The sequence below is a fragment of the Peromyscus californicus genome, unplaced genomic scaffold (assembly GCF_007827085.1).
Source record: "Peromyscus californicus insignis strain IS unplaced genomic scaffold, ASM782708v3 Scaffold_8__1_contigs__length_139910024, whole genome shotgun sequence".
In the NCBI taxonomy this organism is placed as follows: Eukaryota; Metazoa; Chordata; class Mammalia; order Rodentia; family Cricetidae; genus Peromyscus; species Peromyscus californicus.
The window spans coordinates 9,382,471-9,524,057 of record NW_026294606.1 but is presented as its reverse complement, the minus strand read 5'-3'; the positions used below and the strand labels follow the sequence as shown (position 1 = coordinate 9,524,057).

The 141,587-nt window shown below is 52.3% G+C and overlaps 2 protein-coding genes and 1 long non-coding RNA gene across 6 annotated transcripts; 1 reads left to right on the top strand and 2 right to left on the bottom strand.

Moving 5' to 3' along the window:
- Window positions 1-3,433: 3,433 nt before the first annotated feature.
- Window positions 3,434-8,253, bottom strand: LOC128103517 (uncharacterized). The gene is made up of 2 exons (XR_008215705.1): window positions 7,354-8,253; window positions 3,434-4,864 (listed from the first exon to the last, which is right to left on the bottom strand). It is a non-coding gene; the product is annotated as an uncharacterized LOC128103517 (long non-coding RNA).
- Window positions 8,254-65,061: 56,808 nt separating this feature from the next.
- On the top strand, window positions 65,062-123,631 carry Unc5a (unc-5 netrin receptor A). 4 transcript variants are annotated; one of them, XM_052727781.1, is made up of 16 exons: window positions 65,062-65,372; window positions 108,088-108,309; window positions 113,206-113,349; window positions 113,594-113,697; window positions 113,859-114,039; window positions 114,643-114,810; window positions 115,389-115,553; window positions 116,857-117,045; window positions 117,142-117,444; window positions 120,007-120,094; window positions 120,373-120,541; window positions 120,716-120,949; window positions 121,052-121,201; window positions 121,281-121,445; window positions 122,049-122,227; window positions 122,426-123,631. In XM_052727781.1, the coding sequence occupies exons 1-16, from the start codon at window positions 65,303-65,305 to the stop codon at window positions 122,589-122,591; spliced, it is 2,697 nt and encodes an 898-aa protein (XP_052583741.1). In that variant the 5' UTR covers window positions 65,062-65,302; the 3' UTR covers window positions 122,592-123,631. The 4 variants fall into 4 exon arrangements, with proteins under 4 accessions (XP_052583741.1, XP_052583740.1, XP_052583743.1 ...); XM_052727780.1 differs by having other exon boundaries at window positions 113,203-113,349; XM_052727783.1 differs by lacking the exon at window positions 114,643-114,810.
- Window positions 123,632-123,747: 116 nt separating this feature from the next.
- On the bottom strand, window positions 123,748-140,133 carry Hk3 (hexokinase 3). Its single transcript, XM_052727778.1, has 19 exons — window positions 140,035-140,133; window positions 137,245-137,364; window positions 132,455-132,617; window positions 132,105-132,259; window positions 131,893-132,012; window positions 131,698-131,793; window positions 130,846-130,945; window positions 130,587-130,770; window positions 129,981-130,136; window positions 129,588-129,821; window positions 128,939-129,234; window positions 128,687-128,826; window positions 128,489-128,608; window positions 126,779-126,874; window positions 126,501-126,600; window positions 124,665-124,848; window positions 124,407-124,562; window positions 124,026-124,259; window positions 123,748-123,938 (listed from the first exon to the last, which is right to left on the bottom strand). The coding sequence occupies exons 2-19, from the start codon at window positions 137,338-137,340 to the stop codon at window positions 123,794-123,796; spliced, it is 2,775 nt and encodes a 924-aa protein (XP_052583738.1). The 5' UTR covers window positions 137,341-137,364; window positions 140,035-140,133; the 3' UTR covers window positions 123,748-123,793.
- Between the last annotated feature and the right edge of the window lie 1,454 nt (window positions 140,134-141,587).

Here is a 141,587-nt window from a genome sequence, read left to right as displayed (position 1 = left end):
ATTGGGCCCAGAATTCCCTTCTCCCCCATGTGTGAGCAGGTGTGAGCAGGGAAGGCCAGTCTGAGCACCATGTGGGAGGCCCAGGCTCCCCCCAGCATGGGCCACAGATTCAGAAAGCTCTCTTCAGTGACAAAGGGGAAAAACTCCAATAATAACCTGCAGAGACCCCAGGCTGACAATCTGCAAATACAGATGAAAACATGTCCCTGATGGAAAGTCTAATGATTTTCTCTCTCATTCGGAACAGAAGACTAATTTTCAAATATTGGTCACCGGGAAAGGAAGGGCTTCATTGGTGCAGGAGCTGCTGTCCAGCCTGAAGAAGACAGTTCCTCACAGCTAGAGGGCTCTGAGAGTCCTCACAGGCCTAGCTCTGTTAACCCAAAGCCCAGAGCACAATCCTGAGGGGGAGCAGCAGCCTGTCTTGTGGGATGGAGGAGGAGGGTGAAGCTGGTGGTATCTGCAGGTCTGGGTTCCCATCCACATTTCTCTACAGACCGAGGGCAGTCTCCGTAGGAACCACCGGGGTTTCTGTTACTTGGGGAGACCTTCGGGGCAGATCTGCACCATATCACCCCCTGAGACTCAGGGTGCAGTCACAAGGCTTAACAACCCATGAGCCATCAAGCTATAGCTAGCCATAGGGATAGAGCAGGTTTGCATGATTCTGGGGGCCTGAAGGGACCAGAGTGGCCAGGACCGAGACTCTGAGCAAGAAATCCTGGAGTCCAAAGGAGCAGCCAGTGTCCACCTGAGACAGGAGGCATTTACTATTTCAGAAGCCAGCCTGGGCCAGCAGGTGCCTCGATGATCCTCAGCACCACACCCGGCTGTGGCCCCCGTCCACCTCGACGATCAGCACCACACCCAGCTGGGGCCCCCAGCCCACCTCGACGATCAGCCCCACACCCAGCTGGGGCCCCCGTCCACCTCGACGATCAGCACCACACCCGGCTGGGGCCCCCGTCCACCTCGACGATCAGCACCACACCTGGCTGTGGCCCCCGTCCACCTCGATGATCAGCACCACACCCGGCTGCGGCCCCCGGTCCACCTCCCATAGAGTTGAGCCTTCCTCTCTGCAATGTCAGCCTCATGCACACAGACCAGGGGCTCAAGAAAATCAGCCGCTGCACTTGGGAGTCTCCTACTTGGCCAGCCTCCCTGGCCTCAGCTTCTTTATCTTGTGTTGGGGACAATCTTAGTTCCTGGAGCCTTGGAAGACAACCCTTGCTCCATGCTTGGCCCTCTAGCTGAGCGTAAGGGGGATGCTCACTGTACTTCTGATTTCCAAAGCAGGTGGCCAGGTGCAGGGGTGGCAGGAAGGACATGGGCACCGTTCCCTCTCCTGCCCACCCAGAGGGCTTCACATGCCACTGGTAGATGACACTCAAGGTGGTCAAGCACCAGTCCTCACTTCAAAGTCGGGGGACAGGAAGGGAACTGGGGTGGCTGCTGGGTAGTGGGATGGTCTGGAGGGAGCGTCGTTATGGAGCTCTCAGGCCTGGGCCAGGACAGCCTGCTGAATCCTCATCACACCGAACAGGCCTGAACCACATGGGTGCTTTTCAGACCTGCAGACTCTGGGCCTTACTTTCTTCCTGTCTAGTGAGAGTCACGAGAAGCTGAGCCTGGGAAAGAATGACTCTAGCAATTCTGTTGCTTTAGGACAGGACCGTCACCTTACGCTGACACCCCAAATTCTGAAGATAGAGCCTTCACCAAGCTCCTCCTTCTCCGTGTAGACCACCTGGCTCCGAGGCTGGTGTCTCACATCCCCACCTCAGGGGCCTGGTCTGTGAAATGAGAGGGAAGCAGAGTGACTTCCCCATCAGTCCTCTCTGAATCTGTTTCTCAGGAAGTGGGAAGCATCTTGCCTCAGTCCCATCACAGAGCAGCTTGATGGGAACTGCCACAGCGAAGCTTGCCTCGCCAGCTGCCACCACGGACGGGACAGTGGCGTCTGCTGGGGTGGAAAGGCTCCAAGCCGGGCTTGACCACTTCACCCCGATGTGACCCTGGACACGTCCGTTCTCAGTCCTGGGACAGTGCTCTCTTCCTGGCGGGATGATCCCTGCTCTCCAGCGGCCAGGACGCAGACAGTGAAATCACAAATCAGTGAGACAAATAACTGCTGTAAAGGCAGAAAACACCGTGGCCGTGGAAGTGAGGACGTGGAGGGGAGCAGCTGCCTCGCTGCAAGCTGGCATCTGAGCTGGTACCTGAATGCCACGTTCCGATGTGGTGGGAACAGAGGCAGCACAGCTTAGGAGAAGCTGTGCAAGGGCCCTGGGGTGGGTACAGGTGGGTGGAGTAAGGAAATGGAGAGATGGCTGATGGGACAGGGGTCTAAGAGGACAGGTGAGAGAGGCCAGCAGCAGGCAGATGTTCAGAGCCTCTGGGGATGGGAAATTCATCTTAGCTGGGAGAATTAAAGAGGGGGTGAGTTAAGGTAATCACCGGATCACTGCCAGGTGAGTGCTCTCTTTGTCTTTACCCTGGGACAGCTCCACTGTGCTGAGTCACTTCAGTCACATGGAGACTTGGGGCCCCAGATGTCAGGATGTGTGTGAGAACTCCGGTTCTCTGTGCACGGTACATGATGACCACAACATACTCTTCCTTGTTTCCTCAAACCTAAAATATGGGCTCAGCTTCTCAGGGCTTCCAGGTCCTTGAAGGAGGTATCCCGGAGGACGGAGCCTGCTGTTTGGGATCTGCTTCCTGTGGGAGGAAGGTTTGCTGTCCCTTTGGGGAGTGCCTGTTCCCTGCCTCTAGGGATGGACTGATCGGCCACTTGCCTGAAGAGTCTGCAGACCCTCTCTAGAGGCTTGGCTCTGGGGACAGGAGTAGGCTGCAGGGAGAAGGAGCAGAAAGAAAGGGTGCAGAGGCAGAGCGTGAGGGAAAGGCTTCTGTTGCCATGGAGGGAGCTGCAAGGTATTCTGGGATCAGCATTTGAATTTCAGAGGGGCAGGGGTGGGACAGGTGGCTGGTGATGGTGATGGGCCAGGGTCATTCTTCTGTCCTTAGTGCTTTCCCTGTATCCCAGAAGACAGTGAGTTCCCACCCCCATGAGTGGGGACTGGAACCTCTGCAGTAGGCCTGGCCACCCCACCCCCATCTATGCCCCCCACCCCGCTATCCCTTTCCTGTCCCCTTGGTCTGCCTTTTGTACAGGAGTAGAAGCGGCCCCTTTCCAGGAGGCCTGTTTGCCAGCATGACAGCAGCAAATTAGTGCTCTTAAAAGGCATTCAGCATTTATCCAGCAAACGCACTAGCTGCGAAGGGGGCCTGTTATGCCTTCTCCCCGAATCTGCTGAAAGGGGGTTTGTGGTGCATCTTAATCGACTTCCTTCCACCCACCACATTAAATGCATTTAATCTGCTCTTGCAAATGGCTAATTTTGAAAATCCGCTTATCAGAATTAGGTCCTCAGCATCCATATTTATTTACGTTTCATTTTCATAAATTTTTTGTCCCTGTGTGTGTGACTGAATTCTGTTTTCTATTGTCTGGCTGTATCTCATAAGTCCAGGGTGGACAAGGGCCAGGTAAGGAGCAGATTGGATGTGGGAATGAGGAAGGATGCCAGGGTGGGCTTAGGGGTGAGCTTGAGAATGACTGCCTCACTGGATCCCAGGCTCTCGGGGCAGGCCTCCATTGGTCCAGGGATCCCAGGCTCTTGGGGCAGGCCTCCATTGGTCCAGGGATCCCAGGCTCTTGGGGCAGGCCTCCATTGGTCCAGGGATCCCAGGCTCTTGGGGCAGGCCTCCATTGGACCAGTGATCCCAGGCTCTTGGGGCAGGCCTCCATTGGACCAGGAATCCCAGGCTCTTGGGGCAGGCTTCCATTGGATCAGGGATCCCAGGCTCTTGGGGCAGGCCTCCATTGGATCAGGGTAAAGAGCAACCACAGCAGAAGCATGCAGAAGTAGTTGGAACCAACTGCTTTTCCTGGTATCTTCTGGGGACCAAAAACAAGTTCAGTCCTGAGTGCTCAGTTGGCACCACTTAGTGAGAGCTAGCTACATGGTGTAGATAGGAAAACTCAATGTCCAAACCACACACCTTCCCCTTGGTGTCTTCCTGCCAACTGTTTAAGGAACAGCTTCTCCGTCTGAGAGCATGAATGTAGGGCATGGCTGTGAGAAGCAGATTCAAGAAAGAGGGAAAAAAGAGGACTCACGAGCTTAGCCTGTAGATCCCACACTTGGCCTTCCTAACCACATCCAAGCTTTGAGGGATTGACAGGGGCAGCCAACGAGCTGGGAAGAGCAGCCAGGACATCTGCCCTTTGGAGCTCACTCCCCTGTACTCACCTGTCCCTTTATATAAGCATGTTTTCAGAACACGCTAGAGCCAAAAAAATAAAAAGAAAAACCAACCGGATTTCCTTTTGGCGTCTACCAGGCTCCTTCAATAGTCAGTGCAGTTCCTCAGCATGTGGGGTGGAAGGGTGGAGATCTGCTTCTTGTTCACCATGGACTTGGGAAGAAAGTCTCAGAGAACCCAGCAGTAACACTTACCAAGCGGGCAACCACGGTTGTCCAGGGCTGCTATGCTCTCAAAGGACAGCTGTGTTACTTCTGTGGCCACCTCATGGGACTCAGCAGGAGTAGTCAACTTTGTTTTTGGTTGGAAGAGGAATGCCTTAGTTACATTCAGTTGTTGAGTCCAGAGCTGGGTTGCTTACAAACCGGCATTCAAGGTTGCAGTTCTGGCAGGTTAGACATGTGCTTGGGAGTCTGGAACCCTTGGATCCTCGTCTGTAGAATGGATGGGGCACCCATGACAAATACCTCCCACGGCAGTGTGAAGAACGAAGTTAAGGCTTCAGGGTGGCAGACTTGATGAGGACACACACCTAACAATTAAACAGTAATATGTGGGCTGGGGGTGTAGCTCAGTGACAGAACACTTTTCTGGCATCTGTGGAGCTTTGGGTTGGAAGATCCAGTTAAACACACACACACACACACACACACACACACACACACACACACACACACACACAGAGGCGTTTATATATATATATATATATATATATATATATATATATATATATATATATATATATATATTTTGTTCAGTCAAACTCAGGAAATACACTCAATGATCTGCTGTTTTCCAACATACAAAGCCCAGCCATGCAACACCTGAAAAGCTCACTGAACAGTGGGTTCCACCCTGGCGCCAGGAGCTGGGAGAATAGCAAGGCAGACAGTTGACTTTGCCAGGGTTAGGAACCCCACTCCATTCCCTCTTCAACCTCCTGCTTTTCCCTGGAGTTGAATGATTTTCCCAAGCATATACCAGAGCAATCTCTTTAGTCTCATGTGTCTGATTCTTTCCACAACAGCTACCTGGGAAAACAACTCCCTGTTTTTTAATTTTTATTTTGTTTATTATTAATGCATGTATTTTGTGATTGATGGAGCAGCACACGCCATGACATGTGTGTGGAAGTCAGAGGACAATTTTATGTGGGTCCCAGGGATTGAACTCAGGTCTATAGCAAGCACCTTACCCACGGAGCCCACAGGCCCAATAACTTGTTCGGAGAAGATGAAATTTCATTCAGTCCCAGGTGAGAAGGGTGTGGTGGTGCCGTGAGAAGGCGGCTGTGGTGCAGGCTGTGTGCACATGCACACTGAAGGAAGTGGCTGCAGTGCCTGCTGGGAGATTTGTGAATGAATGAGCTGTGTGTGCACAAAAGTCATGCACCGAAAGGGCATGGTTCAAGGGAGTGATGGACTTGGTAGGAGCAGTTCCTCTAGTGTCCACATTGAGTCAGGACCTCCCTCCTGAGCATTCTGGGATTTGGGGAGGGGAGCTGGGAAATAAAATGGACTGATGGAGGCTTTGTTGGCACATTCTCTACCATGAGTTCTCAGGGGAAAAAGTTATAGGGTACTAGACAAATAGGTGGCTCATCGGTTATAAGCACTGGTTGCTCTTCTAGAGGACCTGGGTTCAAGTCCCAGCTCACAACCACCTATAACTCCAGTTCCAGGGGACCTGATGCTCTCTTCTGGCCTCCATGGGCACTATATTCATGTGGTACATAGACATACTTGCAGGCAAAACATTCACGTACACATATATAAAATTTTATAGGACTAGGGTTTCCAAGAGATGAGATGTGGAAGGCCAGGCCAGCAGGACCAGCAAGGACAAAGCAACTCAGACCCAGAGAGAGGCTGATAGCTCAGCAAGACTGAGAAGGCTGGTATCATCAGGAAGGGGACGGGAAGGCGGGCTTGTGCCCTACCAGGTATTTATAGTGTTATCTGCTGGGGGCTGAAAGCTGAGTCAAGCTGCATTTAAAATACAGGATTACATTCTGGTGGAAAGAACCAGGTCCCTTATTAATAGAAAACAAATTCCCAGAGGGAGGCTTCCAAGGGGAGATGCAGGCTGGGACAGCCGATCCTGGCTTCACATCTGTGGGGTCTTCAGATCTTGTCTCTCTGTACACAGGTTTTCCTGAGCTGTAACCTTTTGTTTTAAAACTCTGGTTCAAGCAGATTAAAAAATCTCTTTCCCTGGGGGGAGGGGCTGGAGAGATGGCTCGGCAGTTAAGAGCATCTGATGCTCTTGCTCTTGCAGAGGACCCAGGTTTGGTTCTCAGCACCCACATGGTGGCTCACAGCCATCTGTAACCCAGTTGCAGGGGATTCAACATCTTCTTCTGACCTCCATGGGCACCGGGTATGCTCATGATGCACAGACGTAGACACATACATCACATAAAATAAATAATTTAAAAAAACCCTCCCTAGAATCCTTTAGCACAGCTGAGGAGGGCTGAGGTCAAAGACACATTTTTGCATGTGTGTGTACCCGTGTGTGAAGGTGTGCACACACAGCTGCTCCTGCTTATCATTTAAGCCTTTGGGAGAACTAACAACATCATTTTATGGTTTATTCTATCTCCTAGTATTTATTAGTCAGCCTAACATTTTTGATGTGAGTGAAAGAAAACCCAACACAAACCAGCTCATCTCAGAAAGGAAATGCATGCGATATCCACGATGGAAAAACATCAAGGCGATCATCAGAACAGCTGGATTCGGGACTCAAATGGGGTCTTTAGTACTGTCATAGTTAATTCATTGTCAAGCTGAATGGATTTAAAATCACTTAGGAGACATATCTCCGGCATGTCTGTGATAGTCAAGCCTCAGGTAGACCTTCCAGAGAGGGTTATCTGAGGAAGGAACACTCGTCCTGAATGTGGGTGTCATCTCCCATGGACTGGCAGTCAAGCCCCAGACATCAGCTCTAGCCACGGGAAGACTGTGGGACACACACAATGGGCCACCGTTCAGGGTGTACATCCTCTTCTGTCACCTGCTCTTTCTTGTCTTCTCCAGTAGAGCTAAAACGGTAGATAGGGCTCTTGCTGGGAACCAGGCTGGCTTGCTCCAACTTATGTGTGCCTAGGGTAGGGCACAGCAGCTGGAAGAAAATGTGTGAGGCAGGAAGGCCACCCTTAGGACAGTAGTGGCTCTTCCTTCCTTCCTTCCTTCCTTCCTTCCTTCCTTCCTTCCTTCCTTCCTTCCTTCCTTCCTTTCTTTCTCTCTTTATTTTTTGTTACTCTTTCCCCATCCTCTTCACAGTTGTCTTGAGACCAACTCTAACCCCCTGTGTATCTAGGTCACTCAGGCTGCCAGGTCCCCAGCAGAAGGGAAAGCTCCGGGTATCCCCACCCCCCAACACAAGCTGCCGGCAAGAGCCAGGCCTGAGACCCAGCTTCCCATGGATGGCCTTCACCACCCTAGCTCCTCACCAGGTGTCTCAGGGACCAAGGAGACAGCAGGAGCCTGCCTGCTACCTTCCTCCAGCTCTGGCATTGTGGGTGTGCGCGTGTGTGTGGAGGGCACTCTGAAGAGACTGTGCTGGCTTTATCTGCTACCCATTTGTTCCCTGGTCCTCTGGCCCATCCTGACTGTCAGATGTTCTGACAGCCACCCAGGAATTCCTTGAAGCGTCCTCCTGACCCGCTCAGCTTCTCTCTATCCAGAACCAGCCCCTATACCATGCACCCCAGCGGGACCCCAGATGTACCCCAGCCCATGGGAAAGCCCCCGCCCCCGCCTTGCCTGTTCACTGCCAGGCCTCAGCCAGGTTCCCAAGGAAGGGACCCCTGTCAGACAGTGTCCCACCGGAGGGCAGAGGAGTGTCTTCCCTGGGGCTTCCCCTTGCTGGCCCGGGAGCTAATGGCCCGGCTAGGCTGAGCTCCTCCTTGACTTGCTGTTCAGCAAATGAGATCACTCGTTTTAATCAGCCTGTCTATGTGCTGCCTGCCCGCCCACCCCTGCGCTCCCCCGCGCACCCCTGCCTTGCTCCCCTTGCCCTGTGGGTGTCTTTCCTGTCCCAGCCTCCATAGTCAAACATGAGTCACTTGCTGACAATTCAGCAGCCAAGCTGCAGAGCCTGGTTCCAAAAGCCATTAGAAGAAGATGCTGGAGGACTAATACGGGACTCTGTGTTCAGAGCTAAGCACCCAGTCAAGGCTGGGGAAACGGAAGTGGAGTGGCTGGCGGAGCGGGGGACGCAGGGGGTGCCACGTGTCCTGATTCTGGCTCTCTCCTGTGTCTCTTTTTTCTCCAAGAGCAGAGCCTTCATGTGGAACTCAGTGGTCTCTCAAGTCTCTTGAGGTCACAGATTGCCACGGTCAACTCCTTCACCAGTGCTCAGGACACCAGTGACCCTGTCTAAGCAGGAATCATAGTCCCATACAAATGGGGCCGCCCAGCAGGGCCTGTAGAGACAGCAGCATGAAGGAAAGCCTTGTCCTGTGCAGGAGCCACAAGCCTGGACCAAACGACAACACTGGTCAACAGTGGGGCACAAGAGCATAATGGAGCTGAAAAATTCCTGTCCCCTAATGACACTGTAGCCATCACAGGCTGCGGCAAAATACATCTCCATGTGTCTGTGATGACTCTGGTCTCAAGGAACCTGCTGCACATGGTGCTGGTTTGTGTCTGCAGTATGGTGCTTTTCCTTGTGATTTTAGGGTACACTATGTAGTAAAAGCTTCACTGTAAGGCATGTGCCGTAGGAAATGGCCAGGTCTGTCCAGGGTTTACAGTGTCTGTGGTGGCATTGTTCCCTCTGTGTTCTGTCTAATCTGGTAGTGTCCTGCTCATCACGGGCCTCGGAGCAACAGGCTCTGCCACACATATCTCACATAGCCAGATGTGTGGTAAGGTTATCAGCTTGGTGTGTCTAAGTGCACTGTGATCAGACAATGACAGAACCTTCCAACAGTCTCAGAATGCGCCCTCAGCGCTAAGTGACACGTGACTGCGCCGAGCACAAACAAAGAGGCAGTCACGTGTGTAAGGAAATAGGCGAGGCTCTTTTGGGGCCAACACTCCACCCCTGACTCTGGAATCCTCTATCTGGAAAGCGGGATGGAACAGGGCTTGGCACAGTGATACATGCCGGCTCTGGGGAGATGGAGGCAGAAGGATCAGCCTGGGCTGCATAGAAAGACCTTATCTCAAAAGTAAAAATGGCCTGGAACAATGGCTAAGCAGTTAAGAGCACTGTGGCTCTCGAAGACGACCTAGGTTAGGTTCCCCCAGCTCCCATCTGGGGGTTCATACCACTTCTAAGTTCAGTTCTAGGGAATCTGATGCCCTGTGGCCTCCTTGAACACCAGGCATGTACATAGTGCACATACATGCATTTAAGCAAAACACTCATACACATAAAATTTTTAAAAATTAAAGTAAAATTACACACACACACACACACTCATGTGCGTGCACAGAGTCCCACATGGAGTTCACATTCATGTTCATGTTGTCATGGGCTCCCTGTGGGTGGACTGTGCGTAGTTCTCAGTGCTGGGGCAGGTCCCCTCGAGGACCTGCTCTGTAAATGTCAGGTACAGCAAATGCCCTGGAAACTTTCAGACCAGGGTGTGTGTGTGCAGCTGCCCTCAAAGTACCTTAAAGCCACGCCGGCGTTTCCCAAGATGAGTGCAGCTTGTGGGCCAGCCCCTGCATTCCCAGGGATGCTGGGCTCATCACTGACAACCTCACACCCCATGCTCTGTGTAGAGCTGATACTCTTTTTTGTGTGTGTTTGTTTGTTTGTTTGTTTGTTTGTTTGTTTTGGGGCACAGGGTTTCTCTGTGTATCCCTGGCTGTCCTGAAACTTGCTCTGTAGACCAGGCTGGCCTCAAATTCAGAGATCCCCCTGCCTCTGCCTCCCTCGTGCAGGGATTAAACGCGTGTGCCACCACTGTCCTGCTTAGAACTGGTATTCTTAAGGTAGTTGTTAATATTTGCTGAAGAGCTGAGCCTGGCCCCAGACAGGATGTTGGGCAAGTAAATGACTGTCTGGCTGCTTGCATATGTGAGTTGTGTTGACCCTGTAAGAAATCAGAATGAAATCTGTTCACCTGCCTCAGCTAGAATGCAGTGGTGTGCTGGCATGATGGCTTCCTTTATGAAAACCACTTTAAAGCATTCCTTTTACTCGGAGTCCCTTTTGAGTGTGTCTCATTTTGGACTGAGCCGATTACTTGAGGGCTCCCCTGCTCTCTGAGTCTGATGATGCTCTGGCCTAAAAGCAGTGACTAACCTCAGAAGAAGAAAGGCTTCATGTCACAGAGCGCCCCTTCTGAAAGGGAAGCATTCCTGAGATTTCAGGTGGAAGCTGCAGCAAGTTGCCTTCTATCTGGGGACTGGCTCGGGCCACCTGCCATCAGAGCCTGCAAGCATCTCTACAACTACAAAGCAGAAGGACTCTGGGCCTGTGGATCTGTTGGCAACACCCCAATAATCATAGGTACCGTGAGGATAGCACTGGAGCCGAGCTTCCCAGCTCACAGGCAGAGGCGCGCTCCTGCCACCTGGCAAGGGGTCCTTGCCGGAGGGCCACTCATGAAGGATGCAGAGCATGCAGGACCACTGCAAATTGTTGCAAGCGTTTGTGTTCATCTAGGTCAGAAATATATTCTAGCACAGCAGGCCCGTGATTTCACTCACGTTATTATCATTCAGGTTGTAGAAAAAGCACGTGTTTGAATTAGAACAAGTGGCTCCGTTTGCTAAAACATGCTTCATGGCACAGACAACAGAAGCCGTGAGAGTGGCACACTGAGGTCTGGGGCTTTGGCTGTGCTTTGTTGCTGTGGCCATTGTTGTAAAAGAACACACTTGCTCTGAGATCCCTGCTATGGCCTTCTGTCACAGTGATCGGAATTTCTGAAGTCCACGCAGTGTGTGATAAATATTCAATATGGATGTAGGAAGTGGACCTGATTGAGGTTTGTGGTGTTGTTGTTTTGCCTTCCTTCCTTCCTTCCTTCCTTCCTTCCTTCCTTCCTTCCTTCCTTCCTTCCTTCCTTCCTTCCTTCTTTCCTCCCTCCCTCCCTCCCCCTCTCCCTTCCTCTCTTCTCCTTCTCCTCCTCTTCTCCTCCTCCTCTCCTCCTCCTCCTCCTCCTCCTCCTCCTCCTCCTCCTCCTCCTCCTCCTCCTTCTCCTTGTCTAAGTAACAACGTTTTCAGGAGTCTCATCTACAGCAGACTAGGAAGCCAAGTGCTGGAGAGATGGCTCATACAGAGGACCCAGGTTCAGTACCCAATACCCAAATGATTGTTCAAAACCATCTGGAATTCCAGTTCCAGGGGATTCAACAACATCTTCTGGCCTTATATCCCTTTAATGCCATCACTCACAGGCAGAGGCAGAAGGATCTTTCTGAGTTCAAGGCCAGCCAGATCAGCCAGGGCTACACGTAGAATCCTGTCTTAAAAACAAACAAAAACTAAACTAAAAAGGAAAAAAGAAAGTCAAAAGGAGGCTGGACTGAGTGAGCCTTGCAAGGGCTACCACATCACTTCAGATCATCCTAACTTCTGATCAGACCTGAACTTGAGCTGGCTGGCATGCCTGGATGAGCAGAAGGAGGGCAGAGGAAATCATCCCTGGAGGAAGATAATATCCAGAGCTTTAATGATCTTTCACAGTCCTGTTTCATCTGACAGCCAGTGGAATGCAGGAATACAGGAAGACCAAAAATCAAGAGTAAACAATGTACTAAAAGCATATCGCCAGTGTGCCCAGGTAGATGGGAGATTGGGACTGAACTTTCAGATCTATGCAATCAACATAGCCAAGAAGCCAGGAAACCAAAGCTTCAGCTGAGAACTGGAATTATAAGAAATGGAATCAAATGAAAATTCTGAAATAAACAACAAAGAGCTGATAAATTTAATGGAAGATCTGTACATGTAGAATCCAACACGTTGTTGAGGGAAATTAAGGATTGTGAGTAAGTGGAGAGATATACTGAATTCCTGAGCTGGGAGATGGGTGTGTTTCCATGGCCAGCTCTTCACAACAGTTACTAATTGAAGTGCCAGATTTTAAGAGTAGAAACTGAACCTCATTCTAAAACACATGTGGTCATACAAAAGACCTAGAACATTTAAACATTTTGTTTTGTTTAAATTTTTTCCTTTTAATAAAATTTTTATTAATTCTTTGAGAATTTCACGCAATGTATTTTGATTGTGTGCGCATACCCCAACTCCTCCCATATCCCCCTCACCCTCCCGCCCACCCAACTTTGAGCTTTTCCCTCCGTCAGGTCCAGTTTGTGTTACCCAACCACTCTGGGAAGCAGGGCTTGCCCTGGAGTATGGTTGACCTCCCAGGGGTCACGTCACTAAGAAAACAGATTCCCTCTCCCAGTCAGTATCAAACGCCAGTGGACCCTCAGCTACAAGCCAAACCTTCTGAAAAAGAGGATGGGGGGCAGGGGCACTGGTGCAAGCTGAGGAATGGGGGGCACTGGTGCAAGCTGAGGAAGGGGGGGCACTGGTGCAAGCTGAGGAATCGGGGGCACTGGAGCAAGCTGAGAAATGGGGGGCACTGGTGCAAGGTGAGGAATGGGGGCACTGGTGCTAGTTGAGGAATGGGGGGCACTGGTGCAAGCTGAGGAATGGGGGGGCACTGGTGCAAGCTGAGGAATCGGGGGGGCACTGGTGCAAGCTGAGGAATCGGGCACTGGTGCAAGCTGAGGAATGGGGGGCACTGGTGCAAGCTGAGGAATGGAGGGCACTGGTGCAAACTGAGGAATCGGGGGCACTGGTGCAAGCTGAGGAATGGAGGGCACTGGTGCAAGCTGAGGAATCGGGGGGGCACTGGTGCAAACTGAGGAATCGGGGGCACTGGTGCAAGCTGAGGAACGGGGGGCACTGGTGCAAGCTGAGGAATCGGGGGCACTGGTGCAAGCTGAGGAACGGGGGCACTGGTGCAAGCTGAGGAACGGGGGGCACTGGTGCAAGCTGAGGAACGGGGGGCACTGGTGCAAGCTGAGGAATGGGGGGCACTGGTGCAAGCTGAGGAATCGGGGGGGCACTGGTGCAAGCTGAGGAATCAGGGGGGGCACTGGTGCAAGCTGAGGAATCAGGGGGCACTGGTGCAAGCTGAGGAATCGGGGGCACTGGTGCAAGCTGAGGAATCGGGGGGGCACTGGTGCAAGCTGAGGAATCGGGGGCACTGGTGCAAGCTGAGGAATCGGGGAGCGGCACTGGTACAAGCTGACTTGCACCTAGAATACATGAAAAACAACTACTGCCCACGAGAAGGCGAAGCCCCATTTCTGACACGGGGAAGATTTTTGTACTGACATCTCACCGTGGAAGACACCTGACTGTCGAGAAAGCCCACGAGCGAATGTGTAGCAACAGTCATCACTAGGGAAACACTGAAATCCTAACGAGATTCCACCCCACAGCATTCCGGTGGCTGGTATTAAGCATGCTGGCCATGCCGGAGTGATTGAGGATGGTCCAGTGGGGACTGGATTCATTGCCAGTTCCAGCGGAACTCTGACAAAGCCAGCACAGGAACGCTCCTAATAACTCTATTGTAATGTCAACAACAACTTGAGACCAATGTTCTGCAGTCCTGGGCGATGGATAAACAAGTCGCAGAGTGCCGATACAATAGAACTATACCCAGTGATAGTATGATAGCACACGCCTTGCACTAATGTTTAAAAAAAAAAAAAAGACAAAAAAGAAAAAATGAGGAAAAACCTCAGTGAAGATATAAGATATTTCATGTTATGATTGGATAATTTGATCTAAGTGACAGGGAGGGCACACTGCTCCCACAGTGTCAGAAACACATTCTTTTTATGTGCACAGGGAACATTTATCAAAATGAACTATAGCCCTTAAAGCAAGTCTCAATAAGTTTCATAATACTGAGTTTCCTGACTGTAGTCAGATTAGGTTAAAATAAAAATCAGTAGAGATGGGCTGACAGAATGACTCAGAGGTAAAGGCACTTGCCACCAAACCTGACCAACAGTTTGAGTTCAATCCCTGGAACACACGTTGTGGAAGGAGAGAACAGGCTCCGGCAAAGGTGTCCTCTGATCTCAATAGGAGTATGTAAAATAAACAAAATAAAAAAGATTTATTTATTTTACACGCATGAGTGTTTTGCTTGCATGTATGTATGTGCACTGCAGGTGTCCACAGAGTTCAGAAGAAGGCATCAGATCCCTTGGAACTGGAGTTACATGTAGCTTGAGTTTTCTCCGGTCCCGCCCAGCCCCACAGACCACGCAGCCACTCATAAAACAATCACTCAGAGGCTTATATTAATTAAAACTGCTCTGCCATTAGCTCAGGCCTACCACTGACTAGCTCTTACATTTAAACTCAGCCCATTTCTATTAATCTACATGTCGCCACGTGTTCCGTGGCTTTACCTGTGTGCTGCCACATGCTGTTCCCTGGATGGCGGTCTGGCATCTACTGACTCAGCCTTCCTCTACCCAGAATTCTCCTCTCTGCTTATCCCACCTATACTTCCTGCCTGGCCACTGGCCAATTAGCATTTTATTTATCAACTAACCAGAGCAACACATTCACAGCATACAGAACATCCCACAGCAGTTACAGACAATTGTAAGCCACCATGTGGGTGCTGGGAAATGAACCCTTGTCCTCTGCAAGAGCAACCAGTGCTCATAACTTCTGAGCCATCTCCTAGTACCATAAATATACCTTTTTTTTTTTTTGGTTTTTCGAGACAGGGTTTCTCTGTGTAGCTTTGCACCTTTCCTGGAACTCACTTGGTAGTCCAGGCTGGCCTCGAACTCACAGAGATCCGCCTGGCTCTGCCTCCCGAGTGCTGGGATTAAAGGCATGCGCCACCACCGCCCGGCATAAATATACCTTTTGAAGTTAAAACAAGAAAGAACTGAGACACCCCAAATATTTGGAAACTATAAAGCATTCTTCAACATTTCAGCTCAAAATTAAAAGTTGCAAAAAAGATAATGCATTTTTTTTTCGAGACAGGGTTTCTCTGTGTAGCTTTGCGCCTTTTCCTGGAACTCACTTGGTAGCCCAGGCTGGCCTCGAACTCACAGAGATCCGCCTGGCTCTGCTTCCCGAGTGCTGGGATTAAAGGTGTGTGCCACCACCGCCCGGCAAGATAATGCATTTTAAAAACAGATGATCAAGAAAACACAAAATGTCACAACCTGGCTGGGAACAGCTGTAACATGCTTAGAGGAACATAGACTTTAAAACAAAGAAAGATTGGGAATAGTGTGTCAGGCAGTTCTCTATTTGTCTTACTTACTCACTGTTCTATTGCTGTGAAGAGATATCAAGGCCAAGGTGAAAAAAAAGAAAGCATTTCACTGGGAGCTTGCCTACAGTTTCAGAGGGTGAGTCCGTGGGCATCGTGGCAGGAAGCATGGCAGCAGGCAGGTGCTGGAGCAGTAGCTGAGAGCTCACATCTGATTGATAGCAAGGCAGAGAGAATGAGTCTGGTCTGGCATGGACTTTTGAAACCACAAAGTCCACCCCTAGTGACACCTCCTCCAACAAGGCCACATACCCTAACCCTTCCTAAACAGTCTACCAACTGGGAACCAAAAATTGAACTATACGAGCCTATGGGAGCCAGTCTCACTGTTACTGTGACAAGTATCAGCTTACGTCAGGAAAGGGTTACATCAGCTCACGGGTTTGGAGGTTTTAGCCCACATTTGGCTCTGCCATATTTAGGCTGCAGCAAGGTGGTACATGATCGTGGCAGCACATGATGAAGCCATTCACTTTGTGGTTGGAATATGAAAATCAAAGATGAAGAAGTAGTTGTGTTCCCAATATCCCCTTCAAATCATGTCTCAAATGACCAGAAGATCCCCCAGGAGGGGAACCTCTTAAAGGTTCTCCCGGCTCCAAACAGAGCCAAGGTCGGGAAGCAAACCTGTAACACCCAGACCTCTGGGAGACATGCCTCCCAAAGGTCACAGTAAGATTGAAAAATGGGAGCTTATTCTTTAAAGAAATTTAGGACAAGACAAATAGTAGGCAATTTTTAATGAAATAGAAAACAAACACTCAATAGAAAGGACCAGGGAAGCCGATGATCTTTCTATAAGGGCTAATAATGGCAATAATGCCTAGGAACCCTTCAAAGGAGAGCGGGAGTTGGGGTGGGGGTGAGGAGGCAGCTATTGCTACAAACAAGGGCACCACCACAAACCCCAGTGACACCAGAGATGCTAGGGGATCATGACTGCAGACTAGTAAATTTATATTTGCAGGAGGAGTGGAAGATTTGCTAGATAAGTAGGGTTTACCGAGACCGGCAGAAGAAATAGAAAATATGGAAATTTCTATGTCTATTAAATAAAGTGTATTCATGACTAAAAGCTTTTCTACAAAGAAAACTCCTGGGCCATAGTCTTCACTGAATGATTCCCCAAATGTAAAGAAGAGATATCACCAGTCTTCCATGAGGTCCACCAGAGGATTAAATTATTTGCTAAAATATTTAAGAAGAAAAGAATACAATCCCAATTATTTTATACAAGGCAGTAAAACTTTGATCCCAAATCTGATTAGGAAAGTATAAGAAAATCTCCATAGTGAGTACACCAATCTCTCTCACAGACATAGTTTCCTAGATAAAGTGCTAGCGAACTGAATCCAGAAACAGAATAATATGTCATAACAAAATTGGATTTATTCAAGAAATGCAAAGCTAGCTTTTGATGTAATGGAATAGAAGGACAAAAATCATATAATTATCTCATAATAAAAGTCAACATCCACTTACAATTTAACAAAACTCTTGGCAAACCCAGGCATCAATGGGAAAAGAGACTGTGTCTGAGCAAAGTGCACCAACAGCACATTTGGTGATGAACATTAGCTTTCTGCCTAAGGACACAGATGAGGTTAGACCAACCACTCTTCCCGCTTCCATCTATCACTACTGGAGATTATAGCCAATGCAGGAAGGCCAGTAAATAAAATAGACAGTAAAAGGATCTCAAGGGAAGAAGTGACTATGTCATCATCCACAGATAACGTGATTGCTGGTGTGAAGTCCACAGGAAGGTATAGGAGCTCATAGCTAATTAGCAAGTACTAGCGAGAATTGAAAAACCGAAGTTTAAAAAGTGGTTGCCGTTCATAAGGGCGTTAAAAATTAAATGTCTAGAGATAAGTTTAATAGAAGATAAATAAAACAGCTATATGGAATTCTACTAAACATTGTTGAGAGAAATTAGAAAGGAATTAGTACAAATGGAAAAACATGGTATCTGTAGGGTGAAAGAGTCAATGTATTTCAAATTCATCAGTTCTCCAGAGTTGACCTATGGAACAAAAAACAATCTCAGGTTTTGTTTTGTTTTATGGAAACTGACAGGCTAATTCCAACCTTGGTACAGAAATGAAAGCATGGGAAATGGCCAGGGGAACTATGAAAAAAACACAAGTGTTAGGACCCGTGCTAGCAGACACCACAATTTACTGTGGAGGATGCTGGCATCAGCAGCAGTTACAAGAACTGCCGCTCTTGCAGAGGACCTGAGTTAGGTTCCCAGCACCCACATCAAGCAGCTCCCAACCACCCTTAATTTCTGCTCCAAGGCATCTGATACCCTCTTCCAACTCCAAGGGCACCTGGACACAAAATGTGCACTGGCATTCACACAGCAAATACTCATACACGTTAAATAAATAAATCTTAAGAAAGAGAAAGTATGCTATTCAAACTGAACACGGTACCATATTCCTGTAATTCCAGCCCTTGGGAAGTGGAAGAATCGAGAGTTTAAGGTCATTCTCGATTACACTATAAGCTTGAAGCCAGCCTGGGATACATGGAAAAATAATTCAGACAAACGGACCTGCAGGAAAAAAGTCCAGAAACAGCTCCACATATTAGTATGAGAGTTTGAGTTTTACAAAGTTGCTCCCCAGAGCGGCTGGGGGAAGGTGGTCTTTTTGCTCAATGGTAGAAAATAAATTGGATGTGCATGAACAAGGATGGCCTCTTTAGGAGACTCCCACCTCAGGATTCTGCTCAGGCCTGGGTCAACCTGGTCCTCACCTTTCCGGACCCTGCAAGAGGGAGGCTTGTTCAGGCCCTTCCCAGCTAAGAGCCCAGGCTGCTCTCACTATGCCCAAACTGTGGGGGCAGCATGGGGGATGAAGGGGTGGGGTGAAGTCCTGCTGGGCCAAGTGAGCTCCAGGCTCCTCCTGAGATGCTGTGAGTTGCCAGTCCTCAGCAGACTTGCTTTATTGTCAACTTGACTGGTATCTTAGTTACTTTTCTGTTGCCATGAAAAAAAAAAACACCTTGAGCAAGGCAACCTAGAAAGCATTTAACTTGGAGCTCAAAGCTCCAGAGGATTAGAGTCCATGACCTTCGTGGCAGAGAGCATGGAAACAGGCAGGGATGGTGCTAGAGCAGTAGCTGAGAGCTTACATAAGATCCACAAGCATGCTGGGCAGCGGTGGTGCACACCTTTAATCCCAGCACTCAGGAGGCAGAGCCAGGCAGATCTCTGTGAGTTCGAGGCCAGCCTGGTCTACAGGCACCAAAACTACACAGAGAAACTCTGTCTCGAAAAAACAAACAAACAAAAAAAATCCACAAGCATGAGGCAGAGAGAACTAACTGGGAATGGCATGGGCTCTTGAAGCCTCAAAGCCCACCATCAGTGACACACCTCCTCCAACAAGGCCACACCCACTAAAACAAGGCCACACCTCCTAATCCTTCCCAAATAGTTCTACCAACTGAGGACCAAGTATTCAAACACATGAGCCTATGGGGGTCATTCTCATTCAAACCACCACAACTGGAATTTGAATCACTTAGGGGGTGCCTGTGTGGGCATTTCCAGAGAGAATTACTGAAAAGGAGAGACCTACCCTGAATGTGAGGGGCACCTGCACCCCTTCAGTTGGCTTTCTGGGCCTCCAGGCTGTGTTGGCCATCATGTGCTCCTCCTGTGTTCTGCCTTTCCTACCATGGTAGACTAAAAACCTCTGAAACTGTGAGCCTTAATAAATCATTCCTCCCTTAAGACGTTCTGCTAAGTATTTGTCATAGTGAGACAAAAGTGGCAATACGCATATGGACATTAATCTTGGCTCTTATCTGAGGTTATACAACATGAGAAAACATCTTCCTGACAGGTAAAGGCTTATTAAACAGGATCCATGGCACTAACCCCAAGGAAAACATTAATAAATCAGATTATATTAAAATGAAGTTCTTCAATTCATCAGCAGATAGCTTTGAGATTCCCCATCCACATTAGCACGTCTATAGGTGTACTTCTTCAGGCCTTGTTCAGGCAGCCATGTTGGACATATTGTTGAGCTATCATGGGAGTAGTTTCCTTGTACATTAAACAGACTGAGCAGGTTGTATCTATATATTTAGGTGAAAGAATATATATAACAACTAAATAAAAAGAGACCATGATTTGGGGGAGGAGCTAGGTGCAGGACATGGGAGGGGTTGGAGAGAGGAAAAGGAAGGGGGAAAATGATGTAATTATATTTTAATTTTTAAAAATTTTTTTTAAATATTAAAAGAGTCACTATTGAGGAAGCAAAAATCATGCCTCAGGAAGGAAGAAGGTATTTTCTATACATAACAAAGAACTTCTACAATCACATAGAAAGAGAGCCAATGAACCAGTAACAAAAAATAAAATGAAAAAATACACAAACATTTAAGCTGGCATTTCACACACATCAAAAAAAAATGGCCTATAGTATGTAAAACTGCTTTTTCTTATTATTTATTTATTTATTTTGGATTTTTGAGACAGGGTTTCTCTGTGTAGCCCTAAATGTCCTGGAACTCACGCTGTAGACCAGGCTGGCCTCGAACTCAGAGATCCTCTGCATCCCAAGTGCTGGGATTGAAGGCGAGCACCACTGCTACCACCCTGCTAACAGTGTTTTTCCTTTAGTTATTGGGATACGCACATTTAAACCACACCGCGGTTTATGACAACTATAAACATTAAAAGGGGATGTCTCCAAATTCCACAAGGCTGATTTGCTGGAATTCTGACAGCAGCCATCACGAGGACACTATGTCAGATGACGCGCACAAGCACGAGCACGTTCGTGAGTCACTGTTTGTCATAGCTCAAAACAGGAAACAACCACATGGGCATCAGGAATAGAACGGGCGAACCGCAGTGGGGTCACTCAGCATACGACCGTACTCCGATGGAAGTGAATGAGCTCCAGCTCTACACAGGACCGCTGGAAGAAAGAAACCTGGTGCAGGATCTGTGCTGTAAGACATTTACATAAAGGCAAAAGGCAGCAAAACTAATCAATGGTAATGAAGTCAGGTTAAACATCACCCTGGGAATATCAGATGTTACCCTGGGGAGGAACAGGCTTCTGGGCTCACTGATAATATTCCATCTCTTGATCTTGGTGCTGTTAATGATGTGGGCTTACTTTGTGAAAATATATCGAATTGTATGTGTGTCAGATTTACACAAAAATCTTCATACAGAGCTACACCTAGGGCTGGTGAGACGACTCAGGGGGCAAAGGCACTTAAAGCCGGGTGACCTGGTGGTCAGTTCTCAGAACCCACATGGTAGAGAGAGAAGTAAGTCCTATGAGTTGGCCTCTGACCTCCACATGCGCCTGTACACACACACACACACACACACACACACACACACACACACACACACACGCACCACACACACACACCACATACACATGCACCACACACACACACACACACACACACATACACACACACACACATACACACACACACACACATCTGTCTGAGTTGGACAGCACTCTCTGTTTTGGTGAACAGGAATACTTACACATTATAGGTGCGTACAGTCCCTAGGGAGATTTGACAGTATATCAAGTCATAAACATACATATATATTTGAGAACTTGATAGATTTTATTTCACTAGAGAAATCTTAGGTTCATAGAAAAATAGAGCAAAAAGCAGCAAGTCCCCACATGCTGCTTCTTCAGCCCCTCCTCCATTCCCCCTCCTCCAGCCCCTTCTCCATTCCCCCTCCTCCAGCCCCTCCTCCATTCCCCCTCCTCCAGCCCCTCCTCCACTCCCCCTCCTCCAGCCCCTCCTCCAGCCCCTCCTCCATTCCCCCTCCTCCAGTCCCTCCTCCATTCCCCCTCCTCCAGCCCCTCCTCCACTCCCCCTCCTCCAGCCCCTCCTCCACTCCCCCTCCTCCAGCCCCTCCTCCACTCCCCCTCCTCCAGCCCCTCCTCCAGCCCCTCCTCCATTCCCCCTCCTCCATTCCCCCTCCTCCATTCCCCCTCCTCCAGCCCCTCCTCCACTCCCCCTCCTCCAGCCCCTCCTCCACTCCCCCTCCTCCAGCCCCTCCTCCACTCCCCCTCCTCCAGCCCCTCCTCCAGCCCCCCCCCCCTTTGGCTCCATGAATCAGCCTGGACCACTGTCAGCCAGAGCCCACAGTTTAGCTTGTGCTTCTCTTTTGATTCTCTTTTCTTTTCTGGAAGATTTATTTATTTTTATTTTTTGTGTGTTGTTATGCCTGCTCGTATGACTGTGGACAGTGTACTTGTAGTGCCCTTGGAGTCTGGAACTGCAGTTATTAACAGTTGTAAGCCATCATGTGGGTGCTGGGAACTGAACCTGGTCCTCTACAAGAGCAACAAGTGCTCTTAACCACTGAACCATCTCTTCAACCCCTTGAATTTTTTTCTTTTGGGCAGACTGTTTTTAAATCAATAAACCTCATTTTCTAGAAGTTTGATGCCCACAACAAAATCGAAAGTGAAGCGTGTTCCCACTCTATTCCCTGCACACACAGCCTCTGCCTGTTGAACACCTCAGAGTGATAACAGAGTTCAGAATAGCTACAATTAGTCCGTACTTTGCTGAAACCAAATGTCCTAGAAGAGGCATTTAAGGGAGGAAGGGTTTATCTTGACTCCCTCACAGTTTGGGGGCAATAGAGTCTTGGGGCAGGGGAGGCATGGTTGTGGGCAGCTCACAGTCAGCAGGGACCATGGCTGGCTCCTCACAACTTTGGATGGTAAAATGCTGACCAACATCTGCCTCTAAAACTCACTTCATCTTCCAAAACCCTGAACAGTAATCCCATCCTCCCCCCAGCCTCAGGGCCATGAGGCTGTCTGCTATCTCTGTAAATTTGACCCTTCCTGGGAACTTATGTAAGCGGAATCCTACAGCACCTGTGTGTCTGTGTCACTTTAATAAAGTGCTCATCTGGGCCGCAGCACATGTCAGCATTTCCTTCCTCTTCAAGATGAGTAATATTTTATGAATGTATCTAGCCCATTCTGCATCCATCCATGGAAGCCTGGATCCCTCCCACTCTTTGACTGTGTTGCTAAAATTCCTTCCCAGGGGAGATGTGAACAATTTCTACCCCTTCTCCCAAGGTCTCAACACCAAACAGAGGAAGGATTCCTCCAAAGGTCACTCTGGGAAACCATGAGTTTATTGGGCCTCCTTACAGATTTGAGGGGTTACCTAGGGGGGTGTGGGTACTCCTCCCTCCCAAGAGGCTGCAACTTGGAAAGTCTTCTACCCAACAGGCATGATGACTTTCCAATAGCCAACTAGATGGAACCCCTCCCACCTAGTGCTCCCTGATAGTCTTCAAACCGGGACAAATGGCTAGCACTCCCCATACTTTATATCATAGCCCCTCCCCAAGCCACATGCAGTTAAAACAGAGTTCCTACACCAGGTGGTCAGGAGCAGGCAGATACTCAGATGAGGGTCTCCTGACCCTTCCCACCTCTCTAGTCAACAAGCCAAGCTAGGATGATCCTTTTACAACTTGGGGTGGAACTCAGCTGAACTCCCCAAGATGGTGGTTATTTGGCCAGGAGGACAGTCATGAATCTGTGTGTACAGATACTGTCTTGCTTTCAAACCTTTTAGGTAAATCTCCCACTGTAGAATTACAAGATGGTTCCATTTTTAGTTTTGGGGCTCTGCCACACTGTTCAACAGCAGCTACATCTTCTTGAATCCCAACAGCCTAAGGGATCTTGTTCTCCACAGCTTTGCCAGCATGCTGCTCCCCACCGTAAGTTTATATTTCAGGAGCTTTAGGTTCACATCAAAATGGTACACCTTTGCCAGCACATTCATACCCTCCCCATCGTTAGCATCTCCCACCAGGTCAGGAGATGTGTTACAAGGAACATCATTATTACCAAGCCCAGAGTTCATATCAGGGACCACGTCTGGTAGTGTGCATTCTGTGAGTCTGGACAAATGTAAGATGACACCGTTCCACCACTGTGCTGTCAAACAGAATAGTCTCACTACCTAAAAAATCCTCTCTGCTCAGCCTGCTCACCCCCCCACCGCACCCCAATTCACAGAAACCATTATTCTCTTCACTGTCTCAAAGCTTTGATTTTTAGAGACAACCAGAGCTGGAATCATACAGTCTACGCCCTGAGACCGGCTTCTCTCACTTAGCACCATGCAGTTAAGCTTCCTTCTTGTCTTTTCATGGCCTGATAGCTCATTTCCTTTTAGTGCCAAATAATAGTCCATTGTTTGCAGGTACTACAGGCTGTTTATCCATTCATCTATTGAAAGGCAGTTATGGATAAAGCCGAGATACACTGGTGTTGCCATGGTTATTGATACAGCTGATGACTATCAGCTGTGCTTTTACTGTTTTCTGTTCACTGTCCGATTTTCCATGTTCTGATTTTTATATCTTTGTGGTTTTAACTAAGCATTTTATCCTATTCTATCTCCTCTCTTTTTGTAGCATGTTGGCTATATGTTTTCATTATGTGCCACAACTAGACACAGCCCACTGTTCTGATTTACGGGTATCGCAGGTGCCTCATGGTAAGAAAATGTATAGTCTCCCCCCCATCTTTCTTTCATTACTGTCTGTTACGACACACACAAGCTGTATTCATCCAATACACTATCTCTATTACTATTTTGAACAAACTCGTATCTGTAATATTAATTAATTAAAAAGATAAATGTTTTAACCTTCATTCATTCCTTTCCTGACATCTCTCCTGTCTTTACACTGATCTAAGCCCCAGACCAGTATAATTTTTCTTCTCTCTAAAAAGCATCTTTCAACATTTCCTGCAAGGCAGTTTTTCTAATGATAAATTTCCCCAATTTTTGCTTGCCTGAGGAGCCTTTTATTTATTATTATTATTATTGTGTGTGTGTCTGTGTATGTATCTCTGCGTGTGCATACACAAGAGCATGTGTACGTATGTTTAGGAGTCAGAGGACTCCTATCAGGAGTGCTTCTATCCAGAGCATTTACCGACCGAGCCACCTCCCCAGTCCGTCTGAAAGTCTTATTTGCCCTCCATTTCTACCAGTCAACGTAGTTGAATACAGGACTTGGGGTTATTTTTTTCTTTCAACATTTTAAATATTTCGTTCCATTCTCTTCTTGCTTGTGTAGTTTCTGAAGAGATGTTTGACGGGATTTTTGAATCTCAGTCTCTTGCTGTTGCTCAGGCTGGCTCCAAACTCCTGGGTTCAAATGATTCATCTCTACTTCCCAAGTAGCTGGAGCTATATGGGTATAACATGCCCAGCTTGGATGTGATTCGTAGCCCAGTATTTTCAATGTCTAATGTTTCTTTTTGGCTCATGCTTAGACTCTCTTGGCTTAGGTAACCCATCCGTTTTTGTCTCCTTCCCCCCATTAGAGGCCTTAGCATATCAACCACAGTTATTTTAAATCCCGTTTGATCAGCCCAGTGTCCTTTCTGTCTTCAAGTCTGGTCCGATACTTCTTCTATTCCTTCACATTTTATTTTCTGGTCTTAGTGTGGCTTTATACTTTTTTTTTTCCTTTAGAAATCTGAACTTGGGGGGTGGGAGGAGGGAAGACAGGGAAATCCGTGGTTGATATGTAAAACGAGTAGGAAATCTCTTAATAAAAAAGAAAGGAAGAAAGAAAGAAAGAAAGAAAGAAAGAAAGAAAGAAAGAAAGAAAGAAAGAAAGAAAGAAATCTGAACCCATGGCACTAAATAAAAGGAACTACTGTGAATAGGCCTTAATTGGTGCTGGTAGTGGTGGTGGTGGTGGTGGTGGTGGTGGTGGTGGTAAAGTTTAGGGCGTGGGGAAGTGCACTGTAGTCCAGTCTTTCAGTAGATCAGGGATGCGATCTGTTGTGCCCAGATCGCGACCCCCAGAGAGACCACTGAAGACAAGCATGCTGGAATGCAAAAGTAAGGTTTAATTGGGTATATCCAAGAGCAATACAAGCCTAGGCAGGAACCCTGTCCAGCCATCCAACACAGTGGAGGCTGGAGGAGGTGCTCACCCCTCTGCAAGCTCAGTGGGTTTTTTTTGTTTTGTTTTTTTTTTTTTTGAGACAGGGTTTCTCTGTGTAGCTTTGGAGCCTGTCCTGGATCTCACTCTGTAGACCAGGCTGGCCTTGAACTCACAAAGATCCACCTGCCTCTACCTCCCGAGTTCTGGGATTAAAGGCGTGTGCCACCACTGCCCTGTCCTTGCAAGCTCAGTTTTTAAAGGCAAAAACCACAAAGTTACATCAGTTAGGGGTGCTAGTACGGGTACAGTTCTGATTGGCTCGTTTCTGGGGACTTTCCAGAAACCTTATCTTTATCTTACTGCTAGGTGAGTGGTTGCCTGTCACCTTTTCTCATTGACTGCCCTCAGGTGGGGACATTCTGTGGTTAAACAATCACCATGGAGACCAGGATTGGGACATTCCATGGTCACACAGTCACCATCACCTGATTAACTTGTTATTCTGTAAAAATGGAGAACTTTTGGTTTCACATGATCCTCACATTACTTCTGTTAAACTTAAATAAATTTGTCGTAAGCCAGCCTCAGTATTTGAGCCACAAAATTGGGCCCAAAGTGGCCTCCACATAGAGTCAACTGTAACCTAGCTCGATGGCCAACAAGGTGTAACCTAACCCTGGTAGCCAAGCAACTGAGCCTCAGCCAGGCAGAGCAGGGAGCCGGTGAGGCCCAGGCTGTGGAGTTACACCCAGGAAAGCAAATGTGGAGTCGTAGGGAGCAGGGAAAGTCTTCTGTCATTTCCTGTTTTGCTGGTTATAAATAGAGTTCAGGGCCTTATAGTGGGTGGATAGGTACAGGGGTGAGAGCAGGCATTTAAACCAAATTCAGTCAGGAATGCTGCCCAGTTCAACCTGCTTCCTGCTTAAATAAAGTTTATTGTACTTATCTCAGTCTTTTCTTCCATAATTCCCTCCCTCTTAGGTTGGTCTGAAAGGCTAGCTTCTGGGAGCCCCCTTCCCTCACCTCAGGCTCTGGTAGAATTGCTTCTCCTGTGGGCTGCTTCAGCTTAGAGAGTTCTGCTGTGTTTGAAAATGGCTGCTTCCTTCTTCCCCCAGCAGGGCCGAGGGATATTTTCTCTGCTCTTCACTTTAAGAAGCTGATAGAGTTGGAATCACAAACATCCTCTAAATTGGGCCTACAGAGCTTTTAACTCAGACCTGTCCACGGTGAGCCTTGTTAGTGGATGGAGGGCTCTGCAGAGCTGACAGCCATTGTCTGCTCTCTGGGGCTGTGGTGCCTGGTCCACCTCCCGTCTCCCCACTTCGGAGGCCACACTCCGCCCTTCCTTCTCACGGATCGCAGGCAAGCTGTTCGGCACTTTTCTTGTGTGGACCGAGAAACAAGTTCCAAAATCCTTACTGAAAGCTGTGGAAAGGGACATCCATCCCTTTACATTTTAAAAACCACGTACATTTTAAACGTGCACGGGAGTAGAAAGAATCATATAGGGAATTCCCATGTGCAGTCAGCTTCAACTTTTGCAAATGCTCCTCAGCTCCTGCTTCCTGCAGTCCCTCTCCCGTGCACACTTTTTATGTTTAACAAATGTAGTTTATTCTCTGACCAACAATTTCACTTCTAGGAATTTACCTTAGAGAGACAGACGTGTGAGGGCAAAATGACTTGTGTCTAAGGTTATTTATCGCAGAACTGTTTGCAGTCAGAAGATATTGGAAACAATATGAATATCCGCCAGCAGAGGCCTGGCTAAACACACCCAGGCAGTGGATAACTGTCCAGATGTGGGAACGACTGGGGAGCCATGCTGCGTACAGAAATGTGTTATGAGGGAAACAAATAAAGCTAGAAGATGCACCTAGCATACTGCCTTCCCTGGAAACCAGGAGGACAGAATGAAGGGAATGTGTTTTCTCATGGGCGCAAAAAATGCTTCTGGAAGGATAAACAGGGTACAGATGAGGCCGCCCGCCTGTGCTGGTGCCTGGGGACTGTAGCCAGAGGGAGCCTTTTACTCCATGTCTTTCTTATTGGTGCTATTTTGTGAGCAAAGTCCTCACACACACAGCACACAGGCTGACCTCCAGCTTGCCATCCTCCTGCCTCAGCCTCCCAAGTGCTGATATTATAGATGTGAGCCATCATGTCTGACCCATACATGCTTTCTCATCTTTTGATTTTGAGTCGTGGGACTACACGACCTGGTGATGAGACAATTGAACTCTCTCTCTCTCTCTCTCTCTCTCTCTCTCTCTCTCTCTCTCTCTCTCTCTCTCTCCTTTCTTTTTTTGGTTTTTTGAAACAGGGTTTCTCTGTGTAGCCTTGGCAGTCCTGAAACTCGCTCTGTAGTCCAGGCTGGCCTCGAAATCAGAGAGATCCACCTGCTTCTGCCTCCTGAGTGCTGAGATTAAAGGCCACCATGGTCAGGCAGGTGAACCTTTCTAAAAGAAAGGTAGCTGGCCTTGGGGCATCAGGAGAAGTATACAGTGTCTGTGCTAACCTCCTTTTCATACACACAGCCTCCCATGAGGCAGGTGGTCCACCCTTTCACAGACAAAGACTCTGGGCTAGGTGAAGGAAGGGGGCAACCATGCAGAGCCTGTGGGAGCTGGTTTTCACCGGCTACTGCAGCCCTGGAGCACACAGGGTCTGAGTCCTTGTATTCCAGCATGGAGCAGACCAGAACCACAGGGTCCTTAGCAAACACGCAAGTTTCCAAGTCCTCCGTGAGGGCCAGAGCAATGGTAGCTTCCAGTTCACCCTTTCCTGTGGCCAGCTCCCAGCTCCCTCTCCAGGGATGAACCCAACATCTCTCTGCCCTCACCTCATGTGAGAATCCAGTGGGGTTTAGGTACAAAAACTGCAGAGAAGCCGTAACACCGGTTTATCCCTTGAAATGCAATCAAGCTGAAGGAAAGAATTAATTTTTAATTCCATCTTAATTACTCAGAGAAATAATCTATTGGCAGAACCTGGCCCCGGGACGCCCGGCCTGATCCCCGCCCGCTGCCTCCAGCACCTGAGGCACACTCCCGGCTCTGCGCGCAGAGATGGGGTGGGCGGGGCTGGCCGCTGGCGCTCCCGCACAGGACTTGGTTGCCGAGAAGAATCGGGAGCTGGAGAAATTAACGCACTATCTCACGTGGCCTTCCTCCAGCGATCTCGGGCTTTTTGAGAAAAGCCACGGGCAGTATTACGTGGAGATTTACCGCGGGGGGAGATATACCAGGCCATTTGTCACCCTGGGCTGAGAGCATGGGGCTGATTCCTTACCACTTTGCATTAAGCAAACAGGCTTGTGCCTACTACGCGCCTGGGACTCGTATTGGAGCCTGGGATCCGGGGACTCTATAGACCAGGCCTCTGCGCTCAGGAAGCTGACACTCTGGGTGGGGTAGAAACAGGAAAGCAGCAAGCAAAGGTGGGCAAAGCCACTGTGGTGAGCGCCCTAAGACCACGCTCTGTGGATGGGCAAGGGCTTGTCAGTAGCAGACAGGGAGCCAGAGTGAGATGCCCAGGAAGAGTATATTTTAGGAGAGGAGCACTCGAACTCAGGGGCACAGCAAGTGCAAAGGTCCTGAGGCACAGCACAGATATCATTTCTGGGGCATAGGAAGAGCAGCTGTGGACATGCCTAGGAGAGACTTTATACTTCATCCTTATACCAGAGGAAGATACTGAATGCCCACGTATACACACAGTAGGTGCTCAATAAGTGTAGGCTGAAGAAAGAGTACCCCCTGAACTGATGGCATTTGAGAACCTGTTTCCTGTCACTCTGTCCCCTTCCCGCTGCCAAGGAAATTCAGACACTTGCTAATGTCCAGGAAGCCGCCCTCTGCCAGCCCTCACCAACACTGTTTTGATGTGCTAACAACTCTTAATGAATATCCTAATGAGTCACTAAAAATGGCATCATTAGTTTGAGAACAGAACAGTCTGCAGACACGAGTGTCCAAAACAACCAGGCTCCTAGCCAGGAACCAGCCACTGCCCCTTCCAGCCTTGCTGGACAGGACCGCCCTCCCCCGACAGCAAGAAGAGCCCAGTTTTAGCCTCTGTCTCCTGGGTTTCCTTCTTGGTTGCTTCTTTACTACTGTTACTACACCAGGAAGCTGGAGCTCAACAATGGAGGAAAATGACAAACAGAATGGGAAGGTAGGAGGGGAGAGGAAGGGAGGGGAGGGGAGGGGAGGGGGAGGGGAGGGGAGGCAGTAGCTGGAGGCTGGCCAGGAACTTGAAATGCTAACACATTGGATGAAGGTTCTATAAAGAAGGCCTGAGGCTAAATCTGACTTGAGTATATTTTATTTGCCCTACACAGCAGTTAAAATTTTTTAATCAGCTTCCTACATTAAATTGTTCATGTAAAATTGTGCTTGATCAGCTTCTCAGAAGCCAGAAGCTCTGTCTTCCTGGGCCCACATTTCAAAGTGGCCAACTGGTCTGGGGGCTGGAAGACCCTTAGTCAGCCCCACCCCCACCCCAAGTTCTCCAGAGCTGGAGGCCGAGAATTCACTGTTAATATCCACTGTCAATTTGATCGGTTTAGAATCACCATGGAAACACAGCTCTGGGTGTGTCTCTACGAGAGTATTTCCAGAAAAGCTTAACTTGGAGAGATGAATCCTGAAGTGGGGGGCACCACCGAGGGGCTTGGGTCCTGGGGTGAATAAAAGGGAGGTGAGCTGAGCGTCAAGTCATCACTCTGCTTCCTGACTGTGGTGGGAATGTGCCCCTCTGCGGCACACCCTTGTTGCCGTAACTTCTCTGCCATGATGAACTCAAACCGTGAGCCAAAATAAACCCTAGATCTCTTGAGTTACTTCTCATCACCTGTTTCGTTACAGCAAAGAGAAAATTAATTCGTACCCGGGTCTGGGGAGATGGCTCAGTGGGTAAAGGGCCCACCACACCGGCGCGGGGACCTGAGTTTAGATCCCCCAGCCCCCGTGGAACAGCTGGGCACTCGTGTCTGCAATCTCAGAGCTAGAGAGGAAGACGCGTCTGGGATGCTGGAACTCATCAGCCTGTCAGCTTAGCCAAACCCAAGAGCTCCGTGTTCACCTGCAGACCCGGTCCCTGTCTGAAAAACTAATGTGGAGAGCAATTGGCAAAGACATCTGTGTTGAACTCTGACCCCTACACACATATACCTGCATGCACATGTGTACGCACCTGTATGAACATGTATGTACACCACACACAGAGAGAAAGAAAGAAAAAGTAATGAATACTGTAGCCAGGATGACCTTGAACTTCTCAGTCTCCTGCTTCTCCCTTCCAAGGGCGGATATTACAAGTGTGTATCACCATGCCTGGCTGGGCAGTTGGTATTTTTTATGGAGGATCAAGAAACAATTAAGTTTCTCTAAGTCCTTCTTTCTCAAAAATAAACAAAATATCAAGAATGGAATAATGGGAGGGAGTTAATTAAGAAAGTATAGACAACTGAGTGATATGTAAGTGAGGTTGTCTGCCTTTGAAGACCCCAATCAGGGCTCTGTGTGTGTGTGTGTGTGTGTGTGTGTGTGTGTGTGTGTCTGTGTCTGTGTGTGTGTGTGTCTGTGAGTGTGTCTATGTGTGTGAGTGTCTGTGAGTGTGTGTGTGTCTGTGTGTGTGAGTGTAGTGTCTGTGAGTGTGTGTGTGTCTGTGTGTGTGATTGTAGTGTCTGTGAGTGTAGTGTCTGTGAGTGTGTGCGTAGTGTCTCTGTGTGAGAGTATAGTGTCTGTGAGTGTGTGTGTCTGTGAGTGTGTGTGTGAGAGAGTGTAGTGTCTGTGAGTGTGTGTGTGTGAGAGTGTAGTGTCTGTGTGTGTGAGTGTAGTGTCTGTGAGTGTGTGAGTGTAGTATCTGTGAGTGTGTGAGTGAGTGTAGTGTGTGTGAGTGTAGTGTGTGTGTGTGTGTGTGTGTGTGTGTGTGTCCTTGCTGAAGGGCAGTAGGTAGGAAGGAGGGAGGTGATTGACATACACAAAAGACATACTATTCAAGGTGTTCCTAAAAGTTGCACAGCTATTGTTTGAGGTTTGAGAAAACAGCCAACACACACTCAGGGGAGAGAAGCCAAACAGAAAAACAAGACCTCTGCTCATCTAGACCCCTGAGCTCTTGACTTCTCTTCCCAGAAGCCTTCACTCTCATGAAGCTGGAATCTGAAGTGGTGGTGACCCCTAAATCGTACCACTTTAGCCTGAGAAGCATGAGTGTGACTTGATTAGGGAACCCTCAGAGGATGTGACTGAGGGCTTGGAGATGAGGAGATCGTCATAGCTCCAGTTGTTAGGTCAGTTTGTACTGTGGTGACAAAGTAACTGAAAACCGCAACAGAGGAAAGGCTTCCTCTGGCCCGAGGCTCTAGCGTTTACATGGCTGGACCATTGCCATCAAGGGTTGGGAGGCAAGATTGGAAGCTCACAATCGAAGCTGCTCACCTCTGGGCAGCCAGGAAGCGGAGAGAAAGTGCGGATGGAAAGGGTCACATGCCAACAGATCAATAGCATTCCTGCTAAATCGGCTTCCCCTTCTAAGCCCTGATCCCTGAAGGTTGCTCTGCTCCCCAGTAACATTCCAAGCTACAGGCCAAGCCTTCAGCACACGGCCTTCTAGAACATTTCATTTCAAACCATGACCACAGTTATAAAACAGCATGGAGAGCAGGGCCGTGCTCCGAAGTGGCCCATGTGGTCCGCAGGGCAGTTCCATCTTGAAGGTGGTGGAACTTCTAAGAGGTGGATCACTGGGAGGTCTTTAGGATTCTGTCCCTCTTCTGTTTCTATTTTCCTTCCTGGCCATGACTTCTTGCCATGGTGACCTCTTGCCACAGTGACACATCTCATCACAAGCTCCCAACAAGGTCAGTCAATCATGGACTGAAAACTCCTGAACTGTAAGGTGAAATAAACCTTCCTTCTTAGCAAGGTGATTGCCCCAGATATATGTTATAGTGAGGAATGCTGACTCACACAAGCAGAGATTGGAGTGGTGTGGACTCAAGCCAAGGAATGCTGGCAGGTACCATAGGCTTGTAGGGAAGTTTCCCGGTTTCCCACCTGGTCTTGCAGCCACTAGGTTCCAATTAAACACACAGAAGCTTGTATTACTTACAAACTGTATGGCCTATGGCTCAGGCTTCTTGCTAGCTAGCTCTTTCATCTTAAATTAACCCATTTCTATTAATCTATATGTTGCCATGAGGCCATGGCATTAACAGTCTGCTGGCATCTCTCCTAACCCCTTCTTCATCTCTGTCTTCAGTCTGAATGTACCACCTGACCTTATTCTGCCTTGCCATTGGCCAAACAGCTTTATTTATCAACCAATGAGAGTAACATATATTCACAGCATACAGAAAGACATCCCACAGCACTTCCCCTGTTCTGTCTAACCAAAAAGGAAGATTTTTAACTTTAACATAGTAAAATTATATATAACAAAGCAGTTATCAAGCAAGAATTACAGTTACAGTGTCTAATCTATTTGTATTTGGTAAAATTAAAGAAAATATTCTATCATCTATCCTATATTTGTGAATCTAAAGTTTTATATTTAATTTGTCTTTTATTGTAACTAGGGAAAACTATAATTATAACTATCTAGTCTTCAGCTCCATCAAAGACCCCAGAAGGATAAAATATTACCTAAGTAAACAAGAAGTACATTGTAGGCAACTTCCAAAATTCTAGAGATGATGGAGACAGCTGGCTGCCCAGATGGCCACTCAAAGTTCCTCTGCAACGTTGGGGCATCCATCTTCAGTCTACAGGCCTAGAGTCTCTGGCAGACTTTTTAGTGAAGCAGGAAATTTGAAGCATTGTCTCACCTATTGGCAAAGTTCATCAGTTGCTTTCCTCTGTGTCCTGTAGAATGTCTGGTAGTATCTTCTGTGAAGCAGAAACCTGAAGGACCATCTTGCCTTGTTTTGGCAAAGTTCAGTGGCCACTTTCCCATGGGTCCTGCATGTCCAGTCTATATAACACACTGTCAAGCAGTCCAGGCAAGAGCAGTTTCTTGCCCAAATGGCCAGTTTTACCAAGAAGAAGATAAACTCCATATGGAGTGTCTTTGATGCCCATCTTCCTCTTTGAAGTAAATTGGTGCTTCCAGGAGCAGACACATCTCACTGTCCAGAAAAGTCTAAGTTTTTAAAGCATTTTAAATGCCATATTCTATAGGTCTTTGAAGTGTTTGAAGATTACCTACCTAATTGAAATATATCTATATATACCTCAAAAATCTAACTAACATGACTATAAGTTTGACTATCATAGAAGACTAATTATTAATCTGTATTTCTTAATTATACATTGCAATTTAAATGAGCTGCACAAACATAATACCTTAAACGAGTAGAAATATACATACAGTATAACAAAATTAACTTTAAATTTGTATCAATAAACCAAAATCCATAACAATGTAAAACATTTCAAACAAGTTTTTGCTCTTTAAAAGTAGATTCAATAATCTAGCCTTTCATCCTATCATATCTATATCATACATTTCTATATCATACCATCCTTTCTTCTTTTAGAAAGAGATTGACTATGACCAATAACAACTTGTAACCAACCCCTAAACAAAGACAAACATCCATAATTCATTTTTTGGTAATGTGAGTGTAGGCTACTTCCTGCTGATTGGGGCACTGGTAATCTTATGGGGACACAAAGAAACATATTTAGGATTATGGTCAAGTCCTGACTGGAGTAGTCTGTGAGACTGGATCATCTCAGCCAGCACCTTGAAGCTGTTCTGGATGTTGGATCATCTGGGCCATCTGTTCCCATTGGAGTTTTTCAGGGGGGTCTTGCTCTATCAAACCTGATCATCTTTAATTTTGAATGAATCCACAGTCTTTCATTTCCTACAGAAACAAAAACATAACCTCTCCCCCAAAATGGCATACTTTTTGACTTAAATTTTGGAGTCAAGATATTTTTAAAATATGTAGGTTGGTTTAATCCAGCAGCTCTTATAATCAAATGTCTCATAGCAGTCAAAAATGTTAAAGACAATCCAATAGTATACATAATCCATACTTTCTGTGCATTTCCATCCTCATGTGGCTCATTTTCTTTATATTACTTTATTCCCCCTTCTAAGGACTTTATTTTACTATTTTAAAACTATGTGTTTCTTTTTTTTATGACTGTCTATATCTTCTCTTTACTCTCCCAAACCTACATACATTTTTACACACACTGTGAACTGTTTTAGAGGTTTATTCCATCTGAATCTGTCTTATTGTGTATCTGTAATCCTTTTCTGACCAGGTGAGATTTTAAACTGCTAAGCTGTGCAGCGGCTTTGGCTGTTGACTCTGCCCCATTCGGTTCCCCAACATGGTGGAGGTACATTTGCCACCAGCTCTGGGAACCATGCTCACTGCCAACTCTGAGAAGCAGTGGGTCTATGTCTTCATCAAGCAGCATGTAGCCCAGAAAACTTTGTTTTTTTCTTGTACTAGCAAAAGCTAAATCCACTACACAGCACCCTGTGGGGCTTGGAGAAGCCTCTGTGTACAGTGGTGGGAATCCATCATGCTGTGCTCAAGCTTGAATGTTGCAGCGTCTCTGTGCCGCAGCCTGCATGAGAGACACCTAGGAAGCTGCTCTTGGCTCTGTTTTAGAACCTTTTTAAAAGCTTTGTCAGGTTTTAGGTGGAAATTCTTGCCCCACATTGGAACGCCAGATGTAGACAAAAGTTTCTCTGTGTCCCACCCTATCCCAAAGCTGCTTAGTCCCAAGTAAACACACAGAGGCTTATATTAGTTACAAACTGTATGGCCTATGGCTCAGGCTTCTTTAGAGCTAGCTCTTTCATCTTAAATTAACTCATTTCTATTAATCTATATGTTGCCATGAGGCCGTGGCATTAACAGTCTGGTGGCATCTTGTTCCTTGGGCGGCAGCTGGCATCTCTCCTAAGCCCTTCTTCATCTCCATCTCCTCCCCAGTTTGAATGTACCGCCTAACCTTATTCTACCTCGCCAAACAGCTTTATTTATCAACCAATGAAAGCAACACACATTCACAGTGTCCAAAAGACACTCCACAGCAGAAGCTGGCAGAGTCTGCTTCAACTGCGATCCCAGTGTGAAGGGTCAGGCAGGAATAACCCTGCCTCTTAGTTGGAGAGATTCAGCATTCTCTGTTCTCTTCAGGCCTTCAAGCCCACCCACTTTAAGGAGCACCCACTTTAAGGAGCACCCACTTTAAGGAGCACCCACTTTAAAGAGCACCCACTTTAAGGAGCACCCACATTAAGGAGCACACACTTTAAGGAGCACCCACTTTTTAAAGAGCACCCACTTTAAGGAGCACTGGGTCCTTGACTCAACCACCAATTCAAATGCTGACCTCATCTCCAAAATGTGCACATAGAAAAGCCCAAACAACATGTGACCAAGTACCTGAGCACCCTGTGGCCCAGTCAAGTTGGCATACAAAATTAACCATCATCTTGCCCTTGAGGCTCAGGAGGGCATGCAGCCCCACTGATATCTTTTCAGGCAGGCTTCTGGCCCCCAGGACTGAGAAAGAATAAATATCTGCTATTCTCAGTGTGTGAGGTTTGCTGTGCCCGTGAGGGAAAAGTCCCCTGTGTTCCTGCCTACCGTACCATCCTCCTGAGGTGTCTGTGTGCATGGTGCCTGCTGTGCCCTGCACCCTTCCTCCTGCCCTTTCACTTAATGTGAAAGCCTTTCCCACAGACTCTGCCCCCATGGTCTTTTTCATGCTTGCATTGTGTCCCATCTTGTGCATGTGCCATTAATATGTATATTCCACCCAGGATTGATGATGCTGGGGTTGTTTCCAATACTTTACAGTCACAGGCAAGGCTTCAGAGGGCATCTTCTCCCACACACCTGTGCGGTGAATTCCCCCCAGTGAAAATGCTGCCTCAGAAAGCATGTGCCTATCACGTTGCTAAAGGCATTGCAAGTTGACCTCTGAGCTTATACTGCAGATTCCTTTTAGAAAGTACATTTTTTTTCTCATTATAAAAGTAATCTTTTAGTGGAATTCTTAAGTGTGATTTGATTACACCTTGTAACCAAAATCTTTTCTAGCAGAACATAGTCAATGGGAAAATAGCATCAATTACCTGAAATTTTCTTGCCAGCCTTGTCCTGATTGCCCTTCTCCTGCTGAATGGGGGGTTCTTGTACTCTGTCTGTTTCTGCTCCAGGTGGCCACTGTCGGGGACTCAGAGGCAGGGCTCAGGGACAGGGCTCTTTGAGCCAGGACAGCCCTGTGAAAAGAAGGGTCCCGCCTCTGCCCCAGGTCAGTGACTAATCCCTAACACCCACCTCTCTCAGGCCCCTTCTCTCAGTGTGAAGAGGAAGGAGGTGGAAACATTCCCCCTCTGGACTGTCGGATAATTGATGTCAGGTGCTCAGTGTGTCCTTTGAATTCCTGTCTAAGGCAGGGCCTCTGGCTTTCTAGGGTGCCACCAACTCCTGTCCCATGGCTCAGGTCTCTGGTTTTCTCTTCCCTTAGTCTCAAACTGGCTGCCAGGCTGCCAGACCCATGGCTTCCTACCTGATGTCCCCACCTCTAATTGTGTCGTCCTCCCTCCCTCTGCAACAGTGGCTTGAGGCCAGAGGGGTCCCTACGGGTCAGTTTGTCCAGATCCTTTAGAGATGGACAAATTAGGGACTGGATGTGGCGTAATGGTGCACAAGGCCGATTCATCCCTAGCACCACAAAATAATGAAAAGAGGAAAGAAACACACACACACACACAAACACACACAGAGAGAGAGAGAGAGACAGACAGAGAGAGACAGAGAGAGACAGAGAGAGACAGAGACACAGAGACAGAGACAGAGACAGACAGACAGACAGAGTCCTGGAGAAGGTGTTGATTTGCCAAGGCTATCCCATAGCCTCCCCAGCCTGCTGCATGCTGGGATTGACCCAGATGTGGGCCTTCTTTTATCTCCAGCCCACATCTCACCCTAAGGACTTGAAGGACTCACAGGAATGTGAGGGCCCCGTGTGGCTGCTTCCCGCTGCCTCAGCTGCACCCCATCTCCAACCCAACCCGTGCTCATACCAACCTCTTCCCTCCTCAACTTTGGCTGGCTAACATCTTCTCGTTTTTATGACTCAGCACAAATACCCTTCCTCCAGGAAGCTGGCCTTAATTTCCCCAGCTGGGCTAGGTGGGTCTCGATACTAGAGTAGAACTCTTTTCGTTCATTCACCACACGTGCCACGGTTTATTCAAGGAGTCTCATCGCCGCCCCAGCGTGCTGTCTGATGACTGAAAAAACAGACCAGAAGTGGGGTGGCAGTCACCGTCCTGAAGCAGAAAGGAGCCTTTCCTTTTGTGTGTGTGTGCCGTGGCAAGTCTCCTACTTCCCGTGTGCAAGTGACCGCTGTCTGACCGGTCTCCAGTCAGCTGACCGGGCCATGTACAGTCCGTCAGCACTGGCTCCTGTGAGTGCTGTTTGGCCTTTGGATCAGCCAGCTCTTGGCTCTCCTCCACATGCTTCTTAGTTCCTCAGAGCAAGGGTCAGGTCTTGTAACTCAAAGTTAGAGCCAGGGGGGAACCTTAGCTTCTGCAGGCAGAGGTGCAGAGGCTGTGGCTAGACCTACCCGGACCACAGGACTCTGAGGCCGTCAGCCATTCCCGCCCCTTGGCTATGGCTTTCCCAGTCCCTCCCTCTTGAATGGCCTCCTTCCTCCTTCCTGCCGGCGTCGACCTAGGTCTCTTTCTGTTTATACCAAGGTGCGTGGAGAGTTTCGTCTCTTTGCCCATCTTAGTGTGCGCTTTCCCTCATACAAACTCTGCTCACAGTAATTTGCTGGCTCTCCCCCGCAGTGTTCACACCTGGGCACTCCTCCCTTCCGGATCTCAGTAAGCCCTGAGTCCTGCCCCACTCCTGCCTGAGTCCACAGCTCCTTTCCAGTCTCATGACCCCTGGCCAACACTTCCTCACCGCCTGGCCCCTTCCAGTGATGCCCCCTGCCACCCCAGCAAGGCACCATAACAGGCAGATCTAATTGTGGCAAGTACTCTGTGTAGTGCTCTCACAGTGAAGACATAGAAGGAAGGGACTAGAAGGCTGTGGAAGGCCTGGATGTTATGTGCTGACTCTCCCAAAAAAGACAGACTGGAGTGCTAACCTCCGGGACCTCAGAACATGACCCTATTTGGAGACAAGGTCTTTACAGAGGCAATCAAGTTGAAATGAGGTCGTTAAACTGGGCTCTGATCTGCTGGGACTGATATCCACACACAAAGGGGAAGGTTGGACAAGGGACACAGGTAAAGGGCAAGTAATGTAAAGACACCAGGCCAGGACCCTGTAAAGGCCTGGAACTCCTGCTTCTTCCCAGCGCTCAGGGGCCAGCCCTGCTGACATTTAACCTTCACAACAGCCTAGTGCTGAATAAATCCAGCTTGTAGTACCGTGTTCCCAGGCAGCCCAGAGACAGTAATAAAACTGGGAAAGAAACCCCAAATAAATACCAGCACTCCAGAAAGAAATGAGAACTCAGAGGCAAGCAGAGAGCCCAGGACTGAAGTCAGGGATGAGCTGGCTGCCACTGTGAGGGTTACAAGCTTGGTACAACCAGGGCTTCTGACCCTTTAAGGAACCTGGCCACCTAAATGCCCCATCTTTTAAACACAAACAAAACAAAAGTTAGAGGGACAGAATTAGCCTAAAAGCTGTTACTTTGATCCCTTTGGAGCAGGGATTAGCAAAGCACAGATAGCCCATGACCCAAATTTGGCTGGGGGCCACAATTATAATAAAGTTTTATTGGGACACAGCCATGCTCACTACTGATGCACTGACTGGAGGGTTTTGCCTGGGAATTTCACTGCCTTGTCCTTTGTAGAAAAAAAATTGCTAATCCTAGCTCACAGATAGATCTAATTCCTCTGTCAGCAGGAAGAGGCCTTAGTCACAAGGATCTTCCCCATCAACCATCTGTGCCCACCCCCATCCACCACCCCATCTTGTTACTTGCTGTATCCATTCCCAGTGCTCGCAAATGCTCTTCTCCAGAAGAATAAACCACTTTAGTTTCCAGGATGGTCCATGCACACAGGGTCAAGAGTGTTCCACACCATCTGGGCCGACTCCTGGAGGCTATCTCCACCTGTTTGCCCAGGGAACTCCATCTTCCACGCTGTCTCCGCCTTAGTACAGCATCCACTGTAGGCCCTACAAAGTCCCCATCCCACCCCTGCTGCTAGACTGCATCCCTGGGAGACTGTGAGCATCAAGACAGCAGGCAAGTCTCAACTCAGCCTGAGCCTTGCAAACAGCCACCCCACAGCTGGGCCCAGACAGAAGAGTCCACTGAAAGAGGGAGTGGGTGGGAGAGGGTGAGGCAGGGTTGGCCTGGTGCCTGCATGGTACTGGGGCACCCCACAGCCTTCCATAGGCCTCCAGAAGGGAGTCAAGCCCCTTACACACTCTCCTGCTGGAGCTGAAAGCTGTTCACCTATGAACTGTCCAGGTGGTCATGCCCTGATTGTTGCAATCCCTGGGGAAGGGCTGAGCATGGAGCTGTCCCTACTGCAGGAAAACACACTAGCCCATCCTTCCTACTGGGAGCTCGCTCACTCGTTCATCCATCGCTAGAACTCAGGAAAGAACAATGTCTGGGACAGCAGGGAAAGTAGGTGTGATGAGGCTGTGGCCCCCGGAAGGGGAGCGTGCCCTGTCTCACTCTGCCTGCCATCATCCTTGTGCTGGTCTGACGCACAGTGTGCTTCCTCAGCCCTTGGCTTTGGCCTGGCCCACAGCACCTGCTCTGGCCAACGGCAGATAGGTGGGAGTGATAACTCTGAAGCCAGTTTCACAAGGGACCACGTGTTTTCTTGCATGCTGACATCTGGGATGGGTCCACCCTACTGTCCCAGTGTCTCAGGAAGATGAGGGACTAATGATGTCAAGCCACCCAGACAGTCCACAGTAAGATGAGGGATTGCAGCAGCCTAGCTGAGACCCAGAACATTCAACCGACACAGCCCTGCCTGCACCTTAACCTTAGCGGTGGGGAGACTTGGTTTGTACCAATGGCTTCCAAACAGGTGGTACAGTGGTCCCTTCTTACCATCAGGAATTCGCTCCAAGACCCTCTGCCCCAGATGCCTGAAACTGCAGATAGTATGCCAAGCAAGCCCTGCATTAGATGCTTTCCTGCTTTCTGCAAAGCCTTACAGTGAGTGTAGTGCCCTGCTCATCCTGACCCTCCAGACTGCGTGCCCTGGTGGCATCACTTTTCTTGTATTTTGAATTATGTTATGACTGAAAATACAGTTACTTGAACACAAGTACAGCGATTCTGTGACAGTGACAGGAATAACCTAGATGGCTGCTGGGTGACCACCAGGCAGGTAGTGTGCACACTGGTCAAGGTGGAAGAGGGAGTGCAGGATTCTATCATACTGCTCAGAACAGCACAGACTTTGAAGCTTGCAAATGCTTCGGGTCTGGAACTTCCCATTTAATGTGCTTGGCTCACAGCTCCTGTGAGTATCTGAAACCACTGCTAACTATGGAGTACTACGTTAAGTGGGTGTTGTTGTAATCCTCAAGATACGGCAGCGACCAGCAGTGAAGCCAGAATCCAGAATCATTGCTTGCTGCCCTGTTCCCTGGGTTCTTCTCCCCCTTGCTCTGAGTCCCAGGTGAGGAGCTCAACCTCTAAACACCCAGGCTCCCTGGCCCTCTGGCTTACATTTAGAATGAGCGTGGGGTTGCCATCCTCAGGGGGACAGAGAGGGGCCAGGCATCTCCTCGCTGGTTCTCCTTGCCTGGGTGGTAGTTCTCACGAGTGCACCTGCCAAGTGGCTGTCACTGCTCCATTTCTTCCAGCTCCGTCACGTTGTTCCTTCTTCCCTTCCCAAGCAGGATGGCAACGGCTTCCTGTGTGGCTTGTTCACAGTGTTTCCACATGCCTGTGGCTCTCTCCTGATCTAGCCTGCATCTCTGTGCAAGGGCCCTCCATTGGCCTCCCTCAGAAACTCAGCTCAGTGCCTTCCTGTCTGTCGCAGGGTGAGGTCATTAAAAAAAGTTCCCAAAGGTGCCATCTGAACTCTGTAGGATGCAGGGACATTTCCACTCAGTAATGGCCCTGAGTGAGCTTCTGGTCCCCTTGACAACTTGTTTGCCCACCCCTAGAAGGGGTGACAATGAGAATAGCTCCCAAGTAGACTTGGGGAGCGAGGGGCCTGCTACAAGTATGAACACGGTGACTTCCCCCACACTGCCCCAAGGTTTTCCATAGGACAGCACAGCGTGGGGACAAATGGGCTTCAGATGACCCCAGAGAGCATCAGACAGCAAGAGTGACTGAAACCAGAGAAGGATGTAGGCAGCAGAGAGCCCCTAAGATACGGACTGTGACTTCAGTGCTTTGGGAAGAGGTTTGCTGTCCTGGTTAATTTTCATTGCCAACTTGACACAGCCTGAAGTCACCTGTGGAGAGGAAATCTCAACTGAAGAACTGCTTCAATCAGACTGATCTGCAGGGCATTTTCTTAATGCAGGAGGGCCCAGCCCACTGTGGGCAGCACCATCCCTAGACAGGTGGGTCTTTGCTGTGTAAGAAAGATAGCTGAGTATGAGTCAGTGAGAGAGTCAGCAAGCAGCATCCCTCCACGGATCCCACCTCCAGATTCCTCTCCTGAGTTCCTGCCCTGACGCCCCTCAGTGATGGACTGTGACCTGGAAGTGTGAGCCAAATAAATCCTTTCCTCTCCAAGTTGCTTTTGGTCAGAGTACTTTATCACAGCAACAAGGATCAACCTAAAACAGTAGTGATTGAGGGTTTGTGAGCAGGGTAATGATAGCTAGCCTGGGAGACAGAGACAGACAGACAGACGGAAAGCAACTTCAGCGACTTCCTTTGGAGGAATTTCAAAGCAATCTGCATCTTGTTTCCCTTCTACACAAATGGGAGATAGAGACAAACAGAGCTCTGCAGTCAGTGTGTTGTCTTTGGCCCTGATTCTTTACCTGAGGGACGTGCCTCCAACTGGATGCCCTGCAAGCCATGCTCAGGAGCTCAGAGCCAGCAGGGCCGCCATGTTGGATGCGTGGATGAGGGTGTGGGAAGTACCTGGAGCTGAGTGGACTCGGGGCAAGGCACTGGGCACAGAAAAGGTGGGTATGAGTTCCCTGATCTGCCCTAAACGCCCCATTCGCTGTGGCCCTCGGCATAGAGGTAGAATGGTCATTCATCTTCTTGGCTCTGGCAGCTGAAGGTGCCTTCTGTCCCCCCACCACCACCCCTGCAAGTGAGGGAGAAAAATATCTGAGTCATTTCACCAAGCTGAGAGAGCCTAATGTGGCAGCTTAGAGCTACAGAGTATACCAAAGGAGCAAAATAAAAGCTCCGTTCTGTAGCCGGGCGGTGGTGGCGCACGCCTTTAATCCCAGCACTTGGGAGGCAGAGCCAGGCGGATCTCTGTGAGTTCGAGGCCAGCCTGGGCTACCAAGTGAGTTCCAGGAAAGGCACAAAGCTACACAGAGAAACCCTGTCTCGAAAAACCAAAAAAAAAAATAAAAAATAAAAAAAAAAAAGCTCCGTTCTGTTTACCCCATGTATATAGTCTGCTCATACAAGGAGGCCAGTCTCTCTTGGTTGTGTTTTTTGTTATGTTTCTTACTGAAACATTCTTTATGATTTTGGCATCTTATTAAATATAATTAGTTTCTTTTTTGTTTTGTTTTGTTTATTTTTGAGACAAGGTCTTTCTGTGTAGCCCAGGCTGAATTCTTTTTTTTTTTTTGGGGGGGGGGGGTTCGAGACAGGGTTTCTCTGTGTAGCTTTGCGCCTTTCCTGGAACTCACTCTGTAACCCAGGCTGGCCTCGAACTCACAGAGATCTGCCTGCCTCTGCCTCCCGAGTGCTGGGATTAAAGGCATACACCACCACCGCCCGGCCCAGGCTGAATTCTTGATCCTACTGTTTCTACCTCTTTCTGTCTCTAAGTGCTAGGCTTATAGGCATGTGCCACACCTGTTATCATTCCCTCCCTCCCTCCCTCCCTCTGATTCTCTCTGTGTCTCTCCCTCCCTTCTTTAATCCCCCTTTTCTTATTAGAGGTCTTACTGCATAGACCTGGCTGTCCTGGAACTTGTTATGTAGACCAGGCTGGTCTTGAACTCACAGAGCTTTGCCTGCCTCTGCCTCCTGAGTGCTGAGATTAAAGGCATGTGACACATTACCAGTGTATCATCATTTTTTCCTAAAACAGTTCCCACGTTAGTCAGTACTTTCTGGCTTACAAGAATCAGAAAGCCAGTTTGCAGCTGGAGGGAGAGCACAGTTGGTAAAGAGTGCTCGCCATGCCAGAATCGGGCCCTCAGCTCGAGCCCCAGAACTCATGCGAGCAGCCAGGCACAGTGGCTCACAAGTACCAATCACTCCCAAGGGGGCAGAAATGGCGGAGCCCTGGTGCCCCCTGGCCAGTGAAAGCCTAGTCGCTGAGCCTATGCCGGTGAGAGACCGTGTCTCAAATGACAAGTGATGGCCCCTGTGATACCCAACTGTGCCTGGCCCCTTGACTGGATCTATTATAAACTGGAGCGCCAGCTGCCGGGCAACCCTGTGAGGGGTTTTCTTGATCAGATTCTCTGAAGCAGGGAGACCCATCTCCGTGTGATGGCACCTTCTGTGACAGCTGGCTAAAAGGACTCTGGAGAAGGAACTTGGTTTTGTCAGCTTGCCCCCGGTCTTGCTGGCAAGTGCTCCATTCTGTCGCGGCTTCATTCCTTTGCTGATGTTAGAACTGTTTCTTTTGTGATTCCAGAAGACTGAAAAGCCCACAGCTACCCCAGGATCTCCCAGGCCTTCAGTGTAGTATTGGGACTGCTGAGACATCCTGCCTTGTGGGCTGAGAAACTACCAGATTCTGTCCGCTCCACTGTGAGACAGCCACTGTTGGATTACCTGGACCATGTCCTATATGTCAATCTAATAAATCCCCTTTTATTTTATATATTATGTATACACACATATATGTTTATGCATGTGTGTATATAGATGTATATGGGTACATATGTTTATGCATATATGTATTTGCATAGGCATATATGTGTATGTATATATGTATATGCATATATGTGTATATTTGTATACATGTGTGTTCATATACATGTATGTCGTCTACCTGTTCTGTTCCTCTAGAGATCCCTGATTAATACAGCTCCTGAGGAATGACAGCCAAGATGGACCTCTGGCCACCAGTTGCACACCCATCACCCTAACACACACATATATGTGTGTGTATATACATACACACACAAAAATAGAAACAGAAGAAAAAAGCTCAACTTAGACCGACTCAAGAAAAACAAGGGAACTGGAGCTGGGGGCACTGGAGTTCAGTTCCCAGCATTCACACTTGGCAGCTTACAATCACCTGTGACTCCAGCTCCAGGGGATCTGATATCCCTTCTTGCCTCCTTGAACATCCTCACACATGCTGTGCATATACAGACAAGCAGGCACACATATACACATAAATAAAAATAATTTTTTAAGAGAGTAAGCAAGAAAACTTTGGCAGTAACTTTGACAGCCATCCCTCCACGGTGGTCCTCGGCAACTCCAGATTTACATTCCACAGCCTCAACAATCCCAGATGAAATGAGGGGTTTGGTCTTCAGGATCACATGCTCACCCTGTCACAGTGTCAGAGATGGCACACTGTGGGTGACCAGGCCTTAGCTAGGTGCCTATGTCCATACATCCCCCAGGGAGATCCAGGGGGGAGGTAGGCGTGTAAGCTGCAGCCAGCTGGGCGAGCAGAAAGCAATGTGTACACACGCCGTTTTGTTCATTCCAGGGCCTGCTGGGGCCTTCCAATGCAAGAAAATACGTGCAAATGGCAGTCAGCACTGTGAACATAACACCAGAGGCCTGGCTAAGGTGACTTCATTCTTGGGAGCCAGAGGTGCTGGGGCAGGAGTCACAATACAGACCTTCAGAGCTCACCAGAGCGACAGGCAACAGAATCTTCAAACTCGCTAAAAAGACCTAGCTCTTTGCTTTGTAGAGGGACTAAAATACAGACTCCAGAGAACCAGGCAGGCTCTAGGGGTCCTCATGAGGGAGACCTGGAGAGAGGCAGTGACTTCGGGGAAGGTCCCCAACAGGATGCCACGTCAGTTAAAGTGACAGAAAGTACAGCGTATCAGGTGGGGTGAAGCTGTGAATTATTTCATCATTGTAAACAATGATCTTCGTTTCCTGATTTCAGGTTTGGCTGCATCCAGGTGCTCAACGGTCATTAGGAAGCTGTACGTGCCCACCACAGGCCCGCGCTCCTCTGCCTTGCCATTCCCAGATGATGGGCACCACTGGCCTTGCATCTCCAGCCAGCAGTTCCAGTGGGAAGAGCAAGCCCTCTTCCTGTGACCCCAGCTCTCTCTTTGATTAGCCTTTTGCATTCTCCATACAATCTTGAACTGTCCTGGTAACCAGAGTGATGAGATCAACACTAGCCAAGCCAGAGGCGTCTTCTCTCCCTCCCACAGTGACCAGTGTCTTCAGAAGCTTAAGAACTAGCAAGGGGAAGGGGTGGTCCACAGAGAGGGACACGCTTGCAGGAAAAACAGCAGATGTCCCCACTTGGAGAGATATGTGAGGTGGGGGTGCAGTCCCAAGCTGTGTGGAGACAAACGCTTGGCTGGGGAGGAGAATGAAGGGCTGGCTTGCCTTGGGCCAGCTGGAAGTCTGAGGGCAGGGGTAGGATGGCAGATACCCTCCCCAGAAGGGGTGTCTATCCATGGCAGATGTGACAGATGTGAGGAGGTCATTCTCCTTCGGTAGGGGCTTCAGGTCAGATCCACAATCCCCAAAACTGGCTCCCTAAAAGTGGCTGTTGCTAGAGAGCGCACACCGAACCCAGCTTTGCTGTGGGGAATGGAGCCCACAGCACACAGGGAGCAGAGACAATGGTGGTACCGAGCACATGTTTTAATTGAGGCCAGCACCCTGCCTTTTGTGTTTTCACTGGGTCTAGCTTGGACCCAGTCTGCAAGAAATATGCATATTGGGGGCAGGACTTGACAGAAATGGCTCTGGCCCACAGGGGGTGGAGGGTACTTTTCATGTGATCTGGCCTTTAGCTGGGTGACCTTCACTTAGTCACTAACCCTCTCTGGGTCTCCAGGCTCCTCATCTGTCATGTGAGAAGGTTGGAGTAGCTGGTCCCCAAGTCCCCAATAGGCACTAGCCTCCATTGGACAGTCTTCTCTATGAAGGGGACCCTGGCTCTGGCATCAAACCCCCCTCCATCCCCTTTTCCCTAAAGACTCCAGCTGTAGGCTGTGGGTCTCTCTCTGTACCCTGGGAGGGGTCATCCCAGTCTGGGCCAAGGGCAGAGGTGCCTACGGCATGGTAATTACCGTAAGAGTGGAGTTTAAGCTTTTGGCTTTATAGGGTAGAGTCCTCTGTCAGCAGAAAGCCCAGATCTCCCCGGGTGAGAGCTAATTTCCTCCGTGGCTCGTTTTCCTTCCCTGCCGTCATTTTTCTCAGCTGCTTTATGGCCGTGGAGCCATTTGGAGCAGTGGGCAGTGGCAGCAGCTTCATGCACAGCAATAGGAAGCTCCCTGTGTGACCCATGTTGAAACCCAAGGATGGCTGGGGCCTCCCAGGGGTAGTGACCCTGTGAACTCTGCTAGGTCCAGCCAAGCGGTTCCCTACCAGGCCCCTGGCACTTCCTGGACAGGCTTGCAAGGAAAGAATGTAATTAAATGATGGTCAGGCCAACCGTGATGCCTTGAGTGCCCTGATGAGCAGCCATAGACTTTGCCTTTGGCTCAAGGTGTCAAGACAAGAGAGAGGGCAAGCTGAGTGCCTTCAGTCTTGAGGCGACACCCTCACAGGTACAGAAAAGTGGAGTCCCCTCAGAGGCCACAGTCTCCTGTGGAGGTGTCCATTGGCAGATTTCGAGAAAGTGCTACCTGAGCTCAAGTCACCAGTGGAGAGTGGCAGGGTTATACAAGATCACTGGTGCGGCTGGAGGAGTTGGGTCTGGACGTAAGCTCACCGAGCCCCTGGTGAGATGAGCCTCAGACCCTCAGCTCTTTCATCTGTGAAATGGTCATGAGGAAGACTGCCGTGCACAGGCTAAGCATCCCGCACAGGAGGAGGGTGTGGGGTGTGCCCTCCGATGCCTGTGGGAGAAAGTGGGGACCTGAGTTGTCCTCTGGATTCTGCCAGCAGCTCTCTGCTCAGCCTTGAGTGAGTGGTGGCCCCTCTTAGCAAACCCCCTTTTGGCCCTCGATCCCTTTGAGACTTCATTATGTTATTCTGTTGCCTAGCAATGGACACCCAGAATCCTACGAATGTGGCATGAGATCAAAAGGGAGAGTCAGGAATCAGGAGGAGAGAATTCTTCTGAGGGTCATGGGTGACAGAAGGTCCGCTGTGGGGCAAACATCCGGAGGGACACCAGAGCTGAGGGCAGATGGGCTTGGTGGTTATTTCTCTGGACCAGAGAAATGGTGGTTCTTTGGAGTTCAGATAATGCCATGTCCATTCAAGACTCATGTGTTGCATAGAGCTCTTACATGTGTCTCTTGGAGCTCTCCCGAGTTTTCCAGGATCCGATGTGCAGGATGAGGACCACAGAGGTAGGAACGAGTTTAGAAGGTACCGAGAATGCGATTCCATAGTGGGAAGGTCACTCCTGTTCTGTTCTAACACTTTGGACTGCCTGAGGACTCTTGGTCTGGGCTAGCATTTCTTTAAAGCCTTATAACACTTGCCCCTGTTTGGCAAAAAGAGATCGGCCTCAGCCCAGCCCTGGCACCTTCTGCAGCGCCAGGCATTTGCTCAGATTTCGTCGCACCGCTTTGTTTTGTGGCATTTGTTTTAACAGTTGTCTTCTATTTATGGCTCGTGATATTGGCTTTCCACTTACGGCAGTGATAAAAAAGCTTCCTTTTACATTTGATTTCTTTAAGTTTTTTAAAGGTGGCTGATGGGAAGAAAAATACTTAAGTAACACAAGTAGGGTGTGGATAAGGACCGCGATTGTGACGACAGGACTTGAAGGATGTAAGTTTGGGAAATGTTCATTACAGGGGCACGGCACTGTTGCCAGCCACTGTGCTGAGTCCTGAGTTAGCAAAAGCAGGCCTGCAAACCCCTGTCCTGGCAGAGCTGACAGTGCAGCAGAGGCCAGAAGCCGGGGGAAGCCGGAACAGTTCAGAGGGCACTCATGGGTCCATGGTGGTTAGCAGTGTGAAGAAGCAGGAATGGCCAGCAAGGCGGCCAGCACTTAGCCTAAAGCAAGTAAGATCATTGGAGACAAAGAACAGAGGCTCAGCTCCAAAGAATGGGCTGTGCGGGCAGCCACTCCTGGTGGAGGCTGGTTTAGAGGCTCCACTGTTGGAGGTTATACACAGTGGGGAGCCCCACATCAAGGCACCTGCCTCCTTCTAAAGCAGCCTGTGCACTGTGGTGCAGGGTCCTAGAGCTTAATGGGCACCCCATGCTGCACAGGTACCACCCCATGCCAGGAGGTCAGGACTCCGTGGAGGTGCACCAGCTGGCTCTGAACTCACTTTCTGAGCAATCAAAGTGTCAACAGTGTGGTGACAAGTGTACTGTAGTCCTTCAGTTCTTTGAAAATTGGCCATCTATCTGTGGTCCGTCTATAGCCTGGCAGGAAAAGGGTAGGGAATCGCTGGGTAGGAAAGCCAGAATCAGAATGGAGCTCTTCTGTTTGCAAGTTGTCTGATTCTGGAGGTTTCTTTTGTTCTTTTTTTAAAAATTAAGTGTGTGTGTGTGTGTGTGTGTGTGTGTGAGAGAGAGAGAGAGAGAGAGGAGGAGAGAGAGAGAGAGAGAGAGAGAGAGAGAGAGAGAGAGAGAGAGAGAGAGAGAGAGCCTTATGTGTACAAGTACCCACAGAAGCTAGAGGAAGGTGTCAGATCCCCTGGAGCTGAGGTTACAGGTGGTTTAAGCCACTTAACTCTTAATCCGCAAGCCAGCTCTTCAGCCCGCCCCCACCCTTTGTTCTTTTGAGCCTTGGTTGGCTCTTATCTGAAATGGGGATAACATGTTGAATGAGGTCACAGCATTGCCTCCGCACATGTGACCAGTTAGTATGGATGGCATCTTGTTCTCCTATGCTCCTAATCTTGCCTTACTCAGAACACCTCATGCTCCTTCTCAGGAGATAAACAGGAAGCACAAAAGCCCATTCACTCATTCAACAGGTCCTTATGACCCAACTCTGTGCCAGGCACTGTCCCCACCCCTGGGCACAGTGCAAGCGGAGATGACTTTACCAGACATGTCAGCAGAGCGACTGTGAGACTCTGCCAGTGACAGGACACTCGGGAAAAACGATTTAGGATTTAGGGAAGGCTCCTCAGAAGAGAAGACACTGGCACGGGAAAGACTGAACTCCACAAAGGTTAGGGGTGGGGAGAGCATTCCAAAGCGCCTACAGGAAGGCAGCTATCTTGGAGGAAGGGGCTCTGGCTAGTGTAACAGGTGACTGTGGACTGGGCTGGGTGAGGAAGCCTGCAGTCCCTGTCTGGTGCCTGGACCCCATGGCAGGCCAGGCCAGGCCTCTGCTGCTGCAGTGCCTCCGGAGGGCTGTGTCTGACCAGACTCTAGGGCAGGTATTGCTGGATGGACCTCTCTCCCTGAATCCCAGTCTCCCCTCAGCCCTGCACTGGGAGAAGTCCTTATGGCTAGGATGAAGGAAGGGGTGCAGTGGGGGAGCAAGTGTGTTTGTTGGCACCAGAATCACACAGCAGAAGCCAGGGCTGGAAAGTTTCCCAAGTATTTAGAAATTAAAATAATAAAAAGAAAGCTGAGCATATGGAGGTTGTAAAGTGCCGTCCATCTTGAAGAAGGGACATGACTTCCTCAGAACGCCCGGGAGAGCAGTCAGGGAGTGTACACGGGCCAAGGGTGGACACTGGGTCTCAGCACACCCTGGGAGCAGGTGAGCCGCTCCAGCCTCTGCCGGCTGGCCGGAGAGGCGGGGTGAGAATCCCCGGGAACCCTTTCTTCAGAAGAACCCCAGTCCTCCATAGTTCAGGAAATGCGCCCGCCTCGGCTCAAACCCGAACCAGACTTTGTTTCTCCTCACCCCTTCTCCCTACCCGCGTGGCCACCCGGGGCAGGTATTTCAGGACCATCTCCTAGAAGCCCCTCTGGCTTGGCCAGCAGCAGCCACTCCTGCCTGTCCCACCCACACCTCACCTACTTGCCCATGGCCATCAGCCTCTGCGGGATTCGGGCCCTGCTTGCTCCTGATCTCACTGTCCTTCCTCGTGTCCATCAAGCAGGCCAGTGTCACCTCCGCCCCAGACTTGTGCACATGCTTCCTCCGGTGTCTTCCGAGCCTTAGGAAGGGCTCTTGACTCAGGTCTCACCCCAGAGACAGTCCTCAGAGAAGTTCCCCTTGGCCACCTCACCCAGAAGGCCACCTCTCTAGTTACTTCTGGCAAGGTTTAATTGGTTTTTTCTCCCTCTGTTGCTATGTGAAGTGACTCTGGCCTGTCTCTGTAATATGTAAGTGTCACGTGGACAGAACTCGGGGGCTCTGACCATGTCCATAACCGTAACACAGGCTAAGTCATCCGCACCTTAGCATGAGTTGGGGACACTCGGTCCCAACGGGCTGCTGATACTGGGTTCGGAGCCCCAGGGCCTCTTTCACCCAACGTGCTTAGTTCTGTGTCCAGCTGCCCCACGGGCACAGTTAGCCGAAATTCAGGGCAAAGCGGGACGCGCAGTGGGGAGGTGCCGTCAGCTCTGGAGGCTCTTGAGAGCCTTGGCTTGGGGAGCAGAGGGGTCAGCACGGGGGAGGAGCCACAGACGGGGGTGGGGGGTGGGGGTGGTTCCTCCCCTCTCCCCACCTCTCCCTTTCCCCCTCTCCTCTCCCCTTTCTCCCCCTCTCCCCTCCCCTCTCCCCGCCTCTCCCTTCCCCCATCTCCCCTCCCCTCTCTCTTCCTCTCCCCTCCCCTCAGTCCCGCCCCTCTCCCCTCCCCTCTATCCTCCCCTCTCTTCTCCCCTCTCCCCTCCCCTCTCCCCTATCCTCTCTTCTCCTCTACCCTCTACCCTCCCCTCTCTTCTCCCCCCTCCCCTCTCCCCGCGTCTCCCTTCCCCCATCTCCCCTCCCCTCTCTCCTTCTCTCCCCTCCCCTCTATCCTCCCCTCTCCCCTCCCCTCTCCCCTCCCCTCTCCCCTATCCTCTCTTCTCCTCTACCCTCTACCCTCCCCTCTCTTCTCCTCCCTCCCCTCTCCCCTTCCCTCAGCCCCTCCCCTCCCCTCTCCCCCTCCCCTCCCCTGCTCTGCTGTGTGCAGCCTCCACAAGATGGATTTTCCTGGCTGTGCCAATCTTGCTGCCACCTGTTCGCGCTGTGCCGCAGCCAGCAGAGCGGCTCCGCTTCAGACCCGGAGCAGCTGGGCGAGCGGCTGCCAGGCCCGCGCCCCCCACGCCCCTCCCCTGTGCGGCTCTGGCTTCAAGTCATCCTGTCACCTGCTGGCGGCTGGGCGGCCCCTGCTCTTCTGTGACACAACCCTGTCATGACAGGCCGCAGGGTGAGACACTGCGAGGAGTCACTTGGCCCTCATCACCCAGTCCCTACACAAGCACGTGCACACAAATGCATGTATACATATGCACACAGATACACATGCACACAAACACATATAAGCACACGTACACACATGAATACACGCATGCACATGAAAGCATGTATGTGCACATGTATGCAGGCACATATAAAATCATGTGAGAAGACATACATGCATGCACACACAGATACAGGTAAATGCATGCACAAAACCATACACCAACACATATATGCACACATGGGTATATTCACAAACATATGCACCCATGAGTGAACACATATGCACAATCACCCCAAAGCAGGTAGGTGCATATGAGCAAGCATGCACGAACACATGTATATGTCCACAAATGAACGCACATGAATTGCATACACAGGCACATGCACATTCAAATATGCTCACATACACATATGCAGATTTCAATATATATGCACATGTATGTACAAATACACACACATAAGTATCCACCAACCTGTATATATATGCACACAAATTCACATACACACATCCTCACTCACTCACTCAAATATATATGTGTGCCGATGCACAATGAAAACATGCAAATGCTCATGCACATATGCACACATCAATGAGCTCACGTGCAGGCACACACAAGCATGCAAACACGCATATACCACACTTGCATAGGAATTCATGTCCACACAGGCATACACCTCATACATAAACATTCACAAATGCACACACACTGATAAATACATGCATACATACTCACAAAGGAATACACACATAGACACACATGTGTACAAATGTGTAATGCATGCATGTATATGGGTGTACACACCTAAGTATACACTGTGAACATGTACAAATGCACACTCATACATGCATACACACAGGTATATACATCCTATATGAGAACACACACATATTCATGTGTTTACACAAAGACATCTTCACAGGTGCACATACATGCATGCACGCGCAAGCACACAAATGCACAAGCATGCACAAATACACATGCTTACATATATGTGCATACACAAACACATGCACACACATGCAAGACATACACGTAGGCATACATGTTCATACATGTACACATGATATTGCATACAACCACATGGCACACATAAGTGCACATATCCCTGCACACACACACACACACATACGTGTGCACACACAGGCTCCGTGACCTTGACAAGGCCCCTCCGGACACTGGCTCCCTTAGCTGCCCCAGCCGAGTGTGTGCCGAACCCACAATGTCACCGAAGAACAGCGGAGGGCCGGCAGCCGGGCTCCTTTGGGAACAGGCAGGGATATAATTAGACACGTGCGTGGGCTGGAGAAATGCAAACTGTGAAGCGCTGTGAGGCCCGGAGCTGCTTTTGCTGGGTTCTCGCGTGTGCATGCCCGGCCTCGGGAGGAGGAAGCAGGCTGAGCCTGTCTGAGCCGCTGGCTCCAGCCGGGGAGCATGTGACGGCTGAGAGACAGACACACGCGAAGATCGAGCGGGACAGGAAGACGGACAAATAAACACAGATAAAACAGGCGACGGCTCCGCTGATGGGAACCGACGCGGCTGTGGGGCTCGGGCTGGCCTCTCCTCCAGCGGGTCCCCTCCTTTCCTGCCCGCCTTAGGCGTGTATGAACTCACATGCATCTGGGCCTGTGGACACACATGGGGCGGGGCCTGAGCTGAGGGTTTCTTGGAGCACAGTCCTGGGCCTCCCCCGGGATGAGTCAGCACGTGGAGGCCCGAGGGTGTGGGAGCCAGTGTCCACGCTGCTTTCCCAGGCGAGCATCTGCAGACTGCCCCGGGGCACAGGGTGGACGCTGGGCACGGGCTTCGCGTCCCCCTCCCCCCACCCCGACCACCGGGTTCTTTCTAGAGCGAAGCTCAGTCTGTCTATGCCCTATCCCCCATTCCATGGCATTCACGACACCTGTAAAAAGTCAAGTGCTAGTGTGACTTTCCTGGGCCCACAGGCTTTCCCTTCCCAGTTTCCAGCCTCAAGATCCACGACTCCTCTCGCTCCCTGCTCCCTCCTTCTGCACCAGACTGTGGGTCCAGAGAGGTTCCATCACAGTCCTTTTGCATCTGCGGTGACTCCTGACCAGCTCCGCATGAGTGACAGACCCCAGTTATCGTCATTACTAACAGACACGTTAGGGTGACAACCGTACTGCTTCCCTTCGCTGGCTCCACATGGCTCTGGGGGATGAGTCCAGACTCCCCTCCTCCACCTCCAGAACTCTGGAGATCTGGGTCCTGCCCCGGACACCTTCAGATTCCACCCCCAGCTCCTCCCACCAGCTCCACATGCTCCACCAAAGCCCAGCCTTGGCTTTTGTAACAGCCTGACTGGATTCCCACAAGCCGAGCTGCCTCTCACTTGCTGTTCCCCTCAAGGTCTCCGTGTCTGCCGAAGGAGCAGCGCTGCCTCAGACGTTCCCTTCACATCTGTCTTCTACCACACGCCTTCTCTTTCCTATCTTGCCCGTTTCTTTACAATCTAGAATTAGTTTATACTTATCATCCATCCTTTTGCCTCTGTCTCCTCTGGAACACTCTGTTCCAAGAAAACAGACTCTCCAGCAGCACCGGGCTTGGTGTCGGGGCGGGTGATGAATGCAGGCTGAGTGCCCCTTATCAGAAATACTTGGGACCACAACTGTTTCAGATTTTGGAATTTCTTCTCAGAGTTTGGATATAATGAGCTGTCTTGGGGTTAGACCCAAGACTAAACATGGAATTCATTTATATTTGCCTATGCACCTGATACACAGAGCCTGAAGGTGATTTTATGCAACATTTTGAATAATTTTGCACATGAAACAAAGTTTTGCGGCATGGAATTTTCATGGCACAGTCGCGTTGATGCATGAAGAGTTTGGCATTTTGGAGCATTTCAGGTTTCATGTTCGGGATGCTCGACCAGGACCTGAGTGATCGAAGAGAGTGATGAACAGATGGGTGGGTGTTGGCGTGAGAGAAAGGGTCTGTGGGTGTGCTTGTGGGGGTGTGTAGGAGGAGTGGTCAGGCCTCTGATGGAGATGTGGCCTGCCCAAGAGCACAGGGGTGGCAGGGCAGCAGGCTGGGCTGAGCGAGCCCCCCTCCTGCCACTCTGCCTCCTGCTATCTTCATTCTCTCACTGGCTTCTTGCTCTTGTTTCTTTTTCTTTGTGAGTGAATATATGTGCTGTTATTCCTTTCAGACTAGAAATTGACTTGAGAAGCTGATGGTTGATAGTGCTCCAGACCTCGCTGCCACACTGCAGCCCAATGTGACCTGCTCTGCTTGCTACTCACTTGACTTCTGACCCCATCAAAGTAGCCATTAGGAGGTTGGTGAAAGCCTGTCCCTGCCCGGGCACATCGCTGTCCCATCAGCAGAGTAGACTGCACTGCTGTCAGAGCTGAGGGATCTCAACCATCCCTCTTGCCTGGCAAGGTCCCAAGTGAGTTGAGCACCTTTGACCTCCCAGAAGCCCTCAGAAGAGGTCACTGGGGTCTGCCCCTCCAGGACTGGGCTTTGAAGGGGGAAATGGGAATCTGGGGCTTTGAGGACTCTGTGTTGGAGCTGAGTTGAGTCAAGGGGGCTGTGAGGGTGGAAGCAGGCATCCCCAGTGGCATCCTTACACATGACCAGGCTTCTGTGAACTTTGGTGCTGTCTGAAGGTGGCAATGGAGAGGGAAGGCACGCTGCTGTAGCCTTGACCACTCTAATCACTGAGCACTAGACAGAAAGCAAGGAGCACCAGCAGAGAGGAGGCACTGAGTGGAGGGGATGCCTTGGTAACATGAAGTCCTCAAGGCAAAGGAGGCCCTTCTCTTCTGGAAAATTCCGTCTTGATGAAATCTGATTGAAGAAAACATCAAGTGTTTTGTATCATCGTTGAGTGATGAAGAGTGGAGGGAGCACCCCAAGGAAGGAGGCAGCAGTAAGATAACTACCATCTAGGAAAGCTATGTGGAGAGCTGCGTCCACAGACATACCTGCATAACCACACACCAGCCTTCCACCTGAGGCTCCTCCCAGTGAAAGCCTGGGACTGGGTAGATCTTCTCCTCCTCTTCCTCCTCCTCTTCCTCCTCTCTCTCCTCTTCCTCCTGCTCCTCCTCTACCTCCTCTTCTTCTTCTAACATGAAACAAAGTATTTGAGTTAAATATGTAAAATTAAAAATTAATTTTAAAAGATACTCACTGAGGATATGCTTTTGAATGTGAGGGCTAGATCTAACAGATGTAGTCTTCAAAGAGAGTGGCAGGAAGGTTCAGAGCAGGCCATGAAGAGCTCCTAGCTGACTTGGGAAGCCCCTAAGGCCTCAATGCCTGCCTTAGACATGGGAAGACAGCCCGAGGGACCCTTCACCTTGTTGACACATGGAACATGGCACCTAAGCTATCTCTTCAGGCCTGATGCTCCTTGAAGCTGTTTCTAAAGTCCCAACCTGAGGAGGACCCAGGGATTTGTACTGGGACTTGAGTGCAGGCAGGGAAGGAGCCAGGCACAGAGGGAGCATTATGCTTGGCTGATCCCATAATGCCCAGCAGAGTGACAGCACCCACATGCTCCCGCAAGGGGGTTATTTTATTAACCAGATCGATTAAGCATCTCTCCTTCTAATTACTAGTTTAATTAACCTTGGCACACAGTATGCACCAGCCCCCAAGGGGCTGAGTCAGAGTGCTGTGCTGGGCGAGCATTGCTGATCGGCTTCATACTGCTGACTCCGGAGGGGAAGCAGAGGTTGGGGGTCAAGCATTTGGGAGCACCAGGGAGGAGCAGAGTGAAAAGTGGGGAGGAGGGATTGGGGACTTTTCATGGGTGCTGGATTCCAATCAGCCTCTGCGATGCTGGACTGGAGTGACTTGGGCAGGTCACAGGGAAGTCAGCCTGAGTCGTCTCATGTGGCTGCCCATGGACCTGTTTCACAGAAAGCCTGGGAATCAGAAAGCTTGGATTCAGCTGCCAAATGCTGGGGATGGGGGAGAGGTGCAGCGATGCCTCAGCTTTCTCGTCTGTGAAATGAGCACCAAGTTCCCTAGGTGATGGCAAGGTACAATGCTTAATTAAGAGGGCTGGAATTGAGGGGTTCTGCGGACTACATTCACTTGTTCATTTACTGATTTCAGCATGTATATCTGGAGGTTATTGCATCCTGGCAAAAGTAATCAGAACTTGATGATGTGAAGGCTGAGTTCTCTGAGTCCAGACATGGCCCATGTGTGCACTTACACTCCTCCCTGCCCTCTGCCCTCTGTGCCACACATGCCTCCCAGATGCTGCGTCTATGTGCCTGCACAGGTCTACCTTCCTCCTTCACAGCCGTGGACACGCACTCAGCTCAGAAGAGCCCTCCCCTGCATGTGTGCACAATGACCACATGTGAAGACAGCTGCATGACTTCTCTGTTCGTGAGAAGCCAGAGGACAGGCGCATCACTGACAGAATGCAGTAAGAAGCAACCCACAGCCCTGGTAGTCAGGTTTTATATATTTATTTGTTTAAAAGCTTATTAAAATCCTAACCCAGTCTCCTCTTCACTATTGCGGTACTGTTGGAGTCTCCTGATGCCTGTGTGGGCTGCAGATGAGTGTATCTGCATATGTGTGAGGGAGAAATGTGTGTGTGTGTGTGTGTGTGTGTGTGTGTGTGTGTGTGATATGAATGTGTATTTATATTCTGCTATGCTTACCAGTGTATTTGTGCATGCACGTGTTTGTATGTGCATATCTGGGTATGGGTTGGGTGTGTGATTCTGGGTGTGGGTTGTGCTTGAGTGTTTAATTTGTGTGTGTTTCATTAGTCACAAGCATGAGTAGTGTGTCTTGCACATCTTCACCCCTGTCAGTGGTGAGCAGTGTTTCTCAGTCTGTTTTTCTTGTCTCCCCAATAGGAACCTTTATACATAGTTTTTTCTGTAACCACGTCTGAAATTTCAACACACAGTGTGTTGTATATCTGTTTTGCATAACTTGTATATCTGTGCATTATAAAAAGAGACTTTTCCTACCCTCAATGAGCTGACTTACTCCTTGAGGGTTGAACCATGCTATTGGAGTTCCCACCACAGGTCAAATGGCTTCCTTTTCCCTTCCTGCTCATGTGTGTGCAGAGTCCCAAGTCTCCAGGGCTTACCTGAGACCTCTTTACACAGATTTCTGTGGGAGGGGTGAGTCTGGGAGGAATTAGGAAGAGGAAGAGGATGAATGTCATCAAAATACATTGTATGCATGTATGAAATTCTCAAAGAATTATACAGATATTTTATATTAAAAATAAAAGGCAGAGGGTTCTAAAACAAATAATCCAAAAACTCCCAGAGGTTCCCAGCCCCTTCCCTAAGCATCCTGTCAGAAGATGTGGGGAGGGGTCAGAAATCCAGTTTCTAAAAGTTTCAGGGAGATTCTGGTGCCTTGGTGAAGGGAGAGCCCTGGGGTTTCTCTGTAGGGACCATCTAGTCTGACTGGAGAGCATCTATCTGGAACCCCTGGAGAATGTGATGTCAGCCATGAAGGCTGAGGTCTCATTCTCAGGACCCCCACATCACCACTGCCTGTGTGTGGTGGGGGCTGCCCAAATAATGCTGATGGCTGGACAGAGCCTTCTCGTGACATGGAACACCTAAGAGGTGTGTTCCCAAGGCCAAGGCACACTGCTGGAGTCAGGGCCAAGCACTGACCCGGGTGTCTTGACTCCCATTGCCATCTGTTTGATAAGGCCATGGATGTCCTTCCATCTGACCCAAATCTTGATTCTGTGAACCTAGTCTCTGCCCAGCCCTGGGACACAGTGTGCCAGGCACAAGGACAGGCTGTGGGAACTTTCTTCCACTCTGCCTCTTGGACCAGCCCTAGGATTGCAATATGGGGCCACAATCTCTACTGGAAGTTGCCAAGGACCTGGTAGCAAAATCAATCCAAATAGAGAAGCCCTACCTGGTCCTTCCCTCTCCGGTGTCAGAGAGAGAAGCGGTGCCTTTGGAAGATTGGAGCAATGCCAAGTTTCAGCCCTGGGTGTCTGAGTGATCAGAGCGCAGGGGACCGATTGATGCAGTGTGGGCAGAGCTCCAACACAGCCTGATGGAAGCGTGGAAGAGGGAGGGAACAGTGAGGAGGCCAGGAGCACATTGGCTAGGCTGGGAGCAGAGGTGTCTCTGTGAGGGAATGGCAGTGTGCAAGGGAAACATGAGATGCATGTGAATGAAAGATGGAGATGGAGGGGAGCAGAAAGGGGGTGCTGTGGTCTGGGGAGCAAGAAAGGCATCCTCCTCCTTCTCTGAAGCTTTTAAAGCCTCAGAGCATCTTGCTAATTGTTCATCTCCCAGAGACGCTAATGAAATTATCTCTGCAAAATACTCATCAGGTCATCTGCAGAGGGCATGATGCCAAGCTCCAGTGTGGTCCAACCCCCCCTTCCTGGCACTTTCTGCTCCCTCCTTCTTACATGGGTCCCTCAACATGGAATTGCTCACCTCCAGACCTACCTGAAAGTGCCCAGTGGGGAACTAGAAACGAGGGCTCCGTAGCCAGGGAAACCTTAGAGACTGAAATGTCATGGATGCTGCAGGGCCGAGAAAGGTTGCCTCTACACATGCCCTCGCTCTCTCCTCTCTCTCTCTCTCTCTCTCTCTCTCTCTCTCTCTCTCTCTCTCTCTCTCTCTCTCTCTCTGTGTGTGTGTGTGTGTGTGTGTGTGTGTGTGTGTGTGTGTGTGTGTGTGTGTGATTCTATGTGTTTGCACATGCTCATAATAGCTCATGCATCTTAGGACCATGTGTCTCAAAAAAAAAACCATTTGTTAGACTAACATCCTTTCAGTCACTCAGCAAACATTTCTAAAGCAACTTCAGGCTTGAATCTTTACCAGTTGAGAGGCATCAGGCAAGCTGTACCTTTTCTGAGCCTCAAGTTTTACAGCTACACAACTTGGGTCTACTTTGCCAGGGTTGTGAAAATTGAAAGGGCTAAGCCAAAGGACAGAGTCCTTTCCTAATGTAGTGGGTGCTCTTCGTGGTCCTGGAACCTCCAAGCGAGGCAGCCACAGTCTGTGCTGAGGGGCTTCCTGCTAGTTTGCTTTCTATCATTGTGATGTTATAAGCCACTGTGTCCAGCTTAGAACAGACTTTTATAAAGGATAATTTGGAGGTCAGGGTCTCATGTATCCGAGGGTGACTTCTAATTCACTATATAGCTGGGAATACCTTGCATAGACGCCCCTGCTTCCAGCTCCTCGGTGCTGGGATTGCAGGTCCCTGCCGCCTGCCTGGTTGTGCAGTGCTGGGGCTCTGAGCATGCTCAGCATGCACTTTACCAACTGAGCCACACACCCAGCCCTTATAAAGGATAATTATGTATCATTCTTTCTAGAAAATGATAGAAACCCAAATGGGTTTAAACAATCAAAACAGGGACATACTGGCTGAGAGAATGGAAAGTTCCAGGGGTATTCCTAGCAGCCCTGGAAGCAGTTTGGATGACACACCGCAGTTTCGGGAGTCTCTTCAGGCATGGCTTTTCTGCCAATGCCTTGGTCTCAAGCACGTCTGCTCATACACCAAGAGCTTCACAACCAGACCATGTCCCTAAGAAAGGACACTTCTTTAGTTGCAACAAAAGTTCCAGAAACGAGCCTCAGTGAGTGGGCTCAGGTCAGTGCCCACTCCATGCCTGTCTCTGAAGGTAGAAGGGGTGGTCCTTCAAATGAAACAAAGACACCAAAAGAAGCTGAATTCTGAGAAGTGGGCAAATCTGAACCACAAGTTTCATGATGGTGATGTCAGAGGCAAGCTGAACTAAGTGGAGTGTTTCCCTAAAGGGCAACCTGCAAGCAGTCTTGAGTAGGGAGCTTCTGGGCTCTGTCCTAACGTCCGCCTTCAGGGCCTTCTTAGCAAGGGCATGGTTGAAAGTCGATAGGACTGCTCAGTCTCAACTGGGAATGACAGGAAGCTGAAGAAAACGGCAAGGACTCTGCCTGATGGCACCCACATCCCAGGAGAGCACCATATGCAAAGGCATTAGAGGCAGGAGTATGGAATGCAACTGGGACAAGAGAGCTCGGATGGTGGGCAGTGCCTGTGGGAAACACCAGGACAGCGTTCCTCGATGTGTGGTGGGTCTTCCAACCACTGTGACTGAAGAAACAGTAGGCAGAAGGTGGGGCTCAGACACCCGGCTGCCCCTGCACGCTTTGAATCAGAATCAAAGCAAAGAAGGACCTAGGCACCTGCATTCTGCCCAACAGCATGGCCATTTGGGCATATATACACATGAAAGAGGGCCTTACCATAGCCTCTGGGCTCCCCTCCAGTGGGTGTTAGGAGGTGTGATGTCCTTGGCCAACAGCTGATTGAACACCACTGCAAATCAGACCATGTGGGTAGGAAACAAGCTGATGCCCTGCAGACGTCTTGAAAGGACTACCCTTGTAGGAGAGCACCTGTAGTGCAGGGCGGATGGTCCAAGCAACCAGGTCAGGCCCAGAACCCTACCATCACACTAGCAGCTGAGGGAGAAACATTTGGCCTAGTGGAGACAAATCCAGGCTTTGTCTTCTGAAATAACAGAAATAGAGGAGGAAGAAGGCATGATGGTGTGGACCCAGATGGTTAAGCCAATGATGTGGTAGATTTTTGCTCCCTAGAGAAGAGGCATTTCTGGCTGGCAAAGTGGCTCTGGTGAATTCTGTGCCCTGTCCCTGAGCTATTGAAAGGAGTCTGTGGACATTAGGAGGGGGGTTGGTTCCACATGGCCTTTGAGCCTGGAGCTTCTGTGCAGCAGAGACCTAAGCTCACACAGCCTGAGCCTAGTCTTAGCAGAATGGAGGGCAAAGGGGGGTAGCAATGTCAGGAGCCCTCCTCCCGCCTGGATGTAAGACAAGTCCTTCCCTGGCAGCCCTACGACCTGGATTTATAAACAGAAGGCAGGTGAGACATTCACAAGGCATCCCTCCTCTTTCTCCTGGCGTGCCTGAGTGCCTCTTAGAAGAGGACTGCTGAGGTGAGGCCTCGGTGACTAAAAGGAACATGCCATCTAAAGAGCAGAGGGAAAGGGTTCTAGGAAGAAAAGCGATTGGGAGAGCCAGGGATCAAGGACAGCTTGGCTTCCGAGGAGGACATGGGCCCAGGGAGCTGCAGATGTGGGCTGGAGTAAGGTCACACTCCATGGGCAGGTTGTGCATGTCCCCAAGTGCTGTTCACTCATTTCAGCTCTGCCCCCCAGGCTCTCTCAGGCAGGGTCCTGGTTGTGGGTAGAAATGGCACGTTCTCTTTCTGGCTAAGCCATTCATTGCTGTCAGGTGTATCTCTGGAGTCCTTTGTTCCTCTGTCTCCTTGGGAGCCTGGGTCCCTGAGTGAACATGACCAGGAGCAGTAGATCCACAATGGACAAATGAGAAATAAATCTTTGTTGATTAAAAGCACTGATACTTTGGGGACCATTTGTAACCATGACAAAACCTATTCTATCCTGACTGCGACACAGGCCTTTCCACTCTAGAAGAGAGGGGCGGAGAACTGAGAGGAGAAAGGAGTCCCTGTGTCTTTAACCTTATTCTCAAGTTTTAACCCCAAAGCAGAAGCTTTGGGAGAAGAAATGTGTGGAGCACGGGCCCTTCTCAGCTAGCTTAGCAGTTCTAGGATAAGGTTGCTCCTTGCCCAGGTCTCAGCTGCTGCATCTGGATAATGGGAATGTTGATTTAATAGAGTTCCATGTACTGCTTAAAGCAAACTACAGATGTAGGCAAGGACATAAAAGCATCCAACAAATGCATTATAACTTCTTCATATACCCTAGGCCCAACTCCCCAACCACCTCCCTTCAGTGTCTAAACCCCAAGCCCTCAACATTTCCTCCACACTGTGGAACCAAATTCAGGTCCAGAGCACTGAAGGGTAGTACTAATAGTATCAGTGAGAATAGCCTGGGCACAGAACACACTGCTTTTATACACACACACACACACACACACACACACACACACACACACTCCAGATCACTGGGCAAATCAGTTCCTCTCTCTAATGTGTATGTACAATCAGCACCCAAAGCAGAGATCAAAAAGTTGAAGTTGGGGAGTGTGGTCATCTGGGTTACAAGAGGTTATAAATACACACATGTATTTAAAAAAATCAATTTTAGGGCCACCAAGATGGCTCAGTGAATAATGGGGCTTGCTGTCAAGCCTCACAACCTGGGTTCCAACCCCAGGTCTCACATAAGGAGAGAAATGACTCCCACAAGCTCTTTTCTGGCTTCCACACAGGCACCATGCAATGCACTCACATGTGCATGCACACATACAAACACACACCTTTTAAAAAAATTTAAATCATTTTCCCAGACAATAGCCTCTATTGAAAATTGGAAAATAAAGCCAATTGGGGCCTCAACTTCCCCCACCACGGGCACTTGAACAGAAGAACCATTTAGATATGATCCTGTGCCCTGTCTCCCTTCCTGCCTGGCCCTGAGGACCAAGATAGGTGCACATCTGGAGCTTTGGCTGAGATTCTCTCTCTCTCTCTCTCTCTCTCTCTCTCTCTCTCTCTCTCTCTCACACACACACACACACACACACACACACACACACACACATATATATATATATATATATATATATATATATAGAGAGAGAGAGAGAGAGAGAGAGAGAGAGAGCAGGAACAAAATATTTTTCATAACCTTCTCTATCAAAAGTGGGAAACAAAAGACAGACCGAGAGAGGGCCTCGTGTCTCAAGAAATATAGGAGAGCTCATATCTCTTTGTGGAAGCCAAGACCATTCTTACACCGTCTAGCCTGCAGCACCAATTTATATTATCGATCGGTGCTGTAGGCGTCTGAGTTTGCGACGGTCTTCACCCTTCTCATTCCCCTTCTGACCGGGAGTGGGACCCTCTCCTTCAGATCTCTCACCCCTTGCACAGTGAGAGCGTTTATTTCTCTTCTCTAAGGCAGCCCTCTGTTTATTTTAACCAGCTCAGGGAATGGGGGTGGGGAATAGGAGATTCCAGCAGCGGTCATTGAGCAGGATCCAGAGACGCCCGTGACTTGCCCAAGGTCACAGAGCCAGAGCACTAAGGAGCTTCGATTCTACCCCAGGAGTTTGTAGCTCCCAAAGCCCTTCTGGTTCCTGCATCACGCCCACGTCTCGAGCGCCGCGCGCGCTCGGGGCGCAAACAACACCACGCGCCTTGCAGGTTGCACTGCGCCCTAAGGTTGCTTCCTTTGGGCCAACGGTGCGGAGGGATTAGGAAAACCTGAGGCCACGCTGCTGCGCGTGCCCCTGCAGCCCATCAGGCTGCTTTGGGGTTGCAGGTGGTGCGACACTGGGGGCCTGGCCGCTCCAGCGAGCCGGCTGGGCCCCCGGACCTTTCCTGCGGCCCCCCATCCCAGCCGCGCGCCAGCTGCTTGCCGCGGCGCGCTGACGACCTCGGAGGGCAACCGGGAGGCAGGGGTGTGAGCAGGGACTGCAGCGGAACCTGCCCGGGGCACTCCAGAGTCGGGCTGCTCTCCGCAGGCTGGCACTGCGCCGGGGTCGCCGCAGCCCGGGGCCCCTCCCGGGCCACCTGTGCGCCGACTGGCGGGCCGGGGTGATGCCGGATCCGGAAAAGCAATCCACTCCGGGTTCCAGACTCCTGTCTCTATCCCTGGAGACAGCGAGGGGTGGTGGGAGGCCTCCCCGCCCACTACCCCAGCTCCTCCCTGGGGGAGCCTCAGGCGTTGCCCGAAGGGATCCCCTGTGCCGGGGGTGGCCCCCGCGCGCAGCGCCGCGCGGCCCCTCCTCCTCCGCCCCGCCCCGCCTCCGCCCCGCTCCGCCGCTCCAGTCCGGATTTTGCGGCGCCCGCCGGCCCGCTCCCCGGCTGCGGGCTCCGCGCGGCGGCTGGCTCGGTGCGCGGCGCGGCTGGCGCTGCGCTCCGCCCCGGCTGCATTGCTGCGCTCCGGGTGCCCAGGGGAGCCACGCGCCGCGTGCGCCCCGCAGCCGGCCACCCGGAGGCAACGCCGTCCTCTGGCATGGGCCCCGGGGGCGCCCCGAGGTGGGGCTCTCGGCTGAGGCGCTGACAGCCTCTCTCCCGCCCGCGGGGCCCCGAGTCCAGCCCGCTCGTCCGCCCGCGGCCATGGCCGTCCGGCCCGGCCTGTGGCCAGCGATCTTGGGCATAGTCCTCGCCGCCTGGCTTCGTGGTTCGGGTGAGTCACGCCGCGCGCGCTCTGGGGAGGCTTGCGGGGGACCGTGCGCGCGAACGCTCAGCTCTGGGGAGGAGGTGGCCCTGACCCGCGCGGCCGATCCGGCTGGGAGCCCCCGGAGGCCAAACTTTGCCGGGCAGGACGCGGGGGCCGCCTCTCGCTGCTGCGCAGCTTCCCGGTGCGCTCTCCCGGAAGCCTGGGTTTTGCCAAGTCCAGGAACAGCTGTCATCGCACGGGGCTGGCGAGTGTAGACGCCCCACGCCTCCGGGTGGGGGAAGTTTGCTGGTTTTACGGCCCCAGAGAATGGTCGGGGGGTTAGAATAACCCTGGAAAGACAAGACTTGAAGGACTCAAAGATTCGCGGGTTTGGACCATGTACTAGTGCCCAGAAAATGGGGTGTGTGTGGTGGGGGGGGGGGGGTTGTTAGGATAGCTCTTCCAGGTAGGAGTGCCCCAAACAGCCACTCACAATTTCCCAGCTTGGCACCTGGCCTCTGCCCACGTCTAGAACACAGTGTCCTCCTCTGTCCCCGCCACACACGCTTGCACACGCACACGCTCAGGCGTGGAGGCATCCAACAGCCCCCAGCTCTTTCAGCCGGCAGTCAAAGCACTGGGGTCCCTGTGGTGGTCTGTGGCGCCCTGGCTCGGGGGCGGAGGCGGGAGGGGGAGAGGAGAAAGGGGGGGGGTGTTTGCTGTTGGCTGTTGGTTGGCGGGCTTCTCCTCTCAGAAACTCCACAGCCCTGCTTTCTCCCCACTTGTCCTGTTGGCCACCCTAACGAGCCCCTTCATAACCCAGCCTTTTAGCCCACCTTGCGTGAGGGGGCTTGGAGAAAGGCTTTGTCTGCTCTCCCGGACGCCTGCCTGCACCTAGGCTGAGGTGTGTGTGTGTGGAGGGGTCCCCTAATCTCTGGTCCCCAAGGATTTGGCAGCGCCGAGTTTCTGTGTATGGGAAGGAAGCAAATCTCCATGCTTGATGCCCCCTGAACCTGCTTGGGGGAGGTGCTCCCCAGGCTGGCAAGGCCACAGTTCATCCTAAGGGTGTGGATTTCTGAACTGCCAATCCAGAATGAGAGCTCAGTCAAGGACCTGATGGTTTAGGCCGATGGCTGCTTCCTTGAAGAGTCTCTGGGCACTGCATCCTTCCCCCACCACTGCCTCGCTGCCCGCCACATCCCGCCCCCAAGCCCTCTCCCTTGTCCCACCTGCTCTGCACCTCTGTCACTGCACCCTAAACCCTCACTTTAGCAAGCCCTTCCCGACGCGTCCCCCCACCCCCTTAATCCTGACTGATCCTCAGGTTGAGCTGACATTGGATGTGTACATGTTTGTTTACCGGTGTGAGTTGCACTCCTGGCCATGGTCCTGAGCTGGGGGTGTCAGCGCTTCTGCACACGGAGGAGGTGCCGCCAGACACTGAATAGGTGCCCGGGAAATGTTTACTGAGTTGGATGTGTGTGAGAGGGCTGTGTGGTCAGAGGCTGCATTTTGCCTCGTGAGCACGTGTGAAGGCTGTGGACTGACATGTGTCCTGGGTAACGGGGGGCTGGTGTGGCAGGGCGGTGTTGTGTGTGTGGTCAGATGTGTACTGATATGCTGCGTACATGTGGCAGCTGTGTGCTACTGCACCAGTGAGCACCAAAGATAGGGGTGACTGGCACTGGTAGGTTAGGGCACCCAAACCAGGAATGAACGATTGCACCTCAAGAAGCCATGGAGTTGGGAGGTCTGCACCGTCCGTCGGCAGGGCACCTGTTGGGGCCTGGCCTGAGGTTTCCCAGGGCTGACAGGTGGGCACTAGTGGGTTAGGGCTCTCTGGAGCAGAGCCTGTCTGTCTCTGGCATCGACTCTCAGCGGTGGAAGGAACTGCGGAAGGGTATGGGGTAGGAGTGGCCCTCCTTCTCAAAGAGGCCCATCTCACTGTCCCCCACTAGCTCTGGGCATGTGTGGACAGATACCCAGGCAGGCTGCCCCTGCCATGACCCTAGCTCCCGCACCCGCCTATCAGTTCCTTGGCAACAGCAGCTGGTGAAAAATGTGTCTGTGAGTGGCTGAGAGAAAAATGGTCAACCAGGCAGGCTCAAGGGCCTTGGTGGGGAGCAGCATTGCCAGGCCACCACAGACCCTGCCCTCCAGGCCCATCCTTTGTCACCCAGTATCACACAGCACCACTCACACAAAGCCATCCCTCAGCACAAACACACCTGGGCATACCCCTGGCGGTGCCTGCACCCACAGGCACCCACCTGACAAACCAGTCCGCACAGCCAGTACATACAACTCCTTACCCTTCAGGTCTTCCTATCTCGGGTGACCCCATCTTCCAAGGGAAGAGAGGCATGGGGTAGGCTGCCCGAGGTACTGCAGGAGAGGCTGAACCTTTCACTGGCCTGCTTGCTCCCCCCTTGCCCGTGTTGGGAAAGGCTGTCTTCCAGGAGGCCAGGATTAGTATTGATCCAGGTGCTAACATGCCAACCCAGAGGCCTGGTGCCTAGGAGCAGCTACCGTTGGCCTTTGTCACATCCCCTTTCCTGCCCGGCGCCGCCATGACTCTCAGGCTTGCAGGCTTCAGCTATGTACCATGAGCTTGGGGTGCACAGCCCTTTCAGGTGAAGGCCCCAATGCTGCCACCTAGGCACCTGTTCTGCGCACACAGATGCCAGGCCCTCTCATGCCAAGCCAACCTGATCCCGCTGTCCCCGCCCGCTAGGGGCCCTGCCTTTGCTGTCGTCCCTCACCCACAGCCTGGAGAGGGCGGGAACCTTATTGTCTCCCTTGGCTCTCCCTTCTCCTTCACGCTTCACATTTAATCTGTCATCAAGTCATCTCGCTCAGCCTTACTTGTGACATTGCTGTGTCCCTAGCCTTCTTTGCTCGCTCCCATCCCCCAGCTCCTTTATTTCCCACCTGTCTCACCATGGTGGCCATCTCCTGCTCCTCCCGTCCTCTTCGCAGCCTAAGGCCCCTGGAAGCCCAGGAGAAGAAGGCTCTCCACGGCTCTCCAGGGCCTGCAGGTAGTCTGAGCCCTGGACTGGGCTGGAGTGAGAGAATGAAGAAAACACCTGGTCCATGCACCCAGAGGTCAGCTACATCGCTGGGTTCTGCCTGCTGTGGGCTTGGCACCACCAGACTAGCTGTTTCCAGACTTGCAGAATGTGGTGCCACCTGGCCTTGCCAGCATGCTCCCCGCTTGGCATCCTGGCTTCTTGGCTCTGTCCTGATCCTGGCCGGGCCCCTTTATTGCCGCCAGTCTCTCAACCTATGCAGGCTTGACTTGAGGGGTCTCCCCAAAGTCTCCCCAGTGAGGAAGACTAACATTGTCATTGCCTGTGACACTGTATACCCTGCTCTCTGCCCCTGACATGCTCCAAATCACAGCAGCCAAGTGTTTAATGCTTTTCTTTCTTTTCTTGGCTGGAGTCTGGGCTTGAAGGCCAAGCAGGGAGGAAGAGAGAAATTTAATCTATCCTATTCCTGACCACAAACTCCCCCACCCTATCAGAGTGGAGACTGGTAAGGCCAGGCCCTCCATGGGGACAGGCACTATGCCCAGGTCACACATATATGTAGATAACAAGTCAGCACACGTGAGTGCACTTTAGCGGGCCACCCACAAAAGTGTGCCGGTGTCTGTTGAGTGGGTACTTTCCAGCCCACCCTGTCCCTGTCCTGACATTGATTTCTTCAGACTAGTGTTTTCGTGTGCAAATAGAGTTGATGCCAAGATTTGGATTGCTAAGTACATCACCCATGTGTTGTCCGGTCCCAATGTCTGTTGCCTCTCAGTAATCATTCCGACCAATCCCCTCCTCCCTCTTACCCACCTCCTCCCCCTGAGGGTCCTTCTCTCTTAGGGAAGCTCGGGCCTCTTTCTCCCAGGTAGGACAGGACAGGGACTTTAGAGGCAAATAGAGCTGTCTTACAATTTAAGCCACATGTCATTGGGCAAATAACTTCCCAGCCTGTTTCCACATCTATAGGGTGGAGGCTGAACTGATGAGTGGGCCGCAGCATCCAGGGTGGACCTCAGCATCTCAGGTGCTCATGGCTTATTGTCTTCTGCCTCCATTTTCCCTGGCACTGGAGACAGGGACTTGGGACAGAGATGGACCTTAAGTTGCAGCAGGGCCCAGGCTCAGACAGGACAGAAAGACTTTATTGAACAACTGTACTCTGTATCCAGCCCGCTCTGCATGCTATAAGGACTTGGGTTAATTCATGCTCAAAGGGTGTTGTTGGGGGATTCTGGCCATCACTTTTTTGGTTCATCTTGTCCTGGGACCATGTGCTGATTCCATCTCTACCTACAGGATGTGGCCACAGAGCCCTGGGTGGATGTGAATTCTAGTTCTGCCTCTGCCCATTTGATTGTTGTGTGATGTCGGACAAATCACTCACACTGTCTGGATTGAACTTGATGGCTAGCCCCAGGCAGAGGCTGATGCCCCGGGAAACTGCCTCTGCAGCCTGGGGTGAGCTCAGCATTCAGTTGCAGCCTCTCTTAGGAATTGCTCACACCTGCCAAAGACACCAGCAGCCCTGGCAGTGGCTGGCTGTATTGCCTGGGAGCCAGGTGGCTTCTGGGAGAGAGCCAAGGGTGGCTGTAAGGCAAAGCTTGAAACTGTGAGTCCCAGTCCCCAAACCAAGAAGCCGGGTCCTGCTGTCGCTCGTGAACACCTCTAGTGATTAGCAGGAACCCGGAGGTCAGGATGATGAAGGCCTGCCCCTTTTCCAGACACTGAGGGCAGAGACCATAGGAAGATTTTAAATCCAGAGCCCGTATCTCAGGCAGATGGGGAGTTGGTAGATGGGGGAGTTGGCAAGCTCTGGGGACTGGGTTTGAGCCAGGGCCAGGGTGAGGCATGGAGTTGCTTAAGGGTACAAATTTACATAGCCAAGTACACAGCCATCCCCTGTGAGCGCCTCCCAAGATCCCATGCCCTTGGCACCTGCCATGCCTCCTAATCCTCACCCTGGATTCCACTCTTCCCTGCACCTCTTCAGTTTCAGTGTGTAAATTCACCCATAAAGGACTCATCTTACAGGAGCATTGTACCGGCACCGGATAGGCACTTAATACATGCGAGCAGTTGACTGTGGTGTATAGGGCAGGAGGCTCCATTCTCTTGGGTGGGAAGCGGGAGAGTGGGGCTGTCTAGAAGAGGATATTGCTGAGTGACTAGCCCGGGGTAGCCTGAGGAGAAGATCCATTTTCCAGGATATGTCTGGCTTGTTTTTCTTTGCCAGTTAGATGTAGAGGGCCGAGCATATAGAAGCCGTTTCCCCTCTCCAGGTGTGGTTGCTGACTGACTCAGTCTGGCCCTGTTTAAGATTGGGGAGACTCCGTGGGTTCTGGGGGAGCCCTGAGTGGCAGCTGCACCTTACAAAAGAGCATAAAATGGGGAAGGAAGTCTTAGGGCCCATTTTGGTGGGGGGGGGGAACACTGAAAATCCTGCCTCTTAATTGGATCATGGTGGGAGCACCAGAGGCCAGCCATCACCCAAAGCTGGGTTCCTCCTCAGTCTGTATGTCACCATTGTGTCTCTCTGGAAGGTTCAGGGTCACCTTGAGCTCCAGGCAAATACGTAGCTGATTGGGGAATGAGGGGCTAGGGAGTCTGCTTATATTGACATACCTGAGGGACTTTACAGGGACCTTGGGAAGGGAACTCTTGACCCAGTATCCCACCAGATCCTAAAGCCAGGTTATAAAGTGAACTCTGTTGCCCCTTGCTAGCAACTCCTCCCGGGATCGCGTAGGGGGAGCAGCCCCCGAATTAGACTCCACCCTCTCCTAGTTGGGGCGGAGCCCGACGAAGCCGAAGCATTGAAGGTCTTTCTCAGGTCTGCATTTCTTCCCGCTCCTTCTCCCGTCTCTCGTGATTGTGCCCGCTGCGCGACCCGACCCACAGCCTCCAGACCCGCATCCTCCCGCCCCGACGCAATTGTCAAGGTGGCTGGGTGGGCGGGGTTCCTCCAGCCAGCCAGGCTGCGGGACACGTGGGCGGCGGTGGCCCGCAATCGCCCGAGCCAGTGAGACCCCGGAGTCCGGATGCAATTAGCTGCTGCGGGAGGGGCGGGCCCACCGGGCGGTGTCCCCGCGGGAGGGAGGCCCGCGCTGTGGTCCCCGCCCCGCGCGGCCTAATTAATGCGCTGCGAGCTGGGGCCGAGCCGGGAAGGGGCGGGATCCCTCCGCCCGCCAGCCCGCCCGCGGCCGCCCGCAGGATTAGCGGCTCTTTGTTCGGGGTCTGTTAACAAGTTCCTGGCTGAGCGCTTGGCTGCCGCCCGGGAAGCTCTGTCCAGCCTCCACTAGGGCTGCGGCCCCGCCCCTACCTGCCCTGCCCCGACCCCTTAGACATGGGGTGAGGGGTGTAGTCCTAGACCTGGGGTAGGAAGATGCCCCACAACTGTCTGGTGGAGGCCATCCCCATTTTGCATATGAGGCAGCACTCGCTTGCTCCAAAACCCGCCACCCTGGGCAGGCTGGAGGCCCAATCTAGATCTTTGACGCCCTAAAGCTTTTTTTTTTTTTTTTTCCCCAATTTGAGACAGGCTCTATATATTATGTATCTCTGTCTGTCCTGTAACTCGCTCTGTAGACCAGGCTGGCCTGCAACTTACAGAGATCCTCCTGCCTCTGCCTCCTGAGTGCTGGTATTATAAGCAAGTACACAGGCTTCCTAAACGCTTTTTTTTTCCTACTGAGAGAGAACTCTGGATGGGAAGGGGAGGGCTGCTGTAGCCTGTTAGCACGGTTTTTTATTTTAATTGGCACCCTGATGGTGGTAAGTCTTAGGCTCTGCCTGGAGGTCTCATCAAAACCTTGCCAGTCCATGAGGCAGGTGAAGTCAGCCCCATCTATGGGAGGGCACATGTGAACAGTGGCGACTATGACCACATTCCAGTCCTTGTCCTGTGTCCCATCTCATTGGCCTCTCTGGATGTTCCCTGGCCTGATGGAAGGAAGCAGGAAGCCGTGGTCTGTGTGGTCCTTCCCACCTTTTAGTTCACATCTTACCACCGGACCCCACCTGAGTCCTTGTTTCCCACACTTGGCTGGCCAGGTCACAGAGCTGATTATAATTAGGGAGGAGGTTCTCACCTATGCCCGGGAGCATCAAACCAAAGGAACTTGTTCAAAATTATTTTATTATAGTGAGGTAGAATCCTTTCTGGTAAGTTCCTTCAGGTGTTTGTGGTCTATTTCTTCTGGGGCTATGCTTCCCTGTTTTGGTGAAGACAGGGCACCTGCCTGCCGCATGTGCCCCTCTTCAGGGCGCATCTCCAGCCTACTCAGTGAAGTCTCATCCAGTGTAGTTAGGAGCACCTACCTCCCCAGTGTGCCCCAGTGTGTCTCATCCCAGGTGCTCACCTGGCAATCCCTCGGCACTAAGCACAGTGGGACACTAAGTGCATCTGTTGCAGATATTGAAAAAGTCAACTCTCATTTAAGCAAAAATAGGGAGTTTAATGGCAAATGTAACTACAAAGCCAGGGGTAACCCTGGTCTCAAGCATGGCTGGATTCAAAGAGAACAGTGTGGATCAAGACCCATCCTTCATCTCAGTTCTTGGGGCATTGGTGTCATTCCCTAATAACTTCTCTCTTCACAGTCCCCACGTGGGTGCCAGGGACTCCCAAGACTACAGTATCCTCATAGGCCCAGGTAGGGGGAAAATAGATTATCTCTTCCCTCAGATACTCCAGTCTTCTTTACTGGTCTAACTCAAATGCTCTGCTCATGTGTGAGCCACTAATTAGTCAGAGGTTTTGATGATGCAGAATACTTGGGCTGAAGCCACAGAACCGTAGTCCTGCCATCCAGATGGCTTGCCACTCCTTGAAGCTTCTTAGCCAGGAGGCACGGGTAGAAACAGCCATCCACTTTGTCCATTTATTTCATAACCCTGCTAACCATACCAAGGAGCAAACCTAAGGGTAGATTAGCACTTCCCGATGCCAGGGCTTCGCAGTGACCCCACGGGTCTGCAGACCCTCCTTTCATGGTCCTCTTCTTCCAAGCCCCCACCTCCCCAAAGCCTTTAACATCCCCTGTGGCCGGGCCTCAGCCAGACTTGCACCCACGCATCTCTGTGAAATGGCCACAAAGCCCTCCTCTGTGGCTTTGCCTTTGGCCATCTTCTCATGCTGGGTTTGTTGTTCACAAGCTGAGCCTACTTGGGTCTCTTGCCTTTGACCGGCACTTTTCTAGAAACCTCCCTTTAGTCCTTTGGGATCCAGTTCACCTGGACTTCTGGAGATCCCTTCCCTTCAGACTCAGACCAGCTTCTAAGAGGGGTCAGCACCCTTTCCCCAGCAATGGTACTTGGGTCAGGGCTGAACAACAGGTTCTCGGAGAGGCTGACAGACAGTTTTCCGGATGTAAATGTTTCTGCCACAGCCTGTTTCAAATGCTGGAATGGTATCAACTGGCTTATAGAAGTCTGGAGTTACAGCAGTCGGCTCTCTTGAGCCTGGATGCGCTGGTCTCAGTGCATCATAACTGCATACCAGGCTGAACCCAGCCCTTTGAAGTGACCGATAAGCTGAGGAGGCGTCTCCAGACTTTCCTTGCAGGGCCTTTGACTGCTGCTGGCCTGGGGCCTCTCCTAGCAGTCTCTCCTGTTGGGTAAGGGTTGAAAGGCAGTCAGGGGTTGCTGGTTTGGGTTCAGCGCCTCACCCTGCTTGAGTCTGATCAATTATATAAGCCCCCTGCGCCTCAACCTCCTCACCTGGAAGATACAGGCGGAAAGACTCCTATGAATAGGGTTGCCAGCATTGGGAGAGCGCTTCTCTGAGAACATGCAGCCTTGCCAGCCCACAGCAAATGTTTGGTGGGTCTGAGCTACTGACTGGACTGTCTGTGACTGCACACATCCATGCCCTTTAGCCTCTGTCTCTTGGATTATATGTGTGTGTGGCAGCGAGTGGGGGGGTCTTGCTTGACAAAACAGGCAGAATGTGTCAATGCCTGGCATCTTGGAAAGATGCTTATTTTGGGGTGACAAGCATTTATGAGGAGGCTTGGGAAGGAAAGCTGCTGAGGTGAAGGTTGAGTCATGCAGAGTGACTTGGCCAGGTATGACATGTGACAGCCTAGAAGCCGGGTCTGGTCCCCAGGATTGCAAAGACGAGAGGCGGCAGCATCACAGTCACATTTGAGAGCCAAGGGAAGCTGGGAAAGAACAAACCACTTGATGTCCTGGGGCTTCAGAGAGTGACATAAGCCAAGCTCTCAGCTTGTGGTGGCCAGAGAGTCGTAGGAGGAGGCAGAGAGGGACAGGCCATGAGATGGCCTGTATGTGAGCGGCCTGCTGGAGCAGACGGTACCCGTGGGGGGCCGGCGAGCAATAGGGCTGGCTGTGTCTTTGAGCTGGGGAGTGACAGGCAGTGAGCAGTGTTTAAGGAAGATTAATCTGGCGGTGCGGAGAGGATGGATGGCAGCAGAGAGAGGCTGGAGGCAAGGAGACCAGCCGGGAGGCTGCCGCGGTCATCCAGGCAAGAAATGACGGAGCCTCCCTTCGCAGTGAGCAAGCAGCAAGCCTGGAGTAAGAGAGATAGATGTGGGAGACACTGCGGATGAGGATGCTGTATCTGGATGGTGCATGTGGGGGGCAGAGAGGGGGAGGAGGCAAACATGATTCAGAGCTCCGAGCCTGGGGAAGTGATGTCAGAAACAGAAAATAGATGGGGACCGGGCTAGGGGAGAAACCTTAAGAGTTCTGGATCCATTATGGTAGCCCAACCCCACCCCACCCCACCAGGCTGCGGCTTGTGTCCTAGGGGACAGTGGCCTGCTCTATACTGAGTAGCTGTCAGGACCCGCTGGGAGGAGACACGCGGAGCAAGGCCTTCCTAACAAGCAAAGGGAGAGGTGGCTGTGGCAGTGGAAATGTTTGCAGACGACTCAGCAGGAGACTAAGGGAGGGTGGCAGGTGGCCTAAGACTCTGGTAAAGAGCTTGGAGCTAAGCTGGGTTTACTCGAGAAGGTTCTTCCCTTAGGGAACTGGGCTTGTTAGAATGATGTCCCAACTTCCAGGGTTTGGATTCCTCTGTTCCCATTGTTTAGATCTCTTAACATCCTTTCTCCAGACATAGCATTGGTCAGCATGACCACAGCCTAGGGTCGGTCAATCAGGATCTAATGGCTATCCTCATTTGGAAATGGAGAGATTAGCAGGCTGAGATGGAGGGCCAGGACTATTTCTTCCTGTGTGGAAAGATCCTACGTGATGAGTGGAGCGAGGCCATGGCATAGGAGAGTGGGGAGAGGGAGGAGATTGTATTGGAGGTTCCAAGGGCCCAGAGATTGGTCCCAAGAGCTTTCTCAGTCCTTTGAGCTGATCCAGCAACATCTGAACCTTTTGATCAAGGAACTTCTTGCTCTAGGCCTATGCTGGATGATATGTTGGGTCTTGGTTCCCAGCCCCCCGATCCAGGAAGAAGGTAGAGTTTCCACCCAGAGGTGGCCAGAACCTGTGTGAGGGCGTTCAGCTCAAGCAGCAGCTATTGCATTCTGAAAAAGAGATTCCACATGAAAATCAGACCACAGGCTTTTGTTTGTTTGTTTGTTTGTTTTTGTTTCTGTTTTTCGAGACAAGGTTTCCTTGTATAGCCCTGACTGTCTTGGAACTCACTCTCTAGACCAGGCTGGCCTCAAACTCACAAAGATTTGCCTGCCTTTACCTCCTGAGTGCTGTGTGTGGGCCACCATCGCCCAGCCACAGGCTTTTCTTGATACATCAAAATATCTAAACTGGGGCCTGGAGAAATGGCTCAGCAGTTAAGAGTGTGTACTGCTCTTGCAGAGGACTCTGGTTCAGTTCCCAGTACATCTGGCAGCTCACAACCGCCTGTAACTCCAGATCTAGGAGGAGCCTACATTTCTGGCCTCTGAGGGCAGTATGCGCGCGCGCACGCACACACACACACACACACACACACACACGCTTTAATAAAAAGAAATCTTTTTTAAAAGATCTGAGCCAGGCACAGTGAGCTCATCGTCTTGGGTGGGCTAGAACTTGGCTGTCACTTTAGTAGGCATCATTCCTCGTGCCATGTACCATTTGCCACTGTGTGCCTTTATTGCTAATGTCTTGTACACCCCCTCTCCCATTCACTTCTGGCTTCATGCAACCCCACAAACCCGTGTCCTTAATTTGCCTAGGCTGTCCCCTGCCCTGTCTAGCCCCTGCCCTATCTGACCCCTGCCCTGTCTGACCCCTGCCCTGTACACATGCACACACATCTGCACCCATATGTCCTGCCCACTCCCTCTGGTTGGTCACACTGAGGCTGCTTGTCCATTCTGTGCACAGCACTCAGCCTCAGTACACAGGCCACATGCAAGTCCCTTCCTGTACCTCCCTACCCTTCCTGCTCCAAAAGCTAGTGCTCAGGTTGAGGTCATATCCCCAGACCAGCTTTGAGGTGCAATCGGGACATGAAGCACAGGTGTGAGACCTGTTGTAAGAAAGAGGTTGTGACGCTGTGAGCCTGGGTCCCTTTCTAAGGGGGCCCCTGGGGGAAATGGCTGCTGCTGAGAAAGCCTCCAGGAAGTCAAAGAGCCATCAGTGGGAACTGAGAAGGGGTTGGGGCGGTCATGAGGGAAGGCCACAGACAACTGAGGCTGGGAGGGTGTGCCATGCCAAAGCCAGGAGCCATTGCTTGGAGCCTGTGCTCAGAAGCATACCAAGGTTAGAGGCCACTGGCAACTTAGAGAAAGGGGAAGAATATTAGAGCTAGACGGCATGGAAGCCACTGAGGGCTTCAGGGAACAAACTTGAGCAGGGGAGGGGAGGGAGCGGCATGGTTGCTGAGGGTTTACACGTGCTTGCACACACTGCCTGAGGGTTTACACGTGCTTGCACACACTGCCTGAGGGTTTACACGTGCTTGCACACACTGCCTGAGGGTCTACACGTGCTTGCACACACTGCCTGAGGGTTTACACGTGCTTGCACACACTACCTGAGGGTTTACATGTGCTTGCACACACTACCTGAGGGTTTACACGTGCTTGCACACACTGCCTGAGGGTCTACACGTGCTTGCACACACTGCCTGAGGGTTTACACGTGCTTGCACACACTACCTGAGGGTTTACATGTGCTTGCACACACTACCTGAGGGTTTACACGTGCTTGCACACACTACCTGAGGGTTTACACGTGCTTGCACACACTACCTCTTTCTGAGGTAGGCTCAGAGAAATGACTTGACTAATGTGTCACATGACCACCATTCAGAGCCAGGGCCCAGCCTCAGCTCTTTGGAAGACAGAATGGACAGACTGAGGGACGGGGCTAGGCAAGATGGACATGCCTTCACCTTAAGTAAGTGTGTATTAAGCACCTACTGTGTGCCAGGCACTACAATAGCATAGTGGGCAGCTGCTCCCCTCCCTGACAGAACCCACGTGAAGGTCGGAGGTGATCCCAAACAAGCAAACAGATAAGTAATGAGGACTGTGTATTTTTGTTGTTGCTTAGGAAGGCGGGCAGAGGGGCCAGTGACCACAGGTGCACTGAATGGGAGTGGCCTTCTAGAGTCAGGGTCACAGATGAGGCTGGGTGATCACAAAAGGCCGCTCTGTGGAGCAGCATCTGAGCTGAGAAGGGACTGTCAGGAGGAAGGCAGCTGGGGGTACAGCAGAAGGTGTGTTCTGGTTTGAACATGAAACCGTGCAGATGAAGAGAACGCTTAATGGCTTCGTCTGTATTCACTGCTACTCGAAGCCACCGTTACTTCTGGAAAGGCACAGTGGAGAATCAGAGTGACTGAAAGTTCCTCTGGGCCACATCTGATCTTGTTAACCGATTTGAGAACATCAGAAGGCCTGGTTCTCTGGTCTGCTTTGTGTCACAGCTTGAGCCCAGGGCCAGACACTCCTCTGCTTTGGTTATGCAATGGAAAGAAAGTCTCGGGCCTCTGCCATCCAGGAGCTGATCCTGAGGCCTCAGGCAGGGCTATGGTGGGGCAGGACTGGGTGCAGGGAGAAGGTCAGGCAGGCCACTTGAGCCCCTTGGAGCTTCCAGACTGCCAAGCAAAGGTCTGGATGCCTGCTGTCTCCCAGTCTCCTCATATCAAATACCAACATGTAAAATAGCTACAGAGGCCTAGCGAAGTTGGATGTGTGTGCGTGCATGTGTGCATGTGTACGTGTGTGTACGTGCACGTGTGTATGTGCCTCTGTGTGTGTGTGTGTGTGTGTGTGTGTGTGTGTGTGTGTGTGTGCGTGCGTGTTAATCAAGGTGAAGTTCACATAAAAATTATTTATTTTAAAGTACACGGTCAGATGACACTTGGTGTGTGTGTGTCTGTCACCTCTATCAAATGGATTTTCATCATTCCAACAAGACCCCATTTGCCACCCACTCATGTTCCTCCATGTGCCCAGGCCCAACAAACAGTACCCTGCTTTAAGTCCCTCTGGGTCTGCCCACTGTGAGTATGTCCTGCAAATGGAACCGGGCCACCTGTGGCCTCTGGGACATGACATAGAGGCCACCTGCCCCACTGCGGGGTCTTCATCCCTCCTGACAGCTAATAGTCCTGTGTGCTACTCAGGCTCCCATGGCAAATGTCTGCTCGTGGAAACAGCTCGCTGGCCCTGCTGCATGTAAAGAAACAAGTTTTTTGTTTTCTGGTACCACAGACTGGCGAGTGATTTGTACCAAATGTAATGTAGGTTACACAGAACACTTTAGGCACAGGAGAGAGAAGGAAACACACACACACACACACACACACACACACACACACACACACACACACAAACCCAAAAAACAAAATCCTAAATTCTAGGTAGCCTGCAGCACCTATGCCTTCTTGCCTTAATAAAATTCACTTGGGAATTCCTGCAAAAGGGAAACCAGAAAACAAGATAGGCAGGAAGGCTAAGGAGAAGGCCCGCCAGAGGGCACTGGGGACAGAGCACTCCCCACCAGGCCAGGAGGACTCTGCAGAGATAGCTGTTATTGGAATATTTTCCCCAGAGAATGCTGGGTAATGCAGCTGCCAGGGGCAAGGGGAGAGTAGGGTGGCAGAGGTCAGCACTCAGTCACAAGAGAAGGAAACACACTGACTGGAGAGTCGGGGGAAGGGAGAGAAGACCCTGAGCATCTGTATCCCGAGAGACATCGTGCTGAGGAGCGCATGGACATGTCCCCAGTGAGGGAAGCCCCTTCTCCCTCACGGCTCCGTGAACTTAGTCCATTCTTTTGTGCTTTTCATTACTTCCCTGTTCTGAGGTCACAGCTTCACTTTTCTATACACTGGGGTTGAAAGAAAATCATCCAGAGGTCTAAAGTAAGCAGCCAGCTTCCTGATCTCTGGCCCCAAAGGCTGAAGTGCCTGTTTAAATCCACCTATTACCTGCTCCCACCTCTGGCCATCGTAAGCCATGCTACTTTGAGCATTTCTGCACTGATATTTGCTTAAATGCCCGCTCTCCGTTCCTTTGGGCACACCCCTAGAGTGGCGCTGCTGTGGCTCTTGCAATGAGCCGTCTCAGGAGCAACAGCCTGTTTCCCTGGCACCCGCACCGCTTCTGTTTCCACCGGCAGCGAATGGGCTCCCGTTTCTTGACGTCCTGGTGCGTATCTCTGAAACACTGAATTCTTGTAAAATTGTTTTCTCATCTCACGGTGCACTTTCTTGTTGGTCCCCAAGTCTGTGGGTGGCCTGCGTGCAAGGCCAGCCAGCCCTGCCTGGTGTGGGCTCCATGGTCCAGGTGGGCATAGGAGGGCAGCGGGTCAGCTGAGACTCTGTGGCCCTGTAACTGACCATGGGGTTACAGTGAGCTGTCGGACTTCTGGTCCTCCTCTGCACTCCCCAGCCAAGTGCTGTCCTCTGCTCTCCCACTCATCTGTGCGTTCATGCGTGCTTTCATGAGTTCATGTGTGCGCACGCGTGTGCACACACACACACACACACACACACACACACACACACACACGTTCACACACGCATTTGTATGTGTCTCATCACCAGGATAAATGTAGCTACCAACAATGCTTCGGGCTGGTGCTAATTTGTCAGACACAGTACATGGTTGTGATCTTGAATACATTAACATTTTCACGTGAAATCATTTCATTCTTTAGTGATTAAGAAGTGTTTGTCTTAAGCATTAGGGCATTGGGGGGACATGTTGTAGGCCCCCTGGGCAGTGGGGGGCCAAGGTGAGGGAACCCCCAAGTATGATGTCATTCATGTTGCCTGTATAAGCAGTCATTGCTCCACCTCTACTTCCAAAGCTTCCTGGGTGGGCATGGGTCCGAGTGTGGAAAGGCAGGCAGGTAGGTGACGGAGTGGAGATGGTGGAGTCTGAGGATGCAGCCCCAGATCCATTCCGGGGGCCCAGAAGCTTCAACCTCCATCTTCTCCTGGGTTCTCCATGTCCATCCACCTCACTCGGTGTCACCGCAAAGAGGCCTTCCCTAGACGCCCAGCGTTCCCAGGATCCCGCCATGCTCTCTCTGCCTTATTTCTTCTATCAGCAGTGGGGTGGCCCTTCTTTGTTGAATTGTTTACGTCTCTTCTTTAGGCCTCCCTCCACTACAGCTTAAGTTTCTTGAGGGCAGGGACTGTGTTTCTTATGCTCACTGATCCTGTGGGCGGATGATGGATGGATCGGCGGGAAGCAGATGTGTTAATGGACTGGCTCTCCAGGCCCTCAGCCTTCTCTCTTCCCCATCACCTGCACTCCAAGGCCTGTGCCTCCCTCTCTGGGTGTCCAAGAGTCACTGTGAAGCATTCCCCTGTGCTTTGGGCAGACGGTCTCCTCGGGTCCATTGTTGAGAGCCTTCTTGATCATGGTCTTTCCCTCTTTTTCCTGGGGCTTCCAAGCTGTGTGGCTCTCTCCAGAGAGGGGTGTGTGTGTGTGTGTGTGTGTGTGTGTGTGTGTGTGTGTGTGTATGCATATATGTATGTGTGTGTATGGTGTGTGTGTATATATATATGTGTGTGTATGGTGTGTGTGTGTATATATATGTATATGTGTGTAGTGTGTGTGTGTATATATGCATGTGTGTGAGTGTGTGTGTGTGCATGTGTGTATGCATATATATGTGTGTGTATGGTGTGTGTGTATATATATATGTGTGTGTATGGTGTGTGCGTGTATATATATGTATGTGTGTGTAGTGTGTGTGTGCATATATGCATGTGTGTGAGTGTGTGTGTGTGCATGTGTGTATGGTGTGTTGAGCCAGAACCAGGCTCTTTCCTTCAGGCCTTTCTGTGACAGCCATACAGAATGCTCTGCAAACTTTACCTCCCAAACTCCTGTGGCCCTGCCCCCACTCCCTGGGTCAGACCCTCCCTCAATACTGACACCCCCCCCCCAGTGAAAGGAAAATAACTGGAAGCTTTTATCGTTCAGCAGAAGCAACATCAGAAAACAATTATTGTTTTAATTACCTGCTGTCGCCGTACAAGACAGGGAGGCTGTAAAGTGCGATGGAATCTTTCATGTTAATGGACGCCAGCCCGGGCCAGGGCACGATTTATGTGGCTGCAGCTGGCAACTTCAGTCAACTGGTGTGGAATCCCTAAACCCCCCTGTCCCCGTCCTTGTGCCAGGCACCCCTTTGCCCACCACCTGTCTCTCTAACATAGTAAGGACACTTGCCTTCTCCTCCCAGGAAAGCCTGCAGCCAGCCAGCAAGTACACAGGGTCCAGCAGCCCTGTAAGGGGTGACTATTGGGTTGGCACCTCTTGCCACTGAATGGAAGAAGTGCTGGTGTGGGTACGGACTGGTCCCTATGCAGGCCTGCTCCTCACCTATGCCGTAACATGCACACCCTTCCACCACACCTGGCTGGTGTCCTGGCTCTGGGTCATGCACACCCCTCCACCACACCTGGCTGGTGTCCTGGCTCTGTGACATGCACACCCCTCCACCACACCTGGCTGGTGTCCTGGCTCTGGGTCATGCACATCCCTCCGCCACACCTGGCTGGTGTCCTAGTTCCCTGTTGGATTCCTTCTGAACTGCCCAGAACTGGTCCTTCCTGGAAATCCTTTTAGGCCACCCTGCTTCCCCTCCCCACTTGTTCCTCCCAGATCCTGGGCAATGGCAACTGCTTCCTGGCTGAGGTCTTCAGCCCCTCACTGGACACGCCATCTTCCCGAGAGGCTACTGCCGCTGTGTTATGACCCAGCTGAGACTCTTTTGCCCTGAGCATGGTCACACATTTCTTCTCTGAAGCCTCACAGTGGACCTTTGAAGAGGGCTGTGAGTGTGAGCCCCATCTTTCAGGTGTGGAGACTGAAGTACAGAGAGTTCAAAGGTCAGGCTAACAGCCTGTTGTCTACAAGCTGGTGAAGATGAACTAGGTTACTATTGTGACTTGCTCAGGACAGTGTCACGAAGGGAATCTATGCCTGTCCACTTTGATTTTGTTTTTAATTTTGGGGACGATGTCTTGTTATGTTGGTAGGATGGCCTTGAACTCTGGGGCTCAAGTGACCCTCCTGCCTCAGCCTCCTGAGAAGCTATGTGGGCATACTTGACTCCATTTTTTGCTCTAATCACAATTTTTTTGTTTGTTTTTCAAGACAGGGTTTCTCTGTGAAGCCCTGGCTGTCCTGGAACTCACTCTGTAGACCAGGCTGGCCTCGAACTCACAGAGATCCACCTGCCTCTGCCTCCTGAGTACTGGGATTAAAGGCGTGCGCCACCACTGCCTGGCTCTAATCACAGTTTTTATTATTACTGTTTAACCTGGAGTTTACCACTTAACTGCTTAATTATACTTCAGCTTTCCTCACCTGTCGAATGAGTACAGTGGCCATCCATTCTTATGCCATGGTACTCTGAGGCTGTGAAGCTCTGTAGGGCCCACATTGTACCTGTCCGTTACCTCCATATCAAGGAGTTTCGTCCTTTCCAGAGAGGATGGGAGCTGTTGAAGACTTGAAGTCAGGAAAACATTGTAATCAGATTTGTTCTTTAGAAAGATCCCAGTGAACGGCTGGTGGAAGACAGGGAGAAGAGGCATCAACCAGAGTGGACAGCACCGTTTGCTCACGCCGGGGGAGAGGGGCACCAAGGGCCTGGGTCAGGCTGACCTCTCTGAAGACTCACCTTTTTAAGTCTCCTGGCAGTGGTTGGTCTGGCATCCGGAACAGAGGTCCTGGCTAAGGCCAGGGGACAGCACTGGAGTAAAGGGGACAACTGGAGAGAAAGTTTAGGCTGTTGTGTGGGACCGGGGGGGTCTCCAGGCATCCTCCAAGCTGGCCTCTCCTCCAGGACAATCTGGGGTGCAGGCTGGCTTCCTCTCCAGGACAGGTTGGGGTCCAGGCTGTGGGCTTGCCCTGGATGATTTCGCTTACCACTTTACTCGCCTGCCCATCCGTTCTTTCATACATCACCTCATGTTTTCAACAAGTGGTTGTCAAATGCTCTTGTCTGCTCTGGGCTCTGGGACGTCCAGTGATGCTGCATGTGTGCCCTCATGGAGCTGATGCTCAAGGGCGGAAACAGGCCACACACCAGTGAGCAGGTGAAGAAACGAAATAATTCCGAGGCATCAGGCATGCAGAGAACAAAGGAGCTGGACAGGGTCCCCTCCCCTCTCCTGTCCCGGTCCTGTCTGTGGCTGAGAAGTGGCTCTCTGCTCCCAGGCCCTGCTGTGATGCATGGATGGCATTAGTGATCCAGCCTGCCTGATTCGTCTCCCTGTCTTCCCTGGATTACTGTCCCGTTTCGGCCATCACTTCAGCCCTAATGTATTCCCCAGGGCCAGGGAGGGGCCATTCATTTAAAGATCTTTCTATTGAGTCTTCTCCTCTGTGGACCCTAAGGGGAAGAAAAATGCCAAGAGGGGTGGAAAAGGGGAGTCAGAGAACCTGGTGTCAGAACCGCAGCAGTGGCACAGAGTTTGCTAGGGACAGACCAGGTGGACTAGGTAAGTACTTTCCCCGTCAGTCTTGCCCTCCTCTGCCCATGTCCCTGTGAGCCCATCCCACCCCAGCCTCTGAGAGAAGCTGTCCCAAAGTGCTGGGAGATGGAGTCTCTGATTACAATTCAATTTGCCGGTGTCTGTCTCCCTCCCGGGTCTCTGTGGAGCTGTGTGCTTGTTATCAGGGCTCCCTGGGGAGCAGCCTCAGTGTTTCAGGCCAGAGCTGCCGGCAGGCTGGGCCTACCCTGCACCAGTGGTGAGGTGTGGTGGTATTGTGTTCCCCAAAATATTGTGTACCCTAATAAATTTATCTGGGGTCAGAGAACAGAACAGCCACTAGATTCAGAAGCTAGAAAAATGGTGGCACTCACACCTTTAATCCTAGCATTCCAGAGATAGAAATCCCTCTGAATCTCTGTGAGTTCAAGGCCACATTGGAAACAGCCAAGCATGGTGACTCACGCCTTTAATCCCAGAAAGCCAGCCTTTAATCCCAGGGAGTGATGGTAGAAAGCAGAAAGGTATATAAGGCGTGAGGACCAGAAACTAGAAGCATTTGGTTGGTTAAGCATTTGGCTGGTTAAGCTTTCAGGCTTCTAGCAGCACAGTTCAGTTGAGAGCCATTTGGATATGAGGACACAGAGGCTTCCAGTCTGAGGAAACAAGACCAGCTGAGAAGTTGGCCAGGTGAGGTTAGCTGTGGCTTGTTCTGTCTCTCTGATCTTCCAGCTTCACCCCAACAACTGGCCTCAGGTTTGATTTTATTAATAAGACTCTCTAAGATTCATGCTACAGTGAGGAGAGACGCTAACCCGTGCAGCAGGCCAAAGGCAGATCAAGGGTGCGAGGGGACAGCAGTGTGTGGGCCTCTCCGGCCGTTGCATGACATGGCTGGGAGTCACCAACTCTTTGGGACTTCCAAGGGCCACCGCATCTCGTGGAGGTGCTCAGAAACCCCAGGCAATGTGGGCAAGCCCCTCGTGCTATGGGGCACTGCCAAGGACAGACAGAGCTTGGCCTGGCTTCCTTGGGAGGACAGGTGTTCTCACACACCGCTTGAGCCTGAGGATAGGGCCTCGCTGGCTTGTACACCTAGAAGTGGACATTGGCCCTGGGCACTGGGGATGGATGCATCCATGGGTGAAGGTGACCTTGCTGCTGGCTCCAGAAGCCCGCCCTTCACAGCCAGCCCTGTCTCTCCCCAGTCAACAGTGGCCTCTGGCCAGTACAGTATGCCAGTCTCCTGCAAATGCTCTTGGGTGGGGGCCACTGGGCTCCTATGGGTAGCCAGGAGCAGCCTTCATCCAGGGTTCTCCAGCCACTGAGGTCCAGATTTCAGGAGGGCCCCTACTCCTTTCCCAGGAACTGCAGATGCTCCTTGGCCTCTCATGCGCTTCTTTCCTGTGTTGGCATTTCCTGCCTGGCTCTGTCCCCTTTCCTCCTGTCAAACATGAGATCACTGAGCTCTGCAGAGGACATCTCTGAGCTCCTCCCGATGTGCAGGTGTGCGGCTGAGTGGGGAGGAGGGAGGTGTAGAGATGATTGGAACTACATGTACACCTGAGCAGGAGCGTAGAGGCACCCTGTATAAAAAGTGTCTTAGAAATGGATTCATCTGGAATTCGAAGCAACTGTTTTCTCATCAAGGAATAGCTGACAAGAAAGAAAAGCAACAAGATGCGGGGGGCTGAACAGCCTGCTTGGAGAAGTGGGAGACGTGCTTTTGGGCAGAATCAAAGCTTCTTTCTCTCTTTCTCTCTCTCTCTCTCTCTCTCTCTCTCAACATTTAAATAAAAGACCTGGAGGAGTTTATGTATGGAGTTCACAGTTAAATCTCAACTCTCTTGAGTGGTGGTAAAATGCCACGCTGATGAAGGATGGCATTAGGGGACATCTTAACTTGAAAGGCTATGGGCAGGGCAGAAGGTCGCTCTGAGTTTGGATTGGGGTCGTGGGATGGACACTGTCTAGGTGAAGGGAGTTTGGGACCCACAAGGACAGCAGTGAGCTGGACAGGATGGGAAGAGATCTGGAGAAATCATCCATGCCCCTTTCCCCCATCACAGGGCTGAGGGTGACCACACCCTGCAGTGTGGCCCACTGTGGTTATGGTTTCTTAGAGGCATGTCAGTCAGAGTTGTGGGGAAATGGTGTTCAGTCACAGATCTGTGTGCTGTTGTAACTCAGTTTGCTCATCTGTGGAATGGTGGCACTGAAATGCTGGTAATAGGTAAAGTTGCCGAAAGCCGAGTGGCTGTGTCGAAAGGGGACCAGTCCTGTAAAGTCATCCTGGCCCTCCTGGGACAAGCTCGGGAAGAAGAGTTCGTGAGAAAACATGAAAGAAGTCTAGAAAATCAGCCAGAAGGGCCTCGGCTAAATTGCTGCCTCAGAGGCAGCCCCTCCCCTCCCCGGCCCCCAGCCACGCTCAGGAGAAGGCAGGTTTAAAACCAATAACAGGAAATCCTGCTGTACTCGGCGGGGAACAAACTTTGAAAATCATTTCCCCTAGAGGTGATACGGGCTGGAAATATAAATTGCTTCCAGAAGGGTTTAGATAAGTTCATGGATTGCAGAACCAGAATGGTTCCTGGGCAAAATTAGAGCATGAAGGGCCCTCTGCCCCATGAAGATGATGCCATGGAGGAAGTCCCCACCACAGCCAAATGCCTGGGCAGCCATGACCACGGGCTAGCCCCGTCTGCATGCAAGTCTGCAAGGAGGCACGGCTCCTTTCTCTCCCACAGCTCACTTCTGCTCTCAGACACCTCTCCACCCCACCCCTTTACCCCCACTGCTACTCAAGCACCCATGTTTAATCCGTCCTCCCCCCCCCCCACCCCGCCCCCACAGCGATGCTCCAGCACCCATGTTGAGCTCTGACCCATGGACTTTTCTACCCCACATTCACATCTGCACTCTTTTTTTTTTTTTTTTTTTTTTTTTTTGGTTTTTCGAGACAGGGTTTCTCTGTGTAGCTTTGCGCCTGTCCTGGAACTCACTTGGTAGCCCAGGCTGGCCTCGAACTCACAGAGATCCGCCTGGCTCTGCCTCCCGAGTGCTGGGATTAAAGGCGTGCGCCACCACCGCCCGGCTCACATCTGCACTCTTAACAGTGCCAGCCACCTGCCCTTACCATCACAGGGAAGCCACCCCTCCCTCTGGACTGTTGTCCAGCTCAGGCACCATGAGATCATGAAGACTAGAGTCACCTGCCAGGCCCTCTGGAGACTGCTGTTGGCATGCAGCCTATCTTTCCAGCTGCCTTCCCATCGCCTGTCTCTGCCTGGCTTGCTTCTCCAGGGTCCCCAGCACTGAGTTGACGTTTGAGCCCTTCTGGGACCTGCAGCCCTGGAAAGCTTAGGCACCAGGATGGAGACACGGTCGTGAAGAGGGAACTGGCTGATTGGACCTCTGCCAGGCTATCTGCCTCGTGCAGAAGGCCTTCTGGGAGAGAGATGAACAGGGACGGGAAGGCTATCGCGTCTACTCACCCCCCCCACCCTCACCCCCCCTCCCCCCGCGCAGGTTCCTAAGATGTTTTTAGTTCTTTCCAAACAGCCACAGAGCCAGTTGGCTGAGAAGTTAGCCGTGACTGGTGCATTAGTACCATGGACAGTGGTCTAGCCCTGGACAGCGGTTCAGTCCGTGGACAGCTCCCTGCACCTCACATACTTAAAGCCAGTTTAATTAGAGCTGTGCTCTGCCAGCCATGACCTCTGCTAGCTCCTGTGGGGTCCCGGCCACCACCCCTAAGAGCTCTCTGGAGAATTCACTTACCCACTTTCAAAGATGCATGGGGCTCCTGCTGTGTACCAGACTGTTTATGAGAAAGTTACTGAAAAGGGCCATCCAGTGTGGAGCTCCCTTTGTGGGTGGAGACTCATCCTTTGGCGTCCACTGAAGCTCTCAGATCTTGTCCCAGGCAGAGTGGCTGCTGTGGTTGGGTATGGCTCAAGTGTCCCCCAGTGGCTCACGTGCTGGAGGCTTGGTTCTTGGTGCAGGGGTGAAGGGGGTGGTGGGGCCTTTAAGAGGTGGGCCTGGGGGGGGGGAATGTTCTTGGTATATTGTAGGCTCTACTCTCAGATGAGATTAAAGTAGTAGTCATAGTCCCTTAGTTCCTACACAGGGTGATTATAAGAAGAGCATGCCTGGCCCTCCCCAGTGCTCTGGCTCCATCTGGTGACCTGACCTCTTGTTCCCAGGCACACTTCTGCTGAGATGGCAACTTCCGTAAGATCCTCACCAGAGGTTGAACCAGGGAGGCTTTTCAACTCCACAATTGTGGGCTAAGGGTGGAGAGGTACAGCTCAGTGCTTCCCTAGCAAGTGCCAGGCCCTGAGTTCAATCTCAGTAATGTAAAAACAAAACTCTGAATGAAGTAAACCTCTTTTCTTTATAAGGTTAGCCTGCCTCGGGTATTCTGTTACAGTAATCAAAAAATGAACTAGTACTGTTACCATGTTTCCTAACAAACTCGATTCTAGTGTTTGATTCTGTCAGGGGGCTAGTGAGGTAGGAGGCAGGGGTTGGTGAGGCTCATGCTGATGTGAGATGCCAGGAAGCCACTTTCCTGCTAAGAAGGCCTCTGACTCCCTGGTGCCTGAAGAAATAACCTGTCATGCAAGTTCCTTTCTGACCTGTCTTGCCAGGTTCATCTCTTGTCTCTCTGCTCATGTTTCCTACTGTCTAGCCAAACTAGATTCTCAGTTAAGAATCTTTGTGTTGCAATATGATGTAAAACTCAACTCAAATACACTTAAACAGTAAGTGGGGTTTTTTTTTTTGTTTGTTTGTTTTGGTTTTTTTTTTTTTTTCGAGACAGGGTTTCTCTGTGTAGCTTTGGAGCCTTTCCTGGAACTCACTCTGTAGCCCAGGCTGGCCTCGAACTCACAGAGATCCACCTGCCTCTGCCTCCCGAGTGCTGGGATTAAAGGCGTGCACCACCACCGCCCAGCTTTAAGTGGGTATTATTGATTCTTGTAACTGAAAAGCCCACAGGTAGGGCTAACTCATGCAAGCCTGATCCACACACCCAGTCTCTCTGGACTGTTCTCTCAGCCCCAGACTCTCCATGCCGTCTGGTGACAGGGTGACTGCAGCAGCCCGGACCCTCAGTTCTTTTCCCACTCCTAGGACTTCATTGACTGTTTCCCATGCCCATTCAAGTCAATTGCCGTTCCCAAGATGAGAGACACAGTTGACTGGAGGCAATCAGGATGCACCCTGGAACTCTTAAGGCATGGTTTCATCCAAACCAGTTGGCTAATTATGGAACAGTGGCAGACCCCCTCAAAGAAAATGGAGCCGCTATTTGTGGGGAAAAGAGAGAGGGAGGCCAGGGATGCAGCTAAAGGCACCCAGTACCTGAGCCTGAAGTCCCTTCCCTGCCCCTGCCTGACTTGTGTCTGGCCATCCCACCTGCTGGTATCTCTGTCCTCTCCGTACAAGGTCATTTTTGCTACTGTCCCTCTGACATCCTATCTGCTCTGGGGCACAGCCACCTCCTCGACCCCCACAGCACTTTGATTGAACGCTCCTTTGTTGTTCCCCCACCCTTGCTACATCCTCCAAATCACCGAGCGCATCTCTAGAGAGATGGAGGTAACGCTGGGTTGCTCAGACACGGGGGCATTAGAGCAGGATGCACCAAGAGCCAGGGAACTGAGCTTGTGGCAACAAGGTCTGCAGGCAACAAGGAGAGCAGACATGTGTCCCAGGGCTGGGGCACTGGATGGTCACCGTCACACTGGCTCAGTGGGGTGAGATGATAGCACCACTGCTCCCCACTCTGGCCAGGGAGTGGAGGGCTCTGCTGTGCCCAGATCACACAGCCTGGCCTTGCTCTGGCCTGGGAATAGAGTTCTTGCCCCCGAAGCTGCCTGGCAGGGTCAGTCTGAGTGTGACAAGAAGGCAGAGGAGGCGCATTGGAAGAGGTGACCCAGTCTAAGGGTGGAGGCATTTGGAGAAGGCTCAGTGGGGAAGCCAAGAGAAGGGAGCTGGGAGGTGAGGCTGAGTCGGGCGGCACCCTGGCTCTGTTTCCTGCTGCTGGGAGGCGAGGCTGAGTCGGGCGGCACCCTGGCTCTGTTTCCTGCTGCTGGGAGGCGAGGCTGAGTCGGGCGGCACCCTGGCTCTGTTTCCTGCTGCTGGGAGGCGAGGCTGAGTCGGGCAGCACCCCGGGCTCTGTTTCCTGCTGAGGAACTGAGCTGCTTCTTCTTCCTTCTACGGAACTGTACCATGGTGTCACTGGAGTGTGGGGAGGAGCTGAGTGTCAGAGGCATTGGAGGGAGGTTGGGAGGGTTGTAGAGACAAGAGCTAGGTGGTGAATTGGGGCACAGGGTACAAGAGCCGAGAGCCATTATTCATTCCCACCAGCCAGTCTTACAGGCTCCCTAATGAACTCACACTCAATTTCCCCTCTGAGCTCCTGGGTTCCAAAGGGGGGTGACCCACCTCCTTCTCTCCCCCCCCCCACCTCCCCGAGGACCTGTCTGGGGGTGGCTGGCTTTGTGCTTGGCTGGCGGTCGGTGCTTTGAGGAGTCCCTGTCCCTGTAGTCCCGGGAACATTTCCTAGAGGAAGCCAGCTGCAAGGGCAAAGGAGATTTTTCCACCTCACCTCTCCGCTTGTCTGTTCCCTGAATCTCAGCCAAGAGGACTGACTGAGGCTAAGCCAACTTCCAAGAAATCCCTTCTGTGTGGGACAAGTGGTACCAAAGGGGAGACCTGTCCCCATGGCCCCCTGACCACTTTTCTCAAGGGTGCCAGATAGGGCTACTGCCCTTCAGCCATGCAGAGCAGAACTGTGCCCCTCAGGCCTGGCCATGTGTTTCCTCACTGGCTAAGAAGCCCCACCCTTTCCTTCTCCAGAAATGGGGGCGTGGTTGGCTGAGTGGAGGTGTCAGGATGTGGTCATACTTTGTCAGGCCGTGGGAACACCAGAAGCAGTTTTTTGATTAGCTAAATCTGTAATGTTGGGGTTCAGAGCTTGTAGTAATGGTAAACTAACATAGCAGGTACCCAGTGTTGGCTCTAATCGACTTCCTTCCGCCCATAGAGATTCTTAGTGACAAAGTTGATTGTGGATGCCAGTGCTCTGAGGTGTACATCTAGCTCTAGGGGAACTGGGACTGGGGCCTCTAGTGTCCGGGTCACAGCTCCACTGAGCACAGAGCACCTCACTCTGGTGACAACAGAGCAGAGGGCTTAGAGCACAGACTCAGGCCATTCTGTCTGACTCACCTGCATCTCGCTGTGTGTGGACCAGCACAAAGTTCGTCACCTGCAAAATGGGCATAGAAGAGTCACCGCTGTTGAGAGAAGTGTCCGAGATGTCACGATAAATAGCAACAGAGCACATGGCAAAGACAGGGTCACTTACTAATGCAGCGTTTTCTGCTGTGGGCCCTAGCAGCCCTACTCCCAGAGAAACAAAGGTCTAAGGTTGGCAAAGGTTGCTTGTAGAAGAACCCGGGCGAGTGATCAGACGCTCTGTGATTCACCCGCATCGCGATTGCTGCCCAGAGACAGAAAGGTGTTCACTGTGTGTTTAGAGAACAGCCCAGGGGACGGCAGAAGCAGGGCACTGTGGAAGAAGCCAGACCCAAAAACGACATGCTACGTGTGCCCGTTTCTGTAACGTTCTAGAAAAGGCAGGTGTCACAGGATGGGTGTCTGCTGGGGGTGGGCAAGGTTCTCAGCCATTCCCCCTGAGACTGGCTTCCCTCCTGCTGATGCTGTGAGGAGCCCAGTGACACATCAGCGAGAAAGATGCCGCAAGAAATAAAGTTTGTTATGAATTATTCTATTTGGGGCTAATTATAGGCACAGAGGAGAGGAGTGTTTACAGAGACAGTAGGTGGGGGTGTGGGGGAGGGGGAGGCTAGAGAGAGTTAAAGCCCATGAGGCCGCATAACAGAGTGGGGTGGATAAGGCACTTTTAAAATAAACATAGCTAAACTCAGGTCCAAGGTGATGGAAGTGTCAGAGATCTGAGCCCTGGGTGCTGGCAGATCCTCAGGACAGATCCTGGAATCCCAAGGGACGCTAGGGTGTGGGGCAGCCATGGATGTCCTCTTCTATGTCTTGGCTGTGCTCTCCTGGGCCCTCCTCATGCCCGCCTGAGACAGTGGAAAGATGGTTTATTTCCACTCAGAGACGTGGAAGTGTCCTGACGGAGGAGGAGGACGACACTGAAGAAGATCTGAGCTGAACTGGTGCCCACGGCTTCCAGAAGGGTTGTGGGAGGGCCAGTGGGAGTTTGGCAGACTGTACCTAGGTCAGGGGAACATGCCTGGATGAGGCCTCTTCCATTTCCTCAGCAGGGGGCAGAAAAGCAATGTTTGTGTGGAGCTGCCCGGTCCTGTGTGTTGGTTAGACCCTGGAGCCTGAGGACCGTGGGCTGCAGCCCCTGAGGGAAAGGCACCACACCTGCTGCCATCAGCTGGAGTTAGGCACCCACAGCACTGTGGCCCAGTGACTCACCCCGTCCACAAGAGTTCTTGGCATCAGACCTCAGTGCCAGCTGTGGACTCCCTGACCTGTGCTCGCAGCAGAGCAGGCTGGTGCCTCTGCAGCTTGGCAGAGGCGCCCCACCTCTCCTCCCTGGACAGTGCACGACAGGCTGTTTATTTATGCCCGGCTGCCCTGCCATCCACTCAGTCGCCTGAGCCGGGAATGACAGGCATCTCTTCTCTCTGCTCTGCCCTACCTAGCCTCAAACCTACGAGGATGCTTTGTGCGGGCACATCCCCTCTCTAGGGTGGCTATGTCAGGTAGCCTCCCACCCACTACTGTGGGACAAAGTCACCCTTCCTCTGGGCCCTGTCGCTTCTCTGTTCTCCCATATCCAGTGCTGTGGCCACCAATGAAACTGCCACCAGGTGTCACATCTTCTGCAGTAGTCAGCCTGAGGTGCCCTCCAACACTGTCTGCTCCCCATGCCCACACAGGGCCTATGTGCTGCATTCCATGCCTGCCAATTACAGAAAGCACCCTGAAGCCCTCTGCAGCCTAGAGTTCGGGGTACCCAGGGAGCTATCTGTTCCCATGGCAGCATGGATGGAGGACCTGTGGGTTGCCTGGCCATGTTGCAAGCTAGTCAGGCAGACAGACAGCAGAGAAGTAAGCTCACTAAAGCCTAAGTGTGCACATGGGCGGTGGGGGGGGGGGGAGCACTAAAGCCTAAGTGTGCACATGGGGGGGGTGAGCACTAAAGCTTAAGTGTGCACATGGGGGGGGAGCACTAAAGCCTAAGTGTGCACATGGGTGGGGTGGGGGGAGCACTAAAGCCTAAGTGTGCACATGGGGGGGTGAGCACTAAAGCCTAAGTGTGCACATGGGGGCGAGCACTAAAGCCTAAGTGTGCACATGGGTGGGGTGGGGGGGGGGGCTTCTTGAGGAAGTACTGAGTGTAGGAGCTAATTGTGGGAGCTTGCAGAAAGAACAGCAGATCCCAAGACCCTGAGGCTGAACTGAGCTGCCGGAGCAAAGGCTCGGTGCCTGTCAAAGGGCAGGAGAAAAACAAACAAGAGCCAATCCAGCCCGTTTCCATGCAGGGTGATGATGCATCACACATACACACACACACCCCACTCCTGGGTGGCTGAGGAGAAATGTCCTGCTCTGGGGCCCTTGTGAAACCCATTGTTGTTTAAGAGCTAAGAGAGGGGCCAGCAGGGAGCGAGGCGCCTCAGAGAGCAGTCAGACCCAGCGCGCCTTTGGCAGGTGGGGACAGTGACTCAGTGGTGGGCAGAAGCACCTCAGAAGGACCCAGACACCGGGGGGGGGGGGGGGGGGGGACGACACACGCCATGAATGGTGTTTTGACCTTGAAGGACATCCTCACGGACCCCTGAGCCTTGTTCTGTGGCGTCTTACACAGGCTGGCGATGCCTGCTACAGGGACCTGCCCAGGGCACCCAGATCAGCTTCCCAGGGATTTGCTGCTTCCACCAGCGCTGTCCCTGAGCCAACGCTGACAAGGACTACAACCTTGGTCTCACCACTCTGCCGATCTGGCCAGTGTCTGTCTTCCACCGGTGGGTGGGCTCCAGAGAGAGATCAAACCTGATTTTGCCCTGCATGGCAATCCCCAGCTGCCACTCAGGGCCCAGCACCACGTTTGGTATCAGGAGAAGCCAAGGACAGCAGGGAGAGTCAGCAGTCCTGGTGCTGAGGACCTGAGGGAGCCAAGGCTGCCGGGCGGTGAATTGGACCAGAAGGAGGTCAAGCCGACCTTGAAGCAAGCCAGCCTGTGGCTGCTTGTGTCTGGAGTGCATCTCAGCGGGGACAGACATGCTGAGGAGCAGGGTGGACACACAGATACACAAAGGTTCTGCCCCTGGCTTCCTCAGGGGGCAGCTTCCAGGCCTGGAAGGAGAGCTGGCCCTCGCATGCGCTCTCTCTCTCTCTCTCTCTCTCTCTCTGCCCCCCCCCCCCCCCCCCCCCCCGCCACACTCCATTTGTGCCGCTCCAATGGCAGTGCCCACGTTGTGCTGAGGGGGCAGATGAAGGTCTCCTGCCCTCAGTCTCCTGAAGTGGATTGTCCGCACACAGCAGGCCCTGGTGGGAATTGCTGGATGAACACACGCTTGTGTTACTGAAGCTGACCCTCTCATCCTGGTGCTACTCTCTGGGGAGAGGGGTGGAAGAGAAGGAGTTGGCTTTGCACAGCGGCGGCTTGGCACGGTGGTACCGGGCTGCTGAGTGTCCCAGGGTGTCCGAGCTGGGGGAGGGGCTCAGCCACTTCACACTTCCCCCATTTCATTAAGACCTGTAAATTTTCTCATTAATATACTTAAAGTTCGTTTTAAGGGGAACAAGCAAGAGATAATTGATAATAAACTCTCCGTGAATGCCCTCAGTTTACTGTAGGTAATTTATATCCACGGATAGCGCCTCTCACTCCCAATTACCCATTTAGCTGCAGCGTAACAGCAGTTCAACCAGACTGACGCCAACTTTTATATATTCCAGCCCGAGAGCCATAAATACCTACATGGGGGGGTCTCACTGGGCCTATTGCAGGTTTGTATTAAGATTTAAATATTCATACAATTATTAGTGATTTATTAAAGAGCACATGACCTCTTCTAGAAAGTTCTAAATCTTTACCAAAAGAAGACCTGATCCTCCCTTCCCCTGCTCTGCCCCCACCCCCAAACCAGAGAAATGGGCTGCTCTTCTGAAACCATGTGACATCATAGCATCGCCTGTGTTTCCATGGTGATGGCAGGCAAGGTGAGGCAGAAGCCAGGGATGGGGGCCAGACCCAAGAGAGCTGGGCTTCTGGGGGTGGGATCTCCTGGGGGACAGGAGGAAGCTTGGCCTCCACCCCGAAGCCTCCCTGGGGCCCCCTTTGGCATTAGCGTCCTGTTTCTCCAAGATTCTCCATTCCTTCCCTTGACTCCATTTCTGCGTGTCCCTTTAGAGCTCTTGACAAGGACGGCACATCAGCCTTTGCCACCCGCTTTTCCCTCCTTTCTTTCATTTTAAAACATTCCACCCAGGCGTGGTGGCACACGCCTTTAATCCCAGCATTCAGGAGGCAGAGGCAGGCGGATCTCTGTGAGTTCGAGGTCAACCTGGTCTTCAGAGTGAGTTCCAGGACAGCCAGAGCTACACAAAGAAACCCTGTCTCAGGGAAAAAAAAAAAATCCACCCTGACTGCATCAGGATGAGAGGGTGTGGCCGGAGCGAGGGTTCCAGAATCCCAGGCCCAGAGAGGGCAGTGGCTCACCTCTGGCTGCACAGGAAGGGCTGGGCCACTTCTCTCCTTCCCCCAAGTTCCCTTGGGCTCCTTCTCTCTGCTTCCTTCCCATGTTCTTCACTCAAGACCTCAGGAGCCTATTAAAGGGGTAGGAAAGATAATGAACCGACCAGGAAAACATAGAAATCAATATTAGGAGAAAAAAGGACTGCTGCTGCTAAGTGAAATAAACAAGCTGGTAATTATTTGGACAGCAGATAATTAAAATGGGGTGAGGGCTCATTACTGTATTGTCAGGGGTGTGATGGCCATGGCCAGACCCCCTCTTCCCAGCTCGAAGGTTGAAGCCAGGCCCGGGCTCCCTCCCTCCTCTCTGGGGTCCCCGGCTCCCACCGCCTCTACCCGTCTGCACAGCCTTCTGCTTGCTCCTTGGTTGCAGTCTGAAGCACAGGGAGCACAAGCTGCTCACTGCCTCTTCCTTTCTCAGACAGAGAGCATCACGTGGCTCTGGAAAGGACAGTGTCTCAGGCCTCAGGTAGAGGTGGGCACCAGTTGATCACAGTGAAGCCCCAGGCACCTGTGGATGGCAGTAAGTCGCCAGCCACCGCCGGGCCTCAGGGCATCCACTGGAGGCTGGGGGAGCAGGTCCAGGGAGGGTGAGTGCTGGCCGAGGGAAGGAGACTGAGCAGTGGAGTGGTGTGGGAGGGGACACCCCTTGCCCTGCTGTGACCCTAATTTGTAAAGTTGAGAGACCTTGAGAGACATTGTCTAGTCGGGCTTTGGCCTGCCAGCTTGTTTGGTCAACACAGTGTCTAAAATGTTTAAATCAGCTGTCACCGCTTTACTGTGGGCGGTTCCACGACAGTGTGGCTTTCCAGCTTCTTGGCCAGCCTGCCTCAGTGGTGGCAGTTGCTGGATTGAGCTGACCCTGGGGTGGGCCCAGCACTCTCTACCTCTATCTCTCCAGCCGAGTGCTGGATCATCCCAGATGAAAGTGGCTGGCCCAGGGTCACACAGCCAGGGAGAGCAGAGTGAGACCTGCTGTCACTGGCCTCCAAATTCCAGCCCCTGAGGGGGACACTGCAGAGAGGAGGTGGCAAGGACATGGGTGTGTCCTGGAGGGTGCTGTCTTAGTGAGGGTGTCTGTTGCTGCGACAAAACACCATGACCAAAAAGCAACTTGGGGAGGAAGGGGTTTATTCGGCTTACACTTCCACATCACTGTTCATCCCTGAAGAAGTCAAGACAGGAACTTAAGCAGGGCAGGAACCTGGAGGCAGGAGCTGGTGCAGAGGCCATGGAGGGGAGCTGCTTACTGCTTGCTCGTCCTGCTTTCTTATAGAACCCAGGACCACCAGCCCAGGGATGGCACCACCCACCATGGGCTGGGCCCTTCCCCATTGATCAGTAATTGAGAAACGCCTTACAGCTGGGTCTCATGGAGGCATTTCCTCAGCTGAGGCTCCTTCCTCTCTGAGGACTCCAGCTTGTGTCAAGTTGACACACAAAACCAGCCAGTACTGTGCAGTCAAATGGAGCAGGCCACCACCTGCACAGCTGACCTCTGACAGCCCATGGAAGGTCCAAGAACAAGCCTCACATGCCCAGGAGGGATGGCCCACAGGAGGTCACATGACTCAGTAGAAGCACTGGGAGTGGGTGGGTGCCCTGCAGGCTGGGGACTTGCACAGGCTGGGCCTGCACCAGATGGCATGGGAGCTGGAGGAGCCAGCCTCTGCCCTCTGAGGTTACAGCACTGGTGTTATATCTGAGGTTAGGGGGAGAAGACGAGGTAAACTGGGTGGCCTGGAAGCCGTGGAGGAGTAGGCAGGAGAGAGGCTTGAAGGCACCTGGAGCTAGAACAGTGGGCCTGGATTCTCTGAGGTGCCTTGGGAGCTGGTGACCCAGCTGACAGGAAGTCCTGGGGAAGTCAAGGCTGTGTCAGGAGCCCCCACCCCCACCCCACCCCACCCCCGGCTGTCTTGGAATGTGCTCAGTGGCAGGAGCTGGGCCCTCCATAGTGTCTGGGTTCCCTCGCTGCTTCCTATATTAAGAGTGGCGTCAAGAATTTAGCCTCTGAGAACTGGAGCACTGGTTAGCTGGAGACCTGTGGTCACAGGGTCATCATGCTGGTTGTGGGTATGGCTCAGGAGGAGAGTGTGACCTTAGATGCTGGAGGGTGGACCATGGCAGATGTGGTTCTGGGAGGCTGTACCAGGATTTCCTGCCGTGGTGATGAGGCCACTCCCCTGGGGCAAGACCTGCACCTTGTGCTCCACACGCTGTATTCAGCAAGACTGCTGTCCATGCATGCCCTGGTGAGCCGCTTGCCTGCGTGGTAGGAATCGCTGCTTCACTGGCCCAGACCTCCGTTTCTTCATCTCTGAGCTGTAGAGTGGAAACAGTAGGTCTTTGCCTCCTGGAATCCTTGTGAGGTTGAAGTGAGAAGGCAGTGGGTTGTGGGGACTACGTGTAAGTACAGGGTGACCGCAGTCCTGTAGTGTTTCACAGGACCCAAGGGCTGATGACTGTGACCCACCTTGTGTCTGCAGCCTTCAGACACAGCCCTGCCCCTGTCCCTGTCCCTGCCCAGCCCCAGAGCCACTCCAGCTCAGCTCTGGCTGAGCTCCGTTAAGCCAGTGAGATATGAAACGCCATCACATCCAGGATGGGGTCTTTAATTAAATTAACTGCCGGCAACATTGTAAAAACGCTGATGGGGTCATAAACAGCCACATAGGCAGTGGCCATCCATCAGCCCTGTGTTTGCCAGGGGCCACACCTGGCTGCCACGGGATGGACACACCAGACTGTGGCCACATTTTTGGAACTACTGACATCCTCTCCTAGCTTGTAAGTAAGTTTACCTGGTAAAGGTCACAGATTTTCAAAAGCTGGGGAGGGCTTGGGTGCCGATGGGGAGGACACCCTCCAGCCTGTAGGCCAGTGGAGCTGCCTCTAATGCACAGGCAGTGTGAGAATGCCCCAGCTCCTCAGCTGCTCACTGTGTGACCTTGAATGGGTGCTCTCCTCTCTGAGTCTGATTATTCACCAGACAGACAGAGGCCTCCCTCCCCTCCAGCCTGCCTCCCTCCTCTGTGGCGTTCCCAGCACCCTCCTGGCCTCCCGCCCTGAGGGAACTCTGCCAACAGTTCCTTTGTGTCTCCTTCAGCGGAGGCCGCCACTGCCCTGGCAGGCTCATGTGCCGCCTCACACTGAACAGTGACGAGGGACCTGGGCCCGCCAGTGCCAGGTGCCAGGTGGAGGGGACACACTGCACACAGGCACACATGCCATCTCCACCTCCATGCAAACTAGAAGGAGGCCCACAGCCACATGCCACCGGCAAAGTCAAAGCAGGAAAAAGTCTCCTTCCTCCTTCCCCCCTTCCCCCCTTCCCCCTGGGCTCTGTGACCACATAATTACCCCGGATTCCATTCTATTTAATTGTAGCTTATTAAATTCTAACCAGCCAATTATCAACCACAATTACAGCTTAATTCAGGGACACAATAGCTATTTTATCGTTTGTTAATCAAATGCTTATTTAGACCTCAGTTTTATTAACTATTTCTCAGGCCTGAGGCAAGGCCCCTTGGCAGGGGCGGGGGTGTCCTGAGTAGGACCCAAGAGCCTGTCCCCCATCACAGCTCCTCCAGAGCTTTCAAGTCCCCTTTGCTGGCAGACTTGAGAGTTCCTAGTGACGGCAGCCATGTCACTCAAAGGGTGGGTGCTGGATAGAGTTGGGGCACCTGAGTTAGTTCGTTGGCACAGCTAAACAAACCACACCGTACTCCTTGCCAGGCCCCGCATAAGTGCTGGACGGATGCTGCTGGCGTGCCTCTGTTAGAGAAAGAGCAGGGGGCCTCAGGCTGTGGCAGGTGCCTTGAGAGTAGACTGGGAAACAGTTAGGCTGGCAGTGGTCACCTGAACAGTGTGCAGCCGTCGGGGCTCCCAGAGGAGGTGGACACTAGAGCTAAGGCTGAGGGTCTGAGAGGGGGCGCCGTGGGAAGAGCGGGAGTGAGTTACAGATAGAACAGGGCACAGGCAAAGGTCTGGTGGTAGGGTAAGTTTGGTGGGCTTAAGAAGCAGGGGCGGAGGGGGAGGTGGTTGTTACGGCAGAGCCAGGCTGAGGAAATGCCCATATTGTGACTACTTATCCGCTACTTGTGGGGTATGTGACTGGTCTCACATTCATTTCTCTTCTGTGCGGCGGCAGGAGGCAGTCAGGAGCCCAGTACAGCTGCAGCCACCATGCCCGGTCTGCAGCAGCCAGGGCAGGGTGTCTAGCCACACACCCCACTCAGGACCATCCTTGGAGCTCGTCCATAATGCCACACCCCTCTTTGGCAGTTCTGTCCGCCTGCTTGTCTTCACGATGCTTGTGGCCGTCCCTGTGTCCAGGCCCCTGGAGCCCACTGGGAAAGAGGGTGACTTTCCTCCAATCTTGGGAAGGTGGCTTCTGCTTCTGTGACACTTCCATGCACGTATCACCATGGCAACCAGAGTGTGTGCACACGTGTCTGAGAGCAGGTCGGGAGCAGCCATACCTTCTGAGACCCTGTGAGGTCTGTCCCCTCCTGTCACTTCTTCGTGCATGATCCCAGACGGAAGAGACCAGCATTGTCACTACAGCCTGGATGTTGACCTGTCCCCAGGGAGCCCTGTGCGGATGGGAGCCATGACTGGAGAGACAGATGGCCAAGAGGTCGCTGCTCTGGCCCTGCCTCCTCCTAGGGGGTCACCACTGTGTGTCCTTTCACAGATGGGGCCGTGTGGCTCTTTCTAGGTGGTGTGGGATCTGCAGCCAGGCTGTGTGAAGCAGTTGGGGGGCAGTGCGAAGCGTTGCTAGATTTCTAGGGATTGCGAAGGTTCCTGGGGTGTATTTCTGGGCCCGTGGAACCTCATCTTCACTTTCAGACAAATTCACAGCTCTGAGTTGCCACCTGGAACCCCACAGCTCTCCGTGTGCCCCAAGACCTGCAGTCTGCAGGGGGCAGGGGACTTGCTACCTCCATCTCCCACATTTCAGCTTGTGCTTCCTCTGTCTCCCCTCCCTCCTCCCCTCCCCCTCCCAGAATGTACGTACCCTTGTATATTAGGTCTTCGTAGTCAAGCTTCCCATTACAGAATTTAAAAAAGTAATAATAATTGAAATAACTCTTGAAGCTGTCTCAAGCCCTGAGGACTCCCAGCCCTGCATGTCTGCAGGCCACCCCAGGCTCCTGTACCCCTCTGATCTTCTCCCCCATGCCCAGTGGCTCATGGCCTGGAGACTGCTCTCCCTGGAGGAGGGCCTTGGCCTCCTCAGGGCTTAGTTCTGTTTTTTGAGGAAGCTTTTTCTCTTCTCAGTGGACTGCTTGATTTGTTGACTGGTTGGAAGGAACAGAGCAGAAGTTAGAAGCTTGTGCTGTCTGCTCCCTGCCCTTCATTTCTGGGCTCTGGTCCCTTCTCAAGCAATGAGTTCAACATTCATTCACCAAACACTCTCTGGGCACTCTATATGTCAGACATTGGTCTGGCTCTGGAGATCGGCAGGAGGTTAAAAACACCCAGCCACTGTTCTCGAGGCATCGACACACTCAAAACTGGCAATATGATTGTTGTCTGGGGGCTCAAAGGAGTGTGGCCAGCGCTGTCTGGGGTCAGGAAAGCTTGGTGGAAGGAAATTGGAGCAGGCATTACAGGTGGAGCAGAATCCAGCAGGAGATGTGCACATAGATCTGTGGGGCAAAGGTCCTGACTTCAGGTGGCTTCGGCTAAGGAAAGAACTGGCCCCTATGGCCGGGAACTCAACCCTACCTGTAACTCTGGCCTGGTGGAATTCCACCTGTCCCTTTTCTGGCTATCTGCCATCTCCAGTCCGCTATTTCAGACCTCACCTTGTGTTTGGCCTTGCTCTGACAGACACGGCTTGCAGGGCTAGCCCTCTGCTGTGGGAGGCACAGAGCTCTGATTCTGTCCCCTCATCCCAGCCAAGGTCTTGGGCTCCTATCTTTGCAAAGGAGGATCTGCAGGACCATTAGCCAGGCGGGGTGGTTAGAGGAGGAGCCAGGGGTAGGGTCAGCGCGTGGCCTGCTGAGTATTGGCTTTCTTGGAAGAAAAACAGGTGCTGTCAGCCGGAAAGTTGGAGGGGGGTGGGGGGGGTTGAGGGGGTGGGGGTGTTGGGGGGGATGGGGGAGGCCTGGAACAGGATGTGCAACAGCTCTTGAGGGATTTCAAGTTGTCAAGATGCCACCTGATGTAGAGGGAGTCCCCAGGGTGAGGCCGGAGGGGAAGCTCAAGCCCTAGACCAAAGGCAACATTTTCCTGAAGCATTTCTCTCTACCTGCCTGGGTATCCATATTGCCTGGGGAGCTGGGACACCCAGGCCAGAGGGACCTTCAAAGAGCCATCATCTACAGCTAAGCCTCTGGAACGCTGCCCCCACCCCGCCCCAGCTCACAGCAGGGGGAGCACAACGGGTAGGCTGGGGGGACAGGCGAGGCTGGAACACAGCCCCTCCCCCTCCAGTCCCAGCCTATGTTTTTCAGGGGCAGAAAAGCAGCTGGCCATCCTGTCCCTGGCTGTGTTCACCCCACGCAGGGTACCGGGAGGATGGAAGGAGCGGGTGGCAGGAAGAAGGAGCAGGGTGCTGCCTGTGCCAGGGAAAGAGCTCGCTCCTGGCTGCAGCTGTGGGAGCCCAGGTGACATCCCGCCCCCACCCCTCCCACCCTGCTGGCTGGGGTGAGGCCTTACTCAGTAAATGCAACTTCATTAATAGCTTGATTAATCACACCTCATATTTTCGTGGTGCTTTTAAAAATAAAACATTTGAAAGCATGTTCACACCCACCCTGGGCCTCTGAGATACACAGGAAGTTCTCATCTTCCCCACAGCTGTGAGGAAAGTCATGGGGCTCAGCTTCACACAGAGACATGTCCAAGGTACCTGAGAGGAGCTGGGCGTCCTGCAGGGAGGGGCCCTGTGTGCACCTGCACATGCTGGCGGGCTTCTCTGCCCGATCTCTGGGTCTTCTCATAGACCAAGAAGGAAGGGCATAGCTTTTCATTTTTAGGGAGAATCAAGGTCATTCAGTCATTCAACAAACTTTCTACTGCCATCCAAGCCAGACCTGGGCTCCTGCCCACAGGAGTCATGGTCTGAAGAGAGGCAGCATGCAATCAAACCCACCACAATCCTGCGTGTAGCCTGTGTCCTGGAAGGAGGCTCATGGGATGGGATAGATGCTCAGGTGGGTGACTGTCCTGATTTCATTTCTGCTGTGATAAAAAATATCAAGACAAAAAGCAACCTGGGGGAGAGGAGATCCTTTCAGCTCACAATTCCAGGTTAGAGTCCATTATTGTGGGCAAATCAAGGAGGCGGGAGTTTGAAACAGCTGATCCCGTCACACCCAGTCAAGAGCAGAGAAGAATGCATGCTTCTTGCTCAGCTGGCTTTCTGTGCTCTCATACAGTCCAGGATACCCTGCCGTGGGAAAGGTGCTGCCCACAGTGAGCTGCATCCTCCCATGTCTATTAGTAAGTAATCAAGACGATTCCCCCACAGATGTGCCCACAGACAACCTTATCTGGATGATCCCTCATTGAGACTCTCTCCCAGGAGCCTCTAAACTGTGGAAAGCTGAAAGTTAAACTAATCACAGTGACAGTGTGGACCTGAGACCTCAGAGGAGCAGGCTCCTTTGCTGGTACTTCCCAGGTGGACAGAATGGGCCAGGCACCTGCTGTCCATTTATCCGTGCCCACCCTCCTCCAAGACCCTCCCACAAGGTAATGGCCTGGCCTGGGAAGTCTTCCTACAAGCTGAGCAGTGAAGCCCCAAGTTCCTTCTGGGTCCTGAAGGCCTCTGTTTCCTCCTAAACTCTGAGGTGCTCCCCACCACACACACATCTCCAGTCCTGCTCTGGCCATGCTGGTCTCAAACAAGCCCAGCTACTTCCTGTGAGCTCACTGTTCCCTTTTTAAGCCTAAGCACTCTTTAGCCTGGTCATGGCGTTTGGGGTACTGCTTAAAAGTCCCCCCGAACCTGCTTCCCTCTGGGTCCCTGTTACCCCATCTTTTCTGAAGTATCACTTCCCCTGTTCTCCCACACTCCTGTAGTGTGAGCAGTGCTTGAACTGGGTTGTTCCCCAAGCCTCTGGGAGAGGGCTGCTCACCTGCTTCTGCAGCGCCCCAGGCCCGGAGTGCTCTCTGGCATGCAGCAGGCACTCAATTTGCGTGTACCAAATGCAAGTGTACATTTCAGGTCACAAAAGAGGTAACAAGGTCCCTTACCCAGGACTCTGTCTCTTTCTGCCACTGACCCTGGGAGTTCATCTAGTTTTCTTTCTGCTTGTAACTACCACCCTCTGGCCTGCCTCTTTATGCACACACACTTGCACATGCATGTAGACACACATGCGCACCCCTCATCCCCAAGAAGGCATGGGGGGAGGGGACAGCTACAGTGTTGCTCCTGTTTTACTGGGGGCAGCGTGGGCAGGAGTGCCGGCTTCTGACAAATGAGCAACGGAGCTCTCCTGAGAGAGGCAGGGGCGACTCCTTCCTTCAGGGCCAAGCCATCTGCATACCTAGCCTGCAGGTCCTGGTGACCACAGCCCAACACAGCCTCATAGCAGCCCAAGAAAGCTGCTGGGCCTCATCCTGTGGGTAGGAAAGCCCAGGTGGGCACAGTGGGAGAAACCCCTGGGGAACTAGGCTGAGTGGGCTTCCAGATGTGGTGGTGAGCCTGCACTTGCCCACTCCCCAGATGTGGCGGTGAGCCTGCACTTGCCCACTCCCCAGATGTGGCGGTGAGCCTGCACTTGCCCACTCCCCAGATGTGGTGGTGAGCCCTGCACTTGCCCACTCCCCAGATGTGGTGGTGAGCCCTGCACTTGCCCACTCCCCAGATGTGGTGGTGAGCCCTGCACTTGCCCACTCCCAGATGTGGCGGTGAGCCTGCACTTGCCCACTCCCCAGATGTGGAGGTGAGTCCTGCACTTGCCCACTCCCCAGATGTGGAGGTGAGTCCTGCACTTGCCCACTCCCCAGATGTGGAGGTGAGTCCTGCACTTGCCCACTCCCCAGATGTGGAGGTGAGTCCTGCACTTGCCCACTCCCCAGATGTGGAGGTGAGCCTGCACTTGCCCACTCCCCAGATGTGGAGGTGAGCCTGCACTTGCCCACTCCCATGCAGCTCCAGGAGCCGCCTGCAGTCCCAGCGTGCCCTAACAGTTTCCCTGTGTTTGGCCCTCAGCAGTCCTAGGGTGACAGCAATAGGCATCCCTCCCAGGCTGCACTGTGAGCACCTATGCTAAGTTGCTTTGAGATAGACAGCAGGGACCAGAACTGGGCTGTTGGTTGGGGGGACAGAAGTCTTGACCACCCACCTGTGTCTCCTATGGTGAGAGCGGCCGGGGCAGTGAGGGCACCCCGAGTGCAGATGTGTGGTTTTCAGGTTGAGATGGGCTTGGGAGGTGGGTACTGTAAAAGTAGACCTTTCTGCAACTGAATGGGAGGGTGGCAGATGGCAGAATGGAGTGTTGGGGTGCCAGCCAAGGCCTTGGCCCCATCCTGAAACACCCCCGTCAAGCAGGCAAACAGTGGAGGTAGAACCAGCAGGCCCAGCTGAGGCAGTGGGGAATGGGGGGGGGGGTCTGGGCCAACTAGAGAACTCAAGTGCTTCATACCAGGGTCCTAGGTCACTCGGGTCTGAGTTTGCACTGCTGGGTCCCATCCTCGATGGCAGGGTTCATATAGAAAGTGTTCAGTGTGCTGGCCACACCATGGCAGGGAGGGGGCTAAGGCTCGCCATGCTCCATGCAGTGCAGTTCAGGTGAGAGAACTCTCAGAACATGTGAGCAGGGATAGTGTGCAGATGCCCACCACAGGGGGAGCAAGAGAGAAGCCGGCTCTGACCACCCAGACAGCACCCTGTTGTCCCTAGAGGAAATGGCCCAAATTTACCACTCACCCATAAGTGTCCTTGATAGAGGACAGGGCTACCGCCTGGAAGGTACCCCTGGGGCCTCCTGATAAATACCCTCACCCCAGAAGTGGGAGGGAGGCCACACCAGAGTGGCGTGACGGAGGCCCTGGAGAAGTGAGCTATGTCCCTTATTGGTCACAGTACATTTATTTTTCATTAGCAGTTAAATGCAGACATGAGGGATTGTGCTGGGTTCAGCGGGCGGCTGACGTGAGTAGGGCTTGCTGCGCTGATCGATAGAGAGGCGGGAGGCTTGAGCACCCACTCCCTGCTCTCACACCCACAGGGGACCCGTGCCCATCCAGCTCTGAGCCTCTGCCAGTTAAGGGGAGGCGGAAGCAGACCCAGACCTGCCCTGAGGAGCTGTGGTGGCTCCTTCCAGGGCCCTGCCTGGGGGCTAGCTTGGCCGTTCGTGTGTGCAGTCCTGGGGACTGCGGAGAAGCTGTGGCCTGGCCAGGCTCGTGTCTTGAGAGTCTAGCATGCCTACCAGCACTCATCCTACACCCGCACTCTGGAACTGCCTCCTGAGCCCCCTCCCCATTTCCCCCTCCACTCTCCAAGCTCAGCGGTCTGAATGAGCGCTAAGGTGTACCAGTGAGCCGGACTCAGACTTCAAGCCTTCCCTGAGCTTGAAGGCTGTGGGTGGAGCTCAGCAGCGGAACACGTGCTTTGCAAGCTCCATGCCCTAGGTTCAACCCTCAGCACCCCCACCCCCACACTCAGAGTGAGTGGTCATAGGGTGGTCCCCCTGAGCACTTCCTGAGCTTAGGGTCAGAGCTGGGGTTCTAGGGGAAGGGACTTCTGCTGAGGCCTCATGTCTGGCAGTGAAAGGTCTGGATTCTCCCCCATCTGTCCTAATCTTCCACATTCCTGAACCTAACACACACCCGGCCGAGGGTGGTCTGGGAAGAGCAACTCCATTGTCACTGACTGCTTGTGCTCGGGCCTTTATTGCAGAGTTGCAGGACCGTGCAGGGAGGTGGCTGGGGAAACAGCCACAGGAGGAAGGCGCAGGTTGGCAGCGGAGGGGCCAGGGAGGGGAAAAGACACGTTAAAAGGAGGAATGGGATCTGGAGGTGGCACAAAGGACCGCCACTGGCAGCCCCTACCTTTCTGAGGAGGCAGTTCAGAGCAACCAACCTCATGAGGTATTCCAGAATCCCCGTGAGCCGCTGGAGTGACCCCATCTCACAGAGGCAAAGTCGGTGATTTCACCTACCCCCACCCCCCGAGGTCTCCAGGACCAGGGAGCGGAAATCACTTCCTAGGGAGCCCCCAACTTCTGTGCCCAGAGGCCCCTATTAATTTGTGTGTTGGTGGGAAACTGCTGCAGCTTTGAGGGTTAGCCAGGCCAGCTGGGGGCCCGTTTGGTGAGCAGCATTCCCGACTCTTGGGTGTCCTGCTGGTAGACAGACATATCACACTGCTCTGGGGATTTTACCTCCACCAATGCCTCGGAGCCAATTACCCATGTAATTAGTAACAAATGACTTGTGGATGGCGGTAGGTTTGAGTTAAAATTAGAAGGAAACCCATATTCAGGTCTCCTTGAATGGATGGGAGTGGCCCAGGTCCTGGAACTTCCAGGAAGACTCTGCTGGCGTCCACCCTGACATGTCTACCCATCATGCCTCACCAGCCCTTTCCCCGCTTCACCCCTCCCCAGTCCTCCATACTGTAACTCCACCCAGCACCCCCTTGCTGCCCCTCAAAGTTACATCCTGGGTACAGTCCCCTGCCTCTCTCCATTCACCTGTACTTTAGCGTCACCTGTCTGAAGTGCCGGGCCCTCCGCCTCCACCCAGGTCTACTGGGACAAGAGTCTGCTAGGCCAAATCTCAGAACGTCTCCTAGTAGAATATGGGGTTGTCTTTGCTGTTTTATGTCCAAAGCCTCCTGAGTGCCGACACCTGCCTTACCCTCACCGTGCCACCCTAGTCAGAAGGTCACGGTCCTTTCTTACGCTAACTTGCAGATGAAGTCACAGGCTCAGAAGGGATGTCCAGTGGCTCAGCCTGCACCTGTTATTCCTTGGTCCCATCCAAAACTGGGATTTTGCTGTGTCAGCCGCCTCCACCAGTCTCAGGAAGACCTGGCTTACCCCTCCTTTCCTCCTCCTGCAGGTGCCCAGCAGAGTGCCACAGTGGCCAGTCCAGTGCCTGGTGCCGGCCCAGACCTACTTCCCCACTTCCTGGTGGAGCCCGAGGACGTGTACATCGTCAAGAACAAGCCCGTGCTGCTGGTGTGCAAGGCTGTGCCCGCCACCCAGATCTTCTTCAAGTGCAATGGGGAGTGGGTACGCCAGGTGGATCACGTGATCGAGCGCAGCACTGACGGCAGCAGTGGTGAGTCCCGGATGGGGTCACTCGGGGGAGGCAGCTGAGGGAGAAGAGTCACAGCTGGCCTGAGGGGCTGTGAGCTCCTGCAAGCGGCAGGGCCAGGTGCAGCCGCCTCCTGCCCGGTTGCCTTCTGTGTCACCAGGGAAGGCAGAATGCCCACCCGTGGCACCCTGTGGGTAGACAGAGGTCTTCTCGCTTGGGAAGTAATTGGGAAGGCCCTCACACACACTCATCCACTGAAATGCCCCAGGGTCTCCCAGCAATGCATAAAATCTGGGCAGCCTGTCCAGAGGTTACAAAGACACGGGGTAGAAGGGAGCAGGTTCCACGTGGTAAGAACGTATTCTCTGGTTGTGTTCTGCCGCCTGCTCAAGCATGGTTGCATTATTTCACATTCCCTCTGATGAGGACACAGTCCCCCGAGAGACGCAGACAGTGGGGTGGCTTCTTAGTAAGAGGAGAGCGGCGTCGAGGCTGCCTCAGGGCTCACAGACATGTTCCTCGGGGGAGGCTAAATGATGGAGGACTAGGAAATGGCCAGAGAGAGAAGAGGGAGAAAATACCCCTGACCAGGGACGTAGCCCAAACAGAGACCAGGCATGCCGGTCACGGCTCAGCAGTGAAGCTGAATGAAGGTGCATGAGTGTACACAGGGGGCCCCAAGGAATGCCACTGACCTGTGGGACTTCAGACTACAGAGTGATGTGATCAGAGCTATGGGTGACACGCAGGCCGGTATGGAGGCCGACAAGAGAAGCAGACCCAAGAAGACTCGGCTCAGATGGGCAGAGGGATCCTAAGAACAGCGGGCAAAACCAAGAAGTACCTACCCTCCCGTAGGACACCAACTCTCCCCATTGCCTTGCCAGGTCTCAGGCAACAGGTGGGCGAGGGGGCATGCACAGAGAGCCCTGAATTGGCTTCTAGTACTCCCCAAAAGCAGAGCCACAGAGGCAGCCATACTAACAACAACATAACTAACACTAACAGCCACTAACACACATAGAGCCTTCTGGTTTAGTCCTGCACCTCTTTCCACCATGACCTCAGCCAGACTGATACAGCACACACCCCAGAAGACAGCCCATTTGGGACATGTAGGCCACCAGAGTGAGGGTGAGCCACAGTGCCATCCAGGCAGGCAGATAAGCAGTACTGGGATCCATTCAGATGCTAAAGAGGGGCAGGAAAGAGCCCAGAGAGGTGACCCAGATGCCTGCCCGTGCTGCAGGGAAGCAGGAATGGGTAGTGGCTCCTGGGAAGGAGTTCAAGAAGAGGGGTAGCGTCCAAGTTTAGAAGTACGTAGAAGGAGGGTGTTTCCCTGTCCAAAGGAATAGGGTGAGAGACGGGACATGGCCCTTGAGGATGGCTCGGGGTTGGGTGGGAAAGTGAGGCCGGAGTGCAAGCAGATGTCAGGAAAACTGTAGTCAGGACTTGTTCTGTGGGAGGATCACACAGGGCAGATCACGATGAGGCTGTGGCCTGGGAGAACAGTTGGAACCACTTGCTTTTGTGAATGCAAACTGAAGAGCCCCAGATTCAGACAGCATGACCTAGTCCTCAGAAGCAGGCTGCCTCACAGAGAAGACCGAGGCCTTGACCCTGACCTGTCCAGGACCCCCAAAGGGCTCCAGCCAGGTCTTTGGCCCACAGAGAGGACACCCTTCCTCTGCCGCCAGAGTTCACAGAGGCAGGATTCCTCCCCACCATGTGCAGAGGCCCACCAGCTGAGGCCCCAGGGACTCTGCTCCCCTGGCCTGTTTCCTAGGCAAGCGACTCCTGACTGCGCTCTGCATTCTGCACTGTTCCAACCGTATCCATACCTGCCACTTGCCCACTTCCTTCCAGCAACCCCCCAAGTATTCATTGCATACACTCTATGCCAGGTTAGCTACTAAAGATTCAGCCCCCACAGCTCTCAGACTGCGGACTCCCACCTGCAGGAAGCTCGGGAGCGTAGCTCAAGAAAGTTCTAGATAGTAACAGTACCTCCCAAGACTAGAGGTGTCGATGGACTTCTGTGAGTGCAGCTCCAGAACCCACGTTGTCTGGGCATGAGAACCCCAGGAGACACCCTCTCCAGCCCCAGATCAGTTGTTTCATCAGTGACCTGGAGGGGAGTGGCCTTTTCAGGTTGGAGGAGAAACCCTGTCATTGCATAGGTAGAGTAGCGTTTTATGTGTTCGTGAGCCCTGCCATGGACCTGTCCACCCCTCCTTACCTGGAACAGCATGCTGTCACAGGTCTCAGGTGCATAGTCTGCCTGGGACCCAGGCCCTTTCTGACTAAGCACCTTGCACCTTGGCAGCACACACTGACAGTGCCCACCCTGTACCCCCATTGGCACCTGTGCTATCCTTCCATATGAGCAGAGAAGCGGAATCATGGGGACATATCCCACATAACCACCAGGTCCCTCTTCTGCTTAAACTTCAAGCCTTGGGCCTCCAATGACCAGTACATCAAGTTCACCAAGTTAATCATCTCTTAGCTATGAACCAGAGTGCTGCAAGGCCTGGAGAAGGCTTTCCTTAACTCTGCACAGAGGCCGTGGCAAAAGCATCTTGCCAGTGCACATACCAAAGACTCTGAACCAGTCTAGTCAGACAGGTGTGGCAGGGAATTGCGTTCCACGCAGACCTAAGCCCTGCTCATTCCTGTGTAAGGGCTAGGGTGGCAAAGGGGCTCTCACAAGAGACAAAGGCCCTCCATTTACCTTCACTTCCCATCCAGAAGGCCAGGGGAAACCTGGAGTCTGTAAAAGCAAGCACTGGCCTCTGGTACGGACTGTAATTATTCATTGTTAAACTTGGTGCGTATTAAAATCAGATAGAAGGGACCCACTTTGACTTCAGGGCGCTCAGATAATCTTCCACCTCCCAGAAACACTCAGCAAGTCTCCACTGTGGTCCCCATGTGTGCACATATACATTCACACACACACGCCGCCCCTAGTCCAGCCACCCTAGGGTCCCTCCTCCTTCTCCAAGGCTGGCACCTGCTCATATTTCCTAGTCGGGCTGATACTGCCCCACTTAGAATCCAGTCCCAGGATCAGGCTCCTTAATGACCTGCTGGAAGGTGGGGCAGGGTCTGGTGTCCCCCTGCCCCCAGCCCTCAGAGCTTGTGGAGCTCACAGCTCCCTCTGCAGAGGTGTGGCCTGAAGCTAGGTCATTGTGGATAAAAGTGCCCCCTGCTTCCCCCCTCCTGCTTCACGGCAGCAGAAGGGGGAGTGGGAAGGGGTTGAAGGACAGAAAACAAAGTACTCCAGTGTAGTGCTGTGGCTCCCAAGCTGAGCTGCCCTGGGGTGGTGAAGAATGGGGCTTGGGGGCCATCAATGGCCTGTCCACCCAGAGGACACTCAGTACCCCAGGCCAGAATGTTCTGGAGGTCGTCCATCCCTGACCCTGACACAGGAAGAAGGGAAAAGTGACCCTGCTCCACCCATGACTCTGTCTAGGAGGCCCCAAGTTTATGAGTGCTTGACAGGTGGCTGATGCCTAGGGCACTTCTCCTGCACCCAGGCCCTGTGAAGGGCACCTTGGTTCTTAGCCCCACCCAACCCTACACCCGAGAGAGTAGGAATATCAGGAGAAAGTGTCCAGAACAGAGATAAGTTGCCTAGTAATCATCGCAGCCAGAGGCGACTGTAGAAACGGACACCTGTATGAACTAGCCAGAGGATGGGACGGGTGATACACACATCTGGGTCCCAGTGCTACAGCTGGAAGACTCCATGAGGGGGTCTGGGAAGGGGTCAGGGAGACATGTTAGAGAAATGAAGAAGGAAAGCAGTCTCCCAGGCCGGCTGGCTCAGCTGGGCTCACTGCTCCTGCAATGCAACCCTAATTGAATTTCTCTGTTAACAATGGAAACACATTGGCGGCTGGCCTCTCTCTCTCTTTCTGATAAGCCAGTGACCCAAGGGAAATTGGGGTCAGGAGGAGGAGAAATTGGAAACAAACAGTCTTTTCTCACTCCTGGGACAGTGGTTTTGGCTGCAGACTATGGGTGGGAGGTGGCATGGAGACGGACCAGCATCCCCCATTCTGAGTTGTCAAAGGGACCGGGGCCCCTCCCCCAAGCACCCTACTGTCTGGTTCTGGTTGCTGCAGAAGGTGGGGATCTGACTGGGATGGGAGAAGGGTTTCTCCCAGTACACCCAGACTCCTCCGACCACTAGCCCCGTTGGCCCCCACTTGCTGACCCTTACCCCCTTGTACTGTAACCCCCTGGGGGATGGATGAGCACGCTTAGGCCACCCCAGCTGACTGTAGAACACTGACCATGCTGGATTCAGACCACCCTGGTGCTTGGGGAAAAGCAGGTGTTCACTGCACCTGCTTCTCTGTCCAGAGTGGGCACCCCCACGGAGCAGAGTAGGAACAGTTCCAGGGAAGGGAGCTGCATGAGTGAGATGCCACCCTGGCACGTGGGAAACCCTGAGTCCCAGGAGTCTGTTTCCATCCTGCCTGGCAGCTGTAATGATAATAGCTGTTACATTATCACCTGTCAGATCTACCTGCTAGCCCTCCGGGGAGGTTAGCAGACTTCCCTACCCTCCTCTACCTACAAAGAGCTCAGCCTGTCTGCTAAACCCTTCCTCTCTGGGGCTCCTGGAGGCCAAACCTGCTGCTGACCAAAGCTCCAAGAGTAACCACTTTGGAGATTTTCTGTCCATGACTTACTTGAGACAGGCCTCAGGTGACAGAGCAGAAGGAATGGAAGTCCTAGAAACCATACTCCTCGTGTCCAGGAGACATGTCAGCGTCCCTTTTAGTCAGCCTGGAGTTCCCTCCAGGCTGAGGGGGGCTCACAGCGTCCACAGGCTGCTGTGGGGGGTACAGGGCGCCGTCAACTGTCCAGGACAGGGAGACTCAGTGTAACCCTTGAACCCAGCAGGGCTGCCAACCATGGAGGTTCGTATCAATGTATCAAGGCAGCAGGTGGAAAAAGTGTTCGGGCTGGAGGAATACTGGTGCCAGTGTGTGGCGTGGAGCTCCTCGGGTACCACCAAAAGTCAGAAGGCCTACATCCGGATTGCCTGTGAGTATAGGGCCAGGCCTGTGATGTACAGGAGTGGCCACTAGAAGGATCCCCTGGAGAAGGGGCAGGCTTCCTGGAGGTCACAGCCTTACCGTGATGGGTGGAGGACGTGCCTGGGGACGTAAATCCTCCCGTGTTCCCCGGTGCACTTGGCACTTCTTTCTGTCCTGATGATTCTTGCAGGACCACGGGCCAAGAGCCAGTCAGGCGAAGCCAGACACTTAAGGACACTGTTTTCTTCCAGATTTGCGCAAGAACTTTGAGCAGGAGCCACTGGCCAAGGAAGTGTCGCTGGAGCAGGGCATCGTGCTGCCCTGTCGCCCCCCAGAAGGCATTCCCCCGGCTGAGGTGAGTGGGGCTGCAGGACCCACTCTACAGGGGCACAGGGCTCCCAGAACTCTTATCCCACCTAAAGCTCAGGCTCCTGGCCGCCACCTCCCAGTGGCCACTCTGTCCCCCGGTCAGGCCAGCACGGGCCAGCCATGGAGTGGCGTGGCTTCTCCCCCTAGGTGGAGTGGCTCCGGAACGAGGACCTTGTGGACCCTTCCCTCGACCCCAATGTGTACATCACACGGGAACACAGCCTTGTGGTACGGCAGGCCCGCCTGGCCGATACTGCCAACTACACCTGCGTGGCCAAGAACGTCGTCGCCCGCCGCCGCAGCGCCTCGGCTGCTGTCATTGTTTATGGTGGGTCCTGGGACTCCCCGGTCATAGGAGGAGGTACTGAGGTACCATCAGGGAAGTCATGTGTGGCTTGTAGGATGGAAAGGCATGGAGCGAGGGCCAGGCTGACCAGACAGTGTCCTGACTAGGAAAGAGGCCAGAGGTACGTCTGGGCAAAGGGCTGGGACAGGTGTTGACCGCTTGTGAGTGGGGCACAGCGCAAGAGATGAAGAGACAAGATGAGGCTCAGGGGAACATAACAGGTCATCCTTGTGCTTCGCAGGCCCCAGAGTGGGAAGTAGAGCCACATAATATGGGGCCCCCGAGAGCAGGCAGAGGGACATCGTACAGGATCAGCCCTTTGAGATGCTAGGCTCCAGCTGGGGGTGCCATGTGAGCTACAGTTTAGCCTGGCTGCCCCGACACTTGCCAAGAGAGCAGGGTTTCTGGAGGTGCTGCCAGGCCTTGAGGTCCCGCAGCCTAGGCTTGGCCCTCCTCAGTATTCCCCCAGCACACAGCCCACTCACCCCCAGCTCACAGGCCCTTTGCCCTCCTGCCCCATCCCTTGGACCAGCATGTATGAGGATTCCCCCGCTCCCTGACCCCAGTCCTTCTCTATCCGGCCAGTGAACGGTGGGTGGTCGACGTGGACCGAGTGGTCCGTCTGCAGCGCCAGCTGTGGGCGCGGCTGGCAGAAACGGAGCCGGAGCTGCACCAACCCGGCACCTCTCAACGGGGGCGCCTTCTGTGAGGGGCAGAATGTCCAGAAAACAGCCTGCGCCACTCTGTGCCCAGGTACCAGCGGCCACCGCCTCCTGCATCGTTCCTCACCACGCCATCTCCGTGGCCTGGCTCCATCGCACCCACCAGCCTGCCCCCCCATGGCTCCATCCCACCCGCCTGCCATGCAGGGCCAGGCTCAGTCCGAGGTGGGGATCAGGGTGCAGTGTGCTCAGAGTCAGGGCTCAGTCTGTGTCCAGGCCTGGGCTCAGTTTAGGGTCTAAGATGCAGTCCGAGGACAGGATCTAGGCTCAGCCTGGGGCTGCACATCCACCTGTGCCTGGGACCAGAAGGGCAGTCATGTGACTGAGAGCCCTTACCACCTCAGGACCAGGACAGCCTCCCTGGGTGGGGAGAGCCAAGCAGCCCCTGGCATCATCGCGCCTCCCCGTCATTAGCATGTGTCATCAAGGCTAGCTGGACAGCCCAAGGTCCTACAGATTGGAGAGCCTGACCCTGGCATTGTGCCCAAGTCCAGGCCAGCTTGTCCTGCCTGGTCCAGACGACTAGTGGGGCCACCCAGGCAGGCCGCCCAGGCCAGCTTCCTAAGCTGATTGGACTGTTTGCTTTCTGCCTGTGTCTCTCTTGTCCAGTGGATGGGAGCTGGAGTTCATGGAGTAAGTGGTCAGCCTGTGGACTTGACTGTACCCACTGGCGGAGCCGTGAGTGCTCTGACCCAGCACCCCGCAACGGAGGTGAGGAGTGCCGGGGTGCTGACCTGGACACCCGCAACTGTACCAGTGACCTCTGCCTGCACAGTGAGTCTTTTTGGCCCCAGGGTCCCCTTGAGTTTGCCAGAGTTGGCCCTGTCCAGCCCTAGAGGTGGTGGGCAAGGCAGCCACCTTGCCATAGTCTGTGTCTGTCCAAGGCTTGGGATCCCGGGTTCCCCATCATCTCAACACCCATCCGCGTGCTCATACGGTCTCACCACCTTCCTCCCGACACACGCACAGATGTGAACCTTGATTCATGTACACCCATCTGCTCTCCCACAGCCTTGAAATTATCCCATCCCCCAAGCGCACACGTAAGTCCTGTGGGGATGCTGGGCTTGTGAGGCCTGTTAATTACAAGGCCATAACTAACAATTAAAGATCTCTGTTGGATTTTTTTCTCTAGACTACACCCTCCCCTATTCTTTCAATTAAAAACCTAATTATCTGTGTCAATTCCTTTCTGATGGACATTTCTTCCATTATGCAAAAACTCTCAAAAATCAATAGAACTTCCTCCAAGTGGTTGGTCCCCCCACCCCACCCCAGTTCCAGGGCTGGTGGTATACATAAGGGCTCGAACTGACCTGGAAACACATGAGAAGCTGATCATCCATGTATTTGTCTGTTGTCCATTACTATAATGAAATAGCAAAAGAGGTTTATTCGTTTTAGAGGTTCAGGTTCCAAAGAGCACGATGCTGGCTCTGGCAAATGTAACCCGACCCAAGCCACGTTACCAAGTGGCAGATGGTGCCATGTCAGTATTGCATACAAGAGAGGTCACAGGTCAGGGAGAAAGAAACAGACAAACAGACGGACGGACAGACACACAGAGAGATGGACACCGCCCCCCCCCCCCCATGGACTGGGGTCAGCACTTACAATGATGTAATACCCTCCCACTAGGCCCCACCTCTTAAAAGGTCCCACTGCCTCTCACAGTGCCACACTGGGGACAAGGCTGTAATACGTGACTCCTTAGGCAGGCGTGTGTAGACCATAGCACCGTACCTGGGGTATCCCAGGAGTCCACCTTGCCCCTGCCACCCTGACCCCCAGCCTAGCGGCCAAGCATAGACCACTCACCCCAGGGAAGTAGCTCTTCCTCTCCTCCACGCTCCTGGTAACCTCAGGCCAAATCTTATGCCTGTGAGGACTTGTTCAGTCCCAAGCAAGGAGGTGACAGGTATAGGACTGGAATGTGCACATGCCAATACCATGCTCCCTGCCTCGTGGTCACTGCCCAGGGAGTGCTGAGCCCTTAGTCTCCTGGGGTGTAGGCCGTGGGCCTCTCCTCACCAGCCCTGCAGCCCTGCCGTTCCCAAGGCCCTACTCTCTCTTGCAGCTGCTTCGGGCCCCGAGGACGTGGCCCTCTACATAGGCCTTGTTGCTGTGGCTGTGTGCCTCATCTTGCTGCTGCTTGTTCTCATCCTCATTTATTGCCGCAAGAAGGAAGGGCTGGACTCAGACGTGGCCGACTCCTCCATCCTCACCTCAGGATTCCAGCCTGTCAGCATCAAGCCCAACAAAGCAGGTGAGGTGGCCCGGCTCTCCTGCCTGAGTCCTCAAGGCTGGGGCTGTTGAGGAGGAACCCTCTGAACCACCAGCTGAGTCTGTCTTTACCCCACAGACAATCCCCATCTGCTCACCATCCAGCCAGACCTCAGCACCACCACCACTACCTACCAAGGCAGTCTATGTCCCCGGCAGGATGGGCCCAGCCCCAAGTTCCAGCTCTCTAATGGTCACCTGCTCAGCCCACTGGGTGGTGGCCGCCATACGCTGCACCACAGCTCACCCACCTCTGAGGCTGAGGACTTCGTCTCCCGCCTCTCCACCCAAAACTACTTTCGTTCCCTGCCCCGAGGCACCAGCAACATGGCCTATGGGACCTTCAACTTCCTCGGGGGCCGGCTGATGATCCCTAATACAGGTAGGACCCCAAAGAGCATGAGGGGCTAAGACTAGTCTCATCTTCCCAGAGAAGGCCACAACAGCCCAGATGTTCCTCCTGAGTGAACTGGCCTCTGGAGTGGCTGTGTCTGGCCAGCAGGAAAGGACGTAGTTTAGGAAAGAATTCAGTTGGAGGAGCTACAGTGAAGCCATGGATAAGGGTCTCCTTGCTGCCTGTGGACATGAAAGTATTGTCTGTTCATTTATCAGATAGTCAGCCTTACATGTGGTGGGCTCTGCATTAGGCCCCGGGCTCAGGAGTAGGGCAAACACGAGACCCCAGAGACTCACAAATGACAAGACAGCAGAGCGCATCCCTGAGAGCCTCCACTGCATCCTGGATCCCATCCACCACTCCACAGAAGCACCTCAGACGGGGTCCCTGAGACCTCTTGGGCCATCTTTGAAAAAATCGCTGCAACCACTAATAAGGCTCACCATCCCACTCTGAAATTCTCTGTTCCCTGTCTTTAGGTGACTCCATGTACCCCTAATCATTCCTCAGAGTTCCCTCTCTGTGCCATTCCTCTCCAAGTGATCTCACCTACTCCTCCATCCCAGCCCCCAGTTCTCCCAGGGCCTAGAACTCTACACTCAGCTGCCTCTTGGGCAGCTCCATCTGGATGTCTCACAGCACCTCAGAGTCTTTGTGACTAAAACAGAATCGTCTCCCACCGTCTCCCACAGCTACCTCCTCTCGGGCTTTCCGAGCTCACAGCTACCACAGTCGGTGCCTGAGCTAGAAACTGGCTGGGGTCACCTTGGCTCCTGCTCCTTCACCCTCACCACCAACCCGCTGTAGTCACACGACCACGTTCCGTGTGCTCGCCCTTCCCCACAGCTCTGCCGCCGCCGCCGCCGCCTCCTCCTCCTCCTCCTTCTCCCCCTCCTCCCCCCTCCCCCTCCTCCCCATCTTGCCCTGATACTTTACCACGCCCAGACTGTCATACCCCTTATCTCATCCCCAGCCCCCAAACATTCACTGGATGAATCCAGAGTTGATTGCAGCTCTCCCCGACTTAACTCCTTCTGGGTTCCTATTGCTCCCGACAAAGCCCACGTGACGAGGCTGATGTGACCCACCCCTGCTGGCTAGCTGCAGTGTGCTGTCCCCTCCTATGTGCACTTCTGCATATGACAGCCACTCTAGAGCCTTGGCACCTGAACACAGCATGCTGCCCCTTGCTCATAGGGTTCACCCACCTTCTCTAGCACCACCTCTGCCATTGCCGTCTATGCCTCACCCGCCCCCCAGGACAGGGTCTGAGACATCCTCCTGGGGCATCGAGGTGAGACAGTACCTGTCAGCTCCAGCAGAAAGGCAGATGGATGGTGGGTACTCGATGGCCCCGGCAGTGTGGGAAGCTGCCCATTGCCCCTGTGTGCCTTACTGATATTTACTTGGCTCTCTCCTTGCTGGACTGAGAGCTAGCACTTTTTCCCCCTCAGTTTTCTGGGTGCCTAGCATGCGAGTGTGTGTGCGCCTCCCCACAGCCAGCATTCACACTGTATGAATTCACACCAGGCTGTACGTGATCGGCACCAACACTAGCAGCACCAGGCCCTGGAAGCAGCACAGGCTAGTGAGGGAAGCACCTGGTCAACAGAGTCCCTCTCCTGGGTGTCAGCTCTGTGACACTGTCACAGACCACTCTTGATGGACACAGATAGGCGAACATCCCGGAGTGCACTCACAAACCACAACTCCAATGTCAGTAGGCCGCATAACCCTATGGGGCCGCCACTGTATCTTTGCAGACTCTAATGTCCTTAGATAGCACTTGACCCTGGAGCTACATCTGTCTGCTTTAAGGATGAAGTCACAGAATGTCTCCCCTTTTCCTGTATGAGCTGAGAGGTTCCTCGTGCGGGGCTTCCTGTCCTCGGAGCAGGGCCTCACTCTGCTCCCTAATTCCTCAGCTCTGTCCTTGCTGGATCCACCCAAAACTCCCCTCCCCCCGCCCCACACTGGCATTGCTGCTGAAAGCTTCTGGGGCAGGACACATCGTGGAGTGGGAGGACCTCTGGGCCATCGATGCTGGCCATGGAGGGCTGTTACAGACTGTCACCACCTGCAAGGATGGAGACAGTGGCTGGCGCGACCAGTCCTTAGAGGGGACAGGATACTAGAGGAGGAAGGACCCCTGTAGGGGAACCACTGAGTGTAGAAAAGGCGGGGCAGAGTACTGCTGGGATGATAGGGAAGGGCCTTGCATGGCGGCCTGGAAGATGGGAAAGGTTTGAAGCAGAAAATGCCCTGGTCCCAAATAATGCCATTTGGCTAACAGGGGAAGTAGAAACAGTGTACGTGGCCTCTTCTGGCCTAGTTATACGTTTTCCAAGCTATTTTACCTCAGACATTCTTCGAGTCTCTCTGACTCAGAGTCGTGCCTATGTGGGTAGTGGGTGGTGGGACAGTATGGCGGTCCTTGAAGCACCCCTGTCCCCAGATGAGGCTGGCTACAGGGGAAAGTCATGGGTCTGGCTAGTTCACGGGGTAATTGGTATCTGTAGCAATAAGCCCGACCCTTTGCTCTTACAGGAATCAGCCTCCTCATTCCCCCAGATGCCATCCCCCGAGGAAAGATCTACGAGATCTACCTCACACTGCACAAGCCAGAAGACGTGAGGTGTGGGCCTGGGCCTCGCTGTGGTAGGGGGTTGGGAGGGCACCCACCTGCTGCCCTGAATCACTGGCACACACACACACACACACACACACACACACACACCCTGCACAGGTATCCAGCACTGCTGTACCTGTTCTGACCTGGCCTGAGGGAGGACAGGGATGAGGCACACTTAAGCTCACCCTGCTTTGCAGCTCCTGCCCCTAGGGTCCCAAACCCCACAGTCTAGGACCGGCCACTGACACCTTTCCCTCCCCACCCGTATTTCCCCACTTGAGGTTGCCCCTAGCTGGCTCTCAGACCCTGCTGAGTCCCATCGTTAGCTGTGGGCCTCCAGGAGTCCTGCTCACCCGGCCGGTCATCCTGGTCATGGACCACTGCGGGGAACCCAGTCCTGACAGCTGGAGCCTGCACCTCAAAAAGCAGTCCTGCGAGGGCAGCTGGGAGGTAAGCAGGGAACGGAGTCTGAGGCTACCCCACCCGACCCTGGCTGCGTGGCCTTCAGCGGCTGTGTGGTCCTGAGTCTCCCTAGCTTTGGCCACTTCTGAGGGCTGAGGGTGGCCTGGTGGCTTTGAGGACTCCCAGCTGGTTAGGAACTGACCCACCAGGCCCCGCCCACAGGATGTGCTACACCTCGGGGAGGAGTCGCCATCCCACCTCTACTACTGCCAGCTGGAGGCCAGCGCCTGCCATGTCTTCACTGAGCAGCTAGGCCGCTTTGCCCTGGTGGGAGAGGCCCTCAGTGTGGCTGCCACCAAGCGTCTCAAGCTCCTGCTGTTCGCTCCCGTGGCCTGCACTTCCCTCGAGTACAACATCCGTGTGTACTGCCTGCATGACACCCACGATGCACTCAAGGTACTTCCCCACACAGCCCCGTGGGCTGACCACCCTTGTCTTGGGGGCAGCAGGGAGGGTTACTCCCACCCTTGGGCCTTGCTGACCATCCGGGCACCACAGGAGGTGGTGCAGCTGGAGAAGCAGCTGGGTGGACAGCTGATCCAGGAGCCTCGTGTCCTGCACTTCAAAGACAGTTACCACAACCTACGCCTGTCCATCCACGATGTGCCCAGCTCCCTGTGGAAGAGCAAACTCCTGGTCAGCTACCAGGTGAGGCCCACGCCATGGCCAGAGCGCCACAGTCTGGTGCCGGGCACGCTGGATGCCACCTCTCTGTCCCTCTCCGCAGGAGATCCCTTTTTATCACATCTGGAATGGCAGCCAGCAGCATCTGCACTGCACCTTCACCTTGGAGCGCATCAATGCCAGCACCACTGACCTGGCCTGCAAGGTGTGGGTGTGGCAGGTGGAAGGCGATGGGCAGAGCTTCAGCATCAACTTTAACATCACTAAGGTGGGCAGGAGAGTGAGGTGCTCCCACCTCCAACCGCCCCAGAAACACCCCATCTCTGGGCCTAGCTGACAACCCGCCACCAGCCCTACCCACTCGGCTCCTTCTAGCTTCTTCCAAGTTGCTGGGGACAGAGGTGCAAATGAGATCTGGGGAGGGGAGTCAAACAGGCTGAGGAGGAGGAGGAGGAGGAGGAGGAGGAGGAGGAGGAGGAGAAGGCAGAGTCGGCCAGAGGCCCTGGGGGGCTTCCCCAAAGAGGGACTTCGCTTGGGCCCTAAAGGGTAAGTAAGAGCAGGATGGCAGCAGGACCTGAGTGGAAGCATGTGAGGAGATAAGAGCAATGAGTGTGCACGGCCAGCAGAGCTGTGTGTGTGTGTGTGTGTGTGTGTGTGTGTGTGTGTGTGTGTGTGTGACTAACACTGACTGTGACTCTAGCCAGGTGGCTACGTCTCTGAGACCCAAAGAGTTGGGCCCCGGAGCGTAACAGAGAGGATGCCCAGTGCCCCTGCTCTCCCTGTTGTCTGGGGTGGTCTGGGAACTCCCGCAGCCCTGGCAGCAGTGGGCTGAGTTCTAACTGGCTCCTGTTGCATACCTCCCACAACCCAGGACACGAAGTTTGCTGAACTGCTGGCTCTGGAGAGTGAAGGGGGGGTCCCAGCCCTGGTGGGCCCCAGTGCCTTCAAGATCCCCTTCCTCATTCGGCAAAAGATCATTACCAGCCTGGACCCACCCTGCAGCCGGGGTGCCGACTGGCGGACTCTAGCCCAGAAACTTCACCTGGACAGGTGGGTGGAGATAGGCAGAGGGGAGACTGGTGGGGTAAATGGGGTAGACAGGAGGCTTACAGGGTCTGTGCCACAGCCACTAGTGGCCAGGGTAGTTGGTGTATTGGAGGGGATGCCTACCCTTGGTTAGACTGGGGACCTGACAGGGCAGCCTGGAGCGAGGCCAGAGCACTGACCCAGACTGCCTCTTCTTTGCAGCCATCTCAGCTTCCTTGCCTCCAAGCCCAGCCCCACAGCCATGATCCTCAACCTTTGGGAGGCACGGCACTTCCCCAACGGCAACCTCGGCCAGCTGGCAGCAGCCGTGGCTGGACTGGGCCAGCCAGATGCTGGCCTCTTCACAGTGTCAGAGGCCGAGTGCTGAGACTAGCCAGGCCGGTAATGCCTACACTCTCACCAGCTTTGGCACCTGCCAGGGACAGGCAAAAGCCAGACAGGGGCCCTACCCCCACACCCGGGGAGAGCTGCTTGGACAGGCCCCCTCCTGGCTGAAGTTGTCCCTTAACGCTGGTCCTTCAGACCCTGCCCAAATTCCATCCCTCCATGGCCTGCCTGGCCAGGTTGGTATAGCCACCTGCTCTCACTCTGCCCTGGTCTCAGGGCCCAGAGTGGACAGTGCCTGGAGCCTGGGCTGAGCCCAGCCCATCTGTGTGTGTGTGTATATGCGTGTGATGCTACCTCTCCTCCTGTCCCTTGCCAGGGGCCCCGCATACACACAGCATGCGCACACATGCTGGGCTCGGGACATGGCCCCCAGAGCTCCTGCCTGAGGTGGGCCTTATGCAAACATTTCTGTGCCTGCTGGGTAGGGGTATATTTGAGGGGCCTGGCTTCAAGCCTGGGGGACTAAGGGCCCCAGCTGGACAGGGGCTGGCCCTTGGATTCAGGCACACGATCACCACACAGGCATGTGTTCACGCATGCCTCGTGTGCTCATCTCACACACGCCCCTCTCCAGGTCATGCAGGACCCTCCCCCACTACACACATCTCATGCTGTGCACCTGGAGGCTGCTCACGTCTCTCACGCCCGGTGTCGGTACACATCTGCCTCTCACATGCTGCCCTTCTCCCACCCACCCAGGGACACCTGAAGGCCCCTCCCTGACCCTTTCCCCGCCCCCAGCCTCGAGGTGCCCTGCCCAGCGGGGCGTGTGAATATGCAATGGGAGTCCCGGGCTGTACAATGGCAAGTGTGCGGTGTGCGTGCCGTGGCGTGCCCGTTCCTGGGGCTGGCCGGTGCCCCTGTGTGGGGCCTGTTGTGTGAAGCTTGTGTCCTGACTCTGTCTTAAGTGCATTCACGCACTTACACTTGGCCTTATGTACACAGCCTTGCCCGGCTGCCGGGGCACGTAGGGATTTTAGCGGACGTGAATGTAAATAAATTATATATATATATTGCTAACCCAAGTGTTACTTCTCTCTGAAAGCCATTAGGCCTGGACAGGTGGTTATAAGGGGGTCACACGTGGCTTGCTTTGGGAATCCTGGGTGGCTGGACCTGCCGGGGGCTCAGACTAGGCTGAGGCCTTAGTCCAGTGAGATCTCATCGTTCTTGGAGATTCCCTCAGACACGGGACATCTGGGCAAGGCGACAGGCGACAGCAGTGACCAAAGCTGCACCTTTGCCAGACCCATCCTCTGATTGCAAAAAGGTGACCATGCAGTGAGGGGCTAGCTTCCGAACTGTAGCCGACACCAGCCTGGAGAAGCTGTGAGGAGAAAGGGCTGAGGTCAGCCCAGGCTAGCCCAGCCCACCTGGCCATGCCTCCCTGCCTGACCCACCTACCCAGACTCACTGAGGGTGTAATTTGTAGAGTGTCCCATCTACTCCCACGGACACTGTCAGCTCCTGCAGGCCCCGGTTCTCACGCATCTTTTCCACTACAGCAGCCACACCTGCCCCACAGAGTTGGGCGGCCCTCCGAGACACAGCCTGGCACACTTCTAGGACCATCAGGGCATCATCAGAGGTCAGAGTCAACCCCAGATCTTCCAGGATGGCTCGGACCTGACGCAGGGCCAGACTGTCACTGAAGCCAGGAAGGAATAGAACACCCTTGCATTAGCTCCCTCTCTCTGGGTTTCCCCCCACTTAATCCTTGGGTGCTTCCCTCCACTACCAGCAGCACCCAGCATTCATTCCCCCACAGTGACAGACTGCCTTGCAATGCAGGTACCTTTCAATCTCTGAGAGAAACTTGGTCTTGAAGATGTCCCTGGTCTGAAGGCATTCAGTCTTCTGGCCCCGGAAGAGAACTCCAAGACTGGTTAAATGAAGGAGGATGTGGCGGACAATCTCCCCCAGGTACATGCCGCTGATCATCTTCTCAAACCTGTATGAGGGTGCACGCATACCCGCATGAAGTAGCGGCCCATCAACTGTGTTCACCAGTGCAGGCCAGTGCTCACCGCCACTGCCTGGGCCTCAGCCATACCTCTGTTTGCCTGGATTGATGGATGCCTGGTCCACACTAGCATCAAAGCAGGTGCTGAGCATGCCCAGCGAGCCATCGTCCCCAAAGGCACCCCACTCCATATTGATGCACATGTGGCCTGAGTTCCCAGCTACGCTTGCCACATTCCGGAGCTCCTCCATATAGCAGGCATTAGTGCCGGTTCCTGTAGACAGGCCAGGGTCAGGGGGTGGGAGCTGTTTATTGATGGGTCATGCTCAGGGGGCTTGAGAGCCTTCCTCCCCTGCTTAAACCTCTCCTAAACACATACCAAACATCAAAATGTAGGCTCCATACTTCTCTACCTCCCTGGTCCTGGCCTCCCTTTCTGACATTCCTGATGTAGACCTTGTCGGTACCAAAGCCTCAGAACTTCCTGTGCTCCCCACCAGTACCAACATCAGAGCATCTCCCATGCTGTCCCAAAGTGCCCTGAGCGCCATCAACCGGGTCACTCCCAGGGGAGATGTGTGGCTCCACTCTAATGCCTGTGAGGGGCTGAAGTCAAACCAGCTGGAGTGGGCCAGGGCTGGGGACACGGCCCACTGGCACAAGGACCCCTGCCGTCTGGCCAGAAGTGAGGCAGTGAATGGCATTCTCTGACAGTGCCTCTACAGGTCCTAATAGAAAGAAGAGCATTGTGGGGGCTCTGGGACACACGCTGGGCTGCTTTTGCCTACAAGACTCAAAGGCTACACAGAGGAGGTAATATTTGAGAAACAGAGGGAAAGGCATTCTCTCTGTCTCTACACCAGAGTTTCTCAACCTGTGGATCCAGACCCCTTTGGGGGTCAAGCAACCCTTTCACAGGGCCACCTAAGACCATCAGAAAACACATTTTTTACATTTACATTATGATTCATAACTAGCAAAATTACAGTTATGAAGTAGCAATGAAAATTTTATGGTTGGGGGTCACAGCATGAGGAGCTGTGTTAAAGGGTCGCAGCATCGGGAAGGTGAGAACCTCTGCTCTACAGGTTTCCAACTCTGAGCAGTGGGCCCCTTGATGTTCCACCCGGGATTTCTCTAATAGTTTGTGCCTCTCCTAAGCACCTACCTACCCATGAGAGGCCACCATCTACTAAGAGACTCGTGCTTAGGGAGCTTGAGAGCCTTCCTCCCCTGCCTTCCACCCTCCTTTGGAGCCCCGTCTCATCTCCCACTTGTTCTAGGACTGACCCCTCTCTGATCTTAGCCTGTCTGCCCCTGGGGGTGGAGTCAGAGTCAGCTGTAAGTGCCACAGGCTGTTCTGGGCTTAATCCCTTCTTGATGCTCCATTCTGAGAAGATAGAATTCCTCATCCTTTGTGTGTCTTCCGGCCCTTTTGTGCAGGTGCCAGATAGCCCCAGGGTAAGAGCTCACTGATATCTTAGAACCCTCACAAGTCACCGACCTGCCATCCCCTCTCCAGTGCCAAACACTGAGCATGTACCATGAGCCAGGCACTGTACCATGCCCAGCCCCTTCTCATTCCATTCTCTTAACCTCGTGCCATTATACCTTAAGATGAAGAAATGGAGACTAATGAGTTACCCAAGGTCATATAGGTGGGTGCAGCAAAGCCAGTCTAGTAGAGATTCATTTACCAAATGGGCAAACTGAGGCTCAGAAAGAGTCAGTGACTGAATCAGTAGCTAACTTGGATGAAATGCCCTAGTTCCAGACTCCTAGCTCAGTACAAGGGCCCAGAACTCTGTTGGGTCATACAGAAATAAGCCCATATCCCCAAGGTCAGAGGAATGTCCAACCTAAGGGATCAACAGAAGGCAATGAATTATCAGGCACCAGAGGCACCAAGGGCAGAGCCCTCCTTACCGACAATGAGGCCCATCTCACAACGGGGATCATCATAGCCACAGGACATCATGGTCCCCACCGTGTCATTGACAATGGCAACCACATTCAGCTCCACTGCCTGCATACAAAAGGATGCTGCTAGTTGCTGGGCAACATAGTTGTCATGGCAACCAGCACTGGACTCAGAGGTCTCTATTGTAGAGGGCCCCTTTACTCCCCTCAAGGAAGCAAATGATACTTTGCTCCCCTCCAGGCCTGTCACAATCCCAAAAGCACCCCTGGAGGTAGGCTCCTACCTGTCTGCGCCTAATGGCTTCCCGTAATAGATATACCACGTCTTGGCCCTCGCAGCCTGATGCATTGAACCCCTTAGTCCAGTTCAGGAGGATGCCCTGAGATGGGATCAAGCAGACACGAAGGTTACTCTGCCTCACAAACCACCAGAAGTACACAGTCTCCGCCCTTGCCATGCAGGATTCCTTGCCCACTTTGCCCTGTGGTTGAAGGCCTTGCTTTCTCACATCTCTCAACTCCCTAGGAAACTTTCCGTGTGAAGAAACCTATTAATAACGATTCGCCCTATGTCTTCCATTATTAGTTCCAGAATGCTCAGGTGGTCTGAGGTCTGGCCGTTTTAAGAAGCTTGCCCAGAAGGAATGGCCCTTTGGAATTGGGCGAGGAATGAACAGCTAGCAGAGTGACTGCTGCATGGAGGAGAAAGGAGAATAGAGGAACTTTAGGGGCGCAAATGTCAGCAAATCCCATCCTTCCGAAGAAAAATTCCAAGAGCCATTTCAAAGGAAGTAATTCTCAGAGTTAGGCACAGCCATTTCAGTGGGAGATCCATCAGTTGTCCCAGATAGAGGCAAAGGATGAGTTGAAAAGCCAGACACCTGGGGGAGGGGCAGGGGGGCAGCATGAGACAGACATGTCTTTCTTGTGAGCAACGGGACTTAGTAACAAGGGGCAGAACTGTACCTGGAAAAAGGCTGTGCTGCTATGTATTTCTGAGGGAAAGGGTAGGAATTAACCACAGCTATCAAAGGAAAGTGGTACTGTGCAGGACCTCCCACATACAAGTGTCCAACTACTGAACTATATCCCCAGAACAACATGGGCTCAACACACAAGCTACATTCAGTTACAAAAAAATTAATTATGCCACATTCTTTGCATGCTCAGATTTGTACACTGAGACACACTTCCCATATCTTGTGGAGAACAGCTAAAGGAAGTGAGCATGCTTGGCCTGGAGCCAGACTAGAGGAGAGACACTAGGCAGTGGCACCATCCAGACCATGGTGTAAGACCATGGTGTAAAAGACAGCAGAGAAAACAGCTGTACTTCATAGACGTCAGAACAGGAGCACAGGGTGAAAATAATGCATGCAGGCTGCTGGGTAGATAAGATCGTGGTGGCCATAAGACAACTAAGGATATAGCAGAGGCCCTCAGGGGCAGCAGGCTCCTCAGCATGAAAAGCTTCCAAACAGGAACTGGAGGTGCTCAGTTTCCTGGGAGCTTAGACAAGAGGTCTAAGACTAGCTGTTCCCATGCCAGACGTCAGAGGCATGCATTGAGAAGTCACCTACACATGATGAAGGATATGATGTGTCATCAGTGTGTTTGACCTATGGCTGTCACTCTGCCGCCTAGATTAGGCACAGCACTGTGTCCAGCTGAGAAGTAAACAAGCAAAGAAACATGTGGCCTCAAGTCTCTTCTGGAGAAAAGAACAAAATGCTGCTTCCTGAAGGCAGAACACCAGAGACATGGTTGACACCAGAGACATGGCTGACACTAGAGACATGGCTGACACCAGGGGCATGGTTGACACCATTGGTATGGTTGACACCAGAGACATGGTTGACACCAGAGGCATGGTTGACACCAGAGACATGGTTGACACCAGAGGCATGGTTGACACCAGAGGCATGGTTGACATCAGAGACATGGATGACACCAGAGGCATGGTTGGAATCACTTCTTGGACTTAACTCCCTTACCTGGTCCAGACCAAGCTGCTTGCATGGAAAAGAGAAGGTGAATCCCAGGGGTAGGCTCTGTCCACTCAGGCCCTGCCTCTGCTGGAAGTCCACGATGCAGTCCACAATATGATCAAAGAGCTGCAGGATAGGGCATGTCAGGGGTGGACTCTCTCCCTCCTTCTCTACCCCTGACGTCAGGACCTAAACTCTAAGTACCTGCTGTCCAGAGCCCTGGGCTACACACTCGGGGATAGAGTAGACCTGGTTGATGATCTGCACACTGCCCTCGGCCACACGTACCAATAGGACCCGGAAGTTGGTGCCCCCTAGGTCCAAGGCCAGGAAATCACCTCGCTCTGTGGGACAGAAACCCTCAGTACTAGGAGAGAAATGGTGGCTCCAGCCCTAGCACACACTGTGACTCCCAGGAGCCCACATCCCAGGCCCACACTCTGGCCAGGTGCTCACCACTGCCATCGGGGGTGGCTCGCACGTAAGTGGGCAGCATTCGGAGGGAAGAGGCCTCTCCCCGAAGGCCCCTGATCATGGCTTCCCGCATCTGTGCCTGCACCGCTGTCAACTGCTGGGAGTTCAGCTGAAAGGGTGCCAGCGTCTCCTCCAGGATGCGCCTGTGGGCAGCCAGGCGGGCAGCCACAGCTGTCACCATTGCCACACCCCGGCCACCACCATCCACAGAGGGGATGAAAGAGACGTCACATTCTGGGACCAAGAGCATTACCATCTCCTTTAGAGTGCAGAGGAACCTACATAAACACACCAGGTACACTCAGCATGGCGTCTGAACCTATGGCCTGTCTGGAGCCCTAGATCTTATCATTTTAAATAAATTCAGTCCTGAACCTGTTCCCTGGCACCAATCATACATCCACTGCCCTCTTTCCCTGGCATACACAAAAATAAACATTTTTCTCTCCCTACATGCCTCCTGGCCTCCCACAGCCCAGTCCAACTCTCACTCTGCCGTTCATATCCGCCAGCTTGCACACATGAAACCAGAATGCCCTTGGGGTGTATATCATAAAACAAACAAACAAACAAACAAACAGACAAAACCATTCACTCTATCTGCTCACATGAGATCTTGTTCTCTCAATACCTGGGGTGTCTTTCAAACACTCGCCCTCCAGTGGCCACAGCCACACGCAGTGTCTGCTGCTCCCTGCTGTGCTGGAGGCGGGCTAGGACTGCAGCCAGAGCAGCCGCGCAGAGCTGGGCAGCCCGTGTGCACACAGACTCACACACACGCTTCACAAGTTCAGCATCCGAGGCCTGAGGGCTCAGCCCCAAGCCCTGCAGGATTTCGTGGACACAGGCTGTCCCATTGGCGGGGCTGTAGGGAGGATGGCAAAGACACATGGGGTGCTGATTTGGGCCTTAGGCACCTAGTAGCTGCCCATCCCACCAAAGGCCCACAGCTACCTTGGGGAGAGAGTACATTACCCTCTTCCAAGCAGATTCCCCTTGTCCCTTGTCTGCCTGCCTTACTTACTCCTCCATGTGGGCCACGTGTTCCAGGAGGATGCTGTCTTGACTTAGCAAGGCATCAGAGGTGCAGCCGCCAAAGAGGACCCCATGCTGGGCCAAGTGGACCAGCACCAGCCGAACCAGTTCACCCAAGTACAAGCCCCCAATCATCTTCTCGAACCTATGGTGGAAAGGGTAACTGGACAAAGCCCTTCATACACCCTCAGCCCACTTGAGCCCTCAAGGAGGAATCATTGTTTTCAAGGTTCCAGAAGTAAATGGCCTCCCGGAGGATAAGTGGGTTTACCCTTTCTAACCCTTTTGGGTTACGTCTGGGGATCTCCTAGAAAGACACAGGACCCAGTAAAGCAGGAGACATCTCACTCAACTGTTTCTAATGCCCAACCCCCAACCCACCAGGGCTGACTGGGAGGATCAAGGATTGAAAACTGGGTTCTAGCACTCTGAAGCTTTTCTTGCTTGAGTCTGACCTGGGACCCCCCCAAGGGCAAGCAAGGTGCAGACCCTCAGAAGGATGGGAAGAGGTAAGGGCCCAAGAGTGAAAGAGGTAGGATAGAATAGTGGTAGGACAGGGCCTAGAGCAGAGTCAGGGGGACTACCAGGCTACCACCTCTGAGCACCAGGAATTAGGGATCTGTGGTCCAGGGCACGGTCGAAGGTGGTCAGTACTGGCCCGAGGGCCTCATCATCACAGAAGGAGCCCCACTCGACGCTGACACAGGTGCGACCACGGTCCTCATCCAGAGCTTCCACATGCCGTGCCTCCTCCATGTAACACGCATTGGTACCAGTGTCTGGCAGGGAGGACCCCGTCAGAGCCTGCCCACCAAGCAGCTATCACCCTTCATCACAAATGGCCCATGGCTTACCTACAACAAGCCCAACTTCACACGGCCTGGTGCCCAGGTCACAGCCCATCATGGTGCCCACTGTGTCATTCACCATGGCCACCACATCAATACTGTAGGTCTGGGCAATGGAGAGAACAGAGTCAGAGTCAGCCTGGGTGGCCAGAGCGCCGAGGCTTTGGAGGAGATACCCAGAGTCGTGAAATGTCTGCATGTCCCATACATATACCTCGGGCCCATGTTCCAGGTTCTCCTTCCATCCCCTGCCCCAACTCAAGCTCTCAGGATCACGGAGGCTCCTCCTATACCCATAGGACCAGGAAGGAGGTCCCAAAGCTGAGTGCCTTCTTGAAGACTGACCCATGCTTGTCTCACCACACCCTGGCCTGGCACCCCAAGCTATCCTTTCTAATTTGACTTCTAATCAGTACCTTGGGGTTAGTCCAAGAGGACTTGCCCTTCTAGAGCACTGGGATTTGGACATACATGCTCCTCTTACATTTGATCTTCCTCTAGAGCCTCGGCTCAGGCATAAGATAAACTGCTCCTTCCCTGCACCCTCTGCTGCTACTAGAGTTATCTGAACACAGGGGCAATCTTTTATTAGAATACTTTCCCTTCCAGAACGTGAGGACGTTGAGGGCTGGGTCCTAGGTGTTTTTCATGTCCCCCAGGGCATGGTCATTGCAGGTGAGTCTTTCTCAGCCTCTGCTTAATTGCTGGCTATGGGAGCAACATTAACCCCAGGGTCAAACGGGATAAAGGCTGTGCACAGGAAAGGAAAGCAGGACCTTCCAGAAACACAGGCATGACCTACAGACGCCACGCCCAGGCCAGCAGGGCCAGCTCTCCATCACCCTGACCTTCACTCACCCCCTGCCTCTGAATGGCCTCTCTTAGCAGCTGGACCACATCCTGGCCTTCCACACCACTGCACCTAAAGCCTTTTGTCCAGGAAATGAGAGTGCTCTGGGGGCAGAAGAGCAGGGTTATTTTTTTCCCCTTGTGGCCTTCACAAGAGCTGCGGTCTCTTTCCACCCACCAGCCCCGATGTGTCCCCCACCTCACCCTGTCCAAGCCCGTCTGGTGACAAGGGAAAGAGAAATTGAACCCAAGCTTCAGGGCCTGATTCTCCACAGGGTGTGCATCCAGGAATTCAGACAGACAGTGGGCAGCAAAGTCAAAGAGCTGTGGGAACAAGACGAGTGCTTAGCGCTGACCACCTGAGCCCCAGCCACCCAACCAAGTCAAGCCCCAGAGGACGCACAAGGACTGCTCACCTGCTGGCCAGAACCCAGCATCACCTCTTGAGGGATCACAAACTCCTGGCTCTTGGGCTCCACACTACGCTCTTTGGTGCCTGTCAGTGTCACCCACAACACACGTAGGGAGGCTCCTGTTGCCCCCAGCTCCAGCACCAGGAAGTCTCCCTGCTCTAGAGGACAAACAGGTCATAGAAAGACATGCAGTTGGCAACACCAAGGCTGCCTGCCTCCCAGAAAAACTTCCGAAGTCTGAGAAGCTCAGTAAAAGGGGCCTTAGAGATGGTGGACAAAGATAAGGAACTTCCCCTTCCCCCAGATCAGAACACACTCTATGTCTGGCCACCATCCTAGTCTGTGCTACCCACCGGTGCCATGTGGTGTGGACCCCACATATGTGGGCAACATCCGGACAGAAGGGGCAGGACTGTCCTGTCCCTTCAGTGACTGCTCCATGGAGCACAAAAGACTTGCTTGGATCCTCTGCAGCTGTATCTTGGTCACTTTGAATTGTTGCAAGCATTCCTGTACCTAAGAAGAAGCAAACCAACATTTGGGAGGGAGCCATTCTCCATTCAGATAGGACAGAGGACTGTCCTGCCTGACTCAGCCCGCCTTCTTAGGCCCTCTGCTTTCCAGGGGCTGGCTAGCATCCTGCTCCAGCCTCCCTGAGCCTCACTGGTCTTCAAGTCCCCCTCCTCACTGCTTCTCACTCCTTGGCTCTCTTGCTGTGCAAAGCCTACCCCAAGCTCCTGCATCCCTCTTTGTGCTCCATGTCCCGGTGACTTCCTCTCAGCTCCTACATCCTCTACCCTGCCCATCTAGCTTTTGAAATGTAAGGTTTGGTGAAGCCTCTCTCAGGATGCTATAATTGCTTTCCCGTTCTCCAGAACAAGCGTGCTGTAGTGGTCTCTCTGTAAGCATTCAATGAGTGAACAAAGGCAGAACAAACCCCACACCCCAGTGCTTGCCTCCAGCCCTCACAGACTCTGGAGCCTGAACAAGCCCACCACAGGGATACGCGCAGACCACAGAGCAGAAGATGGCCTTCCCTTCAGTTGGCCATTCTTCCCAACGCATCAACTACACCTTGCTGAACACCTAGCACCATTCCAAACACTGCCCACCATACAGCTAAACAAGTCCCGCTCCTGCTGAGCTCTGCTGAGTCCCTTGTGGAAGACAGAGTCAACAATAAAATATGGTCCTGGTACTGATTGTGGCTACTGAAAATGGAGAGGCAGGATCAGGAGTGTGTGACCAGAGGAGAAGTCACATCTTAGATATGAGTGAAGGAGGCTTTACCAGTAGTGACCTCAATGAAGGAAGAGAATGAGCCACCTCACATCCTGAGGGAAGAGAATAAAAAGATTTTCTCCGCAGCCAAGGGGGCGGGTTTGGGGGAACATGGGGACGGGTTTGGGGGAACATGGGCCTGGGAGTGGATCAGAGCTCGATGGGAAGGCTGAGAGGATGAGAAGGTGAAGGATGTGACATCAGGTTCTCACTCGACTAGAAGCTCAAGAAACAGGGAGACCATAGCCCTCAGCTCTGCGAGAAGCTTCCCTTGGATGGCCCTCTTGTTCATCCACCAAGGAAGCTGTATTTGTCGGAGGGCCGCAGCTCAGTAGCTCCACTTTTATCAGATTTTCTTCCCCAAGGCCCCATCTCCTGTGGCACAGGAATTCTATTCTGAAGATCCATTCCCCAAACTGGACATAAATCTGAGAAGCAACTTAGGCACCTGGAGAACAAAGGTCCTCTAAAGCAGTGGTTCTCAACATGTGGGTTGTGACCCCCTTGGGAGTCGAACAACCTTTCCACAGGGGTCGCCCAAGACCATTAGAAAACACAGATGTTTATATTACGGTTCATAACAGTAGCAAAATTGCAGTTATGAGGTAGCAATGAAAACAATTGTATGGTTGGGGGTCAGCACAACATGAGGAGCTGTGTTAAGGGTCGCAGCATCAGGGGTGTGAGAACTACTGATCTAAAGAGAGCAGGGGTGAGAGAGGGAGGTGAGGAGGACCGACGCCAACCCCTCTTTATGAAGAGTCGGGGGGGGGGGGGGTCGCTCCCTAAGGAGGCATATCATCCCAACTTGAGTCCAAGACATCCCGTTATATGTTTGCACTGGAACAGATGCTTCCAGACACTAGGAGGGGCTGTTTCTGTGTTATAAATAAGGAAGCTGAGGCTTGGAGAGAGCACGCCATATCTGCCCAGCCCAAGGAGCTCTGAAGGGGAAGGGTGGATTGCGAACCCGGGTTGACCTGACTATAAAGATGTTCCCATATCAGTGGGAAGCTTGGTAAAAACCTAGCATCTCCCATGAAAAAACCAAACACGATAAAAATCCAGACCAAAAAAAGCAAGAGAAAACCTCAGTCCTCACTCTGGCCCTCTCTGGTTCTTTGATCCCAGGAAAGTCATGGCAGTCTAGGCCTCAGGTATCTCCTATACAAACTGTGAATGTCCTACTCAGATGTCACCCAGTGCTGGGGACCACGTCCTGCTTGTGGAGCTAAGGACCATGGCAAGAGCTCTGAACAGGACTTGGGATTTGTTAACTGAATAGTTGGGGTGACCTAAGCATTAAAAGGGATATAGCCTCATCAACATAGTAAGTTCCAGGCCAGCACAGGCTACACAGTAAGACCCTGTTTTAAAAAAAGCAGGGGGTGGGGGACACAGTGTACATAAAAGTGGAGAGGCATTGTTCAGATGGGAAGTGTTTTAGCATTGCTGGATGGGCACAGTGGGAACATGGAGAAGTTACTAGCTTGGGCAGATTCATAGTTTTCTTCCTCTTTGAGAGAGACTATGAGGTGACTAAGACACACACACACACACACACACACACACACACACACACACACACACTGACTTCTCTAGCAGACTGCAGTAGGGCGTACACTATCCAGAAGCCATCAAACCTCTCCTTCCTGCCCCGCTGGCACAGGAGCGGGAGACCTCATCAGAGAGTGAGGAGAAAGGCACTGGAGGGTGTTGACTCCATGCTGACTGTTCCCACGAGCTTGCCGTACCAGTTCGGCTCCGTCACATCCACCACCTGCTTGAGTGAGTGACCTCCTCTGTCAAGTGCAGACAGCAGTGCAAAGGTGGCAGGGATGGGGACTAAACCAGTGCCAGACAGTGTGTGACCCCACACCCTCTGAAGTCAGGCTTCTGCCAGCAGTAAGGGATACAATAGCCTAGTGGGCCTGATTCTACACCCACAGGTAACAAACAGAGACCTCGGCCGGGCGGTGGTGGCGCACGCCTTTAATCCCAGCACTCAGGAGGCAGAGCCAGGTAGATCTCTGTGAGTTCGAGGCCAGCCTGGGCTACAGAGTGAGATCCAGGACAGGCTCCAAAAATACACAGAGAAACCCTTTCTCGAAAAATCAAAAAAAACAAACAAACAACAACAAAAAAAACCCAAAACACAGAGACCTCTGCAAAGGTCTGGCAAGGGACTAGAAGATGTAGCTAGACACTGATGACATGTGATTAGGCCCCTGGACCTACATACGGCTATGGAAAGGGAGTCTGAAGGGAAGCCGGGGTTGTTGAGTGAGGCCCCTGGCTATAGAGCATTTGGTATCCCCGCGAAGCCCTGCAAAGCCATCGGGCATTTGTGAAACCGCAGGTACACACCACAAAGCCAGCGCAGCAGACGTGGGACCTGTGCAGGGGTCTCAGGGCAGGAAGTAAGAAGGGACATGATGATGACCTGGAACAAGCCCTGGTACAGCAGCCATTGCACACGTCTGGGGCCCAGCTATGGGCAGAACATAGAGGAAACGTTTACAGCAGCAACCTGAGGCACAGGTTGCACAAAGGAGAGGGCGGTGTGTGTGTGTGAAACTCAGTGACAGGAATGCCACCACAGTTGGATAATAAACCTAGTAAACATGTCAGAGCACACGACAGAAAACCACAGGAACTACAGACGGGGTGATCCAAGTCCACTTCGCTGAGCATCGCCTCTTGGACGTTCCTTTATCTCCACAGGGCTTTCTGTTTTTTAAATTTGATGAGAACTTTCAAATAATTCAAGTTATTTTCCTCTGCTTTGCTGATGAGGAAATGGAGACCAAGAGTTATGAAATGGTTTACATAAGCATTTTCTGCTCCAGGGTGTGGTAGGTGAAGACTTCAGAATCTTAGTCAAGATGAAGGGAGGCTGGGGATGTGGCGGTGGCATAAAGCCCCAGACTCAATCCTCACACCACCAAAACCAAACCAAGAGGAGAGAAGAAAAGAAAGATAGAGGAGAGAGGGGGGGAGGGGGAGGGGAGAGGGAGGGTGAGAAGGAGAGAGGGAGGGAGGGAGGGAGTGTGGGAGGGAGAGAGAAATACTGACTTCTAAGGAAACCAGTCAGCACTAGCCACCTCGGGTGCCTGACCGCAGTGCCTGGGTGCCTGACCGCCATGACCGCATGAGGAAACTGTGCCAGAGAGAGACTGGAGAGAGGAGGACTCAAGGACTCAGCTCCGACCGAGCCTATAGTGTGTGTGTGTGTGTGTGTGTGTGTGTGTGTGTGTGTGTGTGTGTGTGCAGGTGTAAGTGTGAATAATGTATAACATTTAGAAAGAGGACTAAGAAATGGTAACATTAAATGATAAGAAAGGATGGAATGGAGCCAAAGGAATACACCAATCGTGAAAGGGGTTACAAGGCTAATTTTTGAAAGTTTCAATTCCATCAGGTTTTCTTCTTCTTCTTCCTTTTTTGTGGTGGATAAGTCTGTAAAAGTGTATTGATAGTGAAAGTATAAGCATTTCACAAGAGAACCCTTTATTTTACTTTCTTTTTAAAGAAAATGGGGAAGGCCCTTTCTGGATATGTCAGCCCTTGTAGGGCAGGTGTAGCATCTATGTGGCAATCTGGCAAAAGTGGCACTTTAAAGTTGACAGTCCTCAGTACAAACTCTTACGTCTTAAATGAGTCGTTTTTCATCTCTAAGCCCCTCCTCCCGAAACCAATCTACACCTTGCAGTTATTTGGAGTTTCAAAAGAGATTGGAGATTAGCAGCTCAGCAGACTGTAAAGAGACCACAGTGTGTGAGCCCAGCAACCCATACCTCTAGTTATCATATCCTCAATAGTCTTAAATAAGCACAGAATTGGAACCCAATGCTAGGCTTACCAGTTCTGAGCTATCTGAGGGCCTTGGCATGCCCTCCTGTGGGCATCTTGAGGCTCCTTCTCCAGACTGCAAAGCAACAGCCCCAATGGTGGCCATGTTTCCACAGTGACTATTGACTACCTATAGGGAAAAAGGGATAGCTGGAATCAAGAACATTTACTCCATAGGCTCCAAGAGGCAATAACCCAGACCCACAACTTCTTTCCTTCCAAAGGGACCAAGAAGGGGGTTGTAAACAGAATTAAACTTAATAATTTAATAATATAATATCATAATATATTATATTAATATATATATTTTAATAATATAAGAATAAAAACTTCTGACAGTAAGGATCCTTTAGCAATCCACCAGGAGGCAGTTATTTTCCAGAAGCATGTGTAATGAGAGAGCATGGGAAAGCTGATTCCAAGCTCAAATGTTCATTCATGCAGATCCTCTGGTTCCTAACGCCCACCATGAACAATTCTGGTAAAGCAGATGCAGGCCCTGCCCTCGGGGATTTCGCAGCCGTACCAAACGTCACGGCAGGATTGGCACAAGCAGTGACGGGACACAGGGATAACTATGCTGCTGTGACTGGGAGGTCAGGGACCTGGAAGTAAGAAGGGACCCAAAACCAAGCAGGCTGGCTTTTGGCACAAGCCAAGCACTTAAGTTTCATTTTGAGGAAGAAGGACATGAGACAGAGTAGTGTGCCAAGGGGTGTGTGCTTTAGAAATTGACTCTGTGCTTCAGAAAGGGATGGACTAATGGCATGCACTTGGATGACCTTCAGCTTCAGCATCTGGAATACAGCAGGAGATGGCGTCCACCCTCACAGGGCTGCTGTTGTACCAAACAGCACAAGGCCTGGGAGAGACTTTGTGAAATTCAGTGTGCAACAAAAACCTCAATTCATGAGTGGACTTTGGACAGGACAGTGGAGCAGAATGGAGTCAGGACCCCAGTTCTCCACAAGATGGCTGCACCAGACCTCCCAAACTTGAGGCCCATTTTCCTCATCTGTGGAATGAGGATCAATTTGCCAGAAGGCTACATGGAACAAAAGTGAACAAGATCTTGTTTAGAGTGCAGGTTTACATCCATTTAGCAGAATCTGAACTGAAACTCGATTATTCTCAGTTCTCTCTCAAACACATGAAAAAAGTATAATGACAGGAGCTAGTGAACCTTGTCACACCATCAGAGTCTGTAGAAATGTCAGGTATTTGGCTTAGCTGAGCTACTACCACTACTGTTCCTACCGTCCCAGCCCATCCGAGGGGAATCTACAGTAGCTCTGATGCCATCCAGATGTGAAGGAGAAGGACAATCCAGTAGACAGGTCAAGACGGCACAACAGTCCACTGGGCACTCTCCCTTCACTGCAACAAAACCCAAGGCATCCTCTCCCGACCCCTGCATCACTAAAACCTCTGTGTCAGGGCTTCCAAATCAACCAGGGACCTATGCACTATCTAGGGGAGAGGTTCCCTGAACTCAGGAAAGGCAGATTCATTTCCCCATTCTTCTCCCACACATCTATCTCCTGCTTGACTAGAAGCATCAGGAGGTTTGCTTGGAAGGGAGCAGTCACTTATGACCTAACTGGGGCTCTGAGAAAGAACTTCCTTGCCTGTCTTCTCTTTCCTGTCCCTACAATCACAGACTATTCCAACAATCCTGAGTGATACCTCTGCTTCCTCAGATCGAAGCTTGCCCTGCTCACTCTATTATGGCTCCCCCTGCACACAGCAGTACACTGTGGTGGGACTACAGGACCCTGCTCACATACTCATGGCTCCCCCTGCACACAGCAGAACACTGTGGTGGGACTACAGGACCCTGCTCACATACTCATGGCTCCCCCTGCACACAGCAGTACACTGTGGTGGGACTACAGGACCCTGCTCACATACTCATGGCTCCCCCTGCACACAGAAGAACACTGTGGTGGGACTGCAGGACCCTCATGTGCACTTACCCTAAGCCTCCTCTCCCTACTCCTCACTTCAAACTCCAGCCACACCGACTCCTGGTCTTCCACTTTTTAGTCTTCACTGAAGTTGTTCCCTAGTCTGAAGGGCTAGCCTCATAACCTTGTGATGTCTGAGTCACCTCTGTATCTCCGATGCCAGGACAGGGTTGGGCAAATGTAGGCCTGGGACTCATGCCTGTAAACCCAGCACTTGGTTGGCTGAGGCAGGAGTATCATGAGTTTGAGGACAACCTGGGCCACACAGTAAGACCCTGTCTCAAAAGGTGGCAGTAATTTGGTAAACCAAAAATTTATTTCTGACAAATCCCTCCTAAATTACATATACCAACACTTAGTTTCCCAATCTGTCAGAAGAGGACACACATTGAAATAGTCTGTTAAAAGATATGAAGAGGCAGCTGAAGCAATTACCTTTGTTCAAGGCCCAGCTAGCATAATCATCCCCTTACTCATCTGCTCACCCATTCAACATTTACTCAGCACATGGCAGACTATGAAGCTCCCTCCAAGGAACCCCAGTATTTAAACTCTAGGTCAATGCATTCAGGCCTATCTCTCCCTAGAGTGAGAGACATGTCTTCATTCCTCCATCACCAGAACCAGCCCCAAGTCTGCCCATGTGTGAACTCAATCAGTGACATGGAGTGAGTGCTTCTTTTGCATGACATCCTAGAGGCCCCTCCTGAGTCTGGGTACTGCTATCACCATTGAGGACTAGTGGTATAGTCTTTCTAGCCTCCATTAGCTATAGGATATGCCAAGGAAGAGGGCTTGGGATGAGGCATGCAGCAGTTAGAAGAAGAGCTTACCTGGGAGATGTGGAAGTTGATTACCTTCCTCTGGTCTCAGCTCTTCTCCCAAATATGAGGACCGTGGTGACCCTGGACTGAACTCAAAAGTGAAACTCGGGGATGACTTGCTATAAACTCCCCAAGCTCCACCCACCTTCTTCAGCCACCACTTAACAGACACATGCTAATTCAGGAAAGTGCACTTCCCTACAAATCTGCCCTAAGAGGAGCCCGGGGCAGGCAGGACCATGTTACAAACAAGCAAGATGATCACAGGAAGTTGGAGGCCCCAATTTTGTTAAGGATTCCAAAACATTCTCTCTGCAATGCTAGGAGCTCTGTTGCTTTATAAAGCCTAAGTTTTGAAGTGGTAAGTTCCTTGGAAGAAGCAGAGACCAGTCTGGAAATACGTGGTTGCAACAGGCAACTGTTCAAAATGTAGCAAGTAGAACTGTGTAAGAAGCAATGTGGGAACCTAAGAGGAAGGGCCATCATGACTCTGCAGGAGAGTGAGCAGGGCAAGTCGAAGAGGTCCTTTCACAAAGAGAGCATGCATGCAGCCAATGGTCATACAGACAGGTGTCTTCAGAGAACTGGCTACAGCTCTCAGAGCCTCATGAATATGCCCATAGGTGGGATACCTGGCCAAAGAAGTGACAGGCAGACCAGGGAGTCTAGCCTTTAGTCTGTAGGCAAAGTGGAGTGAGGGGTTTGTCTGCAGGAATCCCCTTCTGGAAGATGGGGTTCTTAAGCTTCTGCGGAGCTCCTGGTCACTACACTCTTATTCCATTTAACTATTTCCCTGAAATGCAATCTTGGGGCACTAATGTAGGAAACTAGGCACACTGTAACAATCTTCACTTTGTAACCACAGGGGTGTGTGTGTGTGTGTGTGTGTGTGTGTGTGTGTGTGTTCAGCCACCCCCAATATATCAATTAAAGAAATGAGTAATAATGAAAAGCAGTGTGCATTTGGAAGAGGGACAGATAAAGGGCCCAGTGACCTCCAGGATTCTCTTCAGGGTACTTAGAAGAGCTTTATCTTCAAACAGTGAAAGAATTAGGACAGTCAAGAGATATGCATAATTTAGTGGTCTTGATCAAGGTATGGTTCCACCCATCACTCTCAGCTCTGATCCTGCAAGGTAGTCAGTCTTTTGATAAGCTGTTCTTTCATCCAAGGAGGCCAGTCTGAATTCTACTGGAAGGTCTGCTTTGGGGTATAGCTTCTATATCATAGTAGTCATTATTGTTTGAGAAGGAGGTGCTATCCTGTGAGACTTTGCTGTTGCTGGATACAAGATGACTGAAGGTTTAGGACAATGACTTAATTTTGTGCCTTCAGCCTTGAAGGAAGAAAGAGGTTAGAGCAATGGTTCTCAGCCTCTGGGTCGTGGCCCCTTGCAGGTTGAACAACCTTTACATAGGGGTTGCCTAAGACCATCAGAAAAAAACACATTACAATTCATAACAGTAGCAAAATTAGTTATGAAGTAGCAACAAAGATAATTTTATGACTGGGAGTCACAACATGAGGAATTGTATTAAAGGGTTGCAGCATTAGGAAGGTG

Coding starts and splice junctions, on each gene's coding strand:
- Unc5a (XM_052727780.1), top strand. CDS start 65,303: ATGGCCGTCCGGCCCGGCCTGTGGCCAGCGATCTTGGGCATAGTCCTC. Junction 113,350..113,593: donor GGCCTACATCCGGATTGCCT/GTGAGTATAGGG, acceptor GTTTTCTTCCAG/ATTTGCGCAAGAACTTTGAG. Junction 114,040..114,642: donor GGCTGCTGTCATTGTTTATG/GTGGGTCCTGGG, acceptor CTATCCGGCCAG/TGAACGGTGGGTGGTCGACG.
- Hk3 (XM_052727778.1), bottom strand. CDS start 137,340: ATGGCCACCATTGGGGCTGTTGCTTTGCAGTCTGGAGAAGGAGCCTCA. Junction 132,618..137,244: donor CCTCAGATAGCTCAGAACTG/GTAAGCCTAGCA, acceptor GCTTCTTCTTAG/GTACAGGAATGCTTGCAACA. Junction 123,939..124,025: donor CTCTACAAATTACACCCTCA/GTGAGTCTGGGT, acceptor TTCTCCTCACAG/CTTCTCCAGGCTGGTGTCGG.